At 38.6% G+C, this 121,896-nt stretch overlaps 1 protein-coding gene and 1 pseudogene across 1 annotated transcript; both read left to right on the forward strand.

Annotated features, from left to right (window-relative positions):
- Positions 1-4,892: 4,892 nt before the first annotated feature.
- On the forward strand, positions 4,893-5,572 carry LOC121486300 (annotated as a pseudogene).
- A 23,489-nt stretch (positions 5,573-29,061) lies between these two features.
- SEC63 (SEC63 homolog, protein translocation regulator) lies at positions 29,062-103,459 on the forward strand. The gene is made up of 21 exons (XM_041758961.1): positions 29,062-29,333; positions 45,224-45,323; positions 50,484-50,598; positions 52,166-52,278; positions 59,146-59,207; positions 60,237-60,295; positions 61,730-61,780; positions 63,051-63,159; positions 65,691-65,785; positions 65,892-66,024; positions 67,554-67,646; positions 69,086-69,240; positions 71,058-71,205; positions 74,103-74,185; positions 77,174-77,233; positions 77,426-77,599; positions 81,894-82,052; positions 86,080-86,181; positions 89,508-89,606; positions 100,854-100,958; positions 102,388-103,459. Exons 1-21 carry the CDS (start codon positions 29,210-29,212, stop codon positions 102,529-102,531), a joined length of 2,283 nt encoding a protein of 760 aa, XP_041614895.1. The 5' UTR covers positions 29,062-29,209; the 3' UTR covers positions 102,532-103,459.
- Positions 103,460-121,896: the final 18,437 nt, after the last annotated feature.

Below are 121,896 nucleotides of genomic sequence, written 5' to 3' on the forward strand. Positions count from 1 at the left end.
CATGTTCCTCTTCTGCTTTCTTAGCAGGTGCACCAAACTTCTCTTGCGCCCCCGACTCGCTGACCGGAACCCCCTGGGCACACAGTCCGTCCTGTCTGTGCCCTCCTCCTCTTTTCCATGATCTGTTGCCTAAGCAAACCCTTACTAAACATTTGCAGGCCCAGGGGCACCTGGATGGCTCAGCAGTAGAATGTGATCCCCAGGGTCCTGGGATCGAGTCCCACATTAGACTCCCCACGAGGAGCCTGCTTCTCCCTCTGCCTGTGTCTCTGCCTCTCTCTGTCTCTCATGAATAAATAAATTTTTAAAAATCTAAAAAAAAATTTGTTGGGTCACATTGAATTTATTCTTTATTGCTTCTTCTTATTTCAGTGAGTCAGTCTGTAAAGACTCTTTTGATCCCTGCTCTTTTTATAGCTGTCTCCAGAATCTAGGCCTTTCTGCGGCAAGGCCTTTCATACCCCTTGCCCGTCTCCCTGCTTCAGACTCAGCCTCCCTGAGACGATCTAAGACATACGTGCATTCGCTCCTCTGCACAAACTCCTTCCAGTCATTCCTTCCCCCCCAAACATGTACGGAGCGTGCACTGTGCCCTGCCTTGTGCTGTGGGCTGGGAATTCAGCAGGAAACAAAACCTTCCGAAATCCTGCACCTGTGGGGCGGACACTCTGGTTGGGAGAGAAACAAGAATAAACAAGAATATAGGGCTACCCTCTCGGGTCCCCTCCCTCTTCGGGAGCTTTGCACTATCACTTTACTATTGCTCAATATGTTTTGCTTTGCTGCCCACCAAGAACCCCCCAAACCTGCCCCCCTCCCCGTAGAACCCCTCCTCCTCCCCCCAAGAATATAGTATGTCAGATGGTGACAAGTACTGCAGGGAAAAGAAAACAAGGGATGGGGTCAGGCATGACAGCCGGGAAGGTTCTATCCTGGGTCGGTCAGGAAAGGCTTCTGCATGAAGGTGATTCCGAGCAAAGCCTGGCAAAGTGAGGGAACAGGCCCAGGGGGAGCCTGAGGGACAGCTGCCCGGGGAGGGGACACAGTGAAGGAGGTCATCTGGCAGGAAGGGGCACATCCAGAAGAAGGGTCAAGTGGGAGGTGGGCGGGGTGTGATGTTGGGCTTTGGGGGCATTACTAGGAGGCCTTTGGATTTCACTCTGAGTGAGAAGGCGAGCTTTGGAGGATTTTCAGCAGAGGAGGGTTTTGATTCAACTTAAGCTTTAAAAGCTCCCCTGGGCTGCTGTGTTGAGTCCTGGGGAGAGCCCTGGGTAAGGACAGAGGTAGGGAGACCCGGTCAGAGGCTCATCGCAGCAATCGAACCCAGCGATGGCAGGTCTTGGGTCCAGGTGGATCCTGGGGGTGGTGAGAAGGGGCTGCGCTGGATGCTCTGTGAAGGTAGAGCCAACAGGAGGACTTGCAGCTGGTGTGGGTGGAAGGAGAGAGAGAGGGGTGGGGAGAGGGGAATCAAAGGTGACTGCGAGTGTTAAAATGTTCATGGTTTTGGATGAAGACCAGGGGTTTTTCACCCTAGGACTCCATTTGGCCCACCCCTCAGTGTTGTCACCCGTCTCCCTCTTTCTATGTTCTGTGCTCCATCCACGCCCAGCACCTCCGTGGTCCACACTCACATTCTTTCACACGCCTGAGTCTTTTTTCGTGCTAATCCCTCCTACAGGGCTGCCAAAGTGTGGTCATCTGTCCAACAGGCGAACTCCTACTCCTGCTTCAAGATCTCTAAGATGACACATCTTCTGTGAGGTCTGATTTCTTTTACACACATGCACAGGCACATGCACACGCATACCCCTGAGCAGGTGCATCCACACTCAGCTCTCTTTCCCATGGCTCTTTACCAATACCTCTTCGGCCCTTAGCTTGCTTATTCAGATTCCCTGCATCTGTGGCCTCCTGGAGAAAGCATGCTCCCGGAGGGTGGGACTCCGCTGTGTCTAGCGCTCTAACCTACCACAGTAAGTGCAGCTTGGTGGGGCTGCATTGGGTGCTTATTAACTCAGTGAATGAACGGGAATCATGGAGGGATGTGCCTCTCCCTCTAAATCCCTCTTCCTCCTCCCCTGCCCTTGCACTAAATGTTTGGATTCCCCCCCTGTAGCCTCTTAAGCATGCATGCTACCTGGCAGGGCATGTGATGAAGTGACTTGATGGATAAACACTGATTTGGTTTGGAAACAGAGGAATAAAATTTCATTTGCACCTTCAGTATGGTTTAAAATATCAAATGGATTTAGGACTGCTTTAACCATCCCCCAAATGAGGCTGTGTTGCAAGGAATGACAGCTTTCTGGTTCACCCCCAGGAAAGCTTTCTCGCAGGTCTTGGAACAGAAAGGCTCATGAACCAAATCAAATAAAAAGATATTGAATCTATTTAAAACACAGGATGGGAACAGGGGGACAGAGATGGGGTGAGTTAACACCCTTTTGATAGGGGGCAAGCAGCATGCAAGGGAGATTATCTTCCTCTCTCTGCTTATGCTGTAGTTAGGAGGACAAGGGTTGAGGTTGAACAAGGTGGGATGTGTCAGCAGAAAGAAGGTGCCTGGAACTACGACATGCTTGCTTTATTGAAAAGACACGGGGCAAGTGTGCCTGCACAGACCTGAAGCTTGCCAGTCAGAGTGCTCAACAGCTGTGGGTTTTATTTGTATTTCTAGGGCAGAGCATACATGAGGCCGTAAAGAATAACACCGAGATCACTGGAAGGTGGCTAGTTGTGTAACTATCAGCCTGATGTAGTATAATCCATACTCCATGACATGTCTCTCCATCCTTTCTTGTCTATAAATAACACTCTTGTCGTTCTGTCCTTAAACATATAACGTATTTTACAGGTTACCAATTTACTCACTACCTATTACCTAGCACATCTTATGAATTCTATGTTTCAAAGTCTATTTGCTCACTCATCCTTCACCTAACAGAGTTCTAGCTCTCATAAGCTACTCCTTTCTTTCTGTCTATGCTGAACCATTCTTAGGAGTTTTATCTATCTTAGGTGTTTTTCTTTCTCTTACAGCAGAATGGGATATCTTTTCTTTTTAAAGATTTTATTTATTTGAGAGAGGGCAAGAATGAGAGAGAGAGCAAGCATGAGCAGGGGGAGGGACAAAGGGAAAAGGGGCTTGAATCGGGACTCTTGAGTCATGGCTTGAGCTGAAGGCAGGCACTTACCCAACTGAACCACCCAGGCACCCCAGAACTGGATATTCTTAAATAACACAGCAAACACATGCACTCGTAGGCTGGAAAAGAGAGATTCTAAAATGCCAGTTTAAGTGTATCTGTGCCCCTAAGACAATGTCTAGGGAGGTTAATTACACCAGGTAAGTTATGCCTTTCACCCCCTACAGTGCGTTCCCATGATGGGCTTACTGAAGAACATGTTTAAGGGCAAAAGAAAAATGAAAGTCATAAAAACCTCTGGGATCATTAACTATGGAAACCCATGCTGGCTGGTTAATAATCATAATAGTTAATTGGAAAATTTTGTTTCCAGTCACTTTAATAACTCAAAATCTTTTTATTTTCCTGCTTACTCCTTGAAAGTCCTAAATTGTTTCCAAAATGGTATGGCTTAGCTGCAAGGAAGTCCAGGGATAGTGATGTACGTATGCCCAAATGGATTATATATATGTATTTATAGATTCACTCTGATATTTTTTTATTGTTCAAATTGCTTTTTAAAAATAAACCTTTTTAAAAATAAATAAGTAAATAAACCTTTTTGAGGTATACTTTGCACACAATAAAACACACCCATGTAAGTATGCAATTCAATGGTGTTGGACAAATGTTTGCCCCCATATAAACACCACAATCAAGACATAGAGCACTCCATCGTTTCCTCCAATTTTTTCATCCCGGTGGCAATTTGACACAAAAAAGCAAAAGGCTCTAAAATGTCCATTTTTAAAGGATTCCATTTCCCTTAAACTCCCAATTCTTGCCTCTGTGGGCAAATGGAGATAGCTTTATAAAAACATCACTTAGTAATTTCTTTCCAGTAAGTACTGGGCAACACTTATCCAATACATGGCTTTTAGCTTTGGTGTCAGTTTGGAGCATAAGTGTTTTTTGTCATTAGTGTCAGCCTTGCCTTCTGCCGTCATCCTGAGAAATGGCCCAACCGTGGTTCCAGCATTACTTCTTCCCCCTTCTGGGCCCTCCGCCACGGTCAGACAGGATGCGTGACTGCCTTTTAAGTGCACCGCATTGACACAAAACCCAATGCCAACTCTACGCATTTGTTCACATGAAGTCCCAGTCTCAGTAAAGCCCTTTCCGGGGAACAGCTCAAGCCCTGGCTGTCGGAGAAGCCAATCCACCTGCAGCGCCGGAGCTCCCTTTCTATCCAGAGCATTCATGTTACGTGCTGTTCAGCACACGGGGTGGGCGTCATCAGTTGAGTGTGTGGAGCTGGGTCATAGCCTCCTCAACGGCAGAGACTTCTCTTCCCAATAGCAGGGTCCAATGCTCAATGAATAGTTACTGAATGGAAAAAGAAAAAAAAAAAAAGAATAGCTACTGAATGACTGAGTCCATGAGACTTTCCTTGGCTGAATACATTATATGTGAACAGGTCCCAAAATACTGCTTGAGGGACACCTGGGAGGCTCAGTGGTTGAGTCTCTGCCTTTGGCTCAGGGAGTGATCCCAGGGTCCTGGGATTGAGTCCCACATCAGGCTCCTTGCAGGGAGACTGCTTCTCCCTCTGCCTGCATCTCTGCTTCTCTCTCCATGTCTCTCATGAATAAATAAATAAAATCTTTTTAAAAAAATAAAAAATAAAAATATATTCCGGTGGTGCATCTTGCAGTCCTGCAGATCTGTCTCTTGCTTCAGCAGCACTTGGATGGAACAGACCCAGGGATGCTCCTTCTACCAGCCTCCAACTACCCTCCAAACTTTTTTCTAGTTGCAACTTTTGGAGCCATCTTCTCAGCCACCCTCTGCCTCTGGGTCCAGCCGATACCCTATTTTGAGCTTAGCTCCTTATTACAGATCCAACATGAGCTCCCAATTTGTCAGAATTATTCCACTGAGGTGGAGGCTGCCGTCAGCCACCTGGTCAACATGCATCTGCGGGCCTCCTCTACCTGCCTCTCTCTGGGTTTCTATTTCAACTGCAAAGATGTGGCTTTGGAAGGCATGGGTCCCTTCTTCTACAAGTTGGCTGAGGGGAAGTGAGAGGGTGCTGAGCATCTCTTGAAGATGCAAAACCATCCTGGTGGCAGTGCCCACTTCCAGGATGTGCAGAAGCACATCCTAAGAAGCCTTCCTAAGAGGAGTAGTGTAAAACCCTGGATGTCATGGGAGCTTCCCTGGTTCTGGAGAAGAACCTGAGCCAGGCCCTTTGGGATCTGCATGTCCTGGGTTCTGCCTACATAGATCCCCATTTCTGTGACTTCCTGGAGAATCACTTCCTGGATGAGGAGGTGAAACTCATTAAGAAGATGGACAACCACCTGTCTAACCTCTACTGGGTAGCTGGTCCCCAGGCTGGGCTGAGTGAGTATCTCTTTGAAAGACTCACCCTCAAGCATGACTAGGAGCCTATGGAACCCAGCAGCCTTTGAAGGGCCCTTCTGGCATCCCCCTGGTGCCAGGACTTGTGCCTGAGCCTCTCCTTGCAGCCACACTGGAGCCCTCTCCCAAGCCATGGACCAAATGGAAACAATAAAGCCCTTTGTAGCAGCTGGTGAAAAAGACCCAAAAATATCAATAATAAAAATATCTTCCATGTCTTTACTTTTTTGAACATATGGAGAATACTATTTTAGTGTTGTCTGCTAATTCCAAATCTATACCGGGTCCGAATTGGCTTCAATTAATTGATTGTTGTCTCTGCACAATGGTGCATATTTTCTTGCTTCTTCTGTATAGTTGGTAATGTGTGATTGGCTGGCAGACATTGTGAACTTGAACTTGGGTGATGGGTATTTTTGAAGTTTTATTAATATTTTCAACATTGTTCTGAAATGTGTTTTAAGTTACTTGGGTATCATTTGATCCTTTTGGCCTCACATTTAAGAGGTTATAGAATAAACTAGAATAGAGTTTAGTCCAGGGATATAATCATTCTCCATTGTTGAAAGCTGAACTGACTGAGCCCCACAGGTGCCCCCCATCCCATAAGTTCTGCATCCTGAATATTTACCTGTCTCCAGCACTACTTCCTAATCATCTCTCCCTATGACTATGGCAAGCCTCTCATCCTAACAACCACCACACCCAATCCTATTTTCCCCACAACATGGCCAGAGAGATTTTTTCTAAAATGAAAAATCATTACTCTCAGGATAAAGTTCACAATTCATATTGGAGACTCAAGGCCCTTCCTGTTCTAGTCCCACCCTGCTTGCTCTCTTGAGCCTTTTGGGAAACCATTCTTGCCTTTCCCTCCTGGCTCCACTCCTACTCTTTCATCCTGTGGCTTCCTGCCTGCAGTACTTCTCCCAATGATTTTTCACTCAGTTAATGCCTGATTATCATTAAGTTCCCAGCTTAAATACCGCTTCCTCAGAGAAGGCCTTCCTGACCACCTACGTGGTCAACTCAGGTGCTGGTCCTGCTACGCACGCTCATATTTCTTTGCTTGTGTGATCCTAGCACTGACCTCACCATCTTATTGTCTCCCCCCATCCCAACTGCTGTGCCTCTTCCCTATGGCATCCCAGCACCTAACCCAGTGTTTGGTTCTAAAAAGAACAAATATTTACCCTCTATAACATATTGCAGTTCTGCTCCTTCCATCCCATTTCCAGAGCCCTGTTCTAGGCCATGCCCTTGTAACCCTGGATTCCTGAAAAAGCGTCAGATCAGCCTCCCTGGCTGAGGGTCTCCTTCATCTAATCCACCCTGCTCACAGCAGCAAGAACCATTGTCTTCAAGCATCATTTTGATCATATCGCTCCCCTTCTTAGAAGCCTACAATAGCTCCAATTGCCTCTTGAATTAAATTAAAACTCCTAATCATGGGTCTCAAGGGTCTCTACCAATTAGCTGCTTCCCTTCCCCCACACCTAGCTGCTGTCATTTTTCCGCAGGCCCTCCAGCATGGCTTCCCCGGCTGCCCTGCAAATCTGCACCATGCCCACCTCCCCCTTAAGCTCCCCCCTTGGCACTCTCACCTCCTTCCTTAGCTTTCTCCCTTTTGCTCCGCCACATCATATCCCTTCCTGCACCGAAAAAATATGGCTCAGTAATCATTTTCTCCACAGCTGTTTCCTAAATCAACTCCATGTGGTTTTTCCTTTCTATGGCACAATCTGTTTTCAGGTGTGTAGGATATTTGTGCTTGTGTGTATGTTGCTGGTGTCCCAGGCCCTATGGCTTCTGCTAATTTATTATTGGCCATGTCTTCCCTATTAGGGTCCAGGAATGATGCCTTTTCATCCCTTGTAACTCCCTGTGATCCTCAGGCATGTTCTGTGCCTAAGGTCCTTGCTTACCTTTGCAGCAGAGATGGAGAGGAGACTGGTTTTCCTTCAGGTTTGCCAGACCGGACTCCAATCAGTCTGATTAGGTGTAGCCCCAGCTACGCAGCAGAGTTTGTGCTCGTGTGTCATGGGGGTGGGGGTGGGATCTCAGTGTGGGGTGAGAAACAGGGACAGAGACAAACCTTTCTGAGTGTCCGCCCTGTGCCTAAGTCTATGCTGGGAGCTTTACGTATATTATTTCATGCCTGCCCGCCGATAACATGACAAATTACAAATGCTTATCCCTGACTTACAGAGACATTAGGACTCAGAGAGGTGAGTATAACCTGCCTGGTCACTGATTCAGGTCTTTCTGATCCAAAACACGTGCTCCTATTTTCATACCAAGAAAGACCGGTTTCTGGATGAGTGCCCCAAATCTAAACCACAATCAGAACATGCACCCTGACGCTGTCATATCCACACAACGTGTATACAACACATACAATGTTGTCTAGCACTGTCTGAAGAAGATGCTCACCAAGCCTGAACCACATGGCTCTGCTCACCCTGCTTACTTGTCTAGCCCTTGTGAAATAAGATTCACCCCATAAATGATCATTTTTAAAATTTTAGTCAAAGATTCCTTTAAGAATCTGATGAAAGACGTGGACTCTCTCCCCAGAAAAAATATATACACGTATAACTTAATGTACAATATCAGAGTGTTCACAGACCCACCTTACTTCCAGCCATAGGGTTCCGGAGACCTCAGGCCTACAGAGAGAACTACATGTTCTCCTTATGCTCTTCCTATTTTACAGACCCAGACCTATTAAAGGTAAATGTGTGAAGATTCCGTGTTAATATTATTTATGTACATGTTTCCAAGGATTGCTCCATAAGGTTTGACTTATTTAAAGATGCAAAGGTTAGCTTCAACATGGAGACCTATGAGAAAACCTTGGGATTGAAAAGAAGTCAGAGAAGGGGGCTTTTGGGAAAATGAATTTCATGACCCTTCACAAGACAGGTTGTGCCTATTTTAATCTGTGATCCCTACTGGTAGGTTTTAATCATATCTTTATTTCCAGATCTGTTTTCATTGTGATTATAGACAACACTATCCTTCCATCTCAGCTTAATTTTTTTGAAGCTTGAGTCAGAGTTTGCTCTATTTACAAGGGGAAGCTCCTTCCGAAACAGTAAACTCATTTTCCTGGGAAAATTTTCCCTTTGTAGTTGAGGAGGAAGGAAAAAGAAAAAAAAAAAAAAAAAAAACCAACCACTAGAGGTTTTGGGGCAGCTGTTTGAGGCTGAAGGGTGACATCTCTTGGTGGAGAGATGGAAGAGACTTTTAATTAGGCCACTTTTCACTGGACCGTGTAGGAAATTGAGTGTTCATGGGTGTAAAATTTGGGGTGCAAAATGTGTATTTTTCTGAAGAAAAAAAAGAAGGTCCAGAACTTTCATCAGCTCCAGGGCTTTCATCTGAAAAAAAAAAAAAAAAAAAAAGAGGCCCAGGACTTTCATCAGGGTTCTTTGCTCAGGAAAGTTAAAGTACACTAGGTTGGGCCTGTATTTCCTGTGTTTAAGGTCAGAAGATTACGCACAGCAGAACCACTGTGGGGTGCTCATTAAAAAGCCAGATTCCAGGGTCCCCATCCCCAATCGTCTGAATTAGAATCTCGAGGGGTATGACCCGGACTCTGAATCTTTAACAACTTCCCCAGGTGATTTGGTTAAATTTCTGAATATGTTAGGAGGTTTCAAATGTTTAATATCACCTTTTAGAATAAGGCCAACCATTGCAGTGTAGGGAAGTGCGTACAGTTCCCCAAATAGGCCTACGTTCGAATCCCAGCTCAGTTACTTCCTAGATGTATAAGCTTGGCAAATGATGAACGTCTCTGAACCTTAGTTCCCCCACCTATAAATCTGAAGCTAATTTTTCTGTCTTGAGATAATATTGCTTAATACATAATAAGAGTCCAAAAAGTATTATTGACTGCTCATAGCTTCTTAAACACTGATTATTCCCCCAAACTCTCTAGGTGTAATGTTTATTTTTTTACATGCTCTATGGGGCTTTTTCCATAAAGGTGTTGTAAATAAACAAAACAAAACAGGTTAATCATTGTCTACAATTTATAGCCATGTATAAAGTGGTTCTGTTATGCCATCAAAAATGCCTGACCTATAAACTATAAGCTGAAATTTTCTTTGCCTCAACTTAACAAATTAGCAATATTCATATTTTGCAGGCTCTACCACACTGCAACTCTCTCTGTGGACTCACAGTGATTTTAGAAAATGGGCAGCAAAAATGCCAGAGTTTACCAACAAGCACAAAGTCTTCCATGCTTAATGGTCACATTATTGAGAATGTTTCGTTTAATTGAGAATCTACTCTGAGTACGGCTCCAGAAGCCAACAGCAAAAAGGAGGAAAGAAAGTCCTGTTGTTGTACAAGCAGTTCTAAAATCCCTGGGTTTGGTAAAAACGCCTCCTGCCCCCAGGCCCACTCCACCTCCTTCCACCATTGCCCTCCCCAACCCTCCTCCACGTGCCCCTCCCCCCACCCCCAGGAGCATTGGATGATTTCAGGCAAATTCCTTCTGATTTTGTAGCTCTTTTCTACTACAGCTGTATATCTTTTATCATTGGAAAATACTTTACACAAATAGCCATTTTTCCGTACCAGTGAACATTCATCCCCACTCACAATGTAAGCAAAAGATATAAAGGAAGTATAATGCCTAAATAAAAACAACAAGCTCTTCTAATTCATTTTCACAAAGAGCAACCAAAGTAAAGTTCTCATTTGATCAACTAAAGAATCTCAGAATTGGTCCCTGGTGTCTTTTTTTTTTTTTTTTTTTTTTTTGAGGCTAGATATTTATTTCAGTCACTGGCGGAAGAAGACTTGTTTGGAACATAAGAAATTGTGATTCTCTCAAGAATTGGTACCAAGAGTTCTGCTTATCTTAAATTTCCCATTTTATCAGTCTTAAATCTATCAAACTCTTCTTGAAGGACAAGCTTAGATTTTGTGTTCTTTGATTGCCATCTGCTGGTGGTCCTTTATACTAGAAAAAAATTCTCCGGAAGGTTGCAACAATCTGGTTGTTGCTTGATTTTGGCAGAGAGAATGGCAGGTCAGAGAGAACATTCTTAATGTCCCATGAAGACCGTGATGACATCAGAGAGTCATACCAAAGTTCCAGAAAACATGTCTCTCAGAAAGATTCCTTGTAAAAAAGAAAAGAAAGAAAAGAAAAGAAAAGAAAAAAGAAAAGAAAAGAAAAGAAAAGAAAAGAAAAGAAAAGAAAGAAACATTCTTTGCATAGTTGTTTCCTGGAGGATGGCACAGCTACTAGGCATCACTCTGGAGGGCCAGTTACTCATTCTTTTAAAAAAAATACACTTTGTTTTTTAGAGCAGTTTTAGGTTTACAGCAAATTGAATAGAGAGTATGGAGATTTGCCATATATCACCTGCACTCACACAGGCACAGTTCCCACTAGAAACATTTGGCACCGGGGTGGAATATTTGTTAGAATTGATGAACCTGTACTGACACCTCATTATCACCCAAAGTCCATACATTGGGATTCACCCTTAGTGTTATACATCCCACAGATTTTGACAAATGTATAATGACACGTATCCACTGTTACAGTATCATGCGGAATCGCTTCACTGTCCTAAAATTCCTTTGTGTTTTGTCTATCCATATGTCCCTAACCCCTGGCAACCACAGATCTCTTTATGGTCTCCATAGTTTTGCCTTTTCCAGAATGTCATATACTTGGAATAATATGGTACGTAGCCTTTTCAGATTGACTTCTTGAACTTTGTAATATGTATCTAGATTTCTTCTTTGTCTTTTCATGGCTTGATAGCTCATTTCCTTTCAGCACTAAATAATACTCTATTGTTCATCTGTCCATCCATTGAAATACATCTTGGTTGCTTTCAAGTTTTGACACTTTAAGAATAAAGCTGCTTTAGGAATTTGTGTACAGATTTTTGTATGGACATAAGTTTTCAACTTACTTGGGTGAATACCAAGAAGTGCAATTTAAACTTCAGGACACCAAGTTCAGATGTACACTGGATAGTATGGTAAGAGTTGCTCATTTTTAAAAGGACTTAAGTGGGCAGAATTGGTCATGAACATCGATAACAAGAAAGATTTTTAACCTTTAGCCCCTGGGCCCATGGTGGGCTTCAAGTGTTCAGGAGTCCTGTCGAAATCATACACAGGCTGTTAGGTAATGTGCATTTTCTGGGGAGATGTTTCACTATTTTTATCAGATGCTCAGAGATTGCTATGGCTCAAGAAACACAGCTCCTTGGAAACTCTGAAAGGAATATAGTTGAGTTATAAATAGAAAATAAGAAAGCTAACATTCCTTGAGAACTTAACATGTGCCTGACTGATACTCTTAGCTTCCATGTTAAAAAAAAAAAAGCATAATACTAAAAACAATACCTGGAATTTATTGAGAGTCCACCAAGTTAAATAGTTTATCTTTGTTACTGTATCTCTAAACTTACAACTCCACACTTAGAAATTATTTTGTTTTATAAAAATGACTAGGAATCAGAAATATTGCATTACTCATGTTTGCACAGCTAAACATGAGGCTAAAACTCAAATGTAGACCAGTTTAGACTCCATTCTCCAATAACAAAAACAATACAACAAAACTTCTACCTCCAGTGGCTTCCATCAGAGAATACAGAGCTGGATACCATCTGTGTTGAAGAATGGAGACCCCCCCCCCAAAAAAAAAAAGAGAAAATATCTGAGCTAAGTGTTGATGGGCAATAAAGACCTCACTAGGAAGAGAAGATGGGGACAGAGATGGAATTCCAGCACATTCTATGACACAGAACATGAGAAAGCTGGTGGTATGACGCTCAGAAAAAAATGAGTCCTTGCCACTCTTGGAGCAATAGGACAAAGACTAATTATCTCTGGTCTTAAAAAGAAGCAATTCCAAAAGTGAATTTAAAATAGATAAATTGAACTTCATCAGAGTTATAAGCATTTGTGCTTCAAAGGACACTATCAAAAAAATGAAAAGACAACTCACAAAATGGGAGAAAATACTTTTTACTCCCATATCTAATATGGGACTTTCATCATAGTATATCAAGAACTTCTAGAACCCAACAATAAAAAAACCAACTAACCCAATTCTTTAAAAGGGCAAAGGTTTTGGAGACACGTTTCTAAAGAGGACATACAAATGGCCAATAAGCTATGACAAGATGATCAACATCATTAGTCATTAGGAACCTGCAAGTCAAAACTACAGTTTGATACCACTTCAAGCCCACTGGAAATGGCTACAATAAAAAAGATAGACAATAACAAATGTTGATGAGGATGTGAAGAAATTGTGACCCTCATACTGGCTCACCGCCATCCAATGCTGGTGGCAGTGTAAATGGTGCAGCCACTTTGGAAAACAGTTTGGCAGTTCCTCAAAACATTAAACATAGTTAATAAGATGACCTAACAGTTCAGCTCGTAGGTACATGCCCGAGAGAACGGGAGGCATACCTCCACACAAAAAACCTGTCCACGAGTGCTCATAACAGCATGACTCAGTTAAACAGTAGAAAGAACCCAAATGTCTGTCAAACATGGAATAAACAATACATTGGATAGACAAAACATGGAATGGCCATGTTCTAGAATATTATTCAGCCACAAAAAAGCATGAAGAGTACTATTTCAGGCTACAAAGTGGATGAACCTTGAAAACACTGTACAAATTGAAAGAAGCCTGTCATGAAAGACCACGTCATGTAATTGTGTTTATATGAAATATCCAGGAGAGGCAGATTCATAGAGATAGAACAGAGGTTATAGGGGTTGCTGCAGGATGGGGGGAGATGAGGGATAATACCAGTGGCTGCTACTGGATATAGGATTTCTTTTTGGGATGATGACGTGTTCTGAAATTAGGTAGTCATGATGGTTGCACAACTCTGAGGCTATATGAAAACCATTGAATTGTACACTTTAATAGGATGAATTTTATGGCATATGAATTATATCTCAGGACAGCTGTTGTTCCAAAAGGGGGTGAGCGGGGGGTAGGGTGGGATCATTCCTGAAGCAGAGTGGTCCTATGCCCGGAGCTATATGGGAAAGGGCAAAGTGAGAGGGGTCCTAGGGAAAGACAAGGATAACAATTATAAGCCCTCGTTTCATTCATTTCACAAGTAGTTGTTGAGCACCTACTGCAGTCTAAATGCTTGGGATACAGAGAAACACAAAATCTGTCTTCATGGAGATTCTATTCTAATGGGGAGGCGGGCAGTAAGCAAATAAGTCAATATGATTTCAGATAGTGCTAAGTGTTACTCAGAGAAAGAAAGAAGGGCAAGGGCTAGAAAGAGATAGAAGATGGAGGGACTGTTTTAAATGAGAGGCCTGGGAAGGCCTTCAGGGGGTGACATATACACAGAAACCCAAACACAATGAATTTTTGTCAGTATTTCTCCTGTATGGCACTGAGCTTCGATGTGCATGTTATTTGACCCTCTTAATCACCTTTGGGGTAGATACTACTATTATCCTCATTTTACTGATGAGAAAATTTAAGTGGAGGGAGATGGAGCTGGTGTTCAAACCCAAGTTTGTCCTTTTACAGCACTTTATAACTTTCCAAAGCTCTTTCATGCAAATGGAATAATATATGCAGAAGTGCTTTGTGGATGATAAAGTACTATGCAAATGTAAGTAATTATAACTATTTTAATGTAATCTAGTTCGACCTCCATGGCATCCCCGTGAGGGACATAAGACGTGTAGTATCATATCACTCTTAGACAAAAACAAAGACACACAGCTGTGAAGTGCAAAGTAAAGTGACTTGCCCAAGGTCACAAAGTTAGTTAATGGTATATTCAGAACTAGTACCCATTTTTAAAGTTTTGTATTTTCATCTCTTGGGATAATAAATTCTAGTATTTTTCTTGCCAAGCATATTTATAAAACTATATTAATTATTAGAGTTAAAAACCAGTTTAGCATTCCTAAATAAATGTTCAGATGATCCTTTCTTCTGTATCTTTGATTCCACTTACTCTATGGGTTCCTTCCTTCTCCACATCTTTTCCCATTCCCTAACTTTTCCAGGCACTGACAACCTCACATACAGACTCCAGGAATTAGGGAGAAACCACCTCTTAATTAGCACAGGGAAGAGGGGCTTACCTTCTTAACTGAATGAGACCAAGTCATTAGCTCTCAAGATAGAGAATCAGAGTGTAGTTACTAAGAGAAATCTGGATTTCTTAGGGTGACTACCCAGGGTTTGAACATCATTCTTCAAAGTGATGAGATGTGCTTGATTTTAGATGCTCGAGGTCAGAGGGCATTGGCAACAATCCTTGAATGTAAGATCTATTAAGAACGGATAGTAGCATTTATTCTTCACTTCATCCACGGGACCAGAGATCGGCCCTTCCCTGGCCATTGAAGGCCAAAGCCAGCAGCTTTGAGATTGTAGGATTTCAGAAACCTCACACTGGGGATTTGGTTTGTGAATGGTGCCTTGGAGCAAAGTGTCTGGTTAGGGGCCTGAGGATCTTAACCAACCTCCTCCTTATCTCCCATCTACCGTAAAGCTTGGCTCTGGACCTCTTTCCTGAACCTTTGAATAAACACTGTTTAAATTTTCTGTAGGGATTGAAGGCAAGTCTGTATTTGGAACAGAGGACTCAGGCCCCTTCACGTCCGGCATAGGAACCTCACAGCTGACCAGGGAGCCTCGCCCCAGAGGAGGGCAGCAGGAGTGATTTCTCTTATGTTCCACCTAGAAAAGTAGCTAGATGCATCCTATGAGGGAAAGAAAACAGAGAGGCTGAGAGCATGTTAGATGAACATGGCCAAGTCGTCTATATTTAAAAAGAAAAAAAGATGCAACCATCGATTCTCCCTTGATATTGTGCACACCTCCATCCTGTGCCCCTTCCTGCAGCTCTCAATCCTGCTCCTTCTCTTCCTGACAGGGTAGTCCAGAGGCGGAGCACCTTCACTTGTCCCTGTCTCTCCTTTACCTTCTAATCCCTACACTTCCCTACCCCAACTATCCCACTGAAAGTGCTTTTCTTAAAGCCATCCATCGGTGGCAGCCACCGTGCTGTACCTACAAGACCAGGATTTCCCAAAATGTGTTTCTGCAGACCCTTGTGATGCCTGGTTTTTCTTTTTTAAGGGAGAAATGGTCAAATACTTTGGGAAGCCTCACATCTTATAACTTCATCTTAGAGATGTACATTCCTGTTAACATAGCAAGGGTTCGGGGGTGTGTTTCAATCCCCTCTCCTCTCCTTGTTCTCTCTTCCTGCCTAGATCCAGTTTGGGACACCTTCATCTGATACCTGCAGGTCAGGGGTGGGTCACTGCAGTTGTAACCCTGTATGTATTACAGTTAATAATAGTCTGACAGCTATTCACTTGTTCTTATATTTTTTTATTGTGGAACTTTCTATCTGAAGCACTTGGGCTGCCCTCATCACTAGTTTTGGAACCCAAATCTGAGTCATTGACAGCCTGAACAAATGAAACGGAGATTAAAATTTTCATTCCTTTTGCCCTTTTTAGAAATCTCCTTTACCCCCTGACATTGTATTGATAGTCTTAGAATTTGACTATAGGTTAAAGTCCAGATTCCTTATTCTGATCTTCAAAGCCCTTTACAAACTGATTCCATCAATATCATCTTAATCCCATAACTGGGGGACTTTGCTGGAACAGACCTAAGATTCAGATGCTCTAGGAGAGTGGAACCTGATGGCCTTCTTTACTGTGTAGCTATTTCCATTTACTGACATGTATCAGGACTGAGGAGCCCTTTGGGTAAAACACTTGAACCCTGTCCACAATTGGGGTAAAGACATATATAGATAAGTCCGACTGACTGGGGCCCCAGGTGGAAGCTGGGATAACATGTTGGTAAGTAAGGGGAATCTGGTGCAGGGAGCAGGGTAGGGAGCAGATGCAAAGAGGAACGTCCCTGTCCTGGATTCCAACTGCCTGGATTCCAAACTCACTTCCACTGCTTACTCCCTGTGTGTGTCCCTGGGTACGTTTCTCCATCCCTCTAAGCCTCCTTTTCCTCACGTTGAAATTGGGTGCCGTTCTAGTAGCTACTTCACAGAGTTGTTTGAGAATGAAATGAATTAATGAATGTAAAGTTCTCAGCAAACATTCCTGTTATCAACAATAAGGCTTTAGCATCAAGGAGTTCGTTCATATGAGCAGTTCTGGATAGAGTGGAGATTGACCCTGTGCGCTCTGGGGAGAAAAATGCCTTTTCTCATATATGAATGGAAGGCTCTGTGATTCTTGGCCACTCAAGAATCCTTTCTGTGGACTTCTCCATTGGCTCTTCTATCCCCCACCCCCAACTTCAGAGAACACTCTACAGCCATCACCAACAACATAGTAATACTGAGGTATATTCTTCTTGCAAGAGCAATGACATCATGGACTCCAACAATCAGATGCAAAGGCTCTAGCATTTAAGCAGTGGCAACAATGGTGATGAAGGCTGGGCAATGGCCTCTCTGGATTCCATTGTAGTCTGAACCTGCAGCGTTGTAACCTAATTAGCCATGGAGGAGAGCAATTTGCAAATCCAAAACGGGCACACAGGAGAGCTCCCCTGGTCACTTGTGCAACGTCCGCATGAAGCTGGATTCCTACAGCATGCCAAGAGGGGATGGAGAGCCATCCAAAAAATTGTATGAATGAACCTAAATCTGGGGAAGTAGACACTGAGGCTACATTGATACACTGATGGCAATCATTTATTGATGACCTGTTGTTGTCAGGCCCTAGGTTGGGCACCTTTCATTGACTAAGCATACATGGGAAAAAGTTATTCCCATTTTACAGATGAAGTTAAGCCATTTGCCTAAGATCACATAGGTAGTGAACAGGAAGCCAGGTTTTGAATTGTAAGCTGATTGGAAGCCCAAACTCTTCCCTTCTACACTAGTCTGCTTTTCTCTATCTACACTTCCTGCCATATCTTCCAGTATTGCACACATTCTTTAACTTTGATTGTGTCAAATCTATCTCATCAGTTTGGTCTACAGTTCTTCCTACTTTTGTTTCCATAAAAGCACTCCTTTTATGATGTTCAGTAGGCATATGGTGTCTTGCCTACATGGCCAGTCTCTTCGATCTTAGCCGTCACTATATACTTTTGCAGTTTTTATCTACTGACAGTAAATTTGGGTGGGTGGGGGAGTTCTACAACTTTGCTACTCAAAGTGTAGTTCATGGTCCAGCCACATAAGTTATCACCTGGAGTTTGTTAGAAATGAGGAATCACAGGGGCCCCTGGGTGGCTCAGTCTGACTTTGGCTCAGATCATGATCTCAGGGTCCTGGGAGCCCCATTGGGTTCCCCGCTCAGTGAGAAGTCTACTTCTCCCTTTCCCTCTGCCCTTCCCCCCACCTTGTACTCTCTGTTTCTCTCTCTCAAATAAATAAATAAAATCTTAAAAAAAAAAAAAAGAAATGAGGAATCACAGATCCTACCTCAGACTTCATTAGAACCTTCATTTTAATAAGGTCCCCAGGGATCCATATGCACACTAGATTTTGAGAGGCACTAGACTACAGCTTTGAGCAGAATCTCTGAAGCCATCAAACTTTTTGAGGTTGTTCCTGATTCAGTACAGAGCTTTCTAAAGCTAAAACACTGCTGCTCAGCAGTTCAACAGCCCTCAAATTACTTGATAGGGTATCACCTACCCCAACATTTAAGCCTCTAACACTTAAGCACGTTGCAGGTTTTCATGGTGATTGGAGGCAACTAGGTGCTTCAATATGAAGAGGAGCTTAACTTTTATAAATGATAGTAGTCATTCTAAAATATAGCTGCCGATTGGAATCACAGTGGGAGGTGGGAAGAAATATTCTGATATAACTGGTATAGAGAATGGCTTACACATCGGAAATTTCTTAAGTTCCCCAAGTGGCTCTTATATGCACCAAAGTTTGAGGACCGCTGAACTACTGTAAATATGTTCTTTTTTCAGTTAATATAATTCTAAAATCTGTATTGAATTCTAAGGTAGCTTAACACAGGGTTTCCCATGCTTGATTTAAAGACTTACCTGGAGTTACTGCTAAAAATACAATAATCAGGCCTTACTCCAACTCACTGAGTCAGAATCAGCAAGGGCCCAGGAACTACAATTTTAACCAGCACCTAGGTGCTGTGCAACTCCTCATAGAGGAGATCTGGAAGACACTGCTTCCAAAGACCAGTGGATTAGAAACTCTAAAATCTGTGGCAGTTGCCTGCTTTTCTCATCTTCTCATTTCTGGAAGGGTAACTGACCTTCACCTGTCAGGAACTAATTGGGCTTAAAAGCATAGAAAAATGGTCTTGGCATCGTTCTACAGCTTTCTAAAGGAAAATGTTTTCTTATAAAATTCTCAGGCTGACTGTAATCTAGAGTCTAGCACAGCTCTTGGCTCAGAGTCTCAAATATTTGTTAAATAAATTATTGAGTGGTAAAATGGCTCTGAAAAGGAGCACCAGAGTGGCTGGAAGAAGGAATCAGCAAGCAGACTATCTTCCTTAATTCCTGACTGTTGACCTCCTGCTCATACCCGAATGATACACACATCCAACCACTACACCATACTTTGTATACTTTGCTTCAGTAGACTTGACATTTAACAAATAGGTAAATTAGGAAGTGGTTATTCATTGCACAAAAGGGTGATTTGATTTAGATATGATTCATTAGAGCAGTGTGGTTCCCAGACTAGCAGAATCAGCATCACCTGGGAACTCATGAGAAATGCAAATTTTTAGGCCACCCTGTACAGCCCGAATCAGAAACTCTGGGTATGAGGCCTACCAATCTGTGTTTTAATAAGCCTTCCAGGTGATTCTTTTGCAACTGAAGTTTGAGAACTGTCCCAGAGGAGTACTTTAAATGACACATTCCCCAGCACAAACGAGACAAAATATTTTCAAGAATACACTTATTGTCAAAGGGGGCCTTATCTGTATTCTGTGGCCAAGTATCCCTATCCATCTTCAGAAAGCTTCCAGACTGCAGTTGGGTATTTCTTTAAGAAAGCATTTTATATAAAAATAAGTACAATTTGCTTATATTTAATATGAACAACTTTATAGGGTAAGATAGAAAAATAACACAGCACATTGCACAGGGTGAGAGTCAAGTTCTCTTTTCTGACTTTTTCCCCCCAGTAATAGGATGAGCTGTACTGTAAAATATATTTTTTTGCTATGAAGAATGGTCAAAGATAGCTTGAAAAGCACAGCTATATATATGGTACAAGGTTTGGTAGCTCTCATGCATGTGAACAGAGAATGTCATGGAAATAGGTATGCAGAAGGGCTCATTATAAGGATCAAATCAGTAATCCCTGCTAAGGAAGAACATTCTTTCCGTTATAACAAGGCTTTTTATTTCTGTGGTCCTAGCTCAGATTTCAAACAACGAGCTGCCTTCTCAGGTTGTTTAGTTGGTTTCCCCAGAGTTTTGGTGAGAGGAGATGTAGGCACTTGGCAGATAATTAAGACATGTATGCTAGGCTACTAGTGGGTAATACTATACCTAACAACTGTTAAAAGTAATTCATGTAGCATTTACCTAGTGTGGAAACAAATGAAGATGATCCAAATGAGGACAAGCAGAGGCTATTTATTCAGAGCTTGCTACAGCAAGGGAATCTGCCACCATCACTTGCATCTGGCAGAGACTTAAAGCCAGGCAGGGGAATGGGGAAGCTTTGCAGTGCAAAGAAGGGAAAGCTTCACGTGTGCTCTGACCATAGGTTGTTGGCATGGAGATGGAGGAGACAGGCTAACTTGGAGCGGGTCATCCTGCGTGATGGGCTTAGGCCTGGTATTTGGCTGGTTGATCCCAATTTGAACATGAGGGCAAAAAACTGGAAAGCTGGCAGTTGACCTAGACCTGATGTTCTGAGCTGATGGCTGAAGAAGTTGTGTTTTGAATTCCTGGATTAGTTGCTGGCAAGGTTATGTGTTACAGCTCTATTGTCATAGAGGTCTAGTCTATCTCATCACCTATCAAAGCAGGGTAACAAGTTAACTTAACACTTAAGGTCTCTTGCCAACTTGTCCCATGAATCAGAAGCTAAAATGAGGGATGAATCTAAGCGGCCTACAAGTCAAAGTTTCCCTTCCTCTGAGTAGTTAGTGTTGGCGGGGATAACCTATAGAAATGTGCTTTTGGTGGACTGGAAATGCTCACTCATGCTGAAATATCTTCAGCTCAAGGGTGGCTACCTTGAGTCTGTGCTAATCTAAGTGGGCCATGAGAGCTGGGGACCCCATAGTGACCATAACTGCTCACCCCTAGGTAGCCCAGGAACAAAGCAAGCTCCCATCCAGCTGCTTGTGCTGGTCTTAGGCTGCCATGCAAAGGTTGCCAACCTTAGCAACTAAGTGAGGTCAAACTTCTAATATCTTCTTCTTTCAATTAAGGGTTTCAGACAGATGCTAACTACAGCCCAGGAAGTAATGTCTAGAGGATCTCACCATTTAACTGCCCAGTTTCCACGGACCACTGACATTCTTAGTGGCATCTGTGCCCCTTCCAAAGTTTGGGAATCTCTCACCACATGAGGCAGAACCTTTACCTCACCATAGAAGATACTCACTTTCTCATCTCACCAAACTCACTTTCCCAGTCTCCTCTGCAACTGTGGCATGGCTGTGACCCAGACCCACCAATTGGGCACAACTGTATGACTTAAGCCCCCTCCCTATACAAATGCAAAAATCCCACAACATACACTACTTCCCATTATCTGTGTGATCTGCTATTCCATAGTGTGAACCAGATAAGGTGGGGGAGAAACCGGAAAAGAAGGAAAGGGAAAAAAGAGTCAGGGAAACTTGTTTTAAATGGAAGGTTTTGACCAGGCTTTTGCTCAAATTTAAGCAGAAAATACAGTTTCTGAGACTGTAACAATTAACATGAATTTACATAGCATGTAAAAGGATAGACTATAACAAAAACAATTATAGGGGCATCTGGCTGGCTCAGCCAGTAGAGCATGTGACTTTTGATCTTGGGGTTGTGGGTTTGCACCCCACACTGGGTGTCGAGATTACTTAAAAATAAAATTTAAGATAAAAAATAAAAATAAAAACAATTTTGTGGAGGAGTGGGGGAAGAAATTCAATAAAGAAAAACAAATCAGTATAGAGTATGTCACTTGGTGAGAAATGTCCTGAAGAAAAATAAAAGCAAACAAGGAGATAGAAAATGAAGGAGGAGGCTACTTTTTTTTTTTAAATTAAGTAAGCTCCATACCCAGCGTGGAGCCCAAAGTGGGGGCTCAACGACGGGCTCAGTCTCACAACCCTGAGATCAAGACCTGAGCTGAAATCAAGAGTCAGTTGCCCAAACAACTGAGCTACCCAGGCGCCCCAGATGCTACTTTATGAGATCAGGTAAGGTGTCTACTGAAGAAGTAATATTTAAGCAGAGACCTGAATGATGAGGGCTTTGAAGGGGATCACTGGGATAGCTGGGGGGAAAGAATATTCCAGGCAGAAAAACACTATGTGCAAAGGCCCTGAGGACAGAAAGGAAGCCAAGTGTGACTGGAATAAGTTAATGAGGGGGCAGTGGGAGCAATGAACCCCAGAGAGGTGGAGGGGGGAGGGCAGTTGACTTAGGACCTTGCAGACCCAAACCCTTGGCTTCCTTTCTAGTAAGTTACAAAGACTGTGGAGGATTTTGAGGAAAGGAGGCTTTTAAATGATCTCATAGGTTTTTGAGAGATCTTACACACATACACACCCAGGTGTATATGTAAAACTGGTGAAATCTGAATAAGATCTGTAGGTGGTACCAGTGACAATTTTCTGATTTTGATACTGTACTTTAGTTATATAAGATGTTACCACTGGAGGAGGCTGAGTGAAGGGAACATGGCCTCTCTCTACTATTTTTGCAACTTCTTGTGAATCTATAATTATTTCAAAATCAAAAGTTAAAAGAAGGGGGAAAAAAGGATTACTGGCTCTTGTGTAGAGAACAGATGTGAGGAATGACAGAGTGGGCAGCAAGATTGGAAGTAGAGGGGGGAACAGGATGTGAAATTGAAGAGCCAGCCAAGTGAGGTAAGGCATGTCAAAGAAGTCTTTTTGGGGACACAACTTTTGTATTAGATCTTAAGAAGATTTGATTGATATCAAAGAGTGGAAACTATATTCTGGGTAAAGAAGAAAGAAGAAAATAATAGAAATGGTGGCCTAGTTCGCCCTCTTGTTTCCTGCAGGACTGTCCTTAAACCATGTTAGTTCAAACCATTCCTTTTTTCTCTTTCTTTAAGGCATCCCAAGGGGATTGCAATGTCTCCCACTCATGCACTCCTTCAACAAAGTTCACTTTAAAAGCAATATTGCTAGTATGTAGCTTGGAAACTGGAAGCCTGACTTAAAAGTATTTTTTTCAACTCTGTTAGTCCCATTCACAGACTGGACTTTATGGTATTCTCCAAATGTTCTTTGAGCTGACTCCATCTGGATTTTTTAAATTCAATTTCTATTTAAGTTTCAAGGCCTACCTCAATTGCCATCTCTTCCTTGAAGATCTCTGATGTTCTCTGATAAAACAAATGCCTCTTTGCTATGAACTTTGTAAATATTTTTATCAGTATACCTCTTATTGCATTTGTCAGTCCCTCCCTTGGGTTTTTACTACTTATTGAGATAGTATGTCCACTTCATTAAAATTGTAGGTGAATTTCTGGAGGTCAGAGACTCTGTCTTAAGCTTCCCACACTTACATTCCCCACACTGGCTAATAGTGTGTGAGCTCTGTGAATGTTAAATGGTGAATGACTGAATTTCTTCTTTATAATAATCTGTATATTTGGAGGTTAGGGTATATATTCATTTTGGAGTTAGGGAGGTATTTTTATGTAGTGTAGAGTTCTGTGTATAGTTGTTACCACCTTCAGGAATACTCCTTCTAGGCAGTCATGCCCTATTGTCACATGAAAGAGTGATACATCTTGATTCAAGATATGAATATATCCCAGGAGGCCCAGTACCTAAAGTAAATAGGTAGTAGAGGAGAAACATAGTTTGAAATATACAGAACCAGAAACTATTCTGTGCAAAATTCTTCCACTCAGTATGTGTTAAAATTGTGGGCAGAAGATTTGGTTCTCATTGAGGCTTATCAAAAAGGAAAATCTCTTTTAGTAGGAATATATTCAATATGCAATGTATACATTTATAAATGTACCATAGTTTTTTTTTAAGTTTTATTTATTTATTCATGAGAAACACAGAAAGAGAGGCAGAGACATAGGCAGAGGGAGAAGCAGGATCCCCATGGGTAGCCTGATGCAGAACTAGACCCCAGGGCCCCAGGATCACTATCTGAGCCAATGAAGGCAGTCACTCAACTGCTGAGCCATCCAGGTTCCCCCAAATGGACCATAGTTTTAAAAAATCCTGATGGAAATCATGAAAATAGAGTTTATCAGAGTTATTTTGTTTATAGTACACAACCCTATAGCAATTATAATTATTATAAATATTAACTATCTTTAGCATACTTTATTATTAAGAGCAGATTTAGGTTCAAAGAATAATGAAATGGAAGGTACAGAGACTCCTTTTTTTTTTTAATTAGGAAGGTACAGAGATTCCTCATGTAATTTCTGCCCCCACTCATGTATGGCCCCTCCCTCATATCTACATCCCTCATAGAGGCGAATCTTTGTTACAACTAATGGACCTATGTTAGTTAACACATCATTATCACCCAAAGTCCAAAGCAAATATTGACTTTTGTGCCTAATTTTATAATCATAATTTTATATTCTTCTTTCTAATTAGGGTCCTCCAATCTTATATGTGTTAGGACCCACAAATATTTGCTTTTCAGAAACATGATTTATGTTTTTCCTGAAGTCCTGATCTCTATTGAGATTTTTTTTTTCTTCCTACTCAAGTATATGCCTTTGATATTTGCCCATAATGAACTCTTCTGTCTACATAGGGCCATTCTTCCAAGAAGAATAAGGTGGGAAATTTCATCCAGAGCTATTTTATGGCTTACTGGGCAATGTCAATCATTATCTTTTTTAATCAAGAAATTTGGATATGTTGGTAATTAATTCATAAAGAAATGACTTTGAAGTGTTTTTTTTTTTTTTAAGATTTTGTTTATTTATTCATGAGAGACTCAGAGAGAGAGAGGCAAAGACCATAGGCAGAGGGAGAAGCAGGCGATCATGACCTGATGCTCAACCACTGAGCCACCCAGGTGCCCCTGACCTGAGTTTCTTGATACATCATTGACAACTGGTTTTAGTGCAATAAATTCTCAGCTTTGTAATCACAAAGGTAGGGGTGGAGTAAGAATATTGACAAGTCCAACATACTCATGAAAAGAGAGAAGCCAAAAAAGAGACCTACTCCTAACACTTAAAAACCACTGCCCTCTATTTCTCTTTTAAAATTGTCTTCAAAAAAATAAAATAAAATTATTTCCATGGGGTGCCTGGGTGGCTCAGTCTGTTAAGTGTCTGCTCAGGTCAAGGTCCTGGGTTCCTGGGGGAGCAGTGGGGAGTCTGCTTCTCTCTCTGCCTCTCCCCTGGAATCATGCTCTTTCTCACTCTCTCATGCTTTCTCTCTCTCTCTCTCATAAATAAATCTTTTTTTTTTTCATAAATAAATCTTTAAAAAAAGTTGTTTTCATGGTTTTGGAGTTAAGCATAATCAAGTCCTAATGTCTTTCCACACATCCCTTCGCATTCTCTCCAAGTGTAAGACTGGGGTTTCATTGCATACTAAGGTTCTTACAGGGGTAGGGAATGAAAGGATTAAAATGGTTTGATACCTTTTATCTAGTCAAATTTCCAATGTGTAGGCCATGATCTGAAATTTTAACTGTAATAATGTGGTGGGTGCTTTTTGTAAATTGTAAGTCTGGTACAAATGTTACTTTGTTGATGTTACTATTGCCATTACTAAGGGGGTAACCTCATGTCTATTAAGGACAAATAAAAACGAATTGGTTAATTTGTATTAGAAGAGATACAGCTCTTTAAAAAAATATATTTATTTATTTTAGCGAGAGAGCACAGGGAGCAGCAGAGGGAAAGAATCTCAAGCAGACTCCCGGCTGGACATGGAGCCCCATGTGGGGCTCAATCACATGACCCTGAGATCATGAGCTGAAATCAAGAGTTGGAGACTTAACCCACTAAGCCACCTAGATGCTTGAATTTAGCTCTTAATGGAAGAACATTCTAACTCTGAAACAAAGTAATAAGGAGTTTAACATTAAAGATGATTTGATAGGCTTTGGCAGTGAAGATTATTACAGGGTAGGGGGAGGGAGAAATGACTAGAAATAATTGCATGTACCTACCTAATAATTTGGGTCTTTCCAGTCTCTTTGAGGCTAATTCCATTAAATGGAAAATTAAATAATATTGATTACGGCCACATAAAGGAAAAGTAAGGAAAAAGTAAATTATTAAGAAGAACCTAAAAATAGTCAGGCTTTCTATACTTGAGAGGAATTACCTACCTAGCAGTCGAAATGAAGTTGATTAAAATATTAATTTACAGACATATAGATAATACAAAAATGCCTTTTTAAAACATGCTATTAGATTAAGAACAAAATGTGTATGTAGATCTGGTTCCACCATATTCACTTACTATTATTAAATGTTTCGTTAAAATAGTCCTTTGAAAGAAACTACTGTGTTAATTTGAAAATACCCTGAATCAGAAATTGTGATTAATTAAAGGTATAGTTCAGATTTGTTTTGGAGAATATTTGAGTGATCCGAGTTTATTTGTGTTCTTAAGTTCTTAACTTATCGTTAAGTTCTAGGATAAAATGTCTTTATATCTTTAAAAACAGATGATACTTATGAAAAGAGAGGAGCCAAAATACAGACCTGCTCCCAATCCTAAAGAACAAACCACAGCCTTCAATACCTCTTTAAAGTTGTTTTCATGATTTCAGAGTTGAGCGTAATCAAGCCCTAATATCTGTCCAACACCTCCCTTCACATTCTTTAATTTGCTTTAAAAAATGCATGTTTTAGATTGGTCTGGAGGTTAGCAAATAAATATGATTCATTCAAAATGTTATTTCATACTTCAGTTTTGTTCAAGCCACTCTTATGCAAACACCCAAAGCTGCAGTGAAATGATTACTCCTGCAGGAAAAAAGTCAGAAGGAAGATATTTATCATCAATAATTTATATTGTCACAAGGTTATAAAACTGATGTATTATCTTTGCACAAATGCTGAGTAAAACGTATAATCAGAGTAATAAAAAATAACTTGTTCAGCATTATGAAAACCTGGGAAGACTTAATAACAAATTCAAGATAAACAAAAAAAAACTTCAGGAACCTACCCACTTCAGTTGAGCCAATTTTATGGCTAATTTGTTTCTGAAGCAAGGCAAATTGTTCTGGGCATATCTGAGTTGGGGTAATCAGAATGCTATGCTGACTTCACAGTTCAGTCCTATTCCCCTCACATCTCTTTTATTTTTTTCCCCTCTAAAACAGCCTTGAAAACTTTATACAGAAAAAAAATGAGGAAGGAAATGCAGAGAAGATGATTTTTTAAAATTTCCTTTTCAAAATGGGTAGGTAGGACACTTGAAAAGGAAGAGACATTCCACGTGAAAATAATCCATTATGAAGAAAAGCTTTACCAGTTATGATAAAAGCTAGTTTTGAGGACACAAAATAAAAGACATGTGAAAGCATATTGAAAAGAAGTTAGTAAATAGATTGTAGTCTTAAAACACATTTTAAAAAATAGTGCAATGTGTGGTATTCGCTTATTACATTTTTCCTTCTTTCTCTCTCTCTTTTTTAAAAAATATTTTATTTATTTGAGAGAGAGCAAGAGAGCACACGAGCAGGGGGAAGAGGGAGAAGCAGGCTCCCGACTGGCCCCAGGGATCATGATCTGAGCTGAAGGCAGATAGATGCTTAACCAACTGAGCCACCCAGGAGCCCCTGCTTATTACATTTTTCAAAGCATTTTCACTATCATTCCCTTTAATCTTCACAACCAGTCTGTGAGGTAGGTTGGGTGGGTCTTTCCTTTTGATCCCTAGAGGGGAGATGGAGACACTGGGATAGGCCTCTGGCCAGGGCTACAGTGGGACCGTGGGGGGTCATTCCCAGATCAGGGCACCAGCCCTCTGTCCTAGCTCAGCTGGTTCGGGCCTCTGGGACCTCAACAGGCAGCCAAGAGAGAGGCTCCTGACAGTGACTGCTTCCCTAGCTGTCCCTCTCCAAGCACAGACCATGCCCACACCTCCCAAGGAGTGCCAGCCACTCTGAGGGCAATGTGAGGCCCACGACGAGGTGGTGGCCAAGGGCACTGGCTTTGTGGCATCAGAGTAATCTGGGTTTGAATCCCCAGACCTTTATTTCTGTTTTCTTTCTTTTTCTTTTCTTTTTTTTCTTTTTTTTTTTTTTTTTACTGTGCATGACTTTAGGCGATCTCTCTAAGCCTCAATTTCCTCATCTGGAGAGGGAGCATGCACTGATGTACTCCAAGGGGTTTACTGACTATTATCATTATTCTTCTTTAAAAGACTTTATTTATTTATTTATTTATTTATTTATTTATTTATTTATTTATTTATTTATTTATTTATTCACGACAGACACACAGAGAGAGGCAGAGAGATAGAGAGGCGGGCAACCCTGTCCGGACCCGGATCACTCCCTGAGCCGAAGGCAGACGCTCAACCACTGAGCCACCCAGACATCCCTTTACTGATGATTAAATTATATAAAGCAAAAGAGGTCAAAGAAGACACTGGTGACCTGGTGTCTACAACGTGTTGCCTCTGGGATGGGTAGGTCACCGTCTCTGTCCGCCTGGGGAAGCTCCATCTGCAAAATGGGCTCAGTGCAGACCTCAGTCTTTTAGTAGCAAACATTACTTTGCCAACAAAACCCCCCTGCGCCGCCCAACTCTGAATGACCCTCGTTTTCAAAATGTGGGGACTGGAGGAACGGACCTGGAACCTAAAGAAATGTTACCGTCGACCAGGGAAATTAAATAAGCGAGAGGGCAGGACAAGGTGAGGTAAGGACGGGAGAAGGGAGAGGCAAGGAAGCCTCAGCTCTAAACGGAAGAGCTGCGGATCCAGGCGCAGCCAGGTGAGCCGCGTGCACCCACTGCTCCGCGGGTCTTTGCCGGAACCCCCTAAAAAGCCCCCCTGAACCCCGACACCGCTGGATCGCTGAGAAAGCAGGCGGAAGAGAAAGGGCGGGGACAGCCGGTGAGCTCCAAGGCTGGGGGCGGGGCTCCGGAGGGGGGAGGAGCCACTTTTGGAAGAGCAAGGGGGCGGGGCCGAGCCATGGGGGCGGAGTCAAGGGCGGGGCCTCGCGGAGTTCCACGGCTGCGCGCGCCACGTCTCCCTTAGCGAGTGCGCCGGGGAGAGGCAGAGGGAGGGAAAAGCCGAGCGGGGCGGGAACTCTGTCTTCTCGCGAGAGGTGGCGACGGCAGCGGCGGCGGCGGCGTGTCCGTGAGAGTAGCGTGGGGGCGGGGAGGAGAGGCGGCGGCGGCGGCGGCGGCGTCCGAGCTACGCCACACAGGGCCGGGGCGCTGGGGCCGGGGCGCAGAGCGGCGGGGTGGTGGCGGCGGCGGCGGTGAGCGGAGCGAGGCGGAGGGGGGGGTGCCATGGCGGGACAGCAGTTCCAGTACGATGACAGCGGGAACACCTTCTTCTACTTCCTCACCTCCTTCGTGGGGCTCATCGTGATCCCGGCCACCTACTACCTCTGGCCCCGGGACCAGAACGCCGGTGAGTCCTGCCGGCCGCTGCCCGCGGCCCCGCGCAGGCCCCGCCGGTGCCGGTGGGCCGCGCCGCCCCCGCCCGGCCCAGCCCCCAGCGTCGGGGTGCAGCCGCCCGCCCGGTGCAGAGGCGTCGGCGGCCCCGGGCTCCGGGCTCCGCTCCGGGCTCCGCGCTCCGGGCTCCGCGCTCCGGGCTCCGCGCTCCCGGCTCCGCTCCCGGCTCCGCGCTCCGCTCCGCCCCGCGTCTCATTGTCTTTTTTCAGGAGTTTCGCTTCGCCCGCTCGCACCCATTGTTCCGGGCGCCCCTTGCAGCCTCCTCCTGCCTCTTTGTCTTCCCTGCCTCGGATCGTATAGGTCATTTTTCCGTCTGGAGGGAGCGAGATGGGGATGGGGAGGATGGGGGTCGGGGAGGAAGCCGGACGTGCCCGCGGCCACTCCGAGCCCCCGAGGCTCCCTGTGCCCTCGCATCCCCGTTTAGGGCACCGTCGCGCTTGGGGCTCCCAGCGGGGCTCACCTGCCCCCCCTCACCCCACCCCCGCCCGCGGCGGCCCTTTCCCCCCTGTTGCTTTTTCCTTTGCTCACTAACACTGTGGGGTTGGGGTTGGAAGCAATGCCGTTATCCTAACCCTTTGCAAAAAAAAAAAAAAAAAAAGAGCCTGTTCTCTATTTCCTTCTCTTTGGAGTTTCCTGTTGATGGCGGAAAAAAAAAAGCGCGAGCATGAAGGATTGAGTCTTGGAGGTAGTTCATCCTCTGCAGGTAGACTTGCCAGGTAGCCAGCTGGTCCATCTGCTTTCAGTCCTGAATCTCCCCCCCCCCCCCCCCCACGTTAAACACCTGGGATTAGAGCACCAACTAACTAACATAGATTCCTTCCCGGGGTTATTTTATGGTGCGCTGTCCTAGGATATACGGTAAGTGATCTCTTTAAAGCTGATGGAACTGCCTGCCGGGGGCCTAATAGGTTATTTTAACAGTAACTTGTAGGGTTTTTGGAGGGTATTGGCATCTGGGGAGAGCTTTCGATATCACAGGAGCTACGCTGTTATGCTAACTTGATTAGAGATCTTCTTTGAAGCCGGGTGGGGTGGAAGTCTAGGCTGTCCAGGTTATACACCCTTTGGGGGAGCATTGACTCAGCTGAGAGCTTGTTGCGTTTTAAGACTGACTCAAATACTCAAATGTAAAATTCTTGAGTTACATAATGGAATTAGGTTGCATTTAAGGTAAATAACAAAGCATTCCATTTTGTAGAACGTTTGATAGTAAGTTTAAAAATGTCCAATAGGTGCAAAAATCTGCCCAGAGTTACCGGTTACCACTTATTCAGTGGACAGTTGACGAAAATCGGATTTCTGGACTGTTGTGCCTCCTTTTCCTAAGTGTGTGAATTGTCTGGGTTCTTTGGACAGGGGTCGTATATAAATGAAGAAATCCTAATACTGTCATGGTTTCCCTTATCTGCAAAGCCTCTAACCTATTATCAAAAATTCTGGTCATTTTATTTTGAGTTAAAAGTGCACTTTTCAGTATAGTGGTTTATTTTCACTTATCCCTTTGTGTGTGCAGCTGGCCGTGTGGCAGACAAAAGGGTACCAGGAGAGTAGGTAGGGTTGTTTAGAATGTGTTTTGAGAAGCTGCTGATTTCAGAAATTAGTCATTTTAATCTACACTGGATTTTTGAAGTTTGAAAGCCCTGTTTTCTTGGTGGGTTTTGTATTGTAAAATTTGCCTGAGAACTTTGCAGGCAAGTGATACATGAGTTCCTTCACAGCATAGAAGTGGTCTTTGGAAAAGTGGTAGGGAGTTAATAATGACTCTAAGTTAATGGCATTCAGATGTCACTTTATTTAATTCTCTTAAAACACAATGAAGTAGGTACTGTTACTGTTATCTCTGCCCTTCTGTGAAGAAGCTGGAGTTTAGACAGCTTAAGTAACTTTGTCCTTTGTGGTGGAGCCTGGTCAGCCTAGCTGCAAAGTCCTCTGTGGTCTCTGCATTGCTAGATAGAAAGGTGTTGATTTGCTCTGTCTTGACATCTGGCTCTCTGCTTCAGGCTTGCCTTAGTCAGTAAACGTGCAGGTGTTGATGTGTGTGTTTGGCCTTGCTCACAATTGCACTGTGAAAACGAAGGTGGACGCTTAAATGCTCTTCTAATCATTTTCATGAACACTGGCGGACACCACTTGGACTCTTTTTGTGTATCTAACATAATTGAGTTGTTTCTTTAGAATTACAGTGCTTTTAAAAGGATGTTTTTATCATAAGGACTTTTTAATGAAATTCAATTTACACTGTCTTGAATTTCAAAGAGAAATCTTAGAATTAGTAGGTTCACCTGAAGCTCTGAGAAAGAAAGTTTTTGCAGAAAAAATAATTTGGTCATTTGTATCACTAAGAGGCTACTTACAGTCTTTATTCTTTTCATTTAGAAAACTATCATTAATATAGCGTATTAATTTGGAATATTAAGTTCTTTGATTATTGGTGCTGTTTTAGATCTCAGGGGCTTGTAAAGGTAGAGACACTACTGTCTTTTTGGAATCTTAAAAATTCTGAAATTTTTGAATGGAGCATGTTTGTTTTGAATAAAGCATGTGGACCTGTAGTGATATTTTTGATTAACACAACAGGATATTTTCATATTTGATTTTGAAGCTTATTTTATTTCATTTTCCCATGAAACTGTAAGTAGGCAAGTACAAAAACGTAGGCATGTGAGTTCAGAGTTCTTATGGTGGTCTTGACACTCTCTGTAGGCAAGCATGAAAAGATTTTTTTTGCCAGTAGTTCTGTAGTTTTTAAAGTTCAGTTTAAGTAATCTTTGTTTAATTTTTTAAAAAAGTTGATACATGTGGGTCTTTTAGTTTCAAGGTTTAGTTCTTTCAGTGTCGCTCTTCTGGAATAATTAGACTCGAGTCCATTAGAAAGCATGGCACCATTTCACAGATGGTAAAATCTAGGGTTTGAGAAATAGAAGTAGCTTGGTTGTTGGCATATTTGATATATTAATTGAAGTTACTGTTATCCAGAACACTAATGGAATCCTTTTGCCTTGATTTTTGTCTAATATACTGGGCTAAGTGCACTTAGAATTAATACCCCTTTTAGTAGTTGAGGGGTCCTATTTATCTTACTCTCCTCCTGGCTGTTTGCAAATTGACTGAATAAGTTGACTGAATTCTTTTTCAGACCATTGTGGACAAAAGCTCTGGATGAAGTAATAACAGAGGGTTTAGATTTCCTTAAAACAGTGGTTCTCAACCCTGACTTCACATTAGAATCTCTTGGGGGAGCTTTTAAAAACACTTTTAGCCACCCCCTGATATTCTGGTTTAATTGGTCCAGAGTGGGTGCTGTGTTATTGGTTTTTTCAAAGGTCCCTAGGTGACTGTAAATTGTAGTTAGCAAAGAGGAGAACTTCCTGAGAGTGGTTTTCTGCTGGAGTTGTCATTTTGGGAGATGGTCTATTTCTTTTAATATGTGCCTTAGCCTTTTTGTTTTACAAAGTTAAGAAGCACTTACTGTGGAGCAGTGCTGTAAAATTCTTAGAGTTGAAAGCCGAGTATATTTGTTATAACAATGTTAATAAGAGAGGTTTACAATGGTATTTAACAAGAGAAAACTGCTTGTAATTATTAGAATTTCAAATAATCAAGAGCATGCTTTTATCTGTTCCCATAGGTGAAGGCTTGTTGATCCTTTGAATTGAAATAAAATGTTATCATTACCTTTTCCGAGATTTTGTTTTAACTCCTTGACTTTTTTTTTTTTTTAACTTGTTTGACCTTACCCTTGATCTTACTTTTTCAAAACTGCCTGGTTTTGAAACCTGCCTGGATCTGCTGCTTTACTAACAGTATGATCTTAGGCAAGTTACTTAACTTCCTTGTTTTTATTTACTCATCTGTAAAATAGACACAGTTATTTGTTTTACAGAATTAAAATGAGGATTAAATAAATAGATATACTGTACTCAGGTTTCCCCCCCATGGTTTGAAAAGATTATTGAAACTTTATTTTTTTATTTTTATTTTTAAAAAGATTTTATTTATTTATTAGAGACCGAGAGAGAGAGAGAGAGAGAGAGAGAGAGAGAGGCAGAGACACAGGCAGAGGGAGAAGCAGGCTCCATGCAGGGAGCCTGATGTGGGACTTGATCCCGGGGCTCCAGGATCACACCCTGGGCTGAAGGTGGTGCTAAACTGCTGAGCCACTGGGTCTGCCCAGGTTATTGAAATTTTAAAAAAAAGTTACATTTCTTTATTCTTTGCTTGCCCCCTTTCAAACACTGCACAAGTGATTCAGCTCTCTGACTTGGGAATGTGAGTAGGAATCCACTTTTAGTGCTTTAGTAGTGTGTTTTGATTTTAAGTTCTAGTTTAGTCCCTATTTTGTTAGAAATTTCTGAGATTAGCCTTATTTTCTAGGTGTGATAATATGTCCTATAAGAAGTTATTATGAGAAGCAAAGCAATAAATGCATATAAACATGCTTGCAAAACCAAACACACTAGAAGTTAGAAGTTCCTTCATTTAGTAGGTATTTATAGAGCATTAACTTTGTGCTAGATGCCGCTTCTAGGCATCAGATTTTTCAGTGCATGTTCTATATACCCAGTGCAGAAAAGCAAAACCAGAACAAAAATTGCTTGTAATCCCATCATCCAAAGGTAGTGAAACATTCCCTTGTATTCACTACCTTCCTCCCCCACCCCCCCAGCTGTGGGGATGAATTTAGACCTGGTCCCACCTCTTGGTGGGGAAGGCCCTACCCTGGCCCACCCCAGCTTGAGACCGGTAAATGTGATTCTCCTCATCTTAGCTCTGCTGCTTTTCATTTGAATGTTTGCTGCCCCAAGGTGGGTAGTGCTGAAAGCACTTGTGGTAGTGCTTTGAGCTAGACTCACATATTATTCCAATCTTATTAATGAGAAGACTAAGTCCTAGAGGGGGTAACCAACTTACCTAAAGCCATATAGCTTCTAGTTGGAAGATTGGGTGTTGGATTCAAGTCTGTATTTTCTTTTCTTTTTAAGTTTTTACTTATTTTCTCATGAGAGGCACAGAGAGAGAGAGGGCAGACTCCCTGCAGGGAGCCTGATTTGGGACTTGATCCCAGGACCTCAGGATCATGCCCTGAGCCAAGGCAGATGCTCAACCACTGAGCCATCTAGGCGTCCCTCAATCCTGTCTTAATGCTAGAATTTCTCTTGTTAGCCATTACTCTTATATTGCCTCCTATAATTAATATAACGCATTATAGTAAGTATTAAAATGGTAAGTGGAAATTGCTGTGGGAACACATGGGAGGGAATGAATAATTCTGTTTGGGGATTTGGGTGTTTCATGCAGAGGAGGAAATTTGAGATAGGTCATAAAAGGTAAATGGGGGAAGTGTATTCCTTAGGTAGGAGAAAGTATATGCAAAGGCATGGAGATGTTCAATAAATGGTAAAGATTTAACATGCACTTAAATGTAAATCAACCATTTTAGGCTGATTTAACTTACTTTATTTTGTAAGTTCTTGGGTAAACAATGGAAGTTTCTAAGTAGTTAGTGACATGGTCAGTTTTGCCATTTTAGGAAGCTTCCATTTGATCTTGTAAGTTATTGGTAGTGTTTAAAGTAGGGTAATGACTTGATCAGTTTTGCTTTTGTGTAGAGAATGATTTGGCAGAGGAGAGTGGGAGGTGGTGGTTACGGGGTGTGGGGAAAAACTAGATGGAGATGGAGTCCATTTCAGAGGTTTATTACACTGAAATGTAGGGGAATGGACAGATTAGAAAGAGAATTCTAAGACAGCTTGGACTATTTATGGAATATAAAAGTACCTTGGAGGGAATGAGCGAGTAGAGTGCAGATTTTGAATTTTCACTTATTTCTGTGTTTGCTTATTTCTCCCTCTCTCAAAAGCTGTTTGGTGATTGGCCCAGTAATAACCTACTTTTATCAGTTTTGGGATTGAGTGCAGGGAAAAGGATGGGGATGATCATTTTTATTTAACATGAAGTATTGGCCTTATCTGTTGATTTATCTAGGTTTCTAATTACAGTAGGGTTGATTATTTCAGTCTCTTGTTGTGGATTTTAACAGGAAAAAAAAACTGGCTAATAATCAGCTTTGTGTATTCACAGGAATATATTTGATGAGTGTTCATATTTAATTTAGAGCATATAATCTTCCTAAGACTTTAGCTCTTGAAGGGATATTAGAGATCTGCGAAGTTTGAGTCATTTGAAAATAAAGTCATTCCCCTCTGTGTTCTATCCTGACAGAAAGGGGTATCAAACATGTAGTATATATACCCTTAAGGCTTACACAGTAGAGGAAACCAGCTGTGACCTTGGCAGTATGAATTACAGTACAACATACTAGGCTTTGTAGGTGTGGTGACAAGCATTGGATTAGTAAATGTATTGCGTACAGTTGTTTTCACTTAAAGGTCATATTGCATACTTGCTTGATCTTGGAAGAATCTGAAAAACAAAAATAGGCTTATTTTCGTTTTTTCAGATGTTTGTTCCCTTAATCATACTTTTTATTCAGACTAAAGGAGTTTACAGCAAATAATCTACATTATACTTGGGCTTCCTTTTAAGGAATGTTTCCTATTACCAGACTTTATCGATAAGAAATGTTACACCATCTCACCATCACATTGTTTCTTTGAAAAGTATTTGCATCTACTTGGAAATGATAGTGAGGATCTAGAGGTATTTTGACTAAAGGATGAGAAAGATTTAATGGGTAGAATGGTGGGGGTGGTAGTGCAAAAAAGAAATCCCATGAGCGTGGCACCTGGCTGGCCCAGTTGGTGGAACATGTGACTCTTGATCTCGGGGTCGTGAGTTTGAGCCCCACGTTGGGTGTAGAGATTACTTAAAAATAAAATCTTTAATAAAAACAAAATCATATGAGGAAAAGTACAGAGGCTGGAAAGCATGGAACGTATTCAAAGTACTGATCAGTTGAGCAGAATTAATTCAGTGAATAAGTGAGAAAAGGCCGGAAAGTTGATTTAAGTCATATGATGGAGGATCTTATATTCCTAGCTGAAGAGTTCATATGGGTTATGGTTGACAGTATGTCATTTTTGGGCATTTTAGAATGTCTTTTTTCAGTTTGTTGTATGCTAATTAATGTAATAACTTCTCTTAGAAGGAGAAAGAACAGAGACTAAGAAGCAGAGAAGAAATAATGAGGGCCTGAACAATGGTGGTGGCAATAGGGAAGATAAGGGACGTACTTGAGACGGTACTGAGGAGGAATCTTTTTTTTTTTTCTAATTTTATGTGGAAAAGTATATATAACATAAAATGTGTAGTTTTAGCTATTCCGAATGAACAGTTCAATAAAATTAATTACATTTATGGTGTTGTGCACATTACATTTATGTGCTGTTTACATTTTTATCACCCCAAATGAACTCTATTGAACAGTAACTCTTCATTCTTTCCTCCAGCCCCTGAAAAACTCTCAAGTCTTTGTCTCTATACATATGTCTATTCTAAATATTTCATGTAAGTGGGATTATACAATATTTATTCTTTTGTGTCTAGCTTATTTCATTTGGCATAATTTTTCAGGATTCATCTGTGTTGTAGTATGTATTAGAACTTCATTCTTTTTATGGCTGAATAATATTCCATTGTATGGATATACTACATTTTTATTCATCTCTTGATGAACACTTGGCTTGTTTCCCCTTTTTGTCTGTTGTGAATAATGCTGTAGTGAACATAGTAGTGCCATACAGGTATCTGTTTAAGTCCTTATTTTCAGTTCTTTTGGGTATATTCCTAGGAGTGGAATTGCTAGTCATGATAATTCTGTGTTTAGCTTTTTGAGGAGCTGCCAAACTGTTTGCCATAGTAGCTGCACCATTTACATTTCTACCAGCAGCATACATGGGCTCCAATTTCTGCATATCCTCTTCAACACTTATTTTTGATTTTTAAAAAATTATAACCATTGTTAATAGATGTGGTGAAGTAGTATTTCATGATGGTTTTGATTTGCGTGTCCATAGTGGCAAATGGTGTTGAGTATCATTTCATTTATCTTTTGACCATTTGTATATCTTTTTTGGAGAAATGTCCATTCAAATCATTTGCCCAGTAATTGGGTGATGAGCACTAAGGAGGACACTTGATGAGATGAGCACTGGGTGTTATATGTTGGCAAATTGAATTTAAATAAAGTATTTTTTAAAATTTGCCCATTTTTAAATTGAGTTATCTTTTTTTGTTGACTTGTAGGTGTTCTTCATATATTCTGGATATGAAACCCTTATTAGATATATGGTTTGAAAATATTTTCTTCCATTCTGTAGATTATCTTTTCACTTTCTTGATTGTGTCCTTTGATGCACAAAAGTTCTTATTTATTTTTTATTTTTTTAAAGATTTTATTTATTTATTCATGAGAGACACCGAGAGAGGCAGAGACACAGGCAGAGGGAGAAACAGGCTCCATCCAGGGAGCCCGATGTGGGACTCAATCCCGGGACTCCAGGATCATGCCCCTGAGCCAAAGGCAGATGCTTAACTGCTGAGCCACCCAGGGATCCCCAAAAGTTTTTAATTTGATGAAGTTCCAGTTTATCTTTTATTGCTTGTGTTTTTGTTGTCATATTTAAGAATCCATTGGCAAATCCAAGGTCATGAAAAGTTATCCCTATATTTTTTTATAAGAGAATTACTACGGTTTTGGTGTTGAGTTGTGCAAGTCCTTTATAGTTTGGATATTAACCCCTTGTTGGACATATCATTTGCAGATGTCTTCTCCTGGTCAGTAGGTTACCTTTCCTTTTTGTTGGTTTCTTTACTGTGCAAAAGCTTTTTATTTTGGTGTAGCCCCAATAGTTTATTTTCACTTTTGTTTTCTTTGTCCTTTATCTGTTCTTTAGTGATTATTCACTATTCCATTGTACCATTTATAACTTTAGGCAAGTTACTTAACCTCTCGGAGCCTCTGTTTTTTTTTTTTTTTTTTTTTTTTTTTTTTTTCCCCAAGTATGATACATATATACATATCCCCCAGGTTATTGGAAGGTGTAAGTAAGAAAGTTGATGCATTCAGCAAATACTTATTAGGCACCTACTATGTGCCAGGCATTATGTTTAGGCAGTCGAGTGTTTGGTAAACAATGTAGACGGGATCTCTTTTCTCTTGAAGCTTACATCCTAGTGTGGGGGAGATGATTGACATAGTTCATATTAAGTTCATATTAACAATAAAATATTAGATAGTGATATATACTGTGTAGAGAAATATTCAGAGACAGTCTTCTGAAAATGTTCCTTCAAGCTGAGTGACAAAAGGAAGTCAGTCTTTCAGAGACCTGAAGCCTATTGGCTGGATGAACAGTTGTGTGTGTACAAGAGCCTTTAAGGCAATAAAGGAGTTGGGCATATTCCATGAACAGAGAAGACCAGAATGGAAGGAGTTTGCTAGAGTGAGGAGAAATCTGGGATAAAGTCAGAGAGGGAGCTGGGGTGCAGAGCAGGTAAGAAGTTCGGATTTTATTTTAAGTTCAGTGGAAGCTATTGAAGGTTTTTAAGCAGAGAAATGACAAGATCTTGACTTACTATTCTCCTATTAATGAGATGAAAATAGTTCTTTGGCCACCTTGCCTATATATCCTTTTACGGATAATAGCTTTCTTACTTTAAATGTTTAATGAAAAAATTTCAGTTGCATATTTAAAAAATTACATACTATAAAATATCATACAGATGGTCCTGGGTTATAATAGTTCAACTTACGATTTTTGTACTATAAAGTGTGAAATTGATATACATTCAGTGGAAACTGCTTCAAATTTTAAATTTTGGTCTTTTTCTGGGTGGGTGATATGTGGTACAGTAGTCTCATGATGCTGGGCAGCAATAGATGGCTGGGCAGCAATAGTGAACCTTGGCTCCCGGTCAGCTATGTGATCACGACGGTTAACAACGGATACACTTAAAACCATTCCATATACATATACTCCCATTCTGTTTCTTACTTTCAGTACGGTATTTAACAAATTACGTGGGTTTCCTTCTCGAGTGTAGGTGACAGATAAACTCAGGTTTCTTGAATTTTCCAATTTAGGTGATCTGTGATCATGTGCACTGGTGTAGTGGTGGTGGCAAGTAGTGTTTAGTCAGTCCTCTATCTGTCCCAAATCCAAATGGTTCTGACTTGGCCTTGAGAATGACACATTTTGGCATTCAGATTCCAGTTAAGATCATAACAGAAGCTTTAGTTTCTCTTAGTGTATTTTGAGATTAGGATGCTTTAGGCCTGAGCTATAAGTATATATCACTAATATTTTATTGTTAATATGAACTATGTCAATCATCTCCCCCACACTAGGATGAAAGCTTCAAGAGAAAAGAGATCCTGTCTACATTGTTTACCTCTGAGCTATAGGCCTAGAGCAGCAATTCCTAATTTTTCACTATCAAATTGTCATTCTCGTGCCTCTCATTTTGAAGCATTCTGGGACCCAGACTGCACTATTATAGTAAAACATGTTTTACTATTTTTTCAAATTAATAAAACAAAATTGTCCCAATAGTGAGTGAGCCATTATCATCATGGTGAGGTAATACATTCTCGACTAGCTGTAGAAAGACTTTGGGTATCTAGGAAACTGATGTATAATATCTTTTTAGACTTTTTTTTTTTTAAAGATTTTATTTATTCACGAGAGACACAGATTGAGGCAGAGACAAAGGCAGAGGGAGAAGCAAGCTCCATGTAGGGAGCCCCATGCGGGACTCAGTCCCAGGTCTCCGAGATCACACCCTGAGCCAAAGGCAGATGCCCAACCGCTGAGCCACTCAGGCATCTCTCTTTTTAGACTTTTTGGATTATTGAATATAACCTGACTCTTGGACCCCTGAGGGATTTAGGAGTAGTTTTAGCAGTCACTGGATTTTGGGAAGAGAAGTGTGGTACTTTTTCTTTTTAAGTAAATTATGTCCTCTTTATATCATTTAGCTCTATTAATTTAAGTAATCTATATTTGAGGCATGTTCATAAATTTCTCAGGTATTATTTTCAAAATATATAGTGATATATTTATTTGCACTGAAAACTGAAGTCATACTTCTTTTTTTTTTTAGATTATTTATTTATTTATTCACAAGAGACAGAGAGAGAGGCAGAGACACAGGCAGGGGGAGAAGCAGGTTCCATGCAGGGAGCCCGATGTGGGCCTCGATCCCAGGTCTCCAGGATCACGCCCTGAGCCGAATGCGGCGCTAGACCGCTGAGGCACCCGGGCTGCCCCATACTTTCTTTGACTGATTTTGATTTATCTAAGTAATTTAACAATGAGGGCTGCCTTTGCCAATTTGGTTATATAGGGTATATTTTCTATAAATTGAATGATGCAAGGTAGTCTTCACCTTGGAGTTTTAACAAAATATACTTAAATTAGAAGGTAGAGCTACTTTGTCTAAAATTGTGTCAGGTTGGCAAAAGTGTACTTTTCATTTTTAAAAATAAGTTTTGGGATTTATGGGGTTTTTACAAGCTTATAAGTGACAGCATAGCAGATATTTTTCTCTAATTTTAGTAATTTATCAACTTATAATATTTATCTTGTTTTAGTAACGCCAAAAAAAAGTACATCAAATTTTAACATATAAAAGCTTATAGATGTCAAACCTGAGTATGATAAACTTCCTGATGTTCTTTTACAATGTGTTAAAGCATTTGGAGGTGAAGCATCTTGATGCTTGCAATTTATAGGAAGTTAAAAAAAAAAAAGTGAGAGGGGAAAACGAAATTAGAGGAAAAGCCAGGAGTTGCAAAATGTTAACATTTGGTGAATATAGGTGAGATATATTGTCCATTGTAATATTCTTTAAACTTTTTGAAGGTTTGAAGATTTTCAAAATAAAAAGTTAGGAAAAACTTCATAGTCACAGGGAATAAAAAATTAATTTTAAGAAATGTGTGTCAGTATTATAAGAAATGGTTTGTCAGGATAAAAATATATCACATTAGGATAAAACTGTGTGCGGGATGTAAAATGAAGGGTTGGCTTGTTCATGAGGTTTTGTGAATGGATGATGGTAGGTATGAAATTGCTGTGGCTTTAAAGATTTCATTGGTGTGTTTAAAAGTGATGGAGCTATTTTAAAATGTCAATTTCATGTCAAAAATGACATCTTTGTGATAAAAAATTTGAGATGCTGTATTAGAAATCTACAAGTAGTTACATGATTTTTAAAAATTCTTTTGCAGTGATTAGGCAGACAGGTTTGAAGACTTCAGTTCCGGTTAACATTCTTTCGGCTCTTTTGGGTTCTAGGAATATGGTGCTAAGAGTTCACTCAGTTATACTAAACCCTGACAGATCATTCTGGCACGGACAGATGGCTGTGACTATTTTAGCAAAGATATTATATAGCTTATGAAGCACAACCATAATAACCTTCCCCCAAACCTGTACTATTTCCACAGACATAAAAACTTTTGTGTTCAGCTGCCGAGAGCGATCATAATATGTTATATTGTTTTTTAAAATCACAGAATTGTTTTATGACTTTGTAATTTCCCCTTTTATACAAGTGTGGATAATTTCTTTAAAAACTGCATCATAAGTTAATGGTATTACTTAACATAAGTTTTACTAGGCATGACACTAGTCATTCTCTAAACTAGAAGTTTAAAAATGAACTTTTGTTTTAATTCTAAGATTCTTCTAAAACCCTGCCTGGAAGGACTTTACTTGTGATATTTACTTTGACTTTGAGGTCATTGATGTAGAGATTTGGAATGTGTGCTCTGAATATTTAGTTGTGCAGTAAATCTAAATGCCGGTGTGTTACTGTGTAAACCATAGCTTGTAGTACTGATTGACTTCAGTATTATACTAAAAAGTTAAGATTTGAGTTTTGGATCGGAAGAGTGAGGCATAGAATGTAGAATGTACGCATACACATTGTGCAAAATTACAGGGCTGAAAACCATGTGTACATTTTTTTGTTCAGAAACATTGGGAGAATATCATTCCTTTGAATAGGTCAAGCCATCTGGTTAATAGAAACCTCAGCATTATTCTTATAACCTTTTTAAAATTTCCCCTTGGTTTTATAGTTGAAAATGGGAGACTGTGGAGGCTTAATTTAATGAAATATAGATTAAAAAATCACCAGTGATATTTTCAAAAGTGTCCATAATTTATCCAGGAAAATAAAAAAGTTAACATTACTGTCATTTCATTCTCAGACTCTTTACATTTTGTCACTTGTCTCAGTGAAGTTCTTTATAGCAGAAATTCAGTTTAGAATCACACATGACATTTAGTTGACGTTTCTTTAATCTTCTTTAGTCTGGAACACATCGTCAGCTTTTTGACTTGGAAGATTACAGGCCAATTGTTTTGGGAATGAACCTGAATTTGGGTTGTTTGGTGTTTTCTCATGATTAGATTGATGTTATATATCTTAGGCAGAAATTTTATGAAACTGATGTTTGATGTTGTGTGTTTCATTGCATTCTGTCAGATGGTATATGATTGCATTTTGTCCCATTGCTATTGATGTTCACTGATCACCTGATTAAGATAATGTCTGCCAGGCTTTCTGTATTAGTTTCCTATTGTTGATGTAACAAATTACCACAACCTTAATGGCTTATTACAACACAAATTTATTCTCTTACAGTTCAGGGGGGTGGAAGTCCAAAATCCGTTTCACTGGCTAATCATGGTGTTTGGTAGAGCTGGTTCTGCCTGGAGGCTATGGAGTTGAGTCTGTTTTCTTGCCTTTTCCCAGCTTCTAGAGACAGCATGTGTTCCTTGGCTTATGACTCCTCCCTCCATCTTCAGAGGACATCACTCCAGCATCTCCCATTGTCATATCATCTTCTTTGTCTTTGGTCCTCCTGCCTCCTCTTTATAAGGACCCCTGTGATTATATTATGCTCATCCAGATAACAGGATACATCTCCCCATCTCATCTTAATTTTGTTGGATCTGTGAAGTCTTTTCTGTTAAAAGACTATTTCTGTAAAATAACGCATTCACCATTTCTGGGTATTAGGATGTGGACATCTTGGGTGGCAGTTGTTCAGCCTACCATACTTCCCCACTGTAAAATCATTCTTTTCCCTTTTGTAATAGTCTGTGGAGAGATACTTGGATCCCTTGTTCTTGTTAGAGGAGAATGGTATTTAGAACCTAGAAACTAGCAGTTAAAGTGCAATGTTCTCACTGCTATTGATCTCATTCACTGCTCCTAGGCTCACTTAATAGTGCTAGTGAATACATATGTATAGAATACATCTGTATTTCTCTATGAAAATCTATTAGTCCCTATAGATATCTTTAATTCCAATTCAGTACCATAGGATTCATTCTTTTTATTTTTTTCATGTGTGTATCTCCCTTCTCTGACAGTGAAAAACTGATTCCAGTTATCTGTTATGTATGTTAACTTATTTGATCAGTTCCCCTGCATATTGCCAGTCTTCTTTTCTGTCACCACTCCTTCCTGTATATGGATCTGTCTTCATCACACCTGGTTCTGATATCTCCTGCCACATACCTCTCCTGTGTGGATGCTTTCCTCAAAGCATGGTGGTTAACAGGGTAGTTGGACATCTTACATGGTAGCTTTGGAACGTTCTGTTGTATGCAATGTATGTTCTCTTATCTAAAATCTCATTTAAGTAGTGTGGTTTTGTAGTTTTTTAGTATTGTGAAAAAATTTCTATTTAGTATTAGCCAGCTGGAGTCAGTTTAGGTGATTTCAGTTTTTTGGCAACAACAAAAGCATTATAGTCAGGAGCCAGTGGACCATATATATGCCTTCTCCATCAGGCCTGATCGAGGTGTTGACCTTTGGCTCTTGTCAGTGTCATAGAGCTTCTTCATAATCAGTTTGATCTGGTGCTTCTTGGCCTTGACATCCTTAGTGAACACAACAATTATTGTTGTCTTCTATCTTCTTCATGGCTGACTCATTGCTCGGGGAGCTTGATGATGGCATAGTGATCAAGCTTGTTGCTCTTCCAAGGAAAATATTTGGGCTGCCTTTGGAGTGTCTTGGGCCACCAGAAGGTGGGTGGCATGCAGATATTCTTTTTTTTTTGTAGCTGAGGTTGCTTTTTAGTACTGCCTTCTTGGCGTTCAGGCTTTTGTTTAGGCTTCAGCTTTAGGGGGAGGGGCTTTTTCTTTGCTTTTGCATGCCATCTTTGTAAAAAGGTACATTTTTATTTTAAAACATATTTTTTTTTAACTTGGGAGTGTTACTCAAGTGATAGTAATGAGTTTAGTAAAACGATACATGATATTTTGGCTTGGTTTAATTCCTTTTTAATCGAGTTACACATTTTTCCTGTTGAGTAAAATAATGCCTTTTCTCATTCCTATATGAACCTATTTTAACATCTCACGGGTTTGGGTGGTTTTTCTAACTTAACATAATTATTTACATAATTGAATAATACTATTTCTTTTTTTTTTTTTTAATAATGCTATTTCTGCTTAGCTTCCTTTACTAAGCTGCATGTTTCACTTGTTTTATACTTTTGTACCTTCTATAGCAGAAGGGAAAAGAAGAGAGAATTTCTGAGAAATTACTGATTATGTGACTAAATATTTTGGGTTCAAGTCAGTTTTTTGTGTTTTTCAGTTAGAAGTTATTTAAGTCTCACATGAAAAATGATTGCCTGGTAGTTGAACAAAATTTTCCAGGTAGATCATTTGTTCTGAGTGACAGAAAAATTAACCTATAATGTGAATTTTTCTTAAAGGTTATTTGATTAGGTAGTCTTTTATGTTCCAGTAAAATTTTAGCATAATAATAATGGTTAGTATAGTATTAACTGGTTTTGCCTTCACTGTGAAAAATGCTTTAACTTAACACCTTATTTATTTATTTTTTTGACAGAGCAAATTCGATTAAAGAATATCAGAAAAGTATATGGAAGATGTATGTGGTATCGTTTACGGTTATTAAAACCCCAGCCAAATATAATTCCTACAGTAAAGTAAGTAATTGGTTTCAGTAAAAAAGTACTTAGTGCTTATTTGCTAGGTAACAAAAATATGGATATAATGATGAATAAAACATATGTTTAAAGAAATTGTAGTCTTAGTAGGGATAAAATGTGAATTTGGGAGTTTTATAAACAGTGATTTAGAAGTTCAGAGGAGAGAGAATGTACTTCTGACGTGGGAGGAAAGGGAAGTCAAATCTTGAAGGAAGAACTTGTGCATCTTGTCAGGATTAGAATTCTGCCTTAGACTATGGGGAAATGTTTAAAAGATTATGAAAAGTAGGGAGGTGACATAATCAAGTTTGCATTTCATAGTGATAATTAAAGTTTATTGAGTACATACTATGTGCCAGATGCTGTGCTTAGGGGCTTATATGTTGTTATCTCATAACTTTATTATCTCAAAGTAGATATTTTTGCTATTTTTTTTTTTCAAATAAAAAAATTAAGAGTAAGATGAAGTAACTTGACTGTGGTCCTGAAGTTGGAAGTGTTTGAGTGGGGACCTAGTCACCCTTTATTTTGGCAGGCCAATCTGATTAAACAAACCATTAGCCTGTTAAATTAGAGTAGGCCTGTTTGATTTTGTGAGGTTCTGGGGTAAGCTTTAGAGCCTAGGCTTTGGGCCTTCACCCCAAGTCATCAATTTTGAGATAATAGATTAATCTGATAGGTAAAAAAGTTGCCATTGGAGGATTGTATCTTGTGAATTACTTATATCTGTCTATCCAGTAGATAAGAGGAGGAACTAGCAAAGGAAATTAGCAAAAGTAGAACCATTTATTTTTTAATTTTGGTTTAAATGATGATGATAGTTTTCAGCATATCTGTGTAACTTCAAGGAGTTTAAATAGTTTTTCTTTGTAAGGTTTTACTTTGCCTGGTTTAGTTTCTTTGCAAAGGGTGGGAACTATTAGCTTTCATGTTAAGAGTTCTTCATTGATGTGAAACTAAAAGGCAGAATTAGTGTTTACAGGAGTAGTTTTATGTTCACAGTTTATTCTTTGCTTTTCATTTTATTTTATTTTTTTATTTTTTTGCTTTTCATTTTAAATTATAAGTTTTATGAGGTAGCAAGACAAATATTTTTGGCCTCCCAATCTCTTCCTTTTTCAGTTTTGGTCAGTAATTTGTGGGTATCCGAACCTCAGTTTTCAAGGAAAAAACCCAACTCTGTGAAGGTCTCTTCAGTGATTAGTAAACTCATTTACTTAAATGGAAGCACAGAGTAAGGGATGTTTATAAATAAGGAAGAATTAAGAGGATAACTAGGAATAATTTAGATAAGATAAGAAACATCAAAACCTTTGTGCTACTTAATTAACCTTAAAGCATTGTTTTGTAATTAAGCAGTCATTATGTAATGCTTTAATTTCTGGAAGTTGCTTCCAAAATGACCTTTAGCACTGAGGTGGACACTTGATGGGATGAGCACTGGGTGTTTTTCTGTATGTTGGTAAATTGAACACCAATAAAAATTAATTAAAAAAAAAAAAAAAACAACAAAATGACCTTTAATATATGCCTAGAGTAAAAACACAAGACTTCACAAGTTGATCACTGATGCTGTATGTAGGGAAAAATGCTTATCTTTTCACAGGACCTAAATATGTTTTTAAAAAATTGGGTATAAATCATGATGATGAAATCCATTATGTTTTCACCTTTGCTTTGGCTTTCAGGAAATTAAAGCATGGTTGTATTGGTTGTTACAGTTGTCATCAGTCTCCAGGGTTTTCTTAAGAACTTCTTTCTTCATTCTTGGGCTCAGGGAGCCAGGTGCAACATGTAAAGTCTCTATCATGGGGTATAACATATCCTAGGTGTTTTGATTCCTCTTCTACTCATGATTGCTTTTAAATCTTGATTTAGTGATTTTCAATTTTACTTTTATCTTTGTTTTCTGAGCTTTTTTAGCCTTTTGGGGCATTGGCAAAACAAAATGTGGAATTGTTAACTTGTAGATTTTCAAGTGTTCTGTAGCATATCAAGGGTATAGCAAGCTTTGGCTTTGAATTAAAAATTACTATGTAAATTATTTTCATTATTCAATAAGTAGTTATTGTGTGCCTGTTATTTATGTGTCAGGTATTATATCAGGAACTGATACATTGTAATTAACAAATAGATGTGGTTCAGCAACTTGACAGTTGTGGGAGAAAGGGGTGGAGTAAACAAGTAGTGATAATAGAGTTTAGTTTAGTAAGGGCTGTGAGGGGGTGCCATGACAGAGCAGAGGAAGGGTGCTAAACTCTGGCCTGAGATTCAGGGCTTCCCACTCAGGGTTGAAATTTGGGTAAGAAATACTAAGAACAGCTAAGAGGAATTATTTACTATCTGTGAGGTGCCTTCTAGGTGCTTTCCATACCTTTATCTCATTTAATTCTCAAACCCACTCTAAAAATTGGAAACTCTGAGTATTAAAGGACAAAGCAACATCCCAAGATAAGTGTTGTGAAGCTGGGATTTGACCTCAAGTAGTTTTGTTCCAGAGCCTGTGTTCTTTAGTTACCTTTCCCTAGATAGCTAGGTAAAAGTGGGAGTTTTCCAGGTAGGGCATCCTTTTCCTCTTTGGGGATATAGGTAGTGTGGAAAGCAGTTTACAGTATTAGGTACTTAATTAGGATTAGAACATTATTTTGGTCAGATAGAAAGAAATTTACATCTGAATGCCACTTGTGTATAAGCTACTCTGGGGTTAGTCAAAGCTTCTAAGATCCTGTCCAAGTGCTCAAGGAGCTTGCAGTGAATTAGAGGAGAAAGATCATGGTTTTTGCTTCTTTGTGATTGTAACCCTGGTTTACCCATTGATCACCTTGACAAGGGTAAGGATTGCTTTGAAGTGAGTCTTGAAGGATGAATAGAGCTTAGATAGGCAGATCTGGGGAATGGGAATTATAGGTAGAAAGATTCAAGAGCAAAAGCATGATGGTGGGAACTTGGGAGATGGAGATTTTTTTTTTTAAATGGATGATAAAGGTCAGTAGTTGAGTTGGAACTTGATCCGAGAAGTTCATTCCAAATAAACATATATAAGGTAGGTTTCTACCAAATTAGCTTAATTAAACGTGGAACATTTTCTATCTTTGAAAATAGGTCACTCTCATTTTGTTTGGTTAGGCATTGTGTGATTCATTTCATGCGTTTGGCAGTTCCTGTTTAGCGTAACAAATTGTGATATAAAGAGTATAAAAAATAAAAATTACTCAATTCCATCATTTAAAGATAGCCACTATTAAGATGATTTATCTTCTATATTTTTAATAAACTTTTATTTTTTAAAAATAGCATTATATTATACATATACCTTTGAAAGCTGTTTTTCTTGTTTTAACAATACAAGGTAGATAGTCTTCCACAGCAAATACTGTTTTTATTGGCTAGATGGCATTTTACTTCATTAATATACCATTAATTTATTTGTCTACTACTCTGTTGATGGACATCTCTAATATACCATTAATTTATTTGTCTACTACTCTGTTGATGGACATCTCTGTGTGTGTTTTCTGTTATTTGTATCTGTAATCAGATTTTTATATTTTATATGCTTTTTAAATTTTACTTTTTATTATTTTAAAAAATATTTAAATACAGTTTGCCAACATATAGTATGATACCCAGTGCTCATCTCAAGAGCCCTCCTTATATTTTATATGCTTAATTCTAGTTTATTTCTAAGTTTCTTGAAATGGATAAAAGGGTGTACTTCACCCTTTTAAGGCCCCCGCAGGGCCCCCGCAGAGGAAGGATCCAGCTCCTGTACATATATTTTATTGCATGCACTGTGACCTTGGGGGGAGATCAGAAGGTGGACGACACCCCCCCGCAACTCCCTGCGATCTGGCTGGCTTGGATCTCGTTTTTAACCCCTTCCTGCCCCGCCTGCCCTATAGATATGGCCTGTGTGCTGCTCCCCCGGCCCCAGTGCACCGTCTGCCCTGTGAACTCCCCCCACCGGGCCCCTCTTACCCCAAGCGTGTCTGCTCCCCTCGTTCTGTAGCGTTTGTACATAATAAAACAATGAAGTGGAGACAGCCCCAGGCTCACGTGGAATCCGGGAAAGGGGACTCAAGCATACAGACTCCTCTGTAGATCTGTTCTTTTCTGGGCCCCCACATGACACGGGTGGGCGCCGCGGTCAAAGCGGTGATCTGCGCTCTGGGGGCTCAGCCATCTGAGACCCAGGACCCGTCTCCCTGCCCGTGGAGCTTCCCGACACCACTCAGCCTGCCTAGGTCTTGACCTCGGCTGATCTGCGCCTTCTCAGCTCTAGCGTTTTGCCGCCGCCTAGGGGCAAAGCTCCCCTGGGGGGCAACCGCGCCGCCAGGTTCACCGCCCAATCTTAAAAAAAAAAAAAAAAAAAAAAAAAGGGGTGTACTTCTGCAGGGTTTTTGATACTTTATTGCCAGATCATCCTTCAGAGTGTACAGAGTGTAGTTTCTTTTTTCTTTAGCCTCTCCAACACTGGTAATATCAGTCTTTTAAATATTTTTACTAAACAACATATTGGAGAGAAATTGTTAAGTTTTTTTCAAACTATATATTCCTTTATATCCCATTTTTATCCTATTATGTACATCTTCTTATATCTGTATTGGCTAGTTATTTGGCTGTGTCTTGGTTTATTTAGTCTCCTATAAATGGTTTGTTTAATTAGTTCCATATAAATGGACATTTAATTTGTTCCCAAAGTTTAATTGTTATAAACAAGACTATTCATTCATCATTGCACAATTGACCCATTATTTTTTGCAGTTTATCTTACTAAAAGTCTAATTGCTAGGTTAAGAGCAGCTTTTTTTTTTTTTTTTTTTACATTAAATGGTTTATTAAATACTTAGTATTAACATGTTTTGATCAAATTAAAACCATTAGTTAATAAGTTACATTAAGTTCTATACATAAAATTCTGTAAATAGTTATTGAGGGAATATTACATGCAAGATCTAGATGCGCAGTATAGATTCTAGGGAATTCAAAGGTAAAAAGGGCACTGTTCAAGAGATTGTAGAATGGAGTCAGTATCAATGATGTAAAACACTTTAGATTGTTTTATTGTCTTGATCTGCCATAATGTCTGCATAGACTCTTAAAGGAATACTACATAGATGTATTTATTTATATTTCACTTATGTTTTTCCTAAACAGGAAAATAGTTCTGCTTGCAGGATGGGCATTGTTCTTATTTCTTGCATACAAAGTTTCCAAAACAGACCGAGAATACCAAGAATACAATCCTTATGAAGTATTAAATTTGGATCCTGTAAGTAGTATTTTTACATAATGTGCAGTAGTTTATTGACTGTATGAAGACACTATATAAGTCCATATCCAAAAAAATTGGGTTGTGCCTAAAGAAATCAGACTTTGGGTATGTATCTTATCCATTATTATTCTAATATATACATGTTTTTTAAGCTACAGATGTTAATTTCCATCCTTGTAAGGCTTACTTTGAAATTGCAAAATATAATATTTGAAGATGAGATAAGAAATTAATGTATTTTTTATTTTATTTATTTTTAGGAAGTATATTTTTTAAAGATTTTTATAAGATTGGTTTAATGCAAAGTTAAAACCAGGAGGATCATGTATTTTGGGTGGTAAAAATCTCATGATCATGTGTTAATTAACACTAAAGCAGTGTGTTAAGTCTTTATGTCTTATAAAGAACTTCATTGTTTCATTGTTAATGGAAATTCAGATTAACTTTGGATAGACTCCTTAGGTGATCTCTTAATTGAACTTGATTGATGAATCCCAGTAGAAAATCTGTCTTTTAGATATATCAGTGGAAAGTTAGAATTGAAATGAGTGCTAGAGATCATCTAGCTTTTTTTGCCAATGGAGAAAACAAGGCCTGGAAAATTTTTGTCTTGTCTAGAGTCCCATAACTTCTAATTAGCCAAGCTGAATCTAGTGCTCTTTCCATTTTTTTCCCGAACCACTTTGTTTACTTCTAGTATTTGCTCAGTAGGTGGCTTTATCCAGATATTAATATAATACAAATACAAACCATGTTTTCTAGTTTTATGTTTTGTAGAAGCAAAATTTGCATATCTGATTTTTCTTATTGTGATGGTGATAATCATCAAAGAGTTTTTTTAAGATTAAAATATTTAGGGACAATTTAATGCCATAAAATATGAAAAATTTATTGATAGAAATTGAGTCTAATTAGGAAAAGCTAAGATAAACTTATGTGTTTAAAATTAAAATACTGATAAACAAATGAAACCAGATGTTCTTCAGATTATTTCTTAGAAAGGAAGTTAACCTTTGATTTGAGAGTTTCTTCAGACTTAATTTACTGTGATAGTTCTTTGATATTTAAATGTTACTATCCTTTTATTTTATTTTATTTCAGTATGGCATTGTGTGGTTTTCATTCTTAAATTATTGGTGCCTACTGAATCACATGACTCCTAGTAGGTGCTCAATAAAATAAATATATTGGACAAAATAAGTATATTTTTATTTAAAAGATACATGGGCTGAAATTTATGGGACAAACATACAGGATGAAAGCATTTTCTCTTTTTGAAAATATTGAGTAGTTTTTTTTTTTTTTTAAGATTTTTGTTTATTTATTTATGAGAGATACAGAGAGAGAGGCAGACACAGGCAGAGGGAGAAGCAGGCTCCATGCAGAGCCCAATGTGGGACTGGATCCCAAGACTCCGAGATCATGCCCTGAGCCAAAGGCAGATGCTCAAGCACTGAGCCACCCAGGCATCTCATGAATAGTTTATATTTAAAGTTCAAAATGGGATGAATTATGGTTTTACAGCATTGTGCATATTTTTATTAAAACAAAGCTTTCCTTTTAGGGGGCAACAGTAGCAGAAATTAAGAAACAATATCGTTTGCTGTCACTTAAATATCATCCAGATAAAGGAGGTGATGAAGTTATGTTCATGAGGATAGCAAAAGCTTATGCAGCGTAAGTATCATAGAACCCATTACACATTTTTAGGAGTGGTAAAGATAGTTTTTTATTTGAATGAAATAGTTGTTAAACACTTTTAAATGCTGACCTCATGTGTTGAGTCTATTACTTATGGAACTACCTTGACAACCCTAAAGTGCTAATTTAACTAAACTTGAATTTTAAGTAACTTAGAGTAGTACTTTTGCCCATGAAGTTTGTTAAATTAAGTAGTAGGTAATACATTAATGGAGTTATTTTCCAAGCATGCTGATTAGAAGAGGATACACTTAACACCTTGTTTTCATTTCTAGGCTTTTATTAGGCTAGATCTACTTCTCTTGTTTTGGAAATGTAGCTTGTCTCATTAAGCTATCTAAAGACTAATTTAATTTTGGAGAAACAGGATAGAGTATATAAAATTGGAAGTAATTTTTCCTTCTTGAGTGTTAATATTACAAGAGATAAAAGTTAGCTGGATTCTTCAGGACTGATAGGCATATCCCCATATAGCTCTTATGTTAAATTAAAGAGTAAAATACAGACAAGATGTCTGTTTTTAGGACTCCGTGATGTATAATTTTGTAAGCTAGTTTTAAAAATGGAAGTAAATGATAGGATACTCAGATATAATAGCAAACTGTGAAAGTGGTGTATGAATTACAGAAGTTTGGGAAATACTCATTTTGTGCTTAATAAAAGTATATATTGACTGTGCCTCCTCTCCCTTCTTTTTTTGAGTCGCTTGTTATGTATGTGAATAGGATTCTGCGATAAAGCAGTGCCTTCAGGAGCTTCCTGAAGTGTGTACTACGTTTTCTTTTCTGTATAGCAGATATCCTCCAGATTGCTGTCTTTCAGTTGATGTCTCCTCTCTTTTTCATTGTGTCTCCTCCAAGCATTTATTCTCATTGCCCAAGTGTTTCAATGCCTTAATTGCTGTCTTTAGGTAATTTAAAAAGAACTGAAGATACTCAGGAAAATCAGATAGCTAAGACTATTTAATTAGTAATTTTAATTTTAGTGCTTTTGGTACAGTTATTTTTTTCCTCCTCAGTTTTCAAGTATTGTAACATTTTTAAGTTGATGATTTTGTTCTCAGGTTACTGGAAATCTGACTCTTTATGATGTATGGTCACTATTCTAAAAAGTACAGAAGAATAATATCTGGCCTTTGGTTTTAACTCAGTTACATGATCAAGCTGTAGAATATTTTATAAGTAAAATGTCTTAAATAGTTGATGGTCCATTAGGCAAATGAAGAAATAAAATGACTGTGGGACCCAGAACTTCAAGATCTTATAACTTGTGGAAGTATAAATGAGTTAGATAAAGGTACATTTTACTAAATATAAGTTCTGAGTGATTGAAGTCCCCATTTTATGCATAGCTCTAACAGCCTAAGTATAACTCAAGCAGCTTTTGAAATGCATTTATAGGCTTTGAACTGAATTCTAAAATTTTTTATTTTTTATTATTTTTTAAAGGTTTTATTTATTTATTCATGAGAGACACAGAAAGAGAGAGGCAGAGACAGGCAGAGGGAAGAGCAGGCTCCATGCAGGGAGCCTGATGTGGGACTCGATCCCGGGACTCCAGGATCATGCCCTGGGCCAAAGGCAGGCACTAAACCACTGAGCCACCCAGGGATCCCTGAATTCTAAAATTTTTTAGAATTTGCTTTGGCTGTTCAGGATAGTTTTCTCTTCCCTTATTTGTCCATTATAATAATAAGCTGGGTCATTCCTATTTCTTCATACCAGTTTCTAGCTTAAAGGAAAGAAGTCTGGTTATTTTAGAGGAGTGAGACCAGCTATTGAATTTTCTGGTTCATAGTTTCTGGCTTCTCTTTTGGATGTAGTTGGGATTTGGCTTTCATGTGTAAAACCTATGTTTAACTTACTTTATAACAAGTGAACACCGTAGATGTTACTTTAAAGCTACTTTTTTTTTTTTTAACTAAAAAGCCTGTGTTTTCATGTGTTCCTATACATAAATATGTAACTTAGCTTTATATAGTCAACTCAGGGTCAGTCACCTATAATTTAATGAATTATTATCTAGGTTAGGATATAAAATCTGGGGCCCCTGAAACTGTACACAGAATCTATATGTATTTTTAACTGTGCATTTTTCCAGGGCAGAAGGGTTACAGATTTTATTGGATTTGTAATAGGATCTATGACACAACCTCCCACTTGCAAAGTTAAGGGATATAATCATGTTTAGGAAACTTTAGACTCATTGAATTTTTAAAAATTATGTTAATATCATTGGTCTTTTTAAGCTTATATATATACACATATATATAAGCTTATTATATATGAGTTATACCAAAATTACACAACTTTTAAGTACTTTAAGTCTTAGTAATGGTATTATACTGAAGCACTAATAAGTAGCCAAAATTATTTGTTTTCTTACACTTTTAAAAAGTTGATAAAATTCCTTTAATTTGAGTATGGCGCATGGTGCCTGTCACACACCAATTGTACAAGTCAGCTTAATGAATTAATGGAATGGTAATCACCTGTGTTTGCAGTTTGAAAAAAATCGAGTGCTTCTATGATGTGAGCTATGCTTTTTTTCGCAAAATCTGAGGGCATTGTATAGAGAACAGAACAGTTTATTCTGCCATCATCAGGAAGGTAGAGCAGACAGATAATTACTTTTGGGAAAGTAATCTGATTAGAAGACAGAATATTGAGAAAAATAGTAGCTAAAGCCCTGGGTGGGTGGACAGTTGTACTGGGAAACCAGAGAAAAATATTTTGAGAACTGTCCCTCCCTTAGTTAAAAAAGAGCCACCATAAATATCCCTCTTTATGAGCTTGCAGTCTCTCCGACAGTGCTTTTTGTTGGCTTCTATATTTTACTGTGGACTTAGGTCAAGTAGTATAAGTGGAGTTACAAAGGGACTGAAGATGTCAATGTACTTGTTTTTTTTAAATGACCAAATTGATAAATCTAAAAATATTTTCTATCCTTGATGAACATAGGTACAGAAATCCTCAACAAAATACTACCAAGTTGCATTCAACAATACACTGAAAGGATCATTCACCACAATCAAGTAGGATTTATTCTGGGGATGCAAGGGTGGCTCAGTATTTGCAAAAATCAACCAGTGTGCTACACTGCATTAACAGAGCAAAAAAAATAAAAATCACATAATCATCTCAATAGATTAAGGAAAAGCATTTCACAGAATTCAACATCTGTTTATGATAAAACTCTCAACAAAGTGGATTTAGAAGGGAACATGCCTCAGTGTAATAAAGACCATATATGAAAAACCCACAGCTAACATCATACTCAGTGGTGAAAAACTGAGCAAATTAAGACAAAGATGTCTACTCTCACCACTTTTATCCAACCTAGCATTGGAAGTACTAGCCGTAGCAGTCAGACAAGAAAAAAAAAGAGACATCAATATTGGTAAGGAACAAGTTAAACTATAATCATTTGCAGATGGCATGATACTATACATAGAAAACCGTAAAGACTGCCAAAAAAACTTTTAAAAATAATTGAATTCAGTAAAGTTGTAGGGTACAAAGTTAATACCTAGAAGTTGGTTGCATTTTTACACACTAATAATGATCTAGAGAATTTAAGAAAACAATTTCGAAACAATTGCATCAAAAAGAATAAAATAAAAAAATTAAAAAGAATAAAAATAATAAAAAAATAAAAAAATTTTAAAAAATAAGAAAAGAATAAAATACCTAGAAATAATCTTAAGATGAAAGACCCATACTCTGAAAACTAAAACAATGGTGAAAGAAATTAAAAATATGACACAAACATGGAAAAATATTCTATGCTCATGGATTGAAGAGTTAAATTTTTTAAATGTCTGTATTACCCAGAGCAATCTACAGGTTCCATATAATCCCTATCCAAATACCAACAGCATTTTTCACAGAACTAGAATAATTTTAAAATTTATATGGAATCACTTGTGGTTCCCCAGTCAAGAGATTCTGAATAGCCAAAACAGTCTTGAGGGAGAAGAACAAAGCTGGAAGTATAACAATTCCATATTTCAAGATATACTACAAGGTTATAGTAACTAAACTATATAGTATTGGCACTAAAATAGACACACAGATCAATGGAACAGAATAGAGAGTCTGGAAATAAACCTGGGATTTATATGGTCAATTAATCCATGACATAGGAGGCAAGAATATGCAATGGAGAAAGTCAGTGTCTTCAAAAATGGTGCTGGGAAAACTGGAAAAGAATTCTTATATGCAAAAGAATGGAATTGGACCACTTTTATATATAAAAATAAACTCAAAATAGATTAAAGACTTAAGAAGACCAGAAACCATAAAACACTCAGAAGAACTTAGGCAGTAATTTCTTTGAGACCTGCCATAGTAGCATTTTTCTAGATAAAAATCATAAGACAGGGGTGCCTGGCTGGCTCAGTCAGAAGAGCATGTGACTCTTGATCTCAGGGACATAAGTTGAAGCCCCACATTGGGCATGGAGCCTACTTAAAAAGATTTAAAAAAAGATTGTAAGGCAAGGGAAACAAAAGCAAAAATGAACTATTGGGATTACACCAAAATAAAAAGCTTTTGCAGGGGCCCCTGGGTGGCTAGGTAATTGAGCATCTGCCTTTGGCTGAGATCGTGATCCCAGGGTCCTGGGATTGAGTTCCACATCAGGCTCCCCATAGGGAGCCTGCTTCTCCCTCTGCCTGTGTCTCTGCCTCTCTGTCTCTCTGTGTCTCTCTTGAATGAATAAATAAAATATATTTTTTTTTAAAAAAAGCTTTTGCACCGTGGAGGAAACCAATAAAACAAAAACTACCTACTGAATGGGAGAAAATATTTGCAAATGATACATTCAGCAAGAGGTTAATTTCCTAAATATATAAAGAACTTAAGCAATACAACATCAAAAAACCAACAATACAATTAAAGAATGGGCAGAGAACCTTAATAGACATTTTTCCAAAGAAGACATATAGGTAGATGATCAACAGACACATGAAAAGATGCTCAGCACTAATCATCAGAAAAATACAAATCAAAACCACAGTGAGTTATCACCCTGCACCTGTCAAAATGGCTACAATCAAAAAGAAAAATAAGTGTTGGCAAGGAGGTAGTCTGTGCACTGTTGGTAGAAATGTAAATTTGTGCAGCCACTGTGGAAAACAGTATGGAGGTTTCTCAGAAAATTAAATATATAAATACACTGTGATTTAGTAATTCTGCTGCTGGATTTTTACCCAAAGAAAGCAGAGACATTCGTTCAAAAAGCCACGTGCACCTCTATATTTATTGTAGTATTATTTACAATAGGCAAGTAATGGAAGCAACCCAAGCATCCACTGATAGATGAATGGATAAGGAAGATGGTGGTATACACACCCACGAACACGCACAGGACTCTTACCTAGCCATAAAAAAGGATGTGATCTTACTATTTGATATGATCTTACTATATGATAACATGAGTGGAACTAGAAGTATTATGCTAAGTGAAATAAGGTAGAGCAAATAAGGGTATTATGCTAAGTGAAATAAGGCAGGGAATAAGATAAACAGCATAGGGAATATAGTGAATGGTATTATGATAGCATTGTAGAGTGACAGATGATAGCTACACTTGTGGTAAGCACAGCATAATTATAAACTTGTCAATCACTATTTGTACACCTGAAACTAATACTGTGTTAACTATACTTCAATTAAAAAAAATTAGGGGGCTAGCTCAGTCAGTAGAGTGTGTGACTCTTTATCTCAGGGTTGTGAGTGCAAGCCCCACATTGGGTGTAGAGCTTGCTTAAAAATAATAATAGAAATTATGGTTTAGATGAAAAAAATTAAAATCATTGAAAAATTTTTACAATTTTTTAAGGTACTTCTGCATTTTCCCTCAATGTGGAGCTTTGTTGAATGAAAACCACATTGTATCCTCTGTGTATATGTTCTGGGAAATAGAAATATTAAAACTAAATTTGGACATAAACATAATCTTTTGCCACTTGGTCTTCAAAAATGCCTTTTTAATGATATTACTGGTCATTTTGTGTGTGTCTGCATTGTCTCCTTAAGAACATTGTAAAATTTTTGAAGGATTTGAAATTTTCTTTAAGTGGTTTTTTTTTTTTTTTTTTTTGACATCTATTTTGGGACCTGGAATAAAAAACCACTCTCATTCTGTGCTTTGAGCCATTGCCCAGGTCAAAGGTTATATTTCTTTTTAAGTTTTTTAAAAAAGATCACTCTGTTATTTTTATATTGCTGGATTAGGAAGCTGTTGGTTTAAAAGGTATTTACCTAGTCCTTTTGGCAGTTGTTTTAGGAGAAAATTGTGACCTCAGCACAATGCAAATAACTTTTACTATAGCAATGGAATTTTACAGGTGTTTTTTTCTTTTCTTTCTTTTTTTTTTTTTTTTTTTGAGAATTTGGTACCAGTTTTGGAGGGATTATTATTATTTGTATTAAATTTATAAATAGGTATATATTATTAAAGTATAAACAATGCTCATTGAAGAAATTTTGGAAAATATATAAGAATATAAGAGAAAAGTCACCTATAATCCTTACTGTCTTCTTATAAAAATGTAGTAACCTTTAATGTTTTACATTCCAGCTTGAACTGGCAAAACTTGAGAACCCATGGGCCAACCAGGAATTTTTGTAAAGGCTCAGTAGTTCTCATTTGCTTTAATGTAGAACTCCTTGCTTTCCTCTCTCTCTTGTTTTCTGCTTTCAGAGAGGCTTTTCTTGATTTTTCTGAAATTAATATCTTTAAGAAATGAATTGGTTAGTTAATAGAGTTTGTATATATGAGTATTTACTTTTCAGATGTGGCTTTCTAATTTCACAATTTTGTTTCTTTTGATGCTAGTTTAACTGATGAAGAGTCCCGGAAAAATTGGGAAGAGTTTGGAAATCCAGATGGCCCTCAAGGTGTGATAAATAATAAATAATTAAAAATTACCTGTGTTATATACACACATTTATATATGTAATGAAAATATTAATAGATTGAAAAGAATTTTTGATTTTCTTAGTTTGTGAATTGGAAAATTATAACCTCAAAAAATTAGATATGTAAATTGAGTTCTCTTTAGCTAATTTTTACTTTATTTTTCTTTCTAGCAACAAGTTTGAAAGATAGAACTTAGATTGGTTTGATGAGAAGAGTAATCACTGTAATTATTCATCATTTCCAGCTAGCAGTTGATAAAAGTTGGATAAAAACAATCTGTTGAAAAAAAAAAAACAATCTGTTGTTCTTTACTGACTTTAAACGTTTTCTTATGTATTCATAGAGTTTACTCAGGATATATAAAAGAATTTAGATTTAATTATTAATGTTTTAAAGATTTATTATTTGAAAGAATGTGAGCAGGGGGAAGAGGCAGAGGGAAAGGGAGAGAGAGAAAATCCAGCAAACTCCCCACTGAGTGTGGAGCTGATGGTGGGGCTCGATTCTGACTCCAAAATCATGACCTGAGCTGAAGTCAAGAGTCAGACACTCAACCAGTTGAACTACCCAGGTGCCCCCAAAAGAATTTAGATTTAAATAAGAAGGAATTTATGTACTTCGGTTGAGCTCCCGCCCCTTCCTGAAAAATCCATGAACTTTTACGTGTTGGGAGCACACATAATACAGTCTTTCTCAGGATCCCTGGGTGGCTCAGTGGTTTGGCGCCTGCCTTTGGCCCAGGGCGCGATCCTGGAGTCCCGGGATCGAGTCCCACATCGGGCTCCAGGCATGGAGCCTGCTTCTCCCTCTGCCTGTGTCTCTGCCTCTCTCTCTCTCTCTCTCTCTATCATAAATAAATAAACAAACAAATCTTAAAAAAAAATACAGTCTTTCTCAAAGCTTTTTTTGGGGAAGGGGAATAGTTTGGGAGGCAGAATTTGGGAATATAACTAAATAATAAAACTGAAAGTGGAGGAGATTCTTCAGAAATACTCTTTCTATTTTAGCCACAAGCTTTGGAATCGCCTTGCCAGCTTGGATAGTTGACCAGAAAAACTCAATTTTGGTGAGTGCATGTAAATAAGACACATTATAATAAAGAGAGCTGTAACAAAATACTGCTATGTTGTTTTTAATGTAACTGTGTATTGTCAAAACTATTTTTACATAATAGAGAAGATAATTGGTTCTCGTGATTAGATTGCTGTTTGGGCAGTAAATGTAGTTTTAAAACTTTGAAGGTGTGATTTCTTTGGAGGCAGTTTCAGGTTGGGTCTTATCCTTGGTTTGGAGAACTACGGTTTTTATATGGTATCCTAAGTAGTACTCAAAATTTAAATTATCCTTCATTTCACATTTATCCAAGTTCAATTAATGTTAATAAATATATGCTTAATGATATATATATATATTCCATATGTTACTTAGGAAGTCAGTAGGTTATTAGACTTTTTTTTTTTTTTTAAGATTTTGTTTACCTGACAGAGCAAGTGAGTGAATGGGGAGGAGCACAGGGGGAGGGAGAAAGAATCTGAAATAGACTCCTCACTGAGTGTGGAGCTGGAGCCTAGTGTGAGGCTTGATCCCATGACTGTGAGATCACAACCTGAGTCAGAACCAAGAGTCAGAGGCTCAACCAACTGAGCCATTGAGGCTCCCCAAGATATCATACTTTTAATCAGTGATAGATGCTGCAACTCTTAAAACATCAGAAATTATCTTAACCTATTGTTCAGGAATAGATGTTTCCCTATTTCACATTTCTTAAAAATGATTAGGAGCTGTCTTTGAAGCAATAAAAAACAAAATTCATATAATCTGAAATTTTTGAAAATGAAGGTTTAATGTTCTAGTGGATGACCATTTTGTTATTTTCAGGGATATATGGTTTCTGTATATAAGAATGTTTGTCATGCTTAGGATTACTTTGGGAATACTGGAGAAGAGAAAGATAGTTAGCTATCATATTTGGGATTAAGTAGTAGCAGAAAAATCTAAGACCAATAGACAGAAATTACTTGTAAACAGAACATTAGGAAATTACTCCTTGATAAAGAACCAGGGTTCTAGTATTTATTTCCAAGACACTAACTACTTGCTAAAGGGTGCATCTATAAATACCTGACTGGAAGGAAAATATAATTTATAAAGCTGTTTTGCTGGTGTTATCTACAGAGGAGATTAAAAGATAATTTATTATAGTGGATAAGAGTATAAGTTTTTAGATTTGAAGTGCCAGGATTCCAATACTCGCTCCACCACTTACTAGCTTTGTGACCTAGGAAAAGTCATGTTACCTATGTGTGTGCTGCAGGTTCTCTATTTGCAAAAGGAAAGTAATAATGATGTCTTTCTCCTAAAGTTTGAAAATAAGGATTAAATCAAATAATACATGAGGAATGCTTTTGATAGTGCCTCCCCCATGTAAGCCTAAAAATAAGTGTTCTTAGATGTTATAATTTACCTGTGAAAACCATACTTATTTCCTTTTCAATTCTAGGTTTTACTTGTATATGGATTGGCATTCATGGTTATCCTTCCAGTTGTTGTAGTAAGTTCTAATTCTCTTTATTAACAATGTTTGGAAAGGGAATTGGTGGCATGCTTTGGAGTCTCTATAAGATTGTAATTTGTATTAGAGTATAATCAATTGATCCTTGAATTTTAAGAATCTTGTATTCAGCTGTACTTTAAAGGTCTTCTAAAGGTGATATCATCTGAGTATGTTAAAGTATATATAGCTCCTCCCAATAAAAGTTAAACACAACTGAAATATACAGATGTATTTAGAATTAAGAATGTCTTCCTTTATCACCTCTCTCAACTTCATTTCTTTGTTAGAGATAATCACAGCTAAATTTGGTGTTCTCCCTTTCAGATTTTTTTTTAAAAGATTTATTTGTTTATTTTGAGTGGGGGTGCAGAGGGAGAGGGAGTAAGAGAATCTCAAGCAGACTCCCTGCTGAGCACGGAGTCCAGTGCAGGGCTGAATCCCTTGGACCCTGAGATCACGACCTGATCTGAAATCAAGAGTTGGACACTTAACCAACTGAGCCACCCAGGTGCCCCTTTCAGATATTTTTCTTTGAATTTTATATACATACACACTTAAAAAAAATCATCTTACTGTATGTATTGTTCTGTGACTTCTTTTGCTTCCTATATTAGAGCAACCTCATTTTTAAAAATAAGTGCAATAATACCTCAATATGGACATAACAAAGTTTATGATTTTGTGACTTTCTTTTCATTTGTGACTGGTGGTTTTCTCTCAGGTCTTATAGTTCCTGAGTCTCATAGTAAACTAATAATTAAGTTGTCTTGCCTTCATCATAGGGTTGTTGTGTGAGGATCCAGCTGTATGGAATCAAATGAATGAAAGTAGTATATTAACAGTAAAATTGCTCCTGACCTTACATAACAAATATTTATTGAATACAACCTGTGTGTGTCAGGAACCAGCTTGTGCTTTTAAAGCAATGGGTTGTTTTGGTTTCTGTTTTGTCTTCAGTTTCTAGCTGAAACATAAATGTTTTAAAAAATACATATATATATTTAAAATAAATAATATATTTTAAATAAATAAATAAATATATATATATATATATAGTGAGGTGTAGGTTGCTGTTTAGGTCTTGGGCAGTATAAATACTTGCTAAATAATTTGAAATATGTAACAAAACATTTGTTCTAAAGTTCAGGTATCGTTACTTGTTTTATGAACATTTAGAAAATTTGGCCAGAAACATATTCTGCATCAAACCTAATATTTATTGTGGTTTTGATACTTTATTTATTGTTCAATTTTATTTGCATTTTAGGGCTCTTGGTGGTATCGCTCAATACGCTATAGTGGAGACCAGATTTTAATACGCACAACACAGATTTATACATATTTTGTTTATAAAACCCGAAATATGGATATGAAACGTAAGTAAATTTAAGTAGTCATGATATTATTTTCTGAGTCATTCTTTTTTTATATATATATTTTTTCTCCCTTAGTGTTTTCTTTTTTTTTTTTTTTTAATTTTATTTATTCATGAGACACACACACACGGAAAGAGAGAGAGAGGCAGAGACACAGGCAGAGGGAGAAGCAGGCTCCATGCAGGGAGCCCAACGTGGGACTGGATCCTGGGTCTCCAGGATCAGGCCCTGGACTAAAGGCGGCGCTAAACCGCTGAGACACCTAGGCTACCCTTTCTGAGTCATTCATGTGGGGTCGATATATATTCAACTGGAGACACTTCATTTCAGTGTTATACTCCGTTCGTATAACTAAAGCTGAGGAAAATGCTAACACCCTTTATCACATGTATTTCTGTTATTCCCAATTACCCAATTATCCCAATTATCTATCTATCTATAGATAGATATCTGAGTAATTGGGAATAACAGAAATATAAATATATATATATTTTTCCCCTTAGAAATTTTAAGGCAAAGCTTCATATAAGTTAATTTTGTAATAATACTAGCTAACATTTCTTGAGTGTAGTGTGCCAGGAATTGCTAGGGATTATGTATGTGTTAACTCATTTAAGCTTTATTTTGCTCTCATAAGTAAGTTACTGTTTTTAAGCACATTTTATAGATAGGGAAACTGAGCTTAAGGATACAGTAAGTGGTAGAGTTAGGATCGAACTCAAGCAGTCTGGTTCCCAAGCCCTAAAACAGTACATTATACTGTATTAATCTTAGTAAAAATAAATAGAGATTTTGTGTGTTGAAAGAAAACTGCCAGAATATTTCATTCCCAGAGTCATAATTCAGAATTACTTTATGGAAAAAGAAGCTCCATTTAAGCAATCTTTTTTTTTTTTTTTAAATTTTTATTTATTTATGATAGTCACACAGAGAGAGAGAGGCAGAGACACAGGCAGAGGGAGAAGCAGGCTCCACGCACCAGGAGCCGGACGTGGGACTCGATCCCGGGTCTCCAGGACCGTGCCCTGGGCCAAAGGCAGGCGCTAAACCGCTGCGCCACCCAGGGATCCCAGAAGCTCCATTTAAAGTACTTTCTTTGATTCCGTAAAGCTAACATTTATGCCTTTCAGAATCACTGCTCTGCAGAAATTATAGACATATCCTAGACAAACCCTGCTTCTCCTCCTTGGGGGAAAAAAATGAAGATACAAGTTTTAAAAAGTTTTAAATTGTGCCTCATTGTCGAATACACTTTTGTTCCAAAACCAAAATGGACTTTTCTATAATTTCGATTTGCCAGTTTTATTAATTTTTGTTGTTAATGAGAAAGAGACTCCGAATCATGCGACTGTGTGAACAAATCTTTTATTTTTGAGGAATGAGATCTTTTATTTCTGAGGAACAAGTGGTTGTTAACTCTCCCTCATGCACACATATCACTCTTATGTTGAATTGAAATATGAATACAGAAACCCTCTTATGAAAATGTCTCAAGTTTATGATGTGTTTTAATGTGTTTTTTGCATCAGTGATCTTGATTTCTGATTTATTTCTGAGAGTGACACTTAGCCTTACACAGTTCTATTAGAAAAGCATTGTTTAGCTTCTGGTAGGTTTGGTTTTATGTATCCTTGTTTACTTTAGTGTTGGCATCATTTATTATATAGTTGTCTTAGGAATAGGTGTTTCATGAAATATTTGAGGATAATGATGGTAGTAAGTTGCACATATTAATAACTGTGCTTACTGTGTGTCAGGCACATCTGTGAAAAAGTCGAGGTTCACAGAGAGGTGAAGGATATTGTCGTAGGTCATTTAATTAGGGAGTGAAAACTCTAGGGTCTATGCTCTTTTAATCTCTGTACTGTCCTGCTTTTTGCGAGTACATTGCATGTATCTTCTGGAAGGTGTGATTGATGAACTATAGTAGCAGTTGTTAAAGAGTTTGTATAGACTAATGAGGGTAATGCTGGATATATGTGGCTGTGAATCATGTGTATGTCAAAGAGCACTTCTCACAAACCCTCCGGGGTTCCATAATAAAAATTTGTCTGAACTACAGAGTATTTCAGTTTACTTAAGGTGCTGAGATGTCATGAAGTGAGGAACCTTAAAACTCTTTTTAACTCATTGTTTTTCAGCCCTGTTTAACTATGGAGTCCCACTTTTTCCACATAATAGCTATATAGATCACATGGGATACTTAATAATTACCTATAGAAAGTTTCTGTGGAACACATGCTTAAGTACAGAAACAGATGCTATTTGAAGTGATTTTAATGCATCCAGTGCTTTGGGACCCTTAATTTGATGAATATGTCTATTTATAGGTAATTTTGTACATATTTAGAAAAGCAAAATGTTTCTTTTTTTATGAGAGAAATGAATACTTGTTAGTGGAGTTCAGATGATTTTTAGCTTTGTGTGCAAGTGGAAAATTGCCTCAGTTTAGGATTAATGAAGTATTATAGGAGAGGAAATTAATAGGTTAACAATTTATTTACCTTCATATTATTTTTTTGTTTTCTTAGGTCTTATCATGGTTTTGGCTGGAGCCTCTGAATTTGATCCTCAGTATAACAAAGATGCCACAAGCAGACCAACAGACAATATTCTGATACCTCAGGTTAGACCTATCTCCCAGATTCCTTGATACAAGCATATAGGTACTAAAGTTAATGCTTTTTTTAAGTACATATTTTTTATTATTTTATTAATTTTATTTCCTCTAGCTAATCAGAGAAATTGGCAGCATTAATCTAAAGAAGAATGAGCCTCCTCTTACCTGTCCGTATAGCCTGAAAGCCAGAGTTCTTTTACTGTCTCATCTTGCTAGAATGAAGATTCCTGAGACCCTTGAAGAAGGTATGGTTCTAATATCTGCAGGGTTTTTTGTTTTTTTTTTTGTTTTTTTTTTTTAAGATTTTATTTATTTATTTTAGAGAGCACATGCGAGCTGAGGGGAAGGAGAGGGAAAGAATTTCAGGCAGACTCAGCTGATCATAAGCCTGAGGTGAGGCTCTGTCTCATGACTCTGAGATCATGACCTGAGCTGAAACCAGGAGTCACATGCTTGACTAACTGAGCCACCCAGGCACCCCTCTGCAGGGTTTTAATGGTACAAAAGCAATGGGTTTAATTAGACCTCATGGTATAGTGTTTTTTGTCACTGTTCTTTTTTGCTCAAATAATTGCTCAAGGACCTTTTAAAAAGAAATTTTATGCTGCATAATTCACAAATATTTTGAAGATCTAAAAGTAATCATATTTTGACAAATGTTAAAATTTAGTATTTCAAGGTGAGAGAATACTCTGAGAAATGTTTAGCTAGTTGCAGATATACAATACTTTCTAGTGACTTTTAAAAAGATTTTGTAAACTTTTCAGGGGAAGAAAAAATGGATTTCACAACAGTTATCTCCGTGAACTCCACTACCTCCAGCAGGGGTTGCTGATGAAGGCTTTAATCTTTATTGCAAGCTTCCTAAGTGCTTGAAGCCCCCTCTATATGTAAAAGAAAAGCAGTGTTTTGGGACAGTGGTATTCCCAGGAATGTCATGAATTTGACTGTCATCATTTCTTCTTTACTTGTATTATTTCATTTGAAGTTTTAAAAGAAAATTATTATCCCTAGGGAATAAATGTTCTTTCTGAATGAAGCTTCTCCTCTTCTCTCCGTTTTTAAAGCCAATAATATAACTAAATGCCTTTGAAAACAAGGCCAGTTGATGTTCAGTAATTGGTGATAAGATACTTGTGATGGAATGAAGGATCACTATTTAGGCATTGTTATTGGAGTTGCAAATTAACTAGTAATTCTGATTTTCCTAATGCTCTGTACAGATATAAAGCCATCTCTATTTTTTACCAATTATCTAAGAAAAACAGGGAACAATTTTTTTTTAAGTTGGGTACCAGTTCCAGTCGATGATCTTAATAGCCATTATATGCAGTAAAAATGAATCTGTCTCCCTCTTCCTCCCCCTTTTCTTCTTCCCCCCTTCTCTTTTTGCATTGACTTAACATTTATTCCCAATCTTGGTCTTTGAATTTATTCATAGTTACAGAAATTTATGTGCAAAAGAAGATTCTTAAAGTTTTTAAGTATAATAAGATTAGGATTAAGCTTTGAGACTGTTTCTTCTGAAACAGTTAATTTATGAAGCACACCACCGCACACCACCGTTACATTAAAAATTTGCCTTTGAAACATCTAATCTGAACCGAAGGTTTTCTGACTGATTTTGACAGTGCTACTTAGAAGAAACTGTTGCGTTCAACCTGTAAAATTCTGAGGTCATATAAATTTAGTATTGGTCTTACACCACAGATGATCAAGGTATTTTAACTATAAGAGTAGAATGATTTGTTGGAGATTTTCCTTTGTTTTGCAGATCAGCAATTTATGTTGAAAAAGTGCCCTGCCCTACTTCAAGAAATGGTTAATGTAATCTGCCAACTAATAATAATGGCTCGGAGCCGCGAAGGTGAGGTGGAAATGTAATTAATTATGTTGTAGTTTTTCTTGCAGGCATATGCAGATTATACTTCATAGTTTTTAAGATTTATGAGTATCTACAGTGATTCTGTCTTGTATATACGTTGAATCAGCTTTCCCACTTTTGTTCACGGTTTTTCTTACTTCTTTCCTATGTTTTCCATTATGTAAAGTCTTTATCACAACTCACGTTTTTGAATTTATTGTTTTATTGTTTGTCATCACTTACTGTTTGTAAAGATATAAGATACCTTTTCCTTCCTTTGAATATTTTTAGAGTTAGGTTATTCTGTATTTTAACAATGAGTTTGAAATAATTCCTTAAGTGATGTAATAATAATTCATCTGACATGTATTTCACATGAAGGGAAAAAAGAATGAGGAGAAAGAAAAAAAAGAATGAGGGAGTTTGTGGTTAATAATGGAAAGGGAGACCCTTAAAGGAGATAATGGTTGTGGTTTTTTGTTACAGCTGATGTCAGTTCTTGGCATGCTGTCAGTTCTTGGCATGCTGTCAGTATGTTATGGATACTGATAAAGTTTTGGGAGGTGATGGAAGGATTTTCTGTTAAATCGGTGCTTGTTGCTTGATAATGATTGTTGCATTTGAACATGTTTGTATATTTTTGGTATCTTACAACTTTTTTTTAATTTAAATTTTACGTCCTTAACATACAATGCAGTACTGGTTTCTGGAGTAGAATTCAGCGATTCATCATTTACATTTAACACCCAGCAATCAGCATAACAAGTGCTTTCCTCCCATCACCTTTCTAGTGCATCCTCTACCCACCTCCTCTCCAATTACCCTCAGTTTGTTCTCTATTGTTAAGAGTCTTTTATGGTTTGCCTCCCTCTCTGTTTTTATCTTATTTTATTTTTCCTTCCCTTTCCCTATGTTCAGCTGTTTTGTTTCTTAAATTCCACATGTGAGTGAGATCATATGGTATTTTTATTTCTCTGACTTACTTCACTTAGTATAATACATTCTATCTCTGTCTACGCCATTGCAAATGGCAAGAGTTCATTCTTTTTGATGGTTGAGTAATAGTCCATTGTGTATATATGCCACATCTTTCTCCATTCATCAATCAGTGGACATTTGGGCTCTCTCTGTGGTTTGGCTATTGTTGATAATACTGCTATAAACATTGGGGTGCAGATGCCCCTTCAGATCACTACATTTGTATCTTTGGTGTAAATACCTGGTAGTGTGATGATTGCTGGGTGATAGGGTAGTTCTATTTTTAACTTTTTGAGGTATCTCCATACTGGATCTTACAACTTTTGGAGGAAAATCAGCATTATGATCTTAAAACTTGAGGTCTTAAGGATATTCAGTGAATCATGTTTTTGTGATGAAGTGTATAGTCCTGAACATATAAAAAGTCCAGCCTTGTTTTTTCTTTTGCTCCTGTTCTTTCTAAGAAAGGGAGTTTCGTGCTCCAACTTTGGCATCCCTAGAAAACTGCATGAAGCTTTCCCAGATGGCTGTGCAGGGCCTTCAGCAGTTTAAGTCTCCCCTTCTGCAGCTCCCTCACATTGAAGAGGACAATCTTAGGAGGGTTTCTAATCATAAAAAGGTAATTCTTTGCTACTTTAAAATCAGCTTTAAGCAGTTTGTCATGTTACTTAAAGGTAACATGAATAAAAAGGATTCTAAAAGTGTTTACTATGAATTTCTTAGGTTTAGAATGTCTTAAACACTGAAACTATCCCTGTTGGGGTTCAGTTAGCATTTTCTTGGTTAGGGAGATGTTTTATATTTTATCTACTATAAGTGATTTTACTACTTTGAGGGTCAGTGCATTTTAGCAGTTAGAACTATTCTTTATAGTATGTTACCAAAAATAAATGTACAAAGTAAAAATGCACTGTATGCTTTCCAGTCATTTCAGGCCTGGCTTAAAGGTTGGGCAATGGCGTATTGGTTGAATAGGAACAAAAAAATTAAGCTTTCAGAAAATAGTAGATCAAATACAGATGCTTCTAATTTAGATAATGCAATCTATAGTAAAGATCTGATGATGAATCTTAAGATGTGGCAAAAATATGTGTAAATGAAAAAGCTGGAAGAAATATAAGAAAAAGCAAATTACAATTTTTAGATTTTAAACATTACTTTGTATACATTAGACAAAGTGGGCAGAAAATAGACTTTGGATTTGATAATATATTAAGGTAGATGTAGTGTGTATTAGAAATTTGCATATGAGTTCTCTGTCCTTTCAGGTAATTATATTGCTCTTATAAATTTGTTCACATTTTTAATTGAAAGCTGTGTAATCAAAAAGTGGGCATTTCACCTGTCTCATGATCTAATCCCTGTCTGTGAAAGTAAAAATTAGTAACTAATACCAGATGCCTGGAAATTAACACTCTCCTAAGTATCCTTTTAGCCTAGATGGATATTACTGCAATAACAGACCACTTGGTATATTTAGAAAGTAATAAAAATGAGAATATTGCATCGTTATAAATCCTAAGGATGCTGTTGTACATGGAAATAAATTCCATACTCTAAAGGTTTTTATCATTAAAATTGAAAATATGGATCAGCAAACTGAGCATATCAAATGACAGTTGTTTTTGGTTGGGTCAAGATTCTATGAATATTACTAAGTTTTTTTTTCTCCTGACTTTATTTTTTTCTAAATTAAAAAAATTACCCTGTATTAACTTTGTAATTAAAAAAAAAATCCTAAATTTGAATTTCTTTGGATAAAAGGCCATGAAATGCTATAAAGTTGTATCTTTTGCTTTGAAATGTGTATGCAGATCTTCCTCAGCTTACAGTGGGGTACATCCTCATAAAGCCATCGATCGTAAGTTGAAAAAATCCTAAGTCAAAAATGTATTTAATACCCCTAGCCTACCAAACATCATAGCTTAGCCTAGCCTACCTTAAACATGCTCAGAACACTTACATTAACCTACAGTTGGGCAAAGTCATCTAACACAAAGCCTGTTTTATAATAAAATGTTGAATATCTGTCTCATGTAATTTATTGAATACTATACTGAAAGTGAAAAACAGAATGGTTGTATGGGTACAGAATGGTTGTAAGTGTATGGATTGTTTCTCTTGTGATTGCATAGCTGACTGGGAGCTATGGTTCTGACCTGCTGCCCAGCATAATGATAGTATTGTATGAAATATCACTAGTTCTGAAAAAGATCAAAGTTCAGAGTATGGTTTCTACTGAAGGTGTTGCTTTTGCAGCATTGTAAAGTTGAAAAATTGTAAGTAGAACCATTGTAAGTTTGGGACCAAGTGTAATCTTAACATTTTTCTAAAAGTTGTTGGATTTTGTTTTAGTGAAACATGGTAGTTTTGTTTTTGTGAAAAATTCTATGACTTTGGGATTTATTTTCTTTCTCTCTCTCTTTTAAAATTCAGTACAAAATTAAGACTATTCAGGATTTGGTGAGTTTAAAAGAAACAGATCGTCACAGTCTACTGCACTTCCTTGAAGATGAAAAATATGAAGAGGTTATGGCTGTCCTTGGGAGTTTCCCATATGTGACTATGGATATAAAATCACAGGGTAAGTGGGAGATTTCCCTATTGAACAGTTTTTTCCTTTTGTTTATGTGGCTTGAGGTTCTCGAACATTTAATATCATAATGTGTAATTAGACTGCAGAACTACAGTTTACCTGTCAGATTGGCTGTGAATGGACTATTATGATGTATGCTTAATAGTTTGGAGAACACTGATAGAGTCCCACAGAATCTTACTTTGATTATCCTCAGAATGGGATTACACTTGAGAACCCTCTGTTCTGTAGTTCAGATTTTGGGAATATCTTAACTTTTCAAAGAATGAAAGAGATTTTTAGATGTGCTGAAAGATATTGCAATATATACTGTTAGTGTTAAAGAAATAGCTGCTTAGCTCTAAAATTAATTTTTTAAAAACCCAATTTACTTTAAAAAGCCTTGGAAATGACCATGTTCTATGCCAGATTTCATGTGTTTTTCTCAACCTGTCTCTGCTGGGGTGAAAAAATCCATTTTTCTACCTACAGAATTGCCCTGTGAGTGCCCATTTTAATAGCTGTATAATATCTTATAGTGGGGGCAGAATTAGAGATTATCTGCTCCATTTCTTCACTGGAACTTTATTCTCAGTTTTGATATTTAGTAAGTTCCTGTTAGAACATTCTTGTGAGACCAAGAATACAAGGATGCATTAGGAATGGTATTTGTCTATAAAGAGCTTATGGTCTAGTTGAGGAAATAGGATGTAAACATAGGATCAAAATAAGGGAACAAGGCAGAGGTTAAGTGAATAACACAGACATTGTGCCATTTGTTCATTCAACAGCTATTGAGTGCCACTCAATTTTTTTTAGGAGGGGTGTTGGGGAAGCAGACAAAGCTTATGCCTTATTGAGTTTGTATTCTAATGGAATTGAAAAGAGAGAAATGGCTCTCAAAGACTAGGATATTTGAGAAGTAAGGTAAACTGCAACTGTTTTCAGTTTGGCTGGAGCGTAGGATGCATGGAATGAAACCGGGACTGCTTTGGTGGGGGGTTTGGATTTCCTTGTGGTCTCATTGGGAAACTTCATGATGTTTTCATCCCATCGCAGGGTTTTCTTAAAAGATTTTATTTATTTATTTGAGAGAGAGATGGTGAGAGAACATAAGCAGGGAGGAGAGAGAGAAGAAGGCTCCCTGCTGAGCAGGGAGCCCTATGTGGGGCTCCATCCTAGGACCCTGGGATCATGACTTGAGCAGGAGGCAGATGCTTAATTGATTGAGCCACCCAGGCACCCCCATTCCATAGCATCTTGTGTAGACAATTTATTGTATTCTCACAGTGCTATCCAAATGTGTAATATGAGTAATATAGTTAATGGAGGGAGAAGAGAAGAATTTGACAAGCAGGAAAGGGACATCTGCATGATCCAGTGCTAGAGATGATGGGTCTCTTTCCCATACTGCTTACAGGCTGTATAGAATCTCCTTTAGGAAAAAAAAAAAAAAAAAAAAAAAAAAGAATCTCCTTTAGGCTTTTTCTCCACTTGAAAGCATCACATGACAGGTAGATATGGTTATAGCTGTTAATTCACATGCAGTACTCACACAGAATTGTGCAATGTTGATGAATGTGTAGCCCAGATTTAATAGGAAATGATGGACACTTTCAGATTGAAGAAAGGATATTATATCCTTCTTTTATTAATATTATTTTTTTCTTTTTTTAGAGAGCGAGCAGTGGTCTGGGGAGGGGTAGAGAGGCGTAGAGGGGCAAAGAGAGAGGGAGAGAGAATCTTAAGCAGACTCCATGTCCAATGCGATCTTCAGACCTTACTAAGATCATGACTTGAGCTGAGATCAAGAGTCGGATACTTAACTGACTGAGCCACCCAGGCAACCCCAGAATATTGTATCCTTCTCAAGGCCCAGCTGTTGCACCTCACAGCTAGTAAAGGAGGTGAAAGCAGTTCTAGTTTGTTGGAGGCTGTTCTTTTCCATCTGGTGGTGTATTAATGTAGGCCAGAACAGAGTATGCTAATCTAAATCTGTATAAAAGAAACATAACAAACTTAGAAAATAAGCAGAAATACACAGTGAAAGAACTCTTAAAGATAAAATTTGTAGGAAAGATATGTTTGATTAGTTACAGTAATTTTATTTATTAATTTTAACATTAATGTGTGTGTGTTTTTTTTAAGTTATTTATTCATGAGAGACAGAGAGGCAGAGATACAGGCAGAGGGAGAAGCAGGCTCCCTGCAGGGACCCCAGTGTGGGACTCCATCCCGGGTCTCCAGGATCATGTCCTGGGCTGAAGGTGGCGCTAAACCGCTGAGCTGCCCGGGCTGCCCAACATTAATGTTTATTTTAATGATAAGTTTATTAGTTTTTGGCAATATGTGTAGCAAATGTAGTCTTAACAATTGCAAAAACATTATGAAAACTTTTTAAGGTGCTTTTTAATATAAACAAAACTTTGAAGTTCTTGCCTTAAAAAAATAAATTTAATATGGCTTGGATTACTAGTTCTAATTATTTTATTTCTGACAAGCAGGGTGGCATTGATAATTAAGGTAAAATCTTGTGAATACAAGGTTTACACAATTTAATCGAGTGACAGATTTTTATATCACTATGAAAAAAAGTTGGGGTACAATAGTCATCATGTTGTACTTTGTTTTAAAAGACCTGAGTTTGAAACTTGGCAGTGCCAATATAGCCATTATGTGACCTTAGGCATTTTACTTTAGTTTTGAACCTCACTTTCTTCTTTAAAGTGGAAATAATAATGCTTCATAGAGCTATTTTAAAGATTAAATGAGTATGTTATTGAAGGCAGCTAGTGGAGCATTTTATATAATCAAGCTTTTTTATTAAGGTTAGAATATATTTGAAATAGTGAAGTACCAAATTGAATTTTATTTTTTACTGATTTTTTTTTACTCTTATCTTACAGTATTGGATGATGAAGATAGCAACAACATCACAGTAGGATCCCTAGTTACAGTGTTGGTTAAATTGACAAGGCAAACAATGGCAGTAAGTAATCTCTTTTTATTTTTATGCTTTAAGAGTTATGTGTTAAAAAGAGTTATGTGTTAAGAGATGAAGGGGAAAAGGAGGTGAAGACTTTCAATTATGGAATAAGTCATGAGACTCAAGGTATAGCATAGGGAATATATATTAGAGTAGTGTTAAAAGGTGATAGAGTATAGTTGTCGAATCACTGTGTTGTACACCTAAGACTAACATAATGTGTATCAACTATACTTCAAGGAGAAAAAGAGAAAAAAAGTTATGTGCTGAAGTTCTTATATTTATTTTCTCACTTTAAGTCACATATTCTCTAAGTCAAAACTATTATAGTGGTAAAATCTAATTTTGCAAGTCCTATTAGCTGTTTTGATACTTTAAATTGATTTTTATAATTTTTTACATTAGTTTTTACATACAAAAACCCTTGGAAAATAGATTAATTCTTCATGTGATGATTTGTTAATTCCCTGTGAAACATTATAATAACAAGGTAATGTGAGCATAGTAGTTAAACTCCAAAGTGCTATACAAAGATTAATTACTGATTATTTTTGAGAATTTCATTACCTATTTCTTCTTGGTTAATTCTGAATTTATTCTTAATTTTTTAAATTACAGTGAAAATATTTTTTTTCTAATTATATGAAAAATTTATACTACCTGGGGAAAAAAATTCAGGCAATGCAGAAAACTATAGGAAGAAATTAAAATCACCTAAAGTCCTGCCACTCTGAGATTATTGATTTTGAAGCTCATCACTTTAGCTATCCTAATGGATGAATACCCATGGGGTTAAATGATGTTTTTACTATCATGGATTCCTTTTCTCACTCATCTCCCTCAGGAAACCCCTTGTCTCAGTCCCAGATGACCAGAATTTAGTCTTGTGTGTATCCTTGCGTATCTTTCTCCCCATGCTCATATTTACTGTCTGGGCCTTTATAGTGTATGTGTATATATATATATATACACACTGATACTTTTCTCATTCTCTTTCATTAAATTCAGTCACATTGTGTATGTTTCCTGTATTTTGTTTTTCTTAGTTTCTAGAACATGTGTTACCTCCAAGTCAACTATTACCTCCTAATTTAGAACTATCATTATAACTTGTTTTTAATTGACTATTCTATTTTTTTTTAATTTTTATTTATTTATGATAGTCACACACACACACACACACACACACACAGAGAGAGAGAGAGGCAGAGACATAGGGAGAGGGAGAAACAAGGTCCATGCACTGGGAGCCCGACATGGGATTCGATCCCAGGTCTCCAGGATTGCGCCCTGGGCCAAAGGCAACGCCAAACCGCTGCGCCACCCAGGGATCCCCGACTGTTCTATTTTTAAAAAGTCCACATATTCAACTAGTGGTAGATTTTAGTCTATTCTACTCTGAGGTCTGTGAACATCTGCAGGAAACATACTCTGCATGTCCATCTCTAAAACTTCTGGTCAGAAAAGCATACTTTGTAGTAGGATATATCAAATCAAAGATGTTGGTTTTATTAGTAGCAAGTGGTACGAAAGCATTTGTGTCATGGACTCTGGATTCGGAGCGCCTCCCTAGAAGAAGAGGAAACTCAAAGCCAGTGGCTAGGATTGGGTGTAGAATCCAAATTTGTACTACCTACATGTTTTGGAATTCCAGCCTGAAAAAATGAGCAAAAATGGGCTGTTGACACTTATGGGATAATTGGTAGGAAAAAAAAAAAAGCAAAATTGCCCTGGAGCAAGGGAAAGAATCAAGCATTTATCTTCAAGTTCTTGTATGAACTGAACTTAGAGTAACTCAGTATTAGAACCCAGCTAATAAATGTAAAAATGAAACAAATGGGGCAGCCCTGGTGGCTCAAGAGGTTTAGTGCCGCCTTCAGCCCAGGGCGTGATCCTGGAGACCCGGGGTCAAGTCATGTCAGGCTCCCTGCGTGGAGCCTGCTTCTCCCTCTGCCTGTGTCTCTGCCTCTTTCTCTCTGTCTCTCATGAATAAATAAATAAAATCTTAAAAAAAAAAAAAAAAAAGAAAAGAAAGAAACAGATGGTAGAATTAGATTAGGGATTGGCAAACTTCCATAAAGGTCCAGTTAGTAAATGTTTTACGTTTTATAGGCCACATAGTTTCTGTAACAACTGTTGAATTCACAAATGGGCAATGTTGAGTTCCAATAAAACTTTATTTAAAAACCAGGCAATGGGCTATAGTTTGTGGACTCCTGAATTAGGCTAACAGTTTAGAGCCTAAATTATCATTGTTTTTACTTGTTAACTTTAGTAATTAAATTCCAGGGAGTTTATTAAACACAGCCAACATCACTTATTATCTTTTAGTATAGATTCTCACTGAAATCCTGAATTTATGCCTTCTATGTTGATCCTAAGTGGATTAGATACTAAGTGGATGGTAGATACATATCTTTATTTTTATTTTTTATATCTTTAGATTATATGGATTTTCTTGGTGCTCTACCCATTAGCTATTTTATTTATTTATATGTGTAATTAATTTTTAAAAATTAAAAAATGTTTTATTAAGTAAACTCTAACCTCAATATGGGGCTTGAAGTCACAGCCCCAAGATCAAGGGTTGCGCACTCTACTGAGCCAGCCATGTGCCCTTCCATAGTTATTTTAAACTAAGAAATAAAAAAAAAATAAAAATAAAAAAATAAACTAAGAAATACTTTTGACTTTATAATGAGTTTATATAATCTTAAGTCATGACATTTGTAAATTTAAGTAGACTGTACTTTTTAAAATGTATTCAAGACAGATGTGAGATATTTCAGAGGTTATCTTCTAAAGTGTCATTTAGTAATTGCTAACTTTACACACATCATTTAGTAATTGCTACAAGTCTCTTGTTCTCCCCCCACCCCATCAAGTTGTCATCCGTTAAAAAATTTATTGGTCATCTATTTTGAAGATTGCTTTATTTGAAAGATAAATATAGGTTGATAGACTTTATGTTTTTCTTTTCTCTGCCTCTAGGAAGTATTTGAAAAGGAACAGTCAATCTGTGCTGCAGAGGAACAGCCAGCAGAAGATGGGGTAAAACTTGATTTTTTCTTACCTATCTTTCCTGGTGAAGGAAATATTTAGTTTTCTGACTCATAGTGTTGTAGGGGAGTAATTCAATTTATGAAAACATTTAGTGTAGCCATTTTCATCTCAAAATTACTCTGACTTCCAAATGAAACTATCGCTAACTTCAGAGTTTATATGTGTATTTGTGATTTACAGCAGGGTGATACTAATAAGAACAGAACAAAAGGAGGATGGCAACAGAAGAGCAAAGGACCCAAGAAAACTGCTAAATCAAAAAAAAAGAAGCCTTTAAAAAAAAAACCTACACCTGTGCCCTTACCACAATCAAAGCAACAGAAACAAAAACAGGCAAATGGAATTGTTGGGAGTGTAAGTTTATTACTGTTATTATCCTTATTGAGGTATACTTACACTAAAATGTTCAAATTCTATGTGAATGGTTCCTAAAATTTTCCATATGTATGAACCCATGATATCCAGGTTAAGATAGAAAACCTTAGCATCCTAGAAAGCTCATTTGTGTCCCTTCTCAGTCAGTGACCCTTCCATCTACCTCCATACCCTACATTTCTGGCTGTTACTACCACAGATTAGTTTTGTCTTTTCTTAAATTTCACATTAGTAGAAATATGTTTGTCTACTTTCATTTAGCATTATGTCTCTGAGATTTATCTGTGTTGTGTGTAGCAGCTGCCCATTCTTTCTGTGTATGTGATACTCCATTTTATGAATAGACTACAATTTATCTGTTCTGTGGTTGGTGGACACTTGGGTTCTTTCTAGTTTTGCCTGTTATTCAGTTAAAATGCTGTGCTTATTCATATACATGTCATTTTGTGGACATTCATTTTTCTTGGGTATGTACCTAGCAGTGGAATGTTGGGTCATAAAAGAAGTGTACATTTAACTCCATGAAAGAGCCTGTTTTTCCAAAGTTGTGCTATTCTATATTTCTACAAGCAAAACATGAGTTTTTGATGGTACTTAATTTTAAGGAAGTCTTTCATCCATTTTATGGTTAGTGCTTTTGTGTCCTGTTGACACTTATGCCTGTCAAAGAACATGGGGATGTTTTTCTGTTTTCTCCTAGAAGCTATTACTTTTTTACATGTTATATTTAGCTCTAGATAACATCTTGAATTAATTATTGCAAATAGCGTGAGATAGGGATTTGGACCACCTATTCTAGGACCATTTATTGACAACATCATCGTTTTCTCAGAATTGCAGTAGTGATTTGTTACAAAAAAAAGTGACCATAATTATATATGTGCAGATCGATTTATGGATTCGCTTGTCCATTCTATTGATTATTTGTTTATTCTTGGGTCAAAACACATTGTCTTAATTATCGTGAGTTTATATTAAGTTTTGAAATATGTTAGTATAAGTCCTCAAACTCTTATTTTACTTCTTTCAAATCATCTTGCCTATATTAGGTTTTTTGCATTTCCCTCAACTTATTTATTAATTGTGTGTGTGTGTTTTAATTTTAGTGCATGGGGAAGGGGCAGAGGGAGAGAGAATCCCAAGCTGAGGGTGGAGCCTGACTCGGGCTTGATCCCCTGACCCTGAGATCATTACTGAAGCCGAAATCAAGAGGATGCTTAACTAACTGAGCCGCCTGGGCACCCCTCCCTTGACATTTAAAAAATAAGGTTGACCGTTTCCACCAAAAACTGCTGGAAGTTAGATGAGGATTGCCTTGATTCTGTGGTCCAGTGTGGGGAGAATTCACATGTTAACAATATTGAGTCTTTTTTTTAAAGTTTTATTTATTTGAGAGAGAGAGAGAGAGAGAGAGCGAGCACAATTGGGGTGGGGTATTGGAAAGGGAGAAGCAGGTTCCCCATTGAGCAGGGAGCCAGACATAGGGCTCCATCCCAGGACCCTGAGATCATGACCTGAGCCTAAGGCAGACACTTAATAACTGAGCCACGCAGGTGCCCCGCAATATTGAGTATTTTTATTCATAATCATAGTTTATCTTTATTAATTTGGATCTTCCTTAATTTTTTCTCAACGGTGTTTTGTAATTTCCCAGTGGCAGAAGTATGGCACACTTTTAGTTAGAAAATACCGTTATGTATTTGATACTTTCTGGAGCTGTTGCATGTAACATTAAAAAAAAGACATCCTTCAGTGTTTATTACTGGTGCATAGACATAAAATTGCCTTCTAAATATTGACCTGGAGTCTTGAATTGACAATATGGGCATACCTTGTTTTATTGTACTTTAGTTTCTTGTGCTTGGCAGATACTGCATTTTTTTTACAAATTGAAGGTTCGTGGCAACCCTATGTTGAGCAAATCTATTAGCACCATTTTTCCAGCAGCATTTGCTCAGTTTGTGTTTCTGTCACATTTTAGTAATTCCCTCAATTATTTTAAACTTTGTGTTATTATATTCGTTATGGTGATCTGTGATCAGAGATTACAACTCCCTGAAAGCTCATACAGTCATTAGCATCTTTTAGCAATAAAGTATTTTTAATTAAGGCATGTACTTTAGACAGAATACTGTTTGCACACTTAACATACTATAGTATAGTGTAAACATAACTTATATGCAATGGGAAACAAAGTCATTTGACTTTATTGTGATAATCGCTTTACTGCATTGGTCTGGAACTGAACCTGCAATATCTCCAGGGTATGCCTTTAATTCTAACCATTTGTAGGTAGTTTTTAAAAGATTTTCTGGGTATGCAGTCATGCCATCTGAGAATAAAGACAGTTTTACTTTTTTCTTTTTAATCTTTTTTGCTTTTTCTTCCTTTCTGTCTTTCTGTATTGGCTGAAACTTTAAGTGTAATGTTGGTTAGGAATGAGGATGGTGGTCACCCTTGTCTTCTTGTTATCTCCAGGAGAAAGGGAACAAACTATTAAGTGTGATGTTAGCTCTAGGATTTTTTTGTAGAACTTCCTTACTAGGTTAAGGAAGTGTTCTCTTCTGTTCCCAGTTTGCTGAGAATTTTATTAAATGCCATTTCTCCATTTGTTGAGGTGATGATAAAATTTTCTCCTTTCTGTAATGTAGTGAATTATGTTGATGTATTTAAACATTTTAAACTATCCTTGCATTCCTGGGACAAATCCATTTTGTCATATTATCCTTTTTCATGTTTATCTGGATTTGCTAATACTTTGTTTAGGATTCCTACATCTGTTTTTATGATAGAATATTGGTTTGCCATTGTCCTTTCTTGTGGTACCTTTGCCACTTTTTTTTTTTTTAAGATTTCTATTTATTTATTCATTAAAGACACAGAGAGAGAAAGGCAGAGACGTAGGCAGAGGGAGAAGCAGGCTCCATGCAGGGAGCCCGATGTGGGACTTGATCCTGGGTCTCCAGGATCACACCCTGGGGCTGAAGGCGGTGCTAAACCGTTGAGCCAACTGGGCTGCCCCCTTGCCACGTTTTATATCAGGTTTATGCTGGCCTTATTAAGTTGGGGAATATTCTTTCTTTTTCTTTTTCCTGGAGGAGTTTGTATAAGATTGGGTTTCTTATTTGGAAGAACTATTTAGAGAAACCATCTGGGTGTAGGATTTTTTAAAAGGTTTAGTTATAGAGTCCATTTCTTTAACAAATTCTCCTTTTTTCCTTCTATCAATTTTAGTAAATTATATTTTTCAAGGAATTTGTCCATTCTAAGTTATCAAAGTTATTGACAAAGTTATCATAATATCTTTTATTTGTAATATCTTTTGAATCTATAGTAATGTCTCTTTTCTCCCTAATATTGGTAATTTGTATTACCAAATACAAATTCTCAAAAAAAAAAATACAAATTCTCTTTTCCCTTTGATCAGTTGTGCCTAATAAAAGTCTTTCAGCTTTATTAATCTTTTCAACAAACCAACTTAATGGCTTTAAGTTTCCCTTTGTATATCTGCCTTCTCTTTGATTTTGGGTCTGTATTACATACTTTGACTTTTTTAATACTTAATTTGCTGTTCTTTTTTCTTCTTGAAATGGATTAGTAAATAATTTTTGTTTGGGATGTTGCCTTTCCTTACTACATTATACTATGTCAGCAATAGAAGACCATATTAATTTCTCAAAGCAGTACTTTTCTATGAGCTTCCCATTTCCTCATCTTAAATAAAATATTTTATATAATTGGGATGCTTGAGTGGCTCAGTCAATTAAGTGTCTGACTCTTGGTTTTAACTCAGGGAGAGCTTTCAGGGTCGTGAGATGGAGCCCTGTGTTCTTGGGCTCCGAGCATAGTAAGAAGTTTGCTTGAGATTCTGTCTCCCTCTACACTTCCCACCCCCATGCAACACTCTCTCAAATAAATAATTGTCTTTAATAAACAAATGTATATATATATGTATATATGTGTGTGCATGTATAATATAATTGGTGTTTTGAAAGTTGTGCCATGTTGCCATTGTGTAGTATACTTTGCAAATAAAAATGTTTTGCAAACGTGAAAAATGATTAACAATGGACAAATAAGCTAAATGTTAAATAAAGTCTTTAGTCTGAGTACCACATGTTTACAAATAATTGCGTTTTTAATTCTCTAAAATTCTGTGTGAATAGTAAAATTATAATCTTGAGCTAATTTAATTATAATGGCAATAAGTTAGCTTCAGGGACTTAGAATTCACGGAGATATTCAGAACTTTTGTGTTTGCTTTTTCTTTTAGGAAGCTGCAGTAAAGGAAGATGAAGAAGAAGTTTCTGACAAAGGCAGTGATTCTGAAGAAGAAGAAACCAATAGAGAATCCCAAAGTGAAAAAGATGATGGTAGTGACAGAGACTCTGATAGAGAGCAAGATGAAAAACAAAACAAAGATGATGAAGCAGTAAGAATTATAGGTTTAAATAATAGTAATTATATACCTCTGTTTTGATTTTTGCTTTTTTTTTATTTACTTGTTTGTCTTAAACAATACCAATATATTTTATAATCTTATTTTGTAAGAATATGTGGGATGGTGGCCAAAATTATAAAGAAAAATAGTTTCCAACAAGGATTAGACCTCTTAATTTTCTTAAATATTAAATCGCTATTAGTATAGGATGTAGATTTGAGGTAAAGTCAGTTTGGTATCTTACAGTAGTTTTTAGCATTAGAGTTGAGTCTGCAAATGTATTAGGAAAGGTGGATTATGGCCTAACCAGTTACTTAGAAGAATCTTTCAGAAGTTCCAGGTAATATTTAAAGAAACCTCACTGTGGACTTGAATGACAAGAGGTTGGTTAAGGGGAAGATAACATTTACAGAATGCCACCTTGTTTCAAGAGGTATGTGAAACATTAAGGAAAGGAGGAGTCTCTAAGGAACTTACTAGATGGTGAGGGTAGAGAGAGTTGAAAAAATCTCTTAGTATGGCATTAAGTTATACCTGGTTTATGGTTGGGTTCTAGAAAAGAGGACTTGGTGGACAAATAATGGGTCCTGAGAGGCTTACTGCAAATGAACTGTAAGCTGATCAGCAATTCCTTTATGTTTGTGGTGTTCTGTTCTTTCTGATTGGGCCATTGACCTTAAAAGTTACGCCTGAATAACCTGTTAGACACAGGTTGAGGCCAGAAAGAGAATAAAAAAGTAAAGGGCAAAGGATAAAAGTATAAGGAATGGCAGCCATACCTTGGAGATATTACAGGCTTAGTACACACACAATGAAACTAGCATTGCAATAAAGCAAATAAAACAAATTTTTTGTTTCTTAGTGGATGTAAGTTATGTTTACACTATATTGTAGTGTAGTCTATAGAGTGTGCAATAGCATTGTCTCAAATAATATCAATGCCTTAATTAGAACATTCTTTATTGCTAAAAAATGCTAACCATCATCTGAGCTTTCAGTGAGTTATAACCTTTTTGCTGGTGGAAGCTCTTGCCTAAGTGTTGTTGGCTGCTAATTCTTTAGGGTTTTTAAAATGAGATGACAAAAAAGTTTACTGCATTGATTGTTCCTTTCACAAATGATTTCTCTGTAGCATTAGATGCTGTTTGATAGTAATTCACCCAGAGTAGAACTTCTTTCAGAATTGGAGTCAGACCTCTCAAACCCTGCCACTGGTTTGTCAGTTAAGTTTTTACAATATTTTAAATCCTATGTTGTCATTTCAACAATCTGGACAGCAGTTCACCAGGAGTGAATTCCATTTCAGGAAGTGACTTTCTTTGCTCATCCATCAGAAACAGCTCCTTATATGCCCAAGTTTTCTCATGAGGTTGCAGCAATTCAGTCATATCTTCAGGCACCTTTCTAATTTTAGATCTCTTGCTGTTTCTACCACATCTGCAATTACTTCCCCCAGTGGAGTCTTGAACCCCTCCAAGTAATCTGTGAAGGTTGGAATCAGCTTCTTCCAAACTTCTGTGAATCCTGATATTTTGACCTCTTCCCATGAATCATAAATGTTTAAATATATACATATATATATTCTTAATGGCACATAAAAGGGTGAATCAGAAGATTTTCAATACACTTTGCCCAGATCCACCAGAGAAGTCACTCACTATCTGTGGCAGCTATCACTTTAAAAAATATATTTCTAAACTAGTAAGACTTGAAAGTGATAATTACTCCTTGATCCATTTGCTGCAGAATGGATGTTGTGTTAGCAGGCATGAAAACATTAATTTTATTCTGCATCTCCATCAGAGCTCTTGGGTGACCAGGTGCATTGTCAGTGAGCAGTAATATTTTGAAAGGATTTTTTTTTTTTTTTTTTTTGAGTAGTCTGTCTCAACACTGGGCTTAAAATATTCAGTTAACCATGTTGTAAACAGATGTGTTGTCATTCAGGCTTTGTTATTCCATTTAGAGAGCACATGCAGAGTAGATTTAGCATAATTCTTAAGGGCCTTAGGATTTTCAGAATGGTGAGTATTGGCTTCAACTGAACATTACCAGCTGCATTAGCTCCTAAGAGGAGAGTCCGCCTGTCTTTCAAAGCCAGGCATTGACTTCTGTCTAGCTGTGAAAGTCTTAGATGGCATCTTCTTCCAGTATAAGGCTGTTTTGTCAGCATTGAAAATCTGTTATTTAGTGTAGCCATCTTCATTAATTATCCTAGCTGGGTCTTGTGGATAGTTTGCTGCAGCTTCTTCACCAGCACTTGCTGCTTCACCTTCCACTTTTATGTTATGGATACAGCTTCTTGCCTTAAACCTCATGAACCAACCTTTGCTAGCTTCAAATTATTCTTCTGCAGCTTCCTCGCCTCTTTTAGCCTTGATAGAATTGAAGAGGCAGGTCCTTGCTCTGGATTAAGACTTGGCTTAAAGAATTATTGTGGCTGGTTTGATCTTCTCTCCAGACCACTAAAACTTTCTCCATATGAGCAATAAGGTTGTTTTGCATTTTTACCATTCGTGTGTTCACTGGAGTAGCACTTTCAATTTCCTTCAAGAATTTTTCCTGTGCATTCACAACTCGGCTATTTGGCACAAGAGGCCTATCTTTCAGCCTATTTGGCCTTTCAACTTATCTCCTTCATTAAGCTTAAAAATTTCTAGCTTTTGATTTAAAGTGAGAGACATGCAGCTCTTCCTTTCACTTGACCATTTAGAGGTCATTGTAGGATTATTAATTGGCCTCATTTCAATATTGTGTCTCAGGGAAGCCCCAGGAGAGGGGAAGAGATAGAGGAACAACCCATTGATGGGTCAGAATGCTCGTTTATTGATTAAATTTGCCATTTTATGTGGACATGGTTCGTGGTGCCCCAAAACAACTATTAAAGTACGTCAAAGATAAATGATCACAGATTACCATAACAAATATAATGAAGTTTAAAATATGGCAGGAATTACCAAAATGTAACACGGAGACATGATGTGAGCAAATAAATGCTGTTGGAGAAATGGCAATAATAGACTTGCTTGACACAGGGTTGCCACAAACCTTCAATTTGTGAAAGCCACAATATTTGGAAAGCATGAATGTGCAAAGTGCAATTAAATGAGGTATGCCTGTAATGTACCTGCCCTTGAGAATGGTGGGGGAAAATGAGGATGACTTTTTAGCAGTTGCTGGCCCTCGACTGTTTTTGTACTTTGGGAATTAAATTGATTGCCAAGAAATTAAAGCCTATTAAAGGAAATTATTTCCCCAGCCGCACTTTGAGAAGGAGTTGACATATTACTTTCTGAGTATAGTATTAGGATTATAGAGGTGACAGACTAGTTTCTTTAGATACCAAAAATACATTCATTCAGTTGTCAAATAATTATACAAACAGTTATTCATTATCTGTCACATTGCAAGCACTATGTTAGATGAGAGGAATGCAAGCCAAATGTAAAACAGATTCTGCCCTTGCATAATATACAGTAGGCTAGTGGGGAAGGCAGACTTGTAAATAAAACATTAATGTACAAAAGAGATTATGCACATTTTGTGCAAGGTACAGTGATAGCACAAAGGAGTGAGTGAGTGGTCAGCTCACTTGAGGGAAATTTATGGTATTCAGGAGTTTGTGGTTTAGGCTTTAGTGGCTCCCGAAGGAATAGTAATAGAAATTTGCCAGATTAGAGAAAGAAAGAGAAAACAAAAATCCAGACATGGAGTGAGATAGCTTTGTGAGTTCAGAGAAGTCAAGGTAGTTTGAAGTGACAAGAATAGAAAGTGCAAAAAGATAGGCAGTGGCAGGAGATTGGAAAGATTGGCCCAGGTAGATCATGACTGTGTAGTTCATGCTAAAGGGCTTAGATTTGATTTACGAAATGTTGCATTGTAGGTTTTGAGCAGGGAAACGATCAGGTTTGTGGAACTGAACTCTTTGGTAGTTAGCATTGTTAGGAATAATAGTTGGAAGATGAAAACTTCATTAAAAACATATTTGATTTCAAATGTTTGATTTTTGCTTTACTAGGAGTGGCAAGAATTACAACAAAGTATACAGCGGAAGGAGAGAGCTCTACTGGAAACCAAATCAAAGATAACACATCCTGTTTATAGTCTTTACTTTCCTGAGGTGAGTTATTCATGCCTCAGTGTTTTCCTTATCCATTTACTTTCTCTTTGGGGATTTTTCATATGCCCTTTATCCCTCTTTGGTGTACACTGGCTTAAATGTGCTAAAGATGGTCTGTTCTTGATAGGCAACATTTTGAAGGATACATTTCAGTATGAATTAGATTTAGTGAACATGGTATTTATTGAGAGGATTGTTAACTTTTTAAGTATTTCTATAGTTTCCTGGGTTTTTGTCTTTTTCATGCCTGGATTACTGAAGGTTGTACTGAATAATAATTTCTCTTTAGCAGTTCAGGCAGTCTTTCAGACAAATGTGTATTTTGTCCTCATCCTAGGACTACATGGGTTTTGTGAATCTGTCACTTCTATCAAATTTTAAAAAGGATTTTAAAAGTGCTTAAATTTTTCCCATGGGTTTTCTCTGATGGTCCTATACTGGCCACCTGGAGCCACTACACTTGCTCTGGCCTTAGTAATTTCCCCAGTCCATGGGTGTGGGACCAGCTAAGTTCAAGTAGGAGTTGAGAGTGACTGAACCCCAAGTTCAGGACAGATTGATCAGTGATGTTTGTTCTCTTGTCCTTGTTTAGTTTGTGGCTGTGGCCTGCTCAACGTTCGATCTCCTTGAGTTTTTTGTCTTTCAAATGAATTTGGGATTTGCATGACGTTTTGCTTTTGCCATGACTCTGTCTATGGCCAGGGGTCAAGAACTGGTTGCCTCTTAGTTCAGTGATGCTGCTCCACAGACTGCCTCTGAGCTTTGCCATAGAACCTTCTGCTCAGCACTCATGTTTGGCAGGTGATTTCATGTATAAATCTGCTTTCTGCTTTAGAATGTCAATCCAGAGTTGCTGGGGGCTGCTGAAGGCAAATTCCCAAGTAATTTGGCTTTCCTAATAATAAATGAATGGCTCTGCACAGACTGTTGTTTTGACTTGGAAAGAAGTCAGCCTAGGATTCCATGTTAATACGCTCGCTGATCTTCTGGCATGTCCTGAGCTTTAGCCCATCTGGTAAAGGCACTTTGCCCATTGCGGTGGTAGCTTGCCAGCCCCAGGGCTCCCGAAATCAAGCAAGTAGATTCCACTCATTGATTGGTTTTAAAAGTGCCATGGGATATTATAAGCTGTATAATTTGTACCCTTATAATAGTTCATTTTAGTCTATGCTTAGTTAATAAGCAAAACATCCATTCACTGCCTTAGAACATGTTAACCTTGAAAACGCTTTTTTCTAACTTAAGCTACAACTACACTATAAACATCTCAATGTACCATTTATTAGATAAGTTTAGTTAGGATTTTCCTAACATTTACCTACCTTCCGGTGTACCTACCCAACTACCCTAACAACCAGACTACCCGCTTAAATTGCTTGAAGTTTTATGATTGTAATTGACCTATATGTTACTGAAACTCAATCATTATACTTACTGTGTTAAGAATGGAAGGATTCTCACACAACAGAAAAACTGTTGTGTTGAAGGTGCAAATAGCTCATGCTAGAACATCTTTTCCACTTTCACTATGTGCATCAAAGAGTCTAGGCACAGATACGATGCTATGGATTGATATTCACCAGTTTCTTAATAAATATTCTTGAATGAATCTCATTTTAATCAAATAATCTGGGAGAGAAGAGGGAAAGACATTCTTTTGGTGGAGAGATAAAGAAGAATTGCACATTCTTGAGCATATCCCTGTGCTGCTTACATTATGTGTATGTTCTGGTAATGAGATTTTTGACAGTGAACTGCCAGAACCACTTAAATGATCGATGTGTCTACCTTATTTCATTAATAATCATGATTTTCATTTTTCACACTCAATATGTTAGACATTCCAACATATCTTTTGCTTGTATTATCTCCGTTCATCTTCATAACACAGCCTGAGGTCGACACTCAGTCATTTAACAGAGAAGAAAAGCGAGGTTTAGAGAAATGAAACAGTCTGTGTGGCTTTAAAACAGGCATCAGCAAACCGCAGCCTGCAGACAAGTCTGCCTCCTTACCTGTTTTTTGAGTGAAGTTTTATTGGGGCACAGTCACACTCATTCTTTTCATGTTACCATTGGCAGAGTTGAGTAGTTGTGACTCAGACTCTGGCCCACTTTGAGTCCATTATGTCTTTACCTGCTTTGTGTGTACAAGACACATATAGACAAACATGCATACATACACCTATTGTGGTAATCCACCTTGGGTTAAGCAGAAGTTGCTTAACTTAAATTGTGATTTATTTGTACTTGTGATTTATTTATTTTGCTTATTAATGTTGTAGTTTTTTGTAGTTTACAAGAGTTTTTTTTTTAGTTGACCTTAGTGTAGCATTCTTAGAAAGATCAAATTTTAATGTCTTATGGTTAAAATAAAATAGAAAGTGCAAGTGATTTGGCTTAAAAAGACCTTTTCCCTACGATTCTGTTTTCAGTAAAAAGTCTTTTTTTTTTTTTTTTAATCTTTCTTTTGGATAATTGAGAATTTAGTCTAGTGTTGTTTTGGTTGAGTATTTAGAATATCCTACAGCTTATTTATTTTTTAGCTCCCAAAAAGCCGTTTTAGAAAGCTATCTTCCCTGATCAGTTCTTAAGCAGTGGATACCAAGAGATGACTTAATAGTTACTGATGTGTCCTGTACAGCCGTGCTCACTGATCACACTGAAATTTGGTGCTTCCAGACTACTTGGGCTTCTGTTTTGGGGGCTTTATAAAAAAAGCTCTTCTATCTCCTTTCAGTTCTTCCAGCTGTCATTGCAGTTCTTCCTGCATTTTGGCAATTTCTTTACTGAGCTCTTTTTCTATTCCTAATCTTTTATGAGGTACAACTAGAAATACTACACTTACTAAAATCAGGTGGAGTGGAATCTGAGATGCTCTTATAAGTAGTAAGTTTCAATGATTTCTGATTTGGTTGCCCAAGTCCCTTCCACTCCTACTTTCTGGCTTTTGCTTATTACTAGGTAAGATTACTAAGATTATTTGTTAGATGTTATTGTAGTAGCTTATAATGTTTTATTTTTTAGACTATCTTTTATTTAAGGTTAGTACAGGGGTTTTTAATACAGAGGCCCATCATTAGGATTTCTTTAAGGGGCCATTTAAGACCCCAAAATTACATGCAGAATTCTTTTGGACAATAGATCTACAAATGGTTAAGAACGATTTATTCATTCAGTAAATATTGAATATTTTGTACCAGGCACTGTATCTGTGCTAGAAATACTTTAATGATAAAACCAGAACAATACCTCTAAAAGAAGACAAGGCAAAACAGTTATCTAATTCTTTCTGATAACACACACTCTTTTTTTTTTTCTTTGCAGGAAAAACAAGAATGGTGGTGGCTTTATATTGCAGATAGGAAGGAACAGACATTAATATCTATGCCATATCATGTGTGTACACTAAAAGATACAGAAGAGGTAATTATCCAACAACATTATTTCCGTTTTTACAAATGTATGGTGTCTCATCATCATGCTGCTTCTCATAAAGTCTTTTTTAGAAATCAGTTTATCGTATTTTGCTTATTGTTTTTATTTGTTAAGACACATTTTATAACTTCTCTGTGTCTTTTTTTGGGCTGGTAGCTGATTGGAAATTTATACAGTATTGCTAAAGGCAGGCAACTTGATCAGTCCTAAAAACTTGTTTTCAACTTATTTTTGGGAGTTTTCACTGTTAATGTCTAAGAATATATGCTTTTTGTTTTCTTGTCCAGAATTTAATTATATTTTATAAAAATTTATGATTTTTGCCTTCATTGGATTAGTGCTAAATGTCTTTGGTCTTATAAACAAAGTTAATAACTGGTAATTAGGGACACCTGGGTGGCTCAGTGGTTGAGCGTCTGCCTTTGGCTCAGGTTGTGACCCCAGGGTCCTGGGATCAAGTCCCACACATCGGGCTTCTAGCAGGGAGTTTGCTTCTTCCTCTGCCTATGTCTCTGCCTCTCTCTCTCTCTCTGTCTCTCATGAATAAATAAATTTAAAAATCTTTTTTAAAAAATGGTAATTAGGTTTTTAGAGTGGAATTTTTAAATATGTGGCATTATTCATTGTTGATGACATCACTAATACATTATTGCGATGAACATAGTTTGTCCTTGGGAACTCCTTTCTGTTTTCTTCATGCTACTTTTCTAGAAAGAAGATTCTTTCTGCCTGGACTTGGTAGACAAGAGCAAGGTTTTTTTTGAATATCAAGATAGTTCTATGATGTTGATTTTTAGTCCAAAAAGTATTTTTCCAACTTTATAAGCGAGTAGTAAATACATGAAGTAGTTTGTTTTTATTTGACACCTAGAGGTAAATTAAGGGTATTTCTTGGATAGAGCAGTTCTTTTTTTTTTTTAATTTAAGTTTTACTTATTTTTGAATAGATAATATATTTCTCTAGTTAATATTTCAGAAGATATACAAAAGCGCACCCACTGAAACATCCCTGTCTCTCAGTCACCCATTTCCTTTCCTAGAGGCCATCAATATTATCAGATTTTTATGTATTCTTCATGTGATACTGTAGTAAATTATGAGCAAATACATATGCATATTTTCTCCAGTATTGCATATAAAAAGCATACACCTTCCCTTTTTCTCTCAGTGATATAACTTGGAATTTGTTCCAAGTTAACTACAGAAAAACCTTCCTCATTCTTTTTTACAGCTGCATAATACTCTTTTGAGTGGTTGTTTATTATGTAGCACTCTACCATTTAATGGACTTAAAAATTACTTCTTTTGCTTCAGTAAATAAGTTCATATGTCACTTTGCACTTGTATAAACATACAGGATTAATTCATTGAGGTAGAATTAGTGAATCAGAGGCTGTGTATACACTGTAATTTTGTTAGATGTATGCTAGATATTTATTTCTCCATAAGGAGAATGAATGTTTAAGAATGCCCTTTATTTCTCAATGTGTCAGACATTTTGAGTGTCATTGCTGATCAGAAAGGTGAAAATGGCATCTTAGTGTTATTTTTTCCTTCTGATCTTTTATTTTAAAAAGTTTCAAGCCTATAGAAATGTTGCAAGCACACGATCATGAGCTCCATCATAAGATCCTTCATCTACACTGAATTAACATTTTCTCTTATATTTAAGATAGTTTAATATTTTTCTCTACATGATGTTTATAACATCATAACATTATAACCCTAAATATTTGACATGTATCTCATAAGAACAAGGGCCATCTCCTGCATAGCACAATAAAATTATATTTAGGAGAGTTAGCATTGATATGGTGTTCATCTAATAATGCAATCCATATTCAGATTTTCTTAAATATTTCACTAACATATGTTACAATTTTTATTTATTTTTAAAGATTTTATTTATTCATGAAAGACAGAGAGAGAGGCAGAGACATATGCAGAGGGAGAAGCAGGCTCCCTATGGAGAGCCTGATGTAGGACTCAACCCCAGAACTCTGGGATCATGACCTGAGCCAAAGGTAGACACTCAACCACTGAGCCACCCAGGTGCTTCTTGTTTTGCTTTTAAACTCAAGGATCATACATTACATTTGGTTCTCATTCCTCTTTATTCTAGAACTCTTTTTGGCATTTTTGTTTTTAAATTTTTCATGCCATCATTTTTGAAAAGTCCAGGCAAAATATTTTGTAGAATATCCCTCAGTTTTAATTTGTCTCATTGATTACTCATAATTATATTCATCTTAAATATTTTTGGCAAAAATACTACATGAGTGATATAATCTTAGTTGGTTGCATTGGGGCACATTATATCAGTTTGCCCCACATGCCATGGTTGAACATTTAATTAAGGCTTCTCTCTACTCTAGAACATATTTTTTTCCTCTAATCTTTGGGGTAATACTTGGGTACTATGTTAATATCTTGTTCTCTAATAGTCTTTTACCCATTCATTTTATTATACACTGATGATTCTTGCCTGAATCACTTTTTACTATGCTAATTATTTTCGTAATGTCAATTTTGTATCTCTCTTAAGAGTGAAACTGAACATCTTTCAGTGTATTTGAATTGTACTTTTTTGTGTGTCTGTGACTATTTTTCATTTTTGTTGGGTTATTGATGTTTCAGTTGTTTGGAGGAATTCTTGTTTTAAATATTATATCCCGTTGTGATATTTTTTGCAAATATTCTCCCCAATTTGTTTTACTATTATGGTTGTTTTTACCAAGCAAAAATACAAATATTTATTCATTTACTTGGTGTATTTTTGATAATGTGATTTGATTTCTTCTTTTATAATTTCTGGGTTTTGTGGTGTACTTAGAAAGGTCAAACTGTGAGATTAATTTTTTAAAAATGATATTTCCATGAATTTTCTAGTTTGTTTTTTCTAGTTTGTTTTAGTAATCTTACCTACAAAAACTAGATTTTGGAGATTGGAGGCAGATCACCAGAACATCAAAATGCCATCTTAATAATTTATTCTTCCTTTAAGTGGAATTGAAACTTTTTCTTTAATCATCTGGTGCTCACCACAATTGCACTTCTTAATCCCCATCACCATTTTCACCCATTCCCTGCCCACCTCCCCTCTGGTAACCCTTGGTTCTCTATAGTTGAGAGTCTGTTTCTTTGTTTCTCCCTCTTTTTTTTTTTTGTTTTTTTTTACTTCCTTTGCTCATTTGTTTTGTTCCTTAAATTTCACATATGAGTGAAATCTTACAGTGTTTGACTTAGTTCACTTAGCATTATACTCTCTAGCTTTCCATTGCAAATGGCAAGATTTCATTCTTTTTTTATGGCTAATAGTCCATTGTTTGTATATACCACATCTAAGGTCATCCATCAGTTGGTGGATGTTTGATCTGCTTCCATAATTTGGCTATTGTAAGTAAGGCTGCTATAAATATAGGGATGCATGTATCTCCTTGAGTTAGTGTTTTGTGTTTTTCTTAAGATTTATTTATTTTAGAGAGCAGGGGGAGGGGCACAGGAGTGGGAGAGAGAATCTCAAGCAGACTTCCTGCTGAGCACAGAGCCCAACATGGGGCTTGATCTCATGACCCTACGACCACGATTTGAGCTGAAACCAGGAGTCAGACGCTTAACCAACTGAACCACCCAGGTGCCCCTGAATTAGTGTTTTTGTGTTTTGGGGTAAATACCTAGCACTGCGATTGCTAAATCGTAGGGTACTTCTATTTTTAACTTTTTGAAGAACCTCAGTGCTGTTTTTCACAGTGACTGCACCAGTTTGTATTCCTACCAAAGTGCAGGAGAGTTCTGTTTTCTTCACATCCTTGTCGACACCAGTTGTTTCTTATGTTTTTGGCTTTAGCCATTCTGACAGGTGTGAGGTGATATCTCATTTTAGTTTTGACCTCTGTGTCCCTGATAAGTCATGCTGAGCATCTTTTCATGTGTCTGTTGGCCATCCATATGTCTTCTTTGAAGAAATGTCTGTTCATGTCTTCCGCCCATTTTTAATTGGATTTTTTTTGGGTTTTGGGTGTTGAGTGTTATAAGTTCTTCATAAACTGGATACTAACACATTTTTTTAAAAAAGATTTCTTTGAGAGAGAGAGAGAGAGCGTGCACATGTGTAAGCAGGAGAGGGGCAGAGGAAGAGGGAGAGAAGCAAACTCCCAGCTGAGTGAGGAACCTGTCACAGGGCTCAGTCTCATGACCCTGAGATCATGACCTGAACCAGAATCGAGACTTGGACACTTAACTAATTAACCACCCATGTGCCCCATTGGATGCTAACCCTTTATCAGGGTTAGCCTTTTAGTTTTGTTGATTGTTTCCTTTATTGCGCAGGTTTTTTATTTTGATGAAGTCCAGTAGTTTATTTTTGCTTTTGTTTCCCTTGCCTCAGGAGACAAGAAAAAAAGTTTCTCTGGGCAATGTCAAAGAAGATACTCCCTGTCTTCTAGGATATTTATGGTTTCAAGTCTCACATTTAGGCCTTTAATCCATTTGAATTTATTTTTATGTATGATGTAAGAATAAGAAGGTGGTCTAGGTTCTTTCTTTTGCATGTTGCTGTCCTTTTTTCTCAGCACCGTTTGTTGAAGAGACTTTTTCCCACCAGATATTCTTTCCTGCTTTGTTGAAGATTAATTGACCATACAATTTTGGGTTTATTTCCAAATTTTCTATTCTGTTCCATTAATCTGTGTGTTTTTGTGCCAGTACCATACTGTTTTGGTCACTTTGTAATATAAAGTTGTTTTGATCAACTTTGTAATATAACTTGAACTCTGGAATTGTAATGCCTCCAGCTTTGCTTTCCTTTTTCAATATTATTTTGGCTAGTCGGGGTCTTTTGTGGTTCCATATAAATTTTAGGATTATTTGTTCTGGTTCTGGAAAAATACTGTTGGTATTTTCGTAGGGATTCCATTGAGTGTAGATTGCTTTGGGTAGTAGAGATATTTTAACAATATATGTTCTTCCAACCCATGAGCCTGGAATGTCTTTCCATTTCTTTGTGACTTCTTCAGTTTCTTTCATTAGTATTGTATAGTTTTCAGAGTAGAGGAGTAAACCTCTTTGGTTAGATTTATTCCTAAGTACCTTACTATTTTTGGTATAGCTGTGAATGGGATTGATTTCTTATTTCTCTTTCTGCTGCTTCATTTTCGGTGTATAGAAACGCAACAAATTTCTGTCCATTGATTTTGTAGCCTGTGACTTTATCAGTTCTAGCAGTTTTTTGGTGGAGCCTTTCAGGTTTTCTATATCTAGTATCATGTCATCTGCACGTACTGAAAGATTTCTTTCTTTCTTACCGACTTGGATACCTTTCTGTTGTCTGGTTGCTGTAGCTAGGACTTCCAGTGTTATGTTGAATAAAAGCATTGAGAGTGGACGTCCTTGTCTTGTTCCTGACCTTAGGGGAAGGGCTCTCAGTTTTACACCATTAAGGATGATGCTAGCACTGGGGTTTTGCATACGAGAATGGCCTTTATTACACTGAAGTATGCTCCCTCTACACCTACTTTATTGAGGGCTCTTTTTTTATTTTTAATTTTTTTTTTTAAAGTAAGCTTCACACCCAGCACAGAGGTCAACGTGGGGCTTGAACTCATGACCTTGAACTGAGATCAAAAGTTGGAAGCTTAACCAACTGAGCCACCCAAGTGCCTCTTATTGAGGGTTTTTAATCACGAATGAATGTTGTACTTTGTCAGATGCTTTTTCTGTGTCTATTGGAATGATCATAAGGTTCTTATCCTTTCTCTTATTGATGTGCTGTATCATATTGATTTGTATATATTGAACCAATCTTGCAACCCAAGAATAAATCCCAGTTGATCATGGTGAATGATTCTTTTAATGTATTGTTGGATTTGTTTTGCTAGTATTTTCTTGAAGATTTTTGCGTCTATTCTCATCAGAGATAATGGCCTGTAGTTTTTTCTTTCTTTCTTTCTTTCTTTCTTTCTTTCTTTCTTTCTTTCTTTCTTTCTTTCTTTCTTTCTTTCTTTTAGGTAATATATCTGGTTTTGGTATGAGGGTAATGCTGGCTTCATAGAATGAATTTGGAAACTTTCCTTCCTTTTCTATTTTTTGGAATAGTTGGAGAAGGTATTAACTCTTCTTTAGATGGTGTAGAATTCACCTGTGAAGCCATCTGGTCCCGGAGTTTTGTTTTTCGGGAGTTTTTTGATTACTGATTAAATTTCTTTGCTGGTTATCAGTCTTTTCAAGTTTTCTATTCCTGTTTTAGTTTTGGTAGGTTGTATGTTTCTAGGAATGTATCCATTTCTTCTAGGTTGCCCAATTTGTTGGCATATAGTTTTCCGTAATAATCTCTTAAAATTGTATTTTTGTGGTGGTGGTGATTTTTCCTCTCTCATTTGTGTTTTTATTTGGGTCTTTTCTCTTTCTTGATAACTCTGGGTAGAGGTTTATCAGTTTTATTGATTTTTTTCCTTTCCTTTCCTTTCCTTTTTTTCTTTTTTTTTTTTAAGAACCAACTTTTGCCTTCATTGGTCTGTTGTATTGTTTTCTTTAGTTTCTAGATCATTAATTTCTGCTCCAATCTTTATTATTTCCTTCCTTCTGCCGGTTTTAGGTTTTGTTTGCCACTCTTTTTCTGCCTCCTTTAGGTCAAAGTTTGGTTGTTTATTTGAGATTTTTCTTGCTTCTTGAGGTAGGCCTGTATTGCTTATAAACTTCTCTCTTACAGCTGCTTTTGCTGCCTCTCAAAGGTTTTGAGTTGTTGTGTTTTCATTTTCATTTGTTTCTTTTATTTCCTGGTTGATACATTCATTGTTTAGTAGCAGATTATTTAACCTCCATGTGGTTGTGGTCTTTCCAGATTTTTTCTTGTGGGTTATTTCTAGTTTCATAGTGTTATGGTCAAAAAAGATGTAGGGTATGAATTTGTTGAGACTTGTTTTGTGACCTAACATGTAATCTTTTCTGAGGAATGTTCCACATGCACTTGAAAAGAATATGTATTCTGCTGTTTAGGGTGGAATGTTCTGAATATATCTGTTAAATCCATCTGGTCCAGTGTGTCTTTAAAGCCTTGATTTCCTTGTTGATTTTCTGTTTAGATTATCTATCTATTGATATAAGTGGGGTATTGAAGTCCCCTATAGTTATTGTGTAATTTTTTATTAATTCATTGACGTTTGTTTTTAACTGGTTTATATATTTGGTTACTTCCATGATGGGAGCATAAATATTTACAATTGTTATATCATCTTGTTGGATTGTCCCTTTTACTATTATGTAGTGTCCTTTTTTGTCTCCTGTTATAGTCTTTGTTTTAAACCCTTTTTGGGGGGCAGCCACGGTGGCGCAGTGGTTTAGCGCCACCTGCAGCCCAGGGCGTGATCCTGGAGACCCTGGATTGAGTCCCACATCAAGCTCCCTGCATGGGGCCTGCTTCTCCCTCTGCCTGTGTCTCTGCCTCTCTCTCTCTCTGTCTCTCATGAATAAATAAATAAAATCTTTAAAAAAAAAATAAAAATAAACCCTTTTTTGTCCTATATAAATATTGCTACTGTAGCTCTCTTTTGACATCTATTTGCATGATAAATGCTTCTCCATCCCCTCACTTTCAATCCACAGGTGTCTTTCAATCTGAAATGAGTCTCTTATAGTCAGCATGTAGATGAGTCTTATTTTTTTATCCATATCCATCTGTGTCTTTTGATTGGGTCATTTAGTTAATTTACATTCAGAGTAATTATTGATAGATACGTATTTATTGCCATTTTATTACTTGTATTGTGGTTGTTTCTGAAGATTTTCTTCGATCCTTGTCTTTTCGTGGTTTGCTGGGTTTTTTTAGTGTATGTTTGGATTTCTCTGTCTTTATTCTTTGCATATTTAGTAGTGATTTTTGATTAGTGATTACCATTAGGTTTGTATATAAATCTACATATAGCAGCCTATATTAAGTTGATGGTTAAGTTTGAACCCATTCTTTACTCCTCTCCTCCCCATGTTTTAGGTATATATCTTATATCCTTTTAATTTTGTGAGTTTCTTGACTGATTTTTTTTTACAGAACTATTTAGTTTTGCTGCTTTTATATATTCTACCTTCATAGTGTCATGTTTGGTCTTTCCTTTCCACTCAGAGAGTCCCCTGTAAATATTTCTTGCAGGGCTGGTTTAGTGGTCGTGAACCCCTTATTTTTGTCTAGGAAACTCTCTCTCCTTCTATTCTGAATGATAGATACCCTTGTTAGATAGAGTATTCTTGGCTGCAGGTTTTTCCTTATTAAGCATTTTTAATAACTTTCCAAGCATGATATCATGCCACTCCTGTTGGCTTGGAAAGTTTCTGCTGGAACATTTGCTGATAACCTTATGGGATTTCCTTTGTATGTAATTGTCTTTTTCATGTTGCTTTTAATATGTTTTCTTTATCACCTTATATTGCCATTTTAATAATAATCCGTCTTGGTGTGGATCTGCTTTTGTTGATTTTGTTGAGGGTTCTCTATACTTCCTGGATCTGGATTGGATATCTGTTTCCTTTCCTAGATTAGGGAAGTTTTCCCCTATTATTTCTTCAAATAAATCCTCTGTTCCCTTGTCTCTCTCTTCTTCTGAGGTCCTATCATATGAATGTTACTATGCTTGATGCAGTCTCTGAGTTCCTTACTTTTATTCTTGTTCTGCATAATTCTTTCTTTCCTTTGTTCAGCTTGATTACTTTCCGTTACTCTGTCTTACTCTGTCTTACGGATCATTAATTCATTCCTCTGCTTCTTCCAGCCTGCGTTCACCCCATCAGGTGTTTCTCATTTTGTTTATTGAGCTCTTTATCTCTACTATTGTTATTCCTTTTCGCTTTGTTAATGGTCTCATTGATGTCCTCTACTCTTTACTCAAGCCCAGTGAGTAAGTATCCTTATGATTATTGCTTTAGGTTCTCTGTCAGGCATATTACTTATATTTGTTTTGCTTAGATCTCTTGCTGTGGCCTTTGTTCTTTAATTTGGGAGAGATTTCTCATTTTGTCTAAGTCTCTGTGCCTCTTTCTCTGTGTAGGAAAGTCAGCTATGTCTTCTGTTCTTGAGAGTAATGGCTTTATTTAGAGGAGGTCCTGTAGTATTCTGTAGTGTAGTGTCCCCTGTTTCCAAGGGCCTGGTGCTTCAGAGAATGTCCCCAGTGTGTGCTTTGTGGGCTTTGGTTTTGTGTTTTGGCTGCTTTATCCTTCAGGCCATTAGTCTACAGAGGGTCCCTTTGCTTGTTGGTAGGCAGTGTTTGGTCCCCTGAATGTGGCGTGTTTTAACTAGGTTCTGTTTTGCTTTGCTTGTAAAACGAGTCTTGTTGCCACCTCCATGGGAACTGAGGCCCTGCCAAACTTAGGGCCCATTGTGCTGGGACTGAGGCAAGTATGACTGGAAGGGGTGGTTCCGCTGGAACATAGGTGTTGGGGGGCTTCATGTGAGCAAGTTAGGTAGTGAGTATTGGTACTTTGCTGCTTCCTGTCTGAGGCGAGGGGTAGGGGAGGGTAATGGCCCCAGCCAGAGGACTCTCCATGAACACCATCTCTCTGTGATGCCCTCTGAAGTGAGTGCATACCCTCCCCACTGTGTGCCCCATTATTTTTCAGGTCACTGTTTCCATGCTGTATGTCCATGGACTGTTTGCCCTGCCTTTTCTCTAAGAGCAGCCCCAATGCCCTCTGAGCTCTCCCAGAGCCAAGCATCCTAACCTTTAAAACTCCAGGCTTTAAGCCCTGCTAGTTGCCAGAACTCATGAAATTTGGGCACTCTTGTTTTCCAAGGCCTTTGCTATGAGATTTCCTTTTCCATGTGCACTCCCCTATGTATTAGTTTGTCTCTTGCCATTCTCCACAGCTGTGGCTCCCTCCCTACCACAGTGCCCATGATCCATTCCTCCAAACTGTGTCTCCATACTTCCTACCTTCTTCAGCATGGCCTCTTCTCTGCCCTTAGCTGTGGAGGTTTTTTTTTTTCTACCAGTCTTCAGGTCAAGTTCTGGGGTATTTAGGATGATTTGATAGTTACCTAGTTGTATTCATGGGATGACGTGAGCCTAGAGTCCTCCTACTCCCCTGCCATCCTTTCCCTGGAATTGAAATTTTTAAGAGTTTGTAACTGTATATGAAGTTTATGATTTAATAGGTAATATATTCTTGACCTTTTAAGGTGCTGGGCATGGGTTTTTTTCTTTTTTTTAAGACTTTATTTAGGAGAGAGCAGGAGCAAGAGCAGGAGAGCACAAGCCAGGAGGAGTCGCAGAGGGAGAAGGAGAAGCAGACTCCTCACTGAGCAGGGAGTATGACTGGCTCGATTATAGGATCCTGGGATCATGACCTGAGCCAAAGGCACATACTTAACCGACTGAGCCACATAGGCACCCCAGCACTGGGCATGTTTTAAAAAAAGTATTTTGAGTATAGTTGACATACAATGTTACATTAGTTTCAGGTATATAACAGTGATTCAGCTTCTCTATATGTTAAATTATGTTCACAATGAGTATAGCTACTGTCTGTCACCATACAATGCTATTATATTATTGACTATATTTTCTATGTTGTGCCTCTTGTTTATGACTTATTAATTCCATAACTGGAAGCCTGTATCTCCCATTCCTCTTCACCCATTTTGCTCGTCGCCTCACCATTCTCTCTGGCAACCATCAGTTTCTTCTCTGTACTTAGAGGTCAAATTCTGTTTTTTGTTTATTCATTTATTTCTTTATTAGGTTCCACATATGAGTGAAATCATTCAATATTTTCAGCATTGGGCATTTGTAAAGGAAAAATTCACTTCTGCTGTGCGTTTTTCATTTACACTAGTATCATACTCAAAACACTTTTGACACTGAGGAGGTGTATGGGTTTTTCCCCCACACTAAGCAATTCTTTGTCACACCAGCAATGTCCTCCAGCTTAATGCTGGCACTCACACTCTTTAGCTGGAATTAGCATCACATCTCCCAGGTTAAGGGCTCAGTTCCACAAAACTGCCTACCCACCAGGTCCTTCACATGTCAGTTGCAAGTCTGAAGTTGTCACCTGTATTTCTCACCAGCTGGGTATGAATTGGGATTCCCCTGACCCCCTCCTTAGGTCTGATAATTTGCTAATAAAATGGCTCATAGAACTCAGGGAAACATATTAACTAGTTTATTATTAAAGAATATAATAAAAGATATAGATGATGTTTTTTCCATTTCTCAAAAATATGGATTTTTAAGTGCTATTTTTTTCTTCTAGGTAGAACTGAAGTTTCCTGCACCAGGCAAGCCTGGGAATTATCAGTATACAGTGTTTCTGAGATCAGACTCCTATATGGGTTTGGATCAAATTAAACCCTTGAAGGTAAGACTAGTGACTTCAGTAAATACGGTTGCCTATTTGAATAAGTGTTTAACATACTATGAAAGCATTTCTAGTTCTGACATGTAGAGTAAGAGAAGGAAAAAGATGTTTTCTCATACTTTGTATGTGAAATACTTGATGGCCTGCTCTTTCAATCATAAACTTAATTTGTTGAGTTAAAGTAGTATAATGCTTTAGAACCTAGAATATAAATTACTAAAATGATTTAGATTGTTAAGTATAAATTACTTAAGTGATAGTCTTAATGTGTTATATATACTGTTAACTTTCTAAGACCTCATCAGCTGAGTTCTGTATTTTGGGTTTTTTTAATAGAAAAGCAGATGTATTTTCCCACAGATTCTGTTGGAATGTTGATTAATTTCTGAAATTAATTTGTTTTTATCAAGATATACACTTTGTATAAGTATCACTTAAAGCGTTTCCTGTCAGTGTTTACCAGCTTCATTTGTGGTTTTTATAAAAGGCATTATTGTGTAAATGTTGTGCTGAAGTATTGTTTATTGTGTGCTGGAGTCCCAAAGTTTTTTTTTTTTTTTTTTAAGATTTTATTTATTAATTCATAGAGACAGAGAGAGAGGCAGAGACACAGGCAGAGGGAGAAGCAGGCACCATACAGAGAGCTTGATGTGGGACTCAATCCAGGGTCTCCAGGATCACGCCCTGGGCTGCAGGTGGCGCTAAACCGCTGTGCCACCGGGGCTGCCCTGGAGTCCCAAAGTAAAGGGAACTGGTAAAGGCGTACCTGTTTTTTCCCATGAGAGTGCCATATTTTTTTTTTCATCGTCTATAGAATATTACGTGATGAGTATGGAGCCTGCAAAATACCATTTTGAAAGTCATAGTTGAGTTTTTCTTCCCTCAGCAGACTTGTTAAGACATAATTCTTAATTCTTATTAAGACTTAGGAAGACGGGGATCCCTGGGTGGCTCAGTGGTTTAGCGCCTGCCTCCGGCCCAGGGGCGTAATCCTGGAGTCCCAGGATCGAGTCATGGGATTGGGTCCCACATCGGGCTCCCTGCATGAAGCCTGTTTCTTCCTCTGCCTGTATCTCTGCCTCTCTCTGTCTCTCATGAATAAATAAATAAAATCTTAAAAAAAAAAAAAAGACTTATGAAGACATAATTCGGTGTTCTTGCTCAAGAATCACAGTGATTAATCTTTCATTGTATAGGATAAATAGTATAGCCTCTATAGAATTAAAATGTCAAACTGTATTAGAAATTTAACCATATTTGTCTGTTAACAGATTACAAATATCTATTATAATAAATTTGTTAAATTTAGAGTTAACCATAAAATCTATTTCTTTATAATTGCTCTGGTCAAAGAAAAACTTTTCTTTATCAGATATTTCTTTCATTTTTCCTCCCAAAATTTCTGATGTCTGCATTCAATTCTTTATAGTTGGAAGTTCATGAGGCTAAGCCTGTACCAGAAAATCACCCACAGTGGGATACAGCAATAGAGGGGGATGAAGACCAGGAGGACAGTGAAGGCTTTGAAGATAGCTTTGAGGAGGAGGAAGAAGAGGAGGAAGATGATGACTAAGCAGTACTATGAACGGACCACAGTATTTGCAAATGTTTGCTGTTTTGGAAGTGTATAATAAACCGGAAACAGTGCGGAACTGATGTTGAGGGAGGTGTTAGTGCTTTACTAGAAATGGGTGCATAATATAACTAGGCAGTGGTGATGCCTTGGTACAGTCTGAAAAACACTTAAGGCTTGTTAAAGCCTTTCAAGTATGGGATGGTGCATTTATTTCATGGGCAAATGATAATAAACCCTTTGTTATAACTGTCCAGAAGTGTGGGCTATGTATTATCTGATCAGTTTATGGTCCCAGTAAAAGTTAAAGGTACATAAAAACCAATCTATAAATGAGCAATTTTTCTTTGTTTAGCTTTAGTTTTCAGCAAACATTGAAGTATGATAAACACCACACGTTTTAAGTAACATCTGCTCAAGTTTTAATCTTTTGATAAGCTCTGCCATTCATTTATTGACATTTTGCAGTGATACAAGACTATTTATAACAGTTCCATTCATAGCTTTGAAATTTTTATTTTTACCTGTCTTGATCATAAGTTGACATTCTATCACATTCCACATAATATAGAGGGCTACATTTGAGGATGTTCCTTTTCTTAATTGCCCAGAGTTATCAGATTATAAAAATGGCTTTTAATGGCTTAAAACATTTTTAAGCCTCTATTTAGCAGATCAGTGCAGGATCTAATTCTTTTTATAAGCTATAGGTCTAAAAATGATTGTGGGACCATGTGTTCTCTGATGTTGGTGACTCATGTTATTAAACCTTTTTTAAAAGGTTCACTATAAAAGCTGAAGTACATTCTTAGCTTTTAAAATCTACCTGACTCAGAAGCCTTTTAAGGAAAAAAATACATAACATGCAAAGGAGGCATTCTTTTGTATTCATTTTGGACTCCTGTCAATAAAATAGAAGTTTGACTCATTTTACGTTTGTAATGGTGTGTGTCTTTTTACTTCCAGAGAAAGGATATAATAGGATAATTCACTCTTATTTTTCAACTAAAAAATTAATAATGTACATTACTGCTGAAGTGACTGCTGTTTCTGTATGGTATAAAAAAAAACCCCATGCGTGGGTGGAATTTCCCCCTCACACATTGCAACCCAGAAAGATAGTGCTTATAAAGAGTAGAAATGTATACATGATGAATCATTGAGGTAAGATGAATATTTTTATTACTATATACTGAGGAAGCATATGTCTATAATATAATAGGACTGATTGTAATAATCCTCTCCTATCAAAATCTCCATAGGCCAAAGTACTGTTGGAATACTAATTTGTGACCTTATTGATTTAAAAGGTTGCCACTTTCCATGCAGAATTATCACTGGTATTTTGTTACTGTGGTAGTTGGAAATAAAATTTGAAAATTACCAAAAACACGAATGGTTTTTCTGGTTCTAAATTTAGGATCTAATTTCAACAGTATACTCAAAGCAATTTCATTGGAAATTCCATCACCTGTTTTTCTTTTTAAAGATGTTAATGAGACCCTTCCTTGGCAGGCAGTAGTGCCACTGAGGATTTGTTTTCATTTTACAAGGAGAAGGTGGGTGGGTTCAATTTTGAGTCAGGTTTTTCTGGGAAGCTCCAGTGTCTGGTGAGACAGCTGCTGGTCACCGAAGTGCGATAAAAGGGAGTGAGCCCAGCCTGTAGCAGCAACAAGCAAAAGGAGGGATTTGAGAAAACATGTGAGCAAACCAAACAAGGTTTAATGTGCACATGTCCTGGTTTTCTTAATAGATAATTTTCAAGAAAAGTATTTCTATTCTAGTAGCTATTTTGTCTGAGACTTGATTCATCCAAACAACTGGCTTTCTTTGTTTTAACCTCCAGAGAGGATGATTTTACAACTCAGTAACTCACCACAGTGCTTAAAAAACATCACTTTGACCTTAGAAAATCCAACCAGTCTGTTTTCCTTTGTCCTTTGGTGATACATACGTACTTCCCAACCACGTTAAGTACATTATCCTTTAATAAGTACTTTAGGTAAAAAAAACTCCTTCCATATTGCGATAGTGAAAGAACTAAGCTTTCATATAGTTCCCATCTCCAGCAAATCTCTGAACTCCATATCCCTTCTCTTGATCAAGATTCGATAACTAACCCTGGTTCGCATTTAATGTAATGGAAACTCTTAAGTGTAATTTCAGTTCTGTTTTCATCAAGAAACTTGACATTTTGTCAGCAGAATAAATGAACGTATAGATGAAAACATTTCAGCATGTGTACACAAAATGAGACTGGTTATTTATGAAATTAAGTTACTTAAATTGTGTAATATTTTAATCTCTTTAAATTGGTGGAGTACCTATTAAAAGAAGTCATGAGGAGACCACAACTGAAAGCCTCGCAGTTGTAAATTTTAGTGTTATAAAACTTGATGGAGGCCCCACAATGTTTTGTCATGTGTGTATCTCGATTTCAAAAGTCAGATTTTCATGTTCTTTCTAAAAATGTTTAAGCTTTCATGAATATATATTTTTTTTAATTAAGGAGCACTTTGAAAAAGATTCTCTGTATAGAACAGTACTCTTATTTCTCCCCGCTTGCACTAAGGGGTGGAGAAGGACAAGACTGTCCGGCTGTACGACTCCACTGCACTCCACTCCATGGTGGGAAGCTCAGACCTTGGGTGCAAGCAGTAGGAGTTGGGGGATGCCAAAGGAATGATGGGAAAGGGAGTGGGAGGATGTTGAAGAATGTAAAGAAGCTCTCTGAGTGTGTCATTGACCATGACGTTCATCTAGTTATTTGATTCAACAAATCAAAACCAGATGCTGGAGTGTTCTTTAGCAACAATTATTTCAAATGTAATTCAGTACTCTACATACTTTTTGAGCAGGTGTTCATCATTCGTCATATATTCACTGAGTTTCTGTGTGCCTGGGCTTATGATTGGATACTGGGGCTATAGAAATAAAAGAATTCATGTTCTTAAGGACTCACTGGTATTAGGACAGGTGGATGTGCAGCAATCCATTCTAATCCATTTGTGTTAGCTAATGGCCATTGTTTGCAATGCTTTTTTTTTTTTTTTTAAGTTTTCTACTGTAGGCAGAGGAATTATTTTTTTTCAGATGCTAGCTATTGGCTCTTTATTTTTTTCATAGGCAAATCCTCATCCTTTCGTTTAAGTATTTCTATAAAGCATTTTTTCCTCTCCAGATTCTTAACTCTGAAATTCCCTACTTAGTTTGCCTTAAAATGAAACAGCTATTAGTGAGCCATAAAGTAACATTTCACACTAGCTGTGTCATGATTAGGCCAAATATGTCATAAGTTAGCATCTAACATCTTCACACAGTTAAACTAGATACTAGGGCTATTTTGCAAAACTTTAAAAAGCTGTGATATCATACATTTTTCTGTAACCTGAGCTAAAAATCCAAATACACCAATCATTGGCATGCTTTAGGACTGTGGTTTCAGGTAGGGGTGTGTCAAATCCCTGGGGTATCCAGATAATCAGTCCGTTGGGAAAATGTTAAAATGGTTATTTGTATTTACTCTCATCCTTTTAAATTTCTATTTTTGTGTGTTTTATAATGTACATAATATATTGTACAATTGTACACATATAATTCGTAAATAAATACATTTATTGGTGCATTATAACTTTTTTTTTCTGATTTCAGTGCATGATCGAAACATTTGGATATGTTGCTTTTAGGTATAGATAGGGTGACCTTTAAAATGAAGGTTTGGACCTTTGGCACTCACCATTTGAATTCACAGTGTGATGTTACTCTGTTGGAAGAGCCCTACTGGAGGCCCCAGGAGCAGTGATACTTGCTAAGATGGAACTGAGTCTGTTTCATGATGGGGTTAATAGATGAGGGACGAGTTCTGAGCGGATCTCGTCCACGGAGTGGAAGTGGGGTAGGTAGAGGCAGAGGCGCTGGGGACTACCTGCTGGGATGTCCAGCAAAGGCTATGCTGTTAGTGGTCCCTGTGATCTGGCTGCCACAAATTAAAGGTGAGTATGGGGAGGATTGTCCACTCTTGGGCACTAGGTTGTTCAGCATTAACCCTGTCAGGCTGCATATGCAAAGGAAGCTGTGTTGTTTTATCTTTCTGGACACCTGAGGTTTATGCTTTAAAAATCTGGAAAACGAAAAAAATAAAAATAAAAAATCTGGAAAACGGTAACAATAAATAACAGAGACGTGAGCAGTTTTCGTAAAGATCAACTTCAAAACTATTTCCCTGCAGTTTCCAGCCTGGTTCCAGTAGAGGGCGATAGGGCTATAATTTTCATTAGTAACGAATGATTTATCCTGTGGGATGAAACAAAAAGACACGCTTTGTAATTTATTTCTATTTCCACCCTCTAGAATTACCTTCTTCCCCTTTACTCCTTTTTTTTTTTTTTTGGCCCTATCTAACCTTTGTCTTTCTTACACGTATCCTTTAATACATTATATTTACTTCTCAGTTTTCTGGCTGGAAATACTACTAGATCCCTTTGCAACAAACTCCAGAAGACAGTCCATATTTATTCGTTGTGCTGGAATTGTATTAGATCGTTTGCTTGAGGTAGGAAGTTAGGACAAAAAAAAAATTCTTTTATTCTGTAAAATTTAAATTTGCGGAGTGATTGGTATCAAGAACTAGGGAGGGTCCGAGACTTAGGCTGTGTGCAGGCTAACAAGTTAACCTGCCACCGTGTCGTGGGTGTTAGCCAATGACAGGGGAGTCCCGGGTCAGAGGCACCACAGGCTGCGTGAGCTTCATGTTCCCCCTCTGCTCCTCTTGTCTCCCAAGCTCTGTGGGAGCTACGCAGAACAGCCCAGATGCTGTACATGGAATAGGCTTGCATCACAGCTGAGGAATTTGTAGCTCTGGATCTAGTCTTTAAAGGGTATACAAGTAAAGCTGTCCAAGAGGGAGATACTCTGTCTTCCAAGCGAGTTTCCTACATCAACATAAAAAGCCTGGACAAAAGGTCTGTGCCTCTGCTCACAAGGTATGCAGAAACATGAGCTCTCCGTGGAAAACTGTCTCTCCAAAGTTGGAATTCAAAATACATAGTACCTGTATTTAGAGAAAGTCTTTGGACCTCTGGTTAAAACTGAGGAACCTCTCAGATACTCTGAGCAAACGTGCTGCCACCTATGATCATCCTTGGAGGGAAGATTAATTTTTGGTTTTGACTACAAAAAGTTGCCCAAGGGATTATGCAGATGAATGGGGAGGGTAATCAAATTTGCTGGTAGACATTTTGATCAAGAATTAGGCATGTGACTAAAATTCAATGAGAGACTTTAAAAATTGTGATCAAATTGCATTTGAGACGTCCAATAATCTTACTAGGATAACTATAGCCTCCTTCGTTTCTATGTATTAGTCTGCATCTATATCTTTGCAAAATTAGTCTACTTTATCATCACATCCAAAGTTTCTCCAGCTTTTAAAATAATATTCCAGTATAATTAATAGTGTTGTCTTAATTTCTCTCCAGCTTTTTAATTTCTTGATTCTCTGCCACATTCTTAGGACTTTCAGTCACTGGCTGTGCTGTACATCGCTTTCCAAATTTCTCCTCCTACTGTGAAAACATACACATAGAAGGGGGAGCCCCAGGAGGGGTGCCCCAGCTGAAGGGAGGCGAGGCACCCCCCTTCCAAGTGTCTTGGGGGTTGCCCAAGTGTAGGAATGCCCCACAAGCCCCTCCTGGTTCAGAACTCTGCAGTTACTCCTTTTCCCACCGTCTCAAGGAGCCCTTGCCCCACTTACCCTACCCTCTACACACAAAACACTGTTCTAGGCCTATTATCATGGAAATTATAAGGATTAATGTGATTTTCAGCAAAATGCTTTTGAGAATTGGAGATGAAACTGTAGTGTTATGATTCACAGCATTATTTCTTTATACACTGAAAGCCCCCACATCTTTCAAGTCTGCTGACTTAATGACAGGGTATCTCACTAAGTGACATGTCAGGAGCAGCACATTTCAGATAGGAGCTTGGGTTTGGTAATATTAAAAATTGAGTTTTGAGTAGCATTTTGAATGTGTGTTAAAAAGGAAATTTTTGGAGAAAAAAAATCCTAAAAAAAAAAGCCTTCCTTCATTCCACTCCGTATGATTTGTAAAGTTTATTTTGCATTTGATCCTAGGGTGCTCGTAACCTGATTGAACAGAATACCTGCCTGCCAACGCCCCACATAAGCGAGCTAGAATAGAGGACTGGAAATGAAATCCCTGGGCTGTAGTCTGGGATATCAGGCTTAATCTGGTAAGTGCAGAAAGTGCTGGAAACTTATGAGATGCCCTCTCTGGAGTCTGAAGTAAATGGCACTCGCAGTTTCATGCACAGAGGGTTGGTGTGAGAGGGAGACAGAGAAAGGAAGACCCAGGGGCCGGGGCCTGGGTGGCTCAGTCGGTTAAGCATCTGCCTTCTGCTGGGGTCATGCTCCTGGGATCCTGGGGTCCTGGGATCGAGCCCCATGTGGGGCTCTCTGCCCCGAGGGAGGGGGTCTGCTGCTCCTTCTTCCTCTGCCTGCCTCTCTGCCTGCTTGTGCTCTCTCTCTTTCTCTCAAATAAATGGCTGGTATCTTAAAAAAAAAAAAAAAAGGAGGGAGGGAGGGAAAGAAGAGAAGTTAACTTGTCACCTGTCACAGGGGTGACAGACGAGAGCAGGCATGCAGGCCCCCTTCCGCACAGGGTGCCGCACGTCCCCCAGCCCAGCGTCCACCTGCACCGCAGGCCTCCTAGGGCGGAGCTACCAGCAGAAGCTCCACCACCCAGTTCCTCGCAGGCCCCGGCTCCAGGGCCCTGGGGCTGCAGGAGGGCCAGGGGTCAGGGCCAGCAGTACACGTCACCAGCCCCGTGCTTGGGACACAGAGAGAACAGAAAAATCGGGAAAAGATCCCCGCCAGACACTCTAGGGGGGAAAAGAGTGACCAGTAAACAGATAAGCGATGTAAATAGTACGTGTGCGCGCGGTCAGTGTCGTGGACAAAAGGAGTAAAGTAAAGAAGGTAGCGGGAGGGCAGGTTCAGGTTTCATGGTCAAGACGAGCTTCATCTCAAAGCCGACGCCCGGCCTTGAAGGGGTGACAAGTTCTCCTTGCAGGTACTCGGGGGCAGAGCCCCGGCCTGGCAGTGCGTGCAGAGCGCCCGCGAGGCCCGCGGCCCCATCCGAGTCCACCAGGGGAGACGCAGCGAGTCACAGCAGGCTGGGCCGTGCACGCCCCGGGAAGCACGTGGGCCTCTACTCCGGGTGAAGTGGGAGCCATCGCACGTCTGGAGCAGGGGGTGATGAGATCTCCCTGTGGCTCCAAAGGATCCCTCTGGCTGTTGTTTAAAACCAAAACGAAAACCAGACGACAGGGAGAGGGGTTGGAAAGGGAAGACCCAGTGCGAAGGTGATTGCAGAAATCTCCCTGGAGTTTTTACCTTGTTTCAAGGCGATTGGTGCTGTGCCTTTGTCCCTACGGAGGGTCTGACGGGGGGACAGCTGTGGAGGTAGGGTGCAGGGTTTGGATTTGGGCTGTACGCATTTGAAGGTAAACCCAGCAAGATTTCCTAATGAACTGGACGTGCTGTTATGAGAGAAAGAGAGGGGGAAGGAAGCTGCTAAGAATGTGCCTGAGCAAGTGGAAGGATGGAGGTGCCGTCAGCTGAGAAGGTAAAGGGAAGATGTGGAACAGATCTGGGGGGAAAGATGAGTCATCCTGCTTGGATATGTTAGTTTAAAATTCTTCAAATGGAGAGAAGTTAGGGGAGGCAGCTGGGTATAGGGGTCTGGAGTTTGTGAACAAAGTCTAGTTAGGAATATAATTTGGGGTTTAAATGGCATTAGCATGCTGAATGAGATCCCCAAAGAAGTAAAAGCAGAGGTCTGGGCCCTGAGGGGGGTTGACATTACCAGGCTGGGGAGGGAGAGGCAATGGTAGGACAAGGGAGGCAGTGAAGGAGCACGAGGTGTGGCAGCAGGAAAACCAAGAGTGTGGTGACCTGGAAGACACTGTGCCAGGAGAAGGACCATGGGTGTCACCTGCTGCTGAGAGGGCAAGTAAGGTGAACACTGGCGTTGGCTGGGCAGGGTGTTGCTGATCCCCTTAGAGCACAATCAGAGACAAAGCCCTGTTCCAGGTGGGCTTGAGAGAGAATGGGAATTAGGACAGTGTGATATTAGGAGAAAAGCAGAAGGCCAGCGATACAGAATGGAAATCCAGAGACAGACCCGCACATGTGGACAGACTCACACACCTGGTGTGCGTGACAAGTTGGCGTTGCAGGACAGCGAAGAAAGGAAGGACATTTTCAAAATACGGTGCTGGGATCATAGGATACCCATGGGGTGGGGCGGGGGAGGGAATACCCGATGCGTGGCCCCTGTCTCATCCCTTATGCAGCAATTAATTCCAGGTGGCTTGGAAGTCTAAATTTGCAAAGCAAAACAATAAAAGCTTTTAGAATATGGGAGATATTTATGACCTTAGGGTAGGATACAAAGAGCATGTCGAAAAAGGAAAAAAAAATGGAGAAATTAAATTACATCCAAATGAAGGACTTTTGTTCTTCAAAGACACAATAAGGAAAGAAAAACCGGGAGCCCTCGAGTGGGACAAGATATTCACCACACACATAACTGACAAAACACTCAAATCCATACTAAACAAAAGACTCCTACAAACTGGTAAGGAAAAAAAGAGACAATGGGAAAATTGGCAATAGGCTTAAAAAGACACTTGGTGTCACCGATTGTGACACTTTGTGAGGATCGAGTCTTTAAGAAACAGACACTGAGAAGGGGTTTGTGGTGCCAGATATTTATTAAGAACCAAGATGTTTATTGCGAGCCAAAGAGGGAGGGAGCAGGATGGGGCAGAGAAAGGAGCTGAGCCGTGATGGAGGCCTAGCAAAGCCTGGGCCGTGCTAGGGGGTGCTCCAGAGGGAATATTGCTCCTTAGTACGTCCCATGTCAGGCTGAAAAGCTGTGTCTTCAGAGTCCTGCCTTGCTCAGTGAGGAGCATGGGCTCCTCAGGAGGGGCATGGCCTTGACAAGGGGCGGGCGTCTCCGTATCAAGGCCAACCCTGAAGAAAATGTTGGCTGGAGGCTCTCTGCAGACCACGCACGCTCTCTGCCGCTAGGCAGCACGACCTTCCTCGAAGGAGGACCTGAGTGCCGTGTCTCCGTGTCTCCTATACTTTGCAAAATACCATATCATCAGGGTGAAACAAATACATGAAAATCCAGCCGTTCAGGTTCTTCATCCATCCAGGAATTGCAAATTGAAACCACAGTGAGATATCACTACACGTTCACCAGAACGCAGAAGTTGAAGAGATTGGCAACACCCACTGGTGGACACATGGCCCCTTGGAATCTCATCTGTTCCTGGTAAAGCTGGAAATTTGTAGACTACTTTGTGAAACGGTGTGCCGTTAGTTACTAAAGTTGAAGTTATGCCTGGGCAGGGATGTAGTCATTATACTTTCAGGTATTTACCCGACAGAAACGTATGCAGATCTGCACCAATAGACACGTATTAAGAATGTCCATAGAAGCTCTATTCCTAACAGTCCCAAACTAGAAACAACCCAGATGTGGATTGATAATAGAATGGATAAATACAGGGCAGCCTGGATGACTCAGCAGTTTAAGCGCCTGCCTTCTGCCCAGGGCGTGATCCTGGAGTCCCAGGATCGAGTCCCATGTCGGACTCCGTGTGTGGAGCCTGCTCCTCCCTCTGCCTGTGTCTCTACCTCTGTGTGTGTCTTTCATGAATAAATAAATAAAAATCTTAAAAAAAAAAAGAATGGATAAATACGTTTTCTGTGTTTATACAAAGGTTGTGATGGGCAGCCTCCAACATGGTGCCCAATGATCCCTGCCCCTGGTGCTCCCGTCCTGGCCTGGTCCCCTCCCACGCGGGACCAGCTTGGTCTGTGATCAATAGGGAACGGCAACAGTGATGGTGTATCACTTCTGAGATCAGGTTATAAAAAACATTGCAGCTTCCACTGTGAGAGCTCTCACTCCCATGCTTTCTCTTGGACTATTTGCTCTGGGCAATCTACGTCACGAGCCAACACGGGAAGGATCTACTCAGGAAGGATCTACTCTCTCGTCAACAGCCATGTGAGTGGATTTGGAAGTGGATCCTCCAGCCCTAGTGAAGGCGTCCAAGATTATAGCCTCAGGCAACAGCTCGACTGCAAAGACTTGAGAGACTGTGAGCCAGGACACCCGGCAAAACTGCAAATGATTCCGGACTCCCAGAACGTAGGTGATACAATAAATGTTGGTTTCCACTGCTAAGCTTTGGGGTAATTTGTTACACAGCAATAGATAACTAATGCAACGGAATGGTACAAAGTAATGAAAACAAATGAAATGCAGTTACATATGTCAACATGGGTGAATTTTACCAAACACAATACTGAGTGAAAAAAAACAATCATAGAAGACATTTTTAAAATTATCCCATTATTTAAAGCTCACGAAATGGGTAAAATTGGGATCCCTGGGTGGCTCAGCGGTTTAGCGCCTGCCTTCGGGGCAGGGCGTGATCCTGGAGTCCCGAGATCCAGTCCTGCATCGGGCTCCCTGCATGGAGCCTGCTTCTCCCTCTGCCTGTGTCTCTGCCTCTCTCTCTCTCTCTCATGAATAAATAAATAAAATATTTTTTTTAAAAAAGTCAGGATGATGGTTACCTTTCGGGGCAGAACCGGGTAGGAAGTGGGAGCAGCACAAGGAAGGCTTCTGTGCGCTTGCGAATAATGTGCCGCTTCTTGACCTGGATGGTGATAGCAAGGGTGTTCGTTGTGGATAAATCAATAAGCTTTATGCTTTTGTTTTTAACCCCCCCCCCCCCCACATACACATACACTCCACTTTTTTGTATATGTGTCAATCTCACAATGAAAAGGCAGACAGAGGATGGGATGAGAGAAATTGGGAACAGAGAACACAGACAACTCTCCAGAAGAATGTTGTTGCCGAGAGGATCAGAGAAATGGAATGGGAGCTGGAAGAGAACTTCTAAGAAAGATTTCCAAAACAAGACTTTTTAAGAGATGAAAACAACAGTGTGTTCTGTGCCAAAGGAAATCATCTGCTGGAGAGGAAAGACAGAAGAGGGGTATTGCTGGTACCACGTGAGGTAGGCGAGTGATGGGTCTGGCCTGAGCTGGGGATACAGCCTGGGTCACAGTCCTCTGGGAGATACACCCCAGAGAATGCACCTACACCTATACCCTCTTCGTAAGCCTTTATCTATATATTGATAAACCTGTATCTGTACCTAGCTCCCTGTCTATAGATTTATTTTGAGGGGTTTATAGTTGATTCTCAGGCTCACATGACTGTGGAGGCTGGAGAGTCCCAAATCTCCAGGGTGGTCGGGCAGGCTTGGCAAGTCCTATGTTTGAAAAGATGGGACTCCCCTGTCACAGATGCCCCAGATGACCCAGCAGGCGGGGCACAAAGCTGCCCAACACCTGCAGACCAGCCGCCGAGATGCGCTCGGGAGCAATGAGGCTCTTCCCTGGGGGACACCCAAGTGTGGCCTTAGTTTGGACCCAGAACTGGGTGACCAGCGAGGTGGGTGCTTCGGGGGAGGTTTGGCTGTGATGTCCGAGTCCGTGAAGACACTGAAAGAGGTGCCTTCGGGGTGGAGGGGAAGGGTCACTTTTCCTTCTTCCCCGCCCCACGGAGGCACTCACTAGCTCCCTCAAGACTCTGCCCCCACCAAGGCCCCGGTGCAGGTGCTCAGGCCATTGGGCGAGCCAGCTGCGGCCTCCAGGGGACACGTCGGGGAAACCTCGCTCTGCTGGCCCCCCCGCCAGAGCCCAGTGGGGAGCTACCCTCACCTAAGGGTGCACCTTGGCCTCCTTAGGCCCTGCTGCACACCCAGCTCAGCTGTTTGGGACTTGCTGGGGCACCGGGAGCGGGGGTGCCAGGTGCGCCGCACCCACGGAAAGGACACCCAGGTACATTTGCATTTCGGATAAACAGCAAATTATTTCGTATGTGCATGTCCTGTGCGATATTTGACACATTCTTATGTATTTGGGGCAATACTTATACATATATGTGAATATTCATATTCATTTATGAATATATATAGTTTTTAAAATTCTGACTTCTCTCTTTTGTTTCAGTGGAACACAAGTACACTCCCCCTCCCCGCTCCCCCCCCCCCCCCCCCCCAGCCATCAGCTTTCTTAGCAGATTTGAAAAAGAAGCCACTTATCCTTTTCATCACGGCATTCATTCAGCTAAAGCCGCTGCCCTTTACGTCTATGGAGCCTTTCTTTTCAAGGAACTTCGTGTTTTTATGTTAACTTATTTTTATGGGCAAATCTGTATTTTTGCTCTTTGGGCAGAGAGGTTTGCTTTTGGACTGGAGTCCAAGCTGAAGAGGAACTATTCGCTGGGGCAGATTATGGAAATCATGACAACATCTGTACGCCACCTGGAACGAGGCCCTGAGGGATCTGCTGGGGACCTTCCTTCTGGGTCACCATTTCTCACACCCACTCTCCTACGGGACACATACACATACACACAGTCTATGTGTCCACTACGTTTAGACTTTGGATCAAGAGACTCCATGCCCTGTAAGGGACCAAAGCCCTTAACAATATTCCTGGTAACACTGCTTGGCCCTTGTCGAGCTCATTTTCCCTTAATCCACTGTGGAATGACATCCAGAACCAGACGGCCTCAGATGTACATATGCTGTCCCTTGGGCCTGACCTCCTGGGTCTTGGAGGACACGGAGCCAAGAACATCAGTTTCCTGGGACGGGCTGGGACGAAGTACCACAACCTGGAGGGCTTAGGCAGCAGAAGCGCATCGTCTCAGGGCTCTGGAGGCTGGATTTCCAGAATCAAGGTGTCAGCAGGTTGTTTCCTTCCGAGGGCCGTGAAGGAGATCCAGCATCTCTTCTTGGCTTGTAGATGTGTCTCTTCACGTTTTGTTTTCTCTCTACATATATGTGTGTCTCTTTGTCCAAATTTCTCCTTTTAATAAGGACACCAGTCGTATCGGATTAGAGTCCACCCTAGCGACCTCTGTAAAGACCCTATTTCAAATAAGGTCCTGTTCTGAGGTACCAGGCGCTGAGGATTTCTACGTATCTTTTTTGGTGGTGGTTGGGGGAGGGGGACACAAGTCAACCCATACACCAAGGAGACCCTGATGAGGGAAGGTGCAATCCATTGGTATCTGAGAGATGACTCTTTGAGGGATTCCCATCAACACCTCCATAGACTGGAACTTGGCTGTCAGGCTGGAGCTTTGGTCAAGAAGCTTCTAGAACCAGGAAGTGCTGACTTCATGGGAGAGCTCGCCGTTCCTGTTGGACACCTAAAGCTGTCTGAGAGGCCAGCTGAGCTCCTGGTAGGGAGAGACACTTTCCTCAGGGAGGGGTCCTTTCTCTTCACCAGGGCAGGGGGCCACTTGCCTTCTCTCCCTGTAGGTGGGAACAGGCCTGTGTGAGCAGAGCATTCTCCACAGACTTGTCCAACCCATGTGGCACCCGAGTTCACTGGGGAACTGGGAATTGGTCCAGGAAACAAAAACAAGGGAAGGCATTTGGAGGGTTTGAGGTAAAAATGTAATAACATGTGTGGTAAATGTTCGTAGTAATTTGGGTCTCATAAAACCCTGCCTTCCTGCACCGTATCCCCTTACTCCGACAATAAAACTCTAATGTTCTGTCACAGACAATTGAAATCTGAGGATTCAAAATAATACCTTGCCTATTCCTCTCTGAGGGAGCACAGTCACTGAAGAGTTTCAAACTTATCATTCTCATAAGTTTGTTTTTTTTTTAAGAGACAAAGAAAGAGAGATGGGGCATCTGGGTGGCTCAGTAGGTTGGGCATCTGCCTTTGGCTTGGATCGTGATCCCAGAGTCCTGGGATCAAGTCCCACGTGGGGCTCCCTGCACAGCAGGGAGTCTGCTTCTCCTTCTCCCTCTGCAGCTCCCCCTATGTGCTCTCTCTCTCTCTCTCTCTCTCTCATTCTTTGTCAAATAAATAAATCTTTAAAAAAAAAACCCCACACAATCATAGTAGATCTGTCTTTTTAAAAAAAAGGAGAGAGAGAGCAAGCACAAGTGGAGGAGGAGAGAGGCAAAGGGAGAGGGAGAGAGAAATTCTTAAGCAGGCTCCACATCCAGTGTGCAGCCCATCACAGGGCTTCATCTCCTGACCCTGAGACCATGACCTGAGCCGAAATCAAGAGTCGGACGCTTAACCCACTGAGCCACCCAGGGCCCCTCTCATAAGATTTTAATATTCTGCTTAGTAATAGGAAATCATGTAAGTGAGTGAGAAAATCTCAGTCCCTCCATCGATTCCATGGAGAAGAAAGACTCAATCATTCTGTCATTTCCAGGGAACCATCCCCTTACCAAGAGCTGCTGAGCTACTAGCACCTGCGGTCTCCCATCGTGTCCGGCCCGTGGGACAGTGTTCAGCCTTCAACAACACTAACTTGGTAGTCGGGGTCATCATGTCCTGCTGTGTTCAGACAAATTTTTTTTTTTTTAATTTTTTTTTTTTAATTTTTTTTTTTTTTTTTTTTTTATGATAGTCACAGAGAGAGAGAGAGGCAGAGACACAGGCAGAGGAAGAAGCAGGCTCCATGCACCGGGAGCCCGACGTGGGATTCGATCCAGGGTCTTCCGGATCGCGCCCTGGGCCAAAGGCAGGCGCCAAACCGCTGCGCCACCCAGGGATCCCCAGACAAATTTTTTTGACCCCCTCCCCCAAGCCTAATTTCAGATGATCCTTTTTGCCAAAGTGAGATCCTCCGAGTCACTGTGTTGGGGATATGGTTTCATAGTCTCTCCATAGAGTGTGTTGGAGGCGCGGAATTTGGCATGTGAACATAGGGGATGGAGAATTGACTGCAGGGAGGGAGTCCCCCGTGCCCTGGCTGCCCGGGCAGTTTGGGGCCTCAGAGGTAGACTTTTGGAAAATGGATTAGATTCTGTCCTTAAAAATCAAGTTATTTAGCAAAGTGGGGGAGCCTTGATCCAGCTGAGAGCCGCAGGAGCAGCTGGGGGCTTAACACCCTCCTGCACAGCTCTAAGGACATTTGAGGCTTGTGGCCACTCAATCAGTACCTGCAAATCATTTTAATCATCAGCTTCTTGCTACGTTGTGAGCACATTAATGATTTTTTCTCAGTGTGTGTAAGGAAAAAAGAGATTGCTAGTAGAAGCCTATTAAACTTGATCGCCTGCGTCCACGGGCACCAACGCGTCCCTTCCTCTGCCTTCCATCCATGGCACCCTCTGGCTGCGACACCTATCTATCATGCAAGTGTGAGTCAACCCCGTGCCACAAGACCTGCTTGCCCTCCCATAGCCAATTTGTATTTTCTTTCTGCTTTTCATTCCTTCTTCTCCTCCTGACACACTCACATCTGTTTCCCATCGTTTAATTATTCTGTGTCATGGTTTACAGTTTATTTTCCAGTTTCCTCTGTTTTACCATCATACATCTAGCTTTCCTTTAGCAAGCCCATACTCATTTCATTCTGATACCGTGTCCTGACAGTGTCTCCTACTTGGTTTGCTATTATTGTTGGTTTCTTTTCTTTTTTGTTTTTTTCCCTGTCACTTTGGTTTTTTTCTCTCTCTCAGGAACAGAAAAACCAAGGTACAGGTGTCAAAGCCGGTCAAGAGGACATTGCCAGCAGCCCGGTGTCATATCTGCCAATCTCTGTATTAATGGTCTCTCTAATGCTTGTGAAAGCAGGGTGTGACAAAGTCCTCTGTTCCCCCCCTCCCCCTGCACCCCTGCCTCCAGGCCATTTCTGAAAGTTTGGATGGGTCATCCCCACCTGGCAATATGTTCAGTCTCCTTCTTCCCTGGAGTTGAGTGTGCCTAGGAGTGTACTGCTTTTCTACAATCTCCCTTTGCAATGTCCCCAGTGCTGGGGACAACAGCACAAACATCACTAGCAGGGTCTGTGGGTGGAGGAGGCAGGTTGAAGAAGTTAGTGGCAGAAACAATTCTGTGTGTAGAGGGAGTTGTTTTCCTGGCCCAATTTGAATTACGCACTTCTCTGGACTTTGGAACACCTGGTGGTCAAAGGGCATGCTCTTGAAAGTTTTAAGATTGCTACAAAATAGGCTGCCCTGAGTTTGGTGAAGGCAATTCTAGATTTCCTTTTTCTTTTTAATTTTTGGATTGATGATTTCTAAAGAAAATGAGAATGATGCTTCTGATGACTCTCTGAGAGTCTCCTGCCTCCCTCGGGGAATGTAATATGCCTCTTTTCTTTGGCTGCCTTCCAGGTTTCCTTTTAATATTTTGTTTTCAGCAGTTTAAAAGTGATATACCTAGGTGTCATTTTTTGTTTGTTTTCTGCTTGATGTTTCTGAGCTTCTTGGATTTGTGGTTTGGTGTCTGTCATGAAGTTTGGGTGTCTGTCATTGGTTCTTCTAATATTTCTTCTGCCTCATTCTTTCTTCTCCTTCTGGTATTCCAATTGCATTTATATTAGACCATTTGATATTGTCTCACTTAAAATATAAAAACATAGATTATGGCTAAAAAGAATGAAAAATAAATACTAGGCAAACATCAAAGAAAGCTGGAGTTGCTGTATTATATTAATATTTGAAAAAGTAGACTTCACAATAGGGAATATTTTCAAGGATAAATGGTGACATTGTATAATGATAAAGAGATTAATCCTCCAAAAAGACCTAACAATCCTAAATGCACACATCCCTAGCAACAGTGCTAAAAAACCCATAAAGCAAAAACTGCCAGAACTGAAAGGAGAAAGAGACAAATCTCATTAGAGATGGAGACATCAATGATTCATGGAAAAAGGAGGCAAAATCAGTAGACATAGAAGATACGAATAATATCATTAACCAACTTGATCTAAGTGACATTTACTGAATACTGTACTCAACAATAGAATACATATTTTTTTTTTAGATTTCATTTATTTATTCATGAGAGACACAGAGAGGCAGAGACATAGGCAGAAGGAGAAGCAGGCTCCCTGCGGGAAGCCCGATGTGGGACTCGATCCTGAGATTCCAGGATCACACCTGAGCTGAAGGTAGATGCTCAACCACTGAGCCACCCAGGCGTCCCCACATTCTTTTCAATTGCACACAGGATAGTCATCAAGATAGATCATTTGCTGGCCCATAAAGGAAATGATAACAAACATTTATTAATTTATTTTATTTTATTTAAATTCAATTAATTAAGATATAGTGTATTTTTAATTTCAGAGGTAGAGGTCGGTGATTCATCAGTTGTATATAACACCCAGTGCTCAGTATATCACGTGCCCTCCTTAATGCCCATCCCCTAGTTACCCCATCCAACCGTCCCTCTCCCCTCCAACGACCCTCAGTTTGTTTCCTGTGGTTAAGAGTCTCTTATGATTTGTCTCCTCTTGGCTTCTGGAGGTGCAGCCTGTGGACAAGAGTGGTGGTGCTGCTCAGAGAGTGTACAGGGCACTCCTGCTGGGCTCACGGGCAGAGGGCAGGCAAATGGTTTAAAAAGAAAGAAAGAAAGAAGAAAGAAAGAAAGAAAGAAGAAAGAAAGAAAGAAAGAAAGAAAGAAAGAAAGAAAGAAAGAAAGAAGAAGAAGAAGAAGAAGAAGAAAGGAAGGAAGGAGAGAAGGAAGGAAGGAAGGAAGGGAGGAAGGGAGAAAGAAAGAAAAAAACTCACAAAGTATGTTCTTGGAGCATAATGGAATTAAACTAGAAATCAATAACTGTAAGATACCTAGAAAATCCCCCAAATAATCAGAAATTAAACAATACACTTTTATATAATCTATGGACTGAAAAAAGAAACCTCAAGAAAACTCAAAAATACTCTGAATACAAAATAAGAGGGAAAATTTATTATATCTAATTTGTGGGTTGCAGCTAAAGTAATGCCAAGAGGACAAAGCATGGCACTTTTAAGATGTTTATATTAGAGAAGAAGCAATGTCTCCAATCAATAGTCTAAGCTTCTACTCCAAGGAACTAGGAAAAGAAGTGTAGTTAAACCCAAAACGAGCAGAAGAAAGGAAGGAAGCAATTAAGAGCCTAAATTAATGAAATTGAAGAAAATGGAAAACTTCCTACCACCCACTCACCCCCCACCCCCCCGCTGAGTCCTATGTCCCTGTGTACATCAGTGGATGCAAACAGAGACGTGGAGGAGGAAGGATTTATCGAATTGCTCAGATCAGACTGTAAGTGTTAGCTGTGTCCCAGGACCTCTGTGAAAACTCGATGTTATAAATGTCTTAAAAATTATTATAAGCTCTTTATGTCATTTTAAAAGCTAACATCTATGGGGAGCTTATGACATCCCAGGTACTCTCGTGGGCACTTTAAACATTCATTTATGTTAACCCAACAAGTAACCTATTTTATTCCCATTTTACAAATGTGGGAGCTGAAGCCCGCAGAAGTTAAGTAATCTGACAAAGGTTCCTCACCTAATGAGTCAGAGTCAAGGTCTGAATCCAAGCAATCCGGCCTGAGAGCACAGGTGTAAAGAAGTGTTTTTGCTGGTGTCTGCGACTGTGCGGTCCGTGATCGAGAGGTGTGTTTATTTATTTGTTTTGCCTGGCCCAGTCTGACACACAGCAGCTCTGGATTAGTGTTAGTTGGCTGATTTACAGCTTGGGCCCCCTGTAGAATAAAAACGGAAACAATAGTGGCTTTTTAGAAAGGGAACTTCAAAGTTGCTAAGAGACTAGGTCTTAAATGTTCTCACCTCAAAAGAAGAAGGAGGAGGAGGAGGAGAAAGAAGAAAAGAAGAAGAAGGAGAAGAAGGAGAAGGAGAAGGAGAAGGAGAAGGAAAAGAAGAAAGAAGGGATCCCTGGGTGGCTCAGCGGTTTAGTGCCTGCCTTTGGCCCAGGGCATGATCTTGGAGTCCCGGGATCGAGTCCCACATCAGACTCCCTGCTTAGAGCCTGCTTCTCCCTCTCCCTCTGCCTGTGTCTCTGCCTCTCTCTCTCTCTCTCATGAATAAATAAATTAAAACTTAAAAAGAAGAAGGAGGAGAAATAACAACTATCTGAAGTGATAGAGGCTTTAGCTAAAGCTCTGGTGGTGATCATTTTGGAAATATATAAATGTATCAAGTCAACATGTTGTGTGCCTTAAATTTACACAAATTTAAGGGGAGCCCGGGTGGCACGGCGGTTTAGCGCCACCTTCAGCCGAGGGTGTGATCCTGGAGACCCAGGATGGAGTCCTATGTTAGGCTCCCTGCGTGGAGCCTGCTTCACTCACCCTCTGCCTGTGTCTCTACCTCTCTGTCTCTCTGTGTCTCTCATGAATAAATAAAATCTTTAAATTAAAAAAAAAATACACAATGTTATAAGTCAATTGCATC

Source organism: Vulpes lagopus, chromosome 1, assembly GCF_018345385.1.
Source record: "Vulpes lagopus strain Blue_001 chromosome 1, ASM1834538v1, whole genome shotgun sequence".
Taxonomy (NCBI): Eukaryota; Metazoa; Chordata; class Mammalia; order Carnivora; family Canidae; genus Vulpes; species Vulpes lagopus.

What these genes read in the sequence shown, in the direction of transcription:
- SEC63 (XM_041758961.1), top strand. Translation starts at nt 29,210, where the DNA reads ATGGCGGGACAGCAGTTCCAGTACGATGACAGCGGGAACACCTTCTTC. An exon ending in TTATCCTTCCAGTTGTTGTA is followed by an intron (nt 61,781 to 63,050) that starts GTAAGTTCTAAT and finishes TTTGCATTTTAG; the next exon opens with GGCTCTTGGTGGTATCGCTC. An exon ending in ATAGTCTTTACTTTCCTGAG is followed by an intron (nt 86,182 to 89,507) that starts GTGAGTTATTCA and finishes TTTTCTTTGCAG; the next exon opens with GAAAAACAAGAATGGTGGTG.